General features: G+C 35.5%; 1 protein-coding gene across 2 annotated transcripts; it reads left to right on the top strand.

Moving 5' to 3' along the window:
• The first annotated feature begins 41,287 nt into the window (after positions 1-41,287).
• On the top strand, positions 41,288-141,314 carry PRL1 (pleiotropic regulatory locus 1). Of its 2 annotated transcripts, none has more exons than XM_089800186.1 (17): positions 41,288-41,575; positions 41,731-41,755; positions 58,039-58,156; positions 70,047-70,137; positions 70,280-70,348; positions 71,380-71,464; positions 106,667-106,759; positions 122,270-122,333; positions 122,441-122,526; positions 122,637-122,738; positions 122,823-122,906; positions 125,305-125,365; positions 125,458-125,524; positions 125,640-125,717; positions 140,492-140,556; positions 140,639-140,716; positions 140,878-141,314. In XM_089800186.1, exons 1-17 carry the CDS (start codon positions 41,430-41,432, stop codon positions 141,048-141,050), a joined length of 1,485 nt encoding a protein of 494 aa, XP_089656312.1. In that variant the 5' UTR covers positions 41,288-41,429; the 3' UTR covers positions 141,051-141,314. The 2 variants fall into 2 exon arrangements, with proteins under 2 accessions (XP_089656312.1, XP_089656311.1); XM_089800185.1 differs by having other exon boundaries at positions 41,728-41,755.
• Positions 141,315-144,179: the final 2,865 nt, after the last annotated feature.

Here is a 144,179-nt window from a genome sequence, read left to right as displayed (position 1 = left end):
AATTAAAAGAAAAGGCTTTTTGTCTCAAATGAAAGGTCAACTCCTTTTCATTGGTTTAATTGCTCTTACACATAGATAATGCCAAAATTCAACCCCCACCCTTGATTTTCTATCCCTTGATCTTGATCTCGACCATTTATACATCTTTAAAAGAAAGAGCACTCCCCTTCTCAAAGGATCCACATTCTTGAGTATTGTTATGTTGTAGGTTTATTGATTGATCTAATTAAAGCTTGTGGAGAACTTCTACTTCTTGTCTAAATTGTCTTATCACTATTGCATATTTAGCTTAGATTCATCTTGCAAGTAGCTTAAATCACATAGTTTAACTAGTGTGGCTATTGTAACACTCTCATTTTCATTAATCTAGTTGCATTGTGCATATCATTCTAGATTAGTTTCATTCTTGCATTGCATGATTAAGGAACTCATTTTGGACACTTTCATTCTTGCTCTTGTCTAAGGAACCTCCCATTGCATGATTTATTAGCAAGGAATGTGTCTCTAAGGGTTAGTTGAGAGCTATTCATATTGCTCAAAACACTTCCTTGCACTCCATGGATAGGGACCTTTAGGCCACCATTCAAGCATTCCAACTCATGAAATTTCTTGGATAGAAGGGTTTAGAGTGATGCACATTTCTAGTGTACATTTTTGGCACCCACCTTGGGGCAGAACACTCTAGTTTTGCTCCTAATCTGCATTTTCTACTTGTTGTTTGTTCTTTTTTTTAATAGTCACAAAAATTGGGCAATACTTTCTCAGTATCATATGATATTTGTCAACACTAGTATCAAGTGATACTTTTCTAATAAAAGTATCGTACACCCATACTAAACTCTATTGAACCTTATAGCAAGTTGTATCGCACAACTATAGGCAAATATATCATAGAAGGAAAAAGTATCATACTAGTATATTGAAAAGTATGGTACGATACTCTTCCAACATAAAATGTCACATAGCCTAAAATTGCTTGTTGTTCGGGTTCTTTGATCATATTTTTAGTTTTTTGTTGTCTGTCCATCGAGTTTTTCAGGTCCATTATAGTCTAACAAAGGTCTAGTTGCAGTCTTTCATTTTTATTTTATTTTTTTGACTAACCCATGTTGGACTAATGCTTGTGCTTGTAGATGTTTCCCCTAAATGCTTGAATACTTACCTTAAAAGAATGCATGTCAAAGTTTCAAATGCAAAAAGGCTACTAACAGTTGTTTGCAAGACTGTCTAAAAGCATAAAAATGAAATAAGTGCTTGTATTTCCATTATTTTGTGTGTAGAAATCCTACTAATTATTCATTTTCATAGGGACATAAGACTTACAATTGTAGTCTCTTGGTGGTAGGAAAGTATGCTCTTCACCTTTGTGGTGAATCGGTAATCTTGACCCGCCTTTAGATTCCAAAAGAAAGAGGATTAATTGAACTTGTTTGGCATGCTTAGGGAAAATGATTAAAATAGGAGAGTACGCTCTTCACCCTCTCAGTGAATCAAAAATCTTGACTCTCAAGAGTGTATCCAATCTGTCTTAGTCTAGAATCCTTTAGAGGGCTTACTCTTGAGCAATCAAGAGGAACGACCCAAGTGGGGACAAGTGAACCCAGTTATTCCAACCCACTATAATATCAAGGCTACCAAGGACACAAAACCTTGGTGGATGTAGTGTTTGTCTTCACTTAGTCTGAGTACGTATGGGATTGAGACCATGAGGAAAATGCTAGGCAAAAATTCTTAAGGTGCTCTTGTGGTCATGAGGTCCTTTACCTGCCACAAGGCAGGGTGCCCTATAATTGGGTGCAAGAGGAGCATTATGAATGTAAGCCCTTTCTAAACAGTCTAGATTAGTAACTACCTTATTTTTCTACTCAACTTCTTGGTGCAAGGATTGATCCTAATGGATTACTTGGATCACCCCAAGATTTTACACTCACCATCTGTGTCCCCTTGGTTATGATTATGGCATCTCCATGAGAAAGCCAATATCTCTTGTGGGCAACCACTTGGTGTGAGGTGAAGGGATACTTAGTGTGGCCCAATTTTTAATGAACCCTAACTCTTAGGTAGATATACTTGGATAGTGTTTTCAAATGTGTTCGACCTGTGTAAATGTTCTTACAAATCAAAAATCTTGTTAGCATCAGTAGTAATCTATTCTGATATCACAAGTGTGTGTTAGCAAGGTTGCTTTGTCCCTTGTTCAATAGTTTGAGATATGCAAAATTCCCTTACAATTTTCAAACCATGTTATTCTTTGATGAAAACTGAGGTCCTATACTATCCACATAACATTTTGGTCTAAAAACATTCAACTGTCAACTTGAAACACAATTTTTTTTTTTGTCAAAACTACTTTTTTTCATAATTCACTGGCACACTATCATACGATTGTTGGAGAAATACCATACGCCATTATTTTCTTGAAATTATATCACTTGACTGCTATAAGTTCTATTGCCTACCTATAGTAAACTTTATCACTCTCCTTAAGGAAAAGTATTGCCTATGAAAAAAGTGTCACCTGGTTACTGTCAACTCTATCATACAATATGTTTTGTTGTCCTAATATCATTTGGCTCTTTAAAAAGTATTGCTTGGCTCTTTGAGAAGTATTACCTAGTTTCTATCACTTCCAAAATAGAGTTTAAACTACATTTTAGTTGATGTAGGGGTGTCGTCACTTCCTCCTGCCTGAACTTGGTCAAAAAAAATTGTGTTAGGTATTGTTCTAAGTTGAAAAAATGGCTTTATTCTATTAGATGTAAGCTAAAAATGATCACTAATGGTCACTTGTCAAAATCTAGTTACCTTTCTATGCTAGCTAATTGCTATCGAGCTTCTTGCTCATTCTCAGCTTGAGTCACTAGTGTTGTAAATGCTTGAGAACTCCTTACAAGCCACTTGTTTATTCTATCTTTGACAAGTGATTTTTCTTGACCCCACAAGCTTCAAATTTGAAACACTTATCTCATCCTATTAAATAAAGACATTTCCTTACATGTCAGTCGCAACTAGGTTCCAAGTCAGTAAAGGTAGTCATCCTTCTTTCACCTTCAAACTATTGGAAACTCCAACTAGGTTCCCTTGTGGAAAAACTTGTGTGGAGGATCTCATCTCTTATAAGCAACAAGAAGCTAACATCTAGCATAACCCACTCTATAGCTTTGAGAATCTATTTGGCACACCCTTTGATACACTTAGGGGTGAAGATAGGGTCCTGCTTACTATACATCTTGAGGAGATAAAACTTTTCTTAGAAGAAAAATCAAGAGAAAATGAAAGACTCAAAGAGGCCATACACATGGCCACTAGAGAAAGAGCCAATCATCAAATCGATTTTAATGCTCATGCACACAATGACAAAAATATGCAAGCCTGCTATAGTGACTCATTTGATAACATCCCTCTCAGTGGAAATGATGGAAACGATATGCCTCCTAAGAATTATAGATTAGACACAGGAGCATGCCCATCACCACCAAGAAATTCACAATCACACCATGAAAGTGAAACCAATGATGAAATCACTAGCAAAGACTTGATGAGATTTCAACAAGATGAGGTCACCAAAAGGCTAATGCTCAAAGCCTTGGAACAAAATGGGGACCAATACTTTTGATACATGACACCAAAGAGATGGAAACTCCCTCAAGACTTTGACGTGCAAAGGATAATAAAAAAAAAAGGAACCCATTGAGGCTAAAATTTTGAGATAAGAAATGCAAGAACTTAGAAATCAACTTGCACAAATACAAGTCTCCAAAGAACAACCTAAAACCTCCTGTTTTGAGTCAATATATGCTCTTCCTTTTGATAGGAGTCTTTACATGCTTCCATTTCTTAGGGATATAGAGGTTCCCAAATATGACATATATGGTAGAAATGGTGATCCTCATTATCATGTGAGGCACCTCTACACTATTAGCATGATCTTTATGCATGAGGACACTTACCTCACGAGATTGTTTCCTGGGAGTTTAAGCACACAAGCCATGGAATAGTTTACAAAACTAACACCTCCTCTCAAAATGTTTGATGAACTTGTACAACATTTCATCCAATAGTATTCCTATAACATTCAATATCCTATTACTATGTTGTATTTGTGCAACCTCAAACAAAAACAAGAAGAACCCTTTGCAACGTATCTCTAGCAATGGAGATATCTACATTCTAGATACCCTCGGCAAGTTCCTGAGACCAAGAAGATTGACATCTTTGTGAATACACTTATACTAGAACTCTACTTTGACCTTAGAAAATATTTTTTCACATCCTTCAATTCCATGGTTGAAAGTGCATACTACATTGAGGATGTTGCTATCAGAAAATGTGACATTATCTTGAACAAAGACAAAAATGGCAAAGATAAGAACAAGCCTTGGAATAAAAACAAATGCATTGTCAATAATGGAGTAGTGGATGCTCTTAAGACCAAGGAATCTTCATTTAACCTTTCCAATGCTATTTACATTGTAAAACAACAAGGGGCTTAGAATCCTCAAACTGACAAAAACAACAAATTTGCTAAGAAAAGACGTGTTTTTACACCTATGGTTGAACCTTAAGAAGTGGTCTTAAAGTACTTACTTGCAAACAAATTGGTCATGCTTCCAGATAATTCTCTACCCTATGACCCACCCATCAAAACTAATTGGTGTAGATATGATCATTTCTACAACTATCATAGGAGCAAAGGCCACAACACTAAAAATTGCTTTAAGCTCAAAGATGTCATTCAAGATCTTATCAATGCTGACAATGTTGTCGCAAATGGCTTAGTTAAAAATCTAATCATAGAGTCTTTTAATAGCCATTACTAGAGTATGAAAAATTTGAATCATCTAAAGGTAACAAGAAAAACCATTACGCAAATATCAACTATACACACACTCACACTGACAATGTCATAAAAAAGATAGAACCCATTGAATATTATTGCATGATGGGTCCTAACTCTGACAAGGAACCCAACTATGATACAAATAATGAAATGCCCAAAGTTGTCCTAAAAATGTGAAATGCTCAACAACAACATAGGAACACTTGACCTAAGGTAGTTCTTAGAGTGGCAGAATCTTCCTCCTTGTATGGTGAGCCACTTAATTTTGTCACTAGGGGGCAATCAAAAGTCATCTTTAAAGTGTTTGATGATCCTAAAAATGGTCTATTTTTTAAACAAGCAGTTGGCTCAACAATCTCTAGTTATGATCTTGTCAGTTAGCTATAATGAACCCTGACATATATATTCATCTTTGAATTGTTAGAGTTGTCTCCTTTGCACAAGGATATTCTTGAAAAGCCTTACGCTTAGCCAACATCCCCACAGATATTGACACAGAATGGTTCTAAACTATGGTGAACCACATTTCTACACCACATTACCTCACATTCTTCGAAGAAGATGACAAATCTCTCTATCATCCCCATAATCTCACCCTTCACATAGAAATCCAAATCTTCCATACTTGCATCTGTTGAGTCTTGATAGACAATGGTGCAAGGTTAAACATTATCTCTTTCAACATTATTCAACAACTCAACATGTCTGAATTTGTTATTGATCCTAAGCAAAAGATCACCATCAAAGCCTATGATGAGGCTGAAAGGCCCTCTAAAGGTCTTATTATGCTACCAATCTATTTTGATCTCATTGAAAAAAGATGTGGTCTTCCAAGTTCTAGACATCCCACTAGGATATAATTTATTGGTCAGAAGGCCTTGGACTCATGACATGCACATAGTATCATCTATGTACCACCTATGTATAAAGTTTCCCTATAATGGTATTGAAATAGTTATTCCTAGAGACAATTCTATGTCTATAAATACATTGTTTGTTGCTGACACACTTGTTCCTTATAATCGGTCTTTTCATGAGCTTAAACCATCCCTAAAAGAGTGCGAACAAAAATTGAAATGAGTCTAGGTATGGGTGAGTACACTCTAGATTCTATTGCTACTCTATTGGTTTCTCCTTGATCTTATGGGAAACCTTCTACAAAATCAAAGTCATCAGCTTCCACTATGATCATTTTAGGCACTTATACTCAGTCCTCAATCCCCCTAGAAGCAAAAAAAAGACCAAGTTATCAAAGATTGGATATATAGGGAAGAGGAAGATGTACAGGAAGTCACGGTCACTACTCCTATCTCTCCTAAGAATCATGGAAAAGGATACAAATTTCTAAAAAGCATGGGCTATCAGGGCCATAGGTCCTTAAATAGTAAGAAAAAAGCTCTCATAGAACCCTTAAGTCATACTAAGGGTCGCAAAACTAGAGAAACTATTGGCCTAGGCTTTGGGATAGAAGATGAATTACCAAGATTTGATAGACAAGCTCCCATGTGTAGCGAATCAGAGGATGATGACCCAACCTTTGTTGCTACTACTCTACAAGACAAGGATTTCATGCCTCCCACTTCTCTCCTTCAGGGAGAAGAATCAATGATTACCTATAATGATTTTGAGGCTTCTACTTCTAGACAACATGAACATGATGAATTTGACCATGAAGACTCAAACAAAGGAAGGATAAGAGAGAATATTGCTCACTTGATTGCTAGGAACTAGAGTATAGATTCAGTAAAATATAAATGGGAAAGTTTTTCTAATGCATCTTTTGAATTAGGAGTGGATGTCATCCATTCTTATGCTACCCAACCAAATGTGGTTGAAGAGTCTAGTTTAGGGTTTGATGAGTTTGGTTTGCAAACTGCTTTAGTGGATCACGTTGATCCCTCTAGGCCTATTCTTGATCTAGATTCCTTTGGAACTTTCACTATAGGCTTGACTTATCATGTCACCAGAGATGACTCCTTTCACATAAAAAATCTTGAAACCTCCACATCCCTCTCATTAATCCATTATAATCTCATAACTTGGTATGCTCAAAGACCTTAACTACCATCTTTCGAAAATGACTATGAGATTGCATGCTACCTCAATGCTATTGAGCCTATGATAGCTTCCACTAGTGAACCCATAGTTAACATGATGGAAACAAATATCAAATACCTTATTCATAAAATCAAAAGAAAAAATAAGTAGTTAGATGGTAAAAAACCACTTTGTGGCAGTATCTGAACCCAAAAAGAGTAAAATTAAAGACATATCTAAAGGTGAAAGCTCTTTGAGGTGCTTGTAGATGAGGTACTTGGTAGTCTACCAAGCTATTTCTTAGATAGATCTTTGGTTGTCATTGAAAACATGCAACCTATCAACTTGGGTACATAAGAGTCTACTAAAATCATTCATGTGGCTTAGTCTATATCAGTTGAAGAAAAGGAGAACTTTACTAAGTTCTTTCAAGAAAAGAAAATCAATTTTGTCTAGACCTACTTAGATATGCTTGGTCTTGACACTAATCTAATTATGCACCATATAGCTATTGCTCCTGGTGTCAAGCCTATTAAATAGAAGTTGAGGAAGATGCACCCACATGTGGCTCTTTTGGTCAAGCCAAAACTAGAAAAACTCCTAAGTGCAAACTTTATTAGAGCCATTGATTATGCAGAATGGATCTCCAATATTGTACCTATGTCTAAACATGATAAGTTCATTTGAGTGTGCATCAATTTTAAAGACTTAAATAAAGCATGCCCTGAGGATGATTTTCCACTACCTAAAATAGACATGATAGTGGATATGACCGCGGGTTATGAGATGTACTCTTTGATGGATGGCTTCTCTGGATACAACCAAATCAAAATCTCCTTTGGAGATCAAGAAAAAAATGCTTTTACATGTGTATGGGGTACCTTTTGTTGGAATGTCATGCCCTTTGAGCTAAAGAATGCAGGAGCTACCTATCAACGAGCCATGACCACCATCTTCCATGACATGATGCACAAAAACATGGAAGACTATGTTGATGACACATTGGCCAAATCTAAACAAAGAACTACACATCTTGATGACCTTAGTTTGATATTGGACTGTATGGAACAATTTTAGCTTAGGCTAAATCCAAATAAGTGTGCCTTTGATGTCACGTCAGGAAAATTGTTAGGCTACATCATATAAAAAAAAGGCATTGAAGTTGATCCTGAAAAGGTGTAGGTCATCATGGAAATGCCTCCTCCTAGACATATCCATCAATTAAGAAATCTTTAGGGACGTCTGCAATCTATTAGGAGGTTAATTTCTCAACTAGCTGATTGAAAGATTAAATCAAAGGGTATTTGGCTAAAGCTTAGATTAGATCAAAGGGTACAACTTTACTCAACAAGTATTTTAGGGGATCAATTTTTGCAATGAGTTGGACTGTGTGAGCCAACATGTATTGTCTAAGATTTTGGGAGGAAAATACCATTGCAAGGCAAACCTTCTTAATGTTGTTGTAGTTCATCTCATAGGCCACCAAAGTGTGACTAATGTAGTAAATAACATGTTGTTTTCCAGTTTCATCACTTTGTGCTAAGAGTGATCCTAGGAAAGAATATGTAGGTAAGATGTATAAAATCAAAGGCTTTCCAAGGATAGGTGGCATTAATACTGGAGTTTTAGCCAAATACCCTTTGATCTAATCTAAGCTTTATTAACACTCTTCATTGACTAGAAAGGGAAATTTGAGCCTAATTGGTGGGTCCTTACACTGTCACAACAATATTTGGATCCCATGCATATTAGCTTACTCTTGAAGGGGAACAACTTGTTGAGCCTATCAATGTACTACATCTAAAAAAGTTCTATGCTTAAAGACTCACAACTCAGCTATCTGTATATATTTATCGATCCTAAAAAAATCCTAAAAAATAGAAAATGTCCTAAAAAAATGGGCATCTCAATGAAAACCTAGCAATAGGCACTTTGATGTACCACCAAAAATATACAAAAAATACAAAAAAAACTGAAAAAATCTACCAAGTGGTGAAATCTTGGAAATAGGTGCTACGTAAGACCCTTGCACCTATGTCTATCAGTCTCATCATTCACTCTGCAACACATTGCCTAGCTTGGAATTATCTCTTGTCCTCATCTTGGGGGCATGACTTCTTAGCCTATTAGGGTCTCCTTGTGGATTAGGGTTTTTTTGACAACTCACAAAATAATGTTTCTCAACACTTTCCCCTTGACATTGAGTGTTTATCAACACTTCTCAAACACTCTACCCATAGTCTAGGATCTTGCGATATTTCTCACCATCAGATTCAAGTCTTGTAGAAGTGGCCATGTGACTTACACACACACACACACACTTAAACATTAAAACTTGTTGAGATATGATGAACTTTATCTTCTTTGTGTGTTGTTTATGATTATTTATTTCCTAAGTGTTCCCTCCCTAATAGTCTTTCAAGGATGTCATGGACGAGAAGACTGGGGGCATGGGGCATGTTTTACTTGTTATCTACTTGTGGGTATACTTTGTTAGTCTAAGGTGTTTAGAGCATTCATGCTTGTCCTACTTGACACTTTGAACCTACAACTTATCATCATTGTCTATTTTTGAAAGACCACACTCGGGGGTTATCCTAGTGCTTTTGCCTCGATACAAGTGTAATCTTGCTATATCAAACCTAGGGAATCTAACTACATTGGCCATCTTGACTTACATGTCTTTTATTCTTAGGTTGGATTCCCACATTCTTATTTGATATAGATCATATTCATATCCTCATAGTTATACTAGTGATGATTGTATGATCTTATGATGTCCCTAATAAATGCTCAATGATGAAATTAGAGTTTAAATGTTTTGTGTTTCTTGCAAGTAAACCACATTGCATACGTGTTTGCATCATAGGCTCATTTTAGCTTAGTCTTTTATTTTTGCATATGAGGAGTGTAACACCCCACCGATGGATCTAAAAGAACTAACCTAAAGTTTTACGAAGTTTTCCAAACTTTTTTTTTGTAAAGAATAACATGTACAACAATCATAAAGTAGCAAAAGCAATAACATACAATCATACATAAACAAACATAACAAATTAAATTCCTTAAGGATCCCAAGACATTGAGTCACATTTAAATTTAAATAATACTAAGTCTAATAAATAACACATCCACATAAAAGAATAACTACAAGTTCAAGTCCATTTAAATAATATACATTTCTTTCGAATGCCACTTGGCAATAAAATTCGGAATGCACAATCATCCACTGTACATGTCATAGGGTATGAAAGGCTGAAGGAATATACATTTATAAAAATAGATTACATCATCCCTTTCGGATCCATGAAACAAGTACAATACAATAAGTAAAATCGTCCATCATATAGATATAACCATCTATCATAATACACAAAGGTAGAAAGAAAGGAAATGCAGAACAAGGAACTCTAGCCATGGCATCTACGGATGGATCTCAATGGTAAAAGTAAAAATCACTACCACTCAACCTCATGGTAACCCAAAAAGGTCCACTCCCACCACACTAAGGAGATAGTCTCAAGTCTCAAATAGGATATCAATCCCAAAATCAAAAGTAATATCTAAGTCAAGGAAAACCCTAAAAGTAATCTAACTCAAAGGTTCCAAGATAAATCAACATCTAGACTCAGAGGCAAATAAATATACATAGGAAATCTATACTGCTAGTGGGTAAGTGTCATCACATGAAGCAACTCTAGGGTTACTCGGCTAGTCTTTTAATACTCTGGCCCCCTAGTGACTATGTGGCACTAGTATCCTTTTGTACTGACAAGGCATACTAATGATGCATGGTTACAACCAAGCATCCTCTCTACTCCCATCCTAGTCTATGCTAGCACTCAAGGCATGGGCGAGGAAAGACAAGACTCTTATTAGGTTCATTTTACTCTCATTTAGTGTAGTGTTTTCACTTATTAAATACTTAAAATGGGTTACCCTGATAGCCACTTTGGGCCTCGACCTCCATTGCAAGCCACTTCCCAACTTAACATACAAATTACCTACCCTAGGCTCATAAAAGTACAAATCAAAGAATCACAATTTTCACCTCAGTCCTATACAAGTGACTGGAAAGCATCAAAAGATAATCCACAATAACACCTCAGTTCTTTACAAGAAACTAGAAATCATCCCAAAAATAATTGATCGAAGACTAAAAGCTCAACACAAATATGTCATACCATTCCTCATGTTATCACACAAGAACACTAAAAGCAATAATGAACAATAGATCCAAACTCATCATAAAGCATACCAGACACATTACCATGGTCAAGTTTAAAAGATCAAGATTAAATCATCATAATATCACAAACACATAACTCCCAAGCCTCTGGTAGACATCCTAAGACTGGTCAATGCTCTAGTCAACCCAAATTCAAAACATAAGACAACATACAGTATAGTATAGTTTCATAGTTTGGTTTGATTTTGAAAACACATAGTTTGAGTTTAATAGTAAGGTCAAGTTTTCATTTTATAGTGAGTTTCCGGATATATGAGATTTGCAATTTTAACCATTACTATTTAACTCATTTCTTGTATTTGATCAATTTGCACAATTTATCCTTAATTTTATGAAGTTACAATATTCCCAATAAATATCACAAGATGACTCTTTAAAAAAATGATTATCTATTAAATTATTAAAATAATAAATCTCGATTATTGAATAAAATACTCATGATTCTATTAATAATCAATTTATTAAATAATGATAAAGTAAATATATTTTAACATTATCAATTGATACTCATCAATAATAATCTGAATTACTAAATTAGTAACTATTAATTAAAATTCTTTAATAATTAATATTTATTAATTATTAATTAAATTAATATATATTGATAAAAACTATTAATAAAATTAATTAATAAATAATCATTTTAAATTATTAATAAAGAATAATAAAAATTTAAATAAAATTAAATTTAACAACTTTTCAAACAATTGAAAAGCGGTTAAGGCCTGCTAGCGCACCTTTATAGGCAGTTGTCGTGCGGCTGCAGACTATCTGCTACCGCACACAACAATATTAATACTATTGCTACAACGGCAGTACAAATTGCACCGCAGACAATCATAATGAACACAGGGAGGTAAAATGGGGAGGTGGGGAAAATGGTGGCCCCGCCTCCTCTAACCCAATTTTTATAATATATATATATTTATTTATTTATTAATTTTTTAAATTTTTTTATAAACTTTTTAATATAGAAAAAATGTTTTCAAAAAATAAGTTTCTCCAATTATATATATATATATATATATATATATATATATATATATATATATATATATATATATATATATATATATATATATATATGTGTGTGTGTGTGTGTGTGTGTAATATTATAAGTTCTATCAATACTCTAATAGAGAAAATAAGATCAACTATTTAAATTTCCAATCTAAAATTTCCATTACTTTCAAAACCCTTCCTAGTTTAATTTGCAACTTTGAATCTACAGAACTAGCTTTTACTGATATTTTTAATCCTCACGTATATAGAAGAAAACAATAAGAATACTAGTAAATTTTAATGAAGAATTGATGAGTTCATCAAAATGCAATTTGAAAAAATAATTCACAATCACGATGAAGATAGGAATATTTAAATTACATAATTAAGTGAATGAGCAAAACACAAGTATCTACTTGGTTTTGATGCTAATCCGCAAACACTCAAAGATTAAGAGAGAAATCTCTTCTCTCAAACCTTCTCTTTGAAAATTCCCTTCTCCAAAATTCTTGGTCCTTGTGAAAAGAACTCTCAATCACTGATATGGAGTTCTTCCCTGAAATTGGGGCACTAATTGTGCAATCACGCGAGGGAACTCGTTGATCACAATCTTTTAACTCCTTATTAACTTTTTTGAACTTCATGTATACTTTATGCAATTCTAAATATATTTAATTAAATTAATTTCTCTTTCACTCTTTAATTTATTTTTCGAAGCGTTATTTGATAATATATTTATTAACTTAAGTAATAAATATATTTAGCATTTATTTAAAAATGATCACCTAAATATTTTATTATTAAATTAAATAAATATTATTACACTCTCAAATTAGACCATAATTTTCTCTTTAAATTTAATTCTTTTTATTTAATTAATTTCCCAATTAATTAAATATAATTAAATATTGAAATTGTCATAATAATTTTTCATTGAATTAAATCATTAATTAATCTTTTAATTTGACTTAATTAACATAAAAATCACAAAAGACTTACAAGACTAAAATATGAAAACCCATCATAAAATACCACATACAAGATCAAACTCAAGGGTTATAATCACAAATTTATGTCATACGACGAATTCAGAAGGGTAAACATCACCGATACTTGTCCTAATTTTCTAGGAAAATTGGTTTAAAGGTTAGGATTTGGACTCAAGAATTTATCTCCCCTCTTTTACCATTGAGATATTGCGATAGGGTACGCTCATCCTGGCAATTTAGGGAAGTCAATACCTGGTACCTGCAATCTTCATAAAATCCATTCATGTACAAACACATATATTATAAACTAAACAGGCAATGGTAGGAAGTGGTGCATCGTGTAGATCCTAACTAGCAGGTGACTATGACTCCCTTCGTTAACCACATCAGAAATGTCACACATAAAGAAAACATACATTCACACCATACACATGTAGTATGGGGTAAGTATCCAAAGAAAACACATATAAATAATCCAATGAACTAACATCATTAAATAACTAAAATCACTGTAAATAATCATCATCAAAGTATAATCATGCATAAATGAAATAACTAGTACCAAAGTAGTCTCATCATAAAATCAACTGAGTACGAAAACAATATCCAATAATCTAGAAAATAAAGCTACTAATCGTCAAGCATGAACATAAATTGGCCTAACAAAGTTCAGCAATAATAACTTAATGTAAACTAGGGGTAGGCACTATAGGGAGAGCTCTCTCTTCATCTTTGCTCAGACATATCAACTAACTACTTTCATATCTTCTTCGTGTCTATTTATTTTCTTGATCTTTTGCTTCGTCTCTTTGGTATCCTATCATCATAAGGGGTTAATCTAAAAATCACATATGATCTATCCAAGTATCACATTTTCAAAACACGAGTCTATGTCATATACATGAGAGCTAAACTAACCATGAGAGAGATTCATGAGCACATAAACATGAGCAAAAAATTGAAACATCACATGGAAACATAAACTCAAAATGTTGAAACATCCATATAAAACATCAAACAAATGAGCATAAAGATAAGACAAATACACAAGTACATCGATCGAATCCAGTATCTCACATATATCAAATGTGTCAAAGGTACATATACAATATGAGATCCAAAATATGGATAAATGTCTAAAAATACATATGGTACAACAAAAATTCCACAAGGACATCATCCTAGGCTACTCCCAACTCTAGGACTGACTCTCGCCCTCCTAGGCTAGTGGTGGTCATGGAGGTGGAGCCTGTCTCCTCTCTAGTGGTTGTACAACACCCTCTAATCTCCCTGCCCACTCTGAGTAATATGGCAGTCCTTGTCCCGATGACACCACACCTTTATAGGTAGCATAGCAGTAAGTAGCATGTGCTCCATGATGCTCTAACTCTTGCCTAATAACATCTCACTCCCTATGAAACTCCTCCCCTCGTACTCGCTTATCTATCAGTTGTTGATCTCGTATAGCTAGGGCAACCCACACTGTCTGCAACTCTACATCTAAGTCCTAGATCTTGGCATCTCGAGCACCCTCCCCTCCATCTCCTCTGATAGGCTACTCTTATCGTGCCTCCGCTCACCCAACTCTTCTACATCTTAGTGGACACTCCTCCTCATCCTCCTCCTCTCTCATGGCTTGGGTTTGTGTCCATCTCCTTCCACCAGATTAGGAACTATTCCTAACCTCCATGTACCTACTACCCCTGCCTCCACCTCTACAATCGCCTCCTCCATCTCCCCCTTGTCCTACTACCATGGGTGGGGCATCCGATCGTGTGAATTTAGGGAAAGGATGCCTCTGCATCTCATACATATACGTTGGGTCTGCTCCCACATCTACCACATCTGGGCAGTAGTCCCAAGGCTCCTGCATAAAAGTTGTTGTATCTCTCAAGGCAACCTGATAATCCAACATGGATAGTCAACCTTGTGCCTCCTCATGGAAACATGCATAAGTAGTAGTCTCTACTGAGATCCCCTGTTGTTGGCCAAATTATTTCCATACTCAGCTAATAACAAAACACTCCACTATCTCTAAATGCCGCTTGAGTAGTGGCCGACTATAGTGCACAAACTCAAGCTCCCACTCGTTAGACCACCTGTGGCACTCACGATATGGCCGCCAAACAAAAGAAGTGAGTTCATCAAAGAGACGCTAGTAGTAAGTCACATCTCCATTGTGACTCTGTGGAATGAACCCTGTATAAGTAAAAATGAAGGGCTCATTGCACTCTCATGGTTGCATCTACGGTCAAATCATGACAATATGCTCATATGCCCATATCAAGGCCAACACTGTACCACATGCCCATGTTTTCCCCTCTCAGTAGGCTATCTCATGAAGCTCCTGATACATATCTACAAGAATCATGGGTCCACATGCCATCCTCTAGGGCTGCCCAAGCAAATATGCTACCAGTCTACCCCATCCTAGTGGGAAGCCCTTCTTGCCCCTGTCAGTGATCAAAGCCAAGGAAACCAACGAGCATAGAACATAAGGTAATAGATACTCATCCTTATACTCATCTATGAGCCTCTCCCAACTCAAGTGGTGATCCAAGATGGTCAAATCTCAAAATATTTGGTGTACTACTAGTCTGTCCTATGTCGGGGTTTGATCATAATAAACTTGTGACATGCAAAAACTCATGTCAATACATCTCATATGGATATCATCAACTTAACAACAAACAGGCAACCAAACATAAAAATCATCGGATCTCTGTATCATGGCACATGAAGGATGTGATATACATCCTCCAAAGTGGTGGTAGCTTCGCCAGTCAGCAAATGGAAAGTGTTGTGCTCATTGTGCCACCGCTTAGCTAAAGCACTCAGTATTCCATGATTCATCCATATATGGCGCATGCATGTCACCCACTTCAACTCCATGCTCAATATAGGGGCCTTCTCATCATCATCTAGATGTTGAAGGCCATGCAACCCCACCACTTTGGGGGTTCTAATATTAAGCACAGGAAAAACAATCTACAAAACTGAGTCAAACAAATATCACAAACATCAAGATTTGCTATGAACATCACCAACCAAGCACAATGACAACAAATAATACTCAAACATGCAAAAAAGCTAAAAAAACAAACTGTACAACACTTTTTGCTATGTGCAGGTGATACTTTATGTTGATTAAGTATTGTACGATACTTTTTATAATACCTGGGTGACACTTTTTGCCTAGGTGATATTTTGCACCATGTGACAGGAGATTTGGATATAGCCGAGCCAATACACTTTATGAAGGCATGCAATACTTGTGTTTGATAGAAGTCTCATGTGATACTTCTCAAAGTATCTATGCGATACTTTTAAAGTATCACACGATATTTTTTCAAAGGCCCTAAAAACATGCTAAATAAGCCCAAAAGAGAGAAAAATGATGACTTACTAGGGCGTCTTGATTTCTCAATGTCTTCACCATTTCTATACTTCATGTCTACTTTAATTCACATATTTCACCTCAAAATCATCATTCTAGTTGATTTGACCTAATTTGCATACTTTATCCTTTTTAGTCAACTCTGGTTGAATTGGGCATTCTATCATTTCTTTATAGTCACTCTTTGGCTCTAATCTCATATCTATCATCATGGACTTTACTATATCTCAATTTTCTCATATCTAGCTCATTTTTGAATTCCCCTTATCTCATTTCAATTTCGATCCTAAGGGGACAGAAATACTCTATCATCGCTTGCTATAACCATCTATTTCTTAGGAGCATATATGTTTTATCTTTTCATTATCTCTTGATCTATCTAATTTTATTGGGTTAGTACTCTTCTTGAGTTCTGATATCATCTCTTTCCTCTGTCAGGTATTATTATCTCTTTCTGCATTTCGTTCTTTAGAATCAAATCTCTCTATATATTTTTGCCTATTTGGCTTTTGTATTCTTTGACGTCATATGTTCCTAGATTGATCACAAATTAGTCAAAGAGGGGCAAATTTAATCACCTAAAAATGGTCATCTAGACTACTATCCCCTTTCTCAGCATTTTGGCTAAATTAATTAATCATTTGCATAGGCCAAATTGCTAAAAATCAATTAATTTGAGTATAACCTATAGTTTGACTATATTATCCTAAGTCCATATTTGATTAAAAGAACATGTCCCCTTATAATTAAATAAAAGACCTCATTCTTCAAACCCACTCAATGTGCACACATAAAGTCCTTTTTCTATTTACAAATTAAAAGAAAAGGCTTTCTGTCTCACATGAAAGGTCAACCCCATTTCATTGGTTGACTTGCTCTTACACATGGATCATGCCAAAAGTCAACCCCAACCCTTGATTTTCTATCCCTTGATCTTGATCTTGATCTCAACCATCCGTCCATCTTCAAAAGAATGAGCTCTCCCCTTCTCAAAGGATCCACATTCTTCAGTATTATTATGCTACAGGTTTATTGATCAATCTACTTAGAGCTTGTGGAGAACTTCTACTTCTTGTCTAAATCTCTCATCACCATTGCATATTTATCTTAGATTCATCTTGCAAGTAGCTTAGTTCATCTTGTAATAGCTTAAATCACATAGTTTAACTGGTTTGGCTATTGTAACACTCTCATTTTCATCAATCTAGTTGTATTGTGCATATCACTCTAGCTTTGTTTCATTCTTGCATTGCATGATTGAGGAACTCCTTTTGGACACTTGCATTCTTGTTCTTGTTTGAGGAACCTCTCATTGTATGGTTTACTAGCAAGGAATGTGTCTTTGGGGCTCAGCTAAGAGCTATTCATATTGCTCAAAACACTTCCTTGCACTCCATGGATAGGTAGCTCTAGGTCGTCATTCAAGCATTTCAACTCATGGAATCACTTGGATAGAAGGGTTTAGAGTGGTGCAAATTTCTAGTGTACAGAAAGAACAATGAAGGAGATAACCTAGAAGGGAATAAGGAGGCAAATGTGTTAAGTAAAAAATTCAAAGAGGATGCTTTGCTTCTTTCTTTAGAAAGTGCTTATGATTTTGATGGAATTACAAGTAGGAAAGGTAAACTACTTGGGGAGGGGTGAATCAGTAGTTTAAAACATGAACCCGTAAAACTTTTCACCACTCATCCATCTCATGCATTCAATAGATAAGCTCGAAATAACATGCAGAGCATAACAATCAAAAATATGTAAACACATAAGCAATCACACATTTGACACTTGATATGATTACCCAAAAATCCTCTAAATGAAAAGGTAAAATTGGGCTGGGGATGATACCCATAATTCTTCACTGCTACAACAATAAAGTGTAGCCAATTAAGGTTACAATGATTTGACCATGAGACATGATTTTCCCTATGAAAGGCCTGCCCTGTTAAAGGCTTACGAGGATTGTTAAGTCCTACCTTGTTAGACGATTTCAAAACCCTGTTAGAAATGCACCTGACTAAAGGACTTTAGAACATCCAATTAGAATGTTACCCTGTTAAAGGATTTACAACAATCTGTTAGGACTACTTTGTCTAGGAGATTTAACTAAAATCACCTGTTAAGATGTTTCAACATAGATCTTGTGATTAGTTCTAGTAGCCTAATTAAAGATCAAATTTTTATTGTATCCTTCTTGATCCTCTCTAATACAATATGTCAATGTTGTATCCTCTATCCTTGTTCTTCTCAAATTGATTCTGCAGTTCTCTCTCTTATAACTTCTAAGTCTCCATGCAAACTTCACTATTTTTCTTCCTTCAATTCCTTACGCACTCTCACATTGAAGTTTAGGGTTTCATCCTCCTTAAGAAGACTAGAAGACTTAGGATTAGGTATGAATCTACAGCTGAGATTCATCCTTTTTTCCACCTAATCCTTCTCTTTTTTCTAATTGGTTGCATGTAATTGCATAGGGAATCCGCATACAGATTTGTCCTTATCTTCAAAAGATCATATTTTATTTTTAGGTCGGCTGAAAAATGGTTTACATAGTTGTTTATGCAATCACAAACAAATAAGTCAAATCTGTATTACTCGACACTTGAGGTTATTGATACTTAACACATACTATAATTTTGTCTCTGACTCGACACTTGAACTACTCGGCATCTACTATGTGATCGGCACTTGAATCACTCATCATGTATTGTCTGCTCAGCACATGAGTGACTCGACACTCATTGCAACTTGGCACAGTCTATTTTTACATATCATACTCGACATGTATTACTTAGTTCACTATGAACTTAGTGAATGTCTTAAGTGTGTTAACACTCAATTGTCAAAACCAATCTAAGATCAACAATCTCCCCCTTTCACATGAGTGTCAAAAATACTTTACATGATCAATCTAACCTTCTCGAGTATAATATATTCACAACTCGGCTTATATAGAAAACTTCAAAATTTTGTAATAGACTATATACCTCAAAATTTATAACTCCCCTTGAGTTAATGTGCCTATATTAGCCAAAAATCTATTCTCCACCGAGTAATTCTATCTCTTGTCGATACTCTTTGTCTTCAAATATGTTGATACTCTTTATCTGATATGCTCTACTTCTGCTATGTTGTTTTCTCTTTGTGTTTTCTCCCAATGTGGTTTACCTTTATCTTTATCTCCCCCTTTTTGACTCTCATGGTAAAGGGTTTACACATTGATTGTGTATTTTTCAAAGAAAGACTTGTGGACCTCCATTATTATTTTCAGAGCAACATCCCAATTATCACAAGCAACATGTAGTGACTTTATTTGGATAGCTATCTCTACTGCAAGGTGACTAGTTTGTCAGATGTAGAAATATTAGAATCTTTCTTCATCAAAGTCTCTGCATATCCTAGTTCCTTGTAGAGTATCTCCATATGAGAGGTTAGGGAGGCTTGAATATTAATCAACTTAGCTCTTCTATTAGCCTCTTCTATAGTCAACACAACTAGTTTACTTTGTGATTGAAGCGATGAATGGAAATGCTTCTCACTTTGAGTTGGGTTCTAAGGTAGTTGCATACCTAAGAGTTTCAATTTGCTCTTCAGACTCATAGCTGTATGGCTTGTTTCTTGTGTGAAGAGTGTGGGATCACATAGTTTTGTATACAATGAGAATATGTTCTCAAGTACCTTCTTCACTATCTCTATTTTTGTAGCCAATTGTAATTGTGCTAGTGCTATATCACCAGATATTTTCTCATTGACTTTTCCTTGAAATTTTGTTTCTGACCATTCCATAAGTTTTGCATCTATATCTTGGCCTTCATCATTTACTTGATCCAAAATATCTGATAGTTGTTCTAATATTGGCTTTGATACTTTAGGTGTAGGCAAACTGAAAGCATCTAAGAAAATGTCTTTTATTTCTTGCAATGCTTGCCTCTGTTTATACTCCTTTTTGAGTATTTATTGATTTTTCTTCTTTTCTAAAGCTTGTTGCATTAAGCCTATTTATTCCAAAGTAATTGTTGCATAATCATATTTAGGTATCACTATTTCTTCATCTAGAGTTACATCTCCATAGTGAATTACCTTTGCAACCTTGGACAAACTTGAGCTTGGTGTTGAGATCTATAGTGATACAACTTTAGTGCTCAACTCTTGAAGGACTTTTGTAGGAGTGTCAGATGTTGGTAATGTTACCAATGCTTGAGTGGCCTCTTGTTCCTTCTCCTTTCGTATGTCCTTTTCTTCAGATCTACCTTGATCGATTACTATTGTCTAACTTGCACCTTGTGCCTGCACTGTAGATACATATATATCTATTTGTCCTATTTTTTCTTTTGTAGTCTTCTCTTCTTCTACTTGCTTTTGTTCAACTTTATCAATTTTTACAGTTGTGTCATCCTTTGTTGATGTATCTTCTAATGTTTGCACCAAAGATTGAGCACTAGTAGCTAAAGGGATAACAAAAGGTGGTTCTTTTGTGTTCACCTTATCCCTTGTAATATCAACTACTACCTTATGAAGTTCATCAACACTGACCAACACTGGATTCTCACACAATTTGGCTTGTAGTGTGAATTGGTCAAGGATCTTCTTCAGGTCTTTTGTAGTTAAGGGGTTGATGTTTCGAGCTAAGTTATCAAGAACATCCTTTACAATTATAGTATTTGCAAACATGCTTGTGTCATGTGGAGGGCTCATGCTCAGCATTTGTGTGTCTTACACACTCTGTTCTTCATGTTGCTCTTCACCTCTAGCTATCTCATTTGTCTTCTTTTGTGTCTCCTCTACAATAGCATCATATTTTCCTCTTATTGCTTCATCTTCCTTGTCTTCCTCTTCTTCTCCATTGTTTCTTCCCTCAAAGGGATCCTCTTCTCCTTGTTTAACTATTGTCAAACCATATATCAACTTCCACATTTGAGTGGATTTCTTTACAACATCCTCGATATTATTCTGAAGTATGTTGAATGCTCTATATTTTGGTGCAAATTTGCTACCATACTTCTTATTTGCCTTGACAATTTGACCTTTTATCAAATCTGGCATTACCTAAACTAGTGTTGATTCCCTTATTTGTTTCTCTAGGTTGAAGTAGTAATGCCATTTATTTTCAACAATTGTATACAACTCCTTTGGCATTGTATTGTCTAGTTCAAGTGGAGTATTCTTGAACTTAGACATCATTGCATAAATTGATTCTTCAATCAGATTTGCTCTATTCTACCAAGTTTTCCAAAATCAATATTCTTTAAGCCCGTCATATCTACATTATCCTTAATATTATCATAGATGTTTTCAAGATCATATTTAGGTGTATGACTTACCACTCTAAATTAACTTGTATCTTCAGACTCTGCCTTTTCATCATTTGTTTCAAGTTGTGCAATGTACTTTCTCCTTTGTTTCTTTTGTATTGGGTGCTCTTGCTCAGTAGCCTTTGTTTTCTCTTTTGTTTGCTCTTTGGCCTTTTAAGTAGTAGCCCTTGTACTTGCTCTGGTTGTTGGTACTATTGTCTTTTCTAGGTTGGGCTTCATAGTTTTCTTTGCTTTTGGTTTGGCCACAGGTTGAGCCTTGGCCTTTCTCTTCTTTGGTGTTGATTGAGCTGGTGCTTCTTTGATTTCCTCTTCTTCAGTACCTTCTTCTTCTTGGTCCTCACCCATGCCTTGGATCAAAGAAAGAGGTTCTTAAGCTTGTACATCTTCTTCTTCTTCATTCTCTTCATCATCTTCTTCTTCCTCATCACCAAATTGAGCCTTGATTTTCCTTACCAATCTGTCTTTCTTCTTTAATGTAGAAGTTTTATTCAGCTCCATTTCAACTTCAGACTTCATTACATCATAGTTGCCAAATATCTTGACTATTTTATCAATCTCCTTTGCTAGGAGTGCAGTAATGGTAGCTGAGGCTTCATCAACATTAATTTCATATCCTAGGGGTCTTAACCATCTAACCCTAGGTATTGTTGCTTGAATGTGTGTTTAATCAATGTCTACAAGAAAACATATATCATTGTAGTGTTGTTCTACTAGTGAAACATGTATCCTCAATCTCTGCTTCATGGACTTCTTGAAATCTTCAAAGAAGCTTGTCATAACTGACTCAAAATTCTCTCCCATTTGCTCAATACATTCATTGATTTGGACAGCTACTAATCTATTAGTCTTATATCCAACCTATCCAAAAGATGGGAATTCATTTTACACGTAGAAGAATATGCACACAATTATTGATCCGAACTTACATTGTGCACTTTTTGTCTTTCTAATGGCACCTAGGTTTTCATTTATCTGTTGCAATTGAAGTTTTGCAAGATCATAGGTTTGATCTTTCCTGACAATTTTGTAACCAACATCCATTACTATGTAGGGTACATTATTTAACCTGCTTGACTAATAGAACTTATGGGAAATAACCCTGGTAGAAAAATCAAGTAAAGGATATGTAATGGTATCTATGGTCATTTCATACTTGTTCCATTTAGCACCTGTGTTCTTCTTCAATTACCTCTTTGGAGTCGCTACGTAGTCTCTTTGGCTGATCTAGGATTGGATAATTAGTCATCTTATGAACAACCCTTTTTGATATCTTGATAGGTCCACCCTCTAACCACAAACATCCATCATGAATTCTACTCAAAACTATTTTTATCCATTCAGTTTTGAAAACTATAGGCAAATCTAGGGCATAGGTCAAACCCTTCCTCTCTACAATCTTAAATTCTTCCTTCAAGACTTAATTTTCACACAGTTTATCATATGCTTATCTTATCTTCATGTCACCTATGCCTCCTACTTTGTAGTTATAACATTTTCTCACTTCTTGTACCATTATGACTCTAGGTGGAATCATGGATAATGCTCCTGACGAATCTTGTTTATAGGCAATGTCTGGGATAGCCTTAAAATTGGGTTGCTTGACCTCATTACTAACTAATTGAACCTCAAAATCTTCTTTCTCCTTTGTATTCTTTGAGCTACAAACTATTTTATCAGACTAGGGTTTATCAAATTTAGACTATGCAACTCGGCTTATGAAGAATACCTTTAAATTTTGATGAATTAGTGTTTGATCATTGCTAGAATCCTTGCAAATGCTTTGAACTAGTTTGTGAATCACTTCTTTTCTCTACTCATTCTCGCTTTGAATTTGTAATGATAAAAAATAGGAGAAAATTGACCTCGTACCCTTCAGAACTTTGCAATTAATGCTTGGTCATGTACAGTTGTAAAACTTGGCATCAACACAATTATTGTTTCATTTGGCATCTATAGAGACTTCCTTCACTTAGTAGGCACTACAGAGTCATCTCTAACTATCTTTGATTAGTAGCTTGACATTAACTAGTTTTTCACTCGACCTACAGATAAGACTTTTCATACTCGACAACAACATGAAAACTTGAAGATTTAACCTTGAATTCTCCATAGATTCTTGCATCTTAATTCATGCTAATGGAATCATTTCAATGCTAATTTCTTTTAGAACTAATGTATAATGCAACACATTTTAAGTATCAGTCCCACATACCTCTCATTTGCTTAGTTTGATGAAGTGTGACCACTTGACCTAGTGGGTGAAGTGATCCCTTCTCCATTTGATGTACTATCGATATCTTTCTTCTTCCATGTCTTGTTCATTTCATTCCTACTGTGTTCAACATCTGCATTGCCTTTACCCCTATCAAATTCTCAACTTGATGCTTTAGATCTAGTTGGACAATGCTTGCTGATGTGACCAGTCTTGTGATAGCTAAAAAATGTGGTTTGACTCAACCATCTCTTGTAGTTACCACTGAAGTGAGTCCTAATGTAGTTTTTAGGTATATATCCATATTCCTAACAATAGTGACATCTATATCTTGTATTGTAATCCTAGTTATAGGAGTTTTCATAGCTTCTTACCTTTGTTGGCTTGCTTAATGACCATGTGGACTTGGATCTGCATTCAAAGGCTCTATGTCCATACTTCTGACAATTGTAGCAATGTCCTTCAAATTTTGGTGTATGCATGGTTCTAGTTCTGCATACATGTGCCTGATGACCTTGTTTGTTGCACTTGTGACCATGAGTCATGTTCTTAGGCTTAGCATTCTAATTTGCATTCTTTCTCCTACAAACATTAGTTGTATGTCCTTTATTACCACAATGATGACAAGTAGGTTTAAAATTCTTACGTTTATTGTTCCTTTCCTTAGCAACTTTAGATGATTCTCCTTCTTTAGTGCTTGTGTAGCCCAATCCTGATGTATCTCTACTAGATCTATGGGATTTCAGTAGTTGCTCAAAGTACTTGATGACTTTATTTAGCTTGTTGAAACTTTAAGCAAATTCATTTTCTCTTTTCAAGTCATTTTGCAGTTGTTCATTTTGCAGCTTTAAAGTAGTTATCTCAATGTCCTTGACATTCAACTCATGATGAGCATTAATCATTTGGCTTAAGGTATCCAATTGCATATTTTAGATCCTAGATAGCTCTAATGATTTTTCTTCCAATCCGTTTCCCAAAATTCTTTTGTCTTCTTCAATCATGGCCTTGTCCTCCATAGCTTTCTTCTTTTGTTCTGTCACTTCACACGACAATATAGCTTTTGATTTTTGCTCCAACTTGAGATTTCTGATCTTTTCAGCTTGTGTTCTATTCTTTTCCATCAGATCTACAATTGTTGCATCAAATTCACTGGACTTACCATCTGCAAATAGCTTTGTGGTGTCAATCTCTTTGTATTGTGTGTCATTTTCTGCTATAGCAATCTCTTTCCTTCTCTTCAAGGAACTCTTCAAAGTATCTCCAGCTTCATTCAATTGATATAGTATGAGATGTATCTCAATATCCTAGTTTTCAATGGTCTTTCCCAACTTATAGACTTCCATTTCAAGATCTTTCCTCTAAGCTGCAAAGCTTCTTGTTCTAAGAACTTAGTTCTGATACCAATTGATGGAATTACAAGTAGGAAAGATAAACTACCGAGGGGGAGGGGGTTGGGGGGGGGGGGGGGGGGGGGGGGGGGGTTGAATCAATAGTTTAAAACATGAACCCATAAAACTTTTCACCACTCATCCATCTCATGCATTCAATATATAAACTTCAAATAACATGCAAAGCATAAACATCTAAAATATGTAAACACATAAGCAATCACACATTTGACACCTGATATGATTACCCAAAAACCCTCCAAAAGAGAAGTTAAAACTAAGGTGTGGATGACACCCATAATTCTTCACTATTGCAGCAATAAAGTGTAACCAATTAAGGTTACAATGATTTGACCATGAGACATGATCTGCCCTATGAAAGGCCTACCCTGTTAAAGGCTTACAAGGACTGTTAAGTCCCACCTTGTTAGAGGATTTCAACACCCTGTTAGAAGTGTGCCTGGCTAAAGGACTTCAGAACATCCACTTGGAATGTTACGTTTTTAAAGGATTTAACTAAAATCACCTGTTCAGATGTTTCAACATAGATCTTGTGATTAGCTCTGGTAGCCTAATTAAAGATCAAATCCATATTGTATCCTTCTTGATCCTTTTTGATCTAATATGTTAATGATGTATCCTCTATCCTTGTTCTTCTCAAACTGATTCTACACTTTGCTCTCTTACAACTTCTAAATCTCCATGCAAACTTCGTTATTTTTCTTCCTTCAATTCCTTATGCACTCTCACATTGAAGTTTAGGGTTTCATCCTCCTTAAGAAGACTAGAAGACTTAGGGTTAGGTATGAATCTACGGCTAAGATTCATCCTTTTTGCCACTTAATCCTTCTCTTTTTTTTTATTGGTTGCATGTAATTGCATAGGGAATCCACATACAAATTTGTTCTTATCTTCAAAAGATTGTATTCTATCTTTAGGTTAGCTAAAAAATGGTTTACATATTTGTTTGTGCAATCACAAACAAATATGTCAAATCTGTGTTACTCGGCACTTGAGGTTACTGATGCTTAGCACATACTATAATTTTGTCTCTAATTCGGCATTTGAACTGCTCAACATCTACTATTTTCTTGGCACTTGAATCACTCGGCATGTATTGTTTTTTCAACACTTGAGTGACTTGGCACATGAGTGACTTGACACTCATTGCAACTTAGCACAATCTATTTTTACAGTTCATACTCAACATGTATTACTTAGTTCAATATGAACTTAGTGAATGTATTAAGTGTGTTGACACTCAATTGTCAAAACCAATCTGAGATCAACAAATTCTCGGGTTTAGATTCTGGGGCTTCATTTCATGCCACACCCCATAAAGGTTATTTTATTGATTATGTCCAAGGGGATTTTGGGCTTGTTTATTTCTTGGATAATGAGTCATGTTAGATTGTTGTAAAGGGAAAGGTTAAGATTAAGTTGCAGAATGAGAATCATTGGCTACTACATGAGGTAAGAAGTGTTCCAAGGTTGAGTGAGAATTTAATTTCAGTGGGGCAACTTGGTGATGAGGGTTGTGTAGTTACTTTTAATGATAAAAATTGGAAGGTTTCAAAAGGTTTACTTGTAGTAGAAAAAAGTTTGAAAGTAGGCACCTTATATCTTTGTACAAGATATATTGTTACTTCTACTTTAATTGTTTCAGAGAAAAAAAATGTTCAGGACCAGTTGCTGTAGTTGAGCAGGGAGAACAAACAATTGTAGATTTTGATACAACACTATGGTACAACAGACTTGGGCACATGAGTGAGAAAGGTACGAAATTAATTCATTCAAAGAAATTTTTACCATGTCTAAAATGTGTGAATATGGATTTCTATAAAAGTTGTGTGTATGGAAAACAAAAGAGAGGGAGTTTTGTAAAGAGTGGGAAGGGGAAAAAAAAGAGAAATTAGAGCTTGTGCATACAAATGTAAGGGGAATAGCTTAGGTATCTTCCCTTGGTGGATCTCATTATTATGTTACATTCATTGATGATAAAACTAAAAAAGTATGGGTTTATTTCCTTAGGGAAAAATTTGATGTATTTCAAACTTTTAAGAAATGGAAATGCTTGGTTGAGAATGAGATTGGTAAAAATATAAAATTTCTCAGATCTGATAATAGTGGTGAGTATTACAGTAAAGAACTTGAGGATTATTGCTCCACTAATGGTATTCGTAGACAAAAAATTGTTCCAAGGACTCCACAGGAAAATGGAGTGGTTGAACGCATGAATAGGACAATAATGGAGTGTGCAAGGAGCATGCAATTGCATGTTGGGCTTCCCTTAAACATGTAGGCAGAGGCTATCAATACTATTGTATATTTGATCAATAGAGGGACCTTTGGGCTATGGTATTCCAGAGGAAGCATGGACTGGTAAGAAGATGAGTTATTCTTTTCTCAAAACCTTCAATTATGAAGCATTTGCACATATTGATTCTAAAAATAGATCCAAGCTAGAAGCTAAGTCAAAGAAATGTGTATTTGTTGGATATGGCATCGACGAATTTGGTTATAGGCTTCAAGATTTTGAAAATCATAAAATTGTAAGAAGAAGGGATGTCCTATTCAATGAGAAAGTGTTGTACAAAGATCTGTTGCAGCAGCATGTGAAGAAAGAAAATGATTATGTAGTGTTGGATGATACTCCAAAGATGATGTTCTAGTAGTTCCTCATACTTTGCAATAACTGCAACAACAAATACCTCACACCTCAGTGAATGATAAATGATCAATAAGGCTAAGTAGACATCTAGAAAGATTTTCTCCCTCATTGTACTCTATTTTACTAATTGATGTTAGTGAACTTGAATGTTATAAGGAGTTGTGCAAGTAGATACTAATATTCAGTGGGAGTATGCAATAAAAGAAGAAATGGATTCTTTTTTGAAAAATAAGACATAGGATTTATGCAAGTTGCTTGTAGGTAAAAGGGCATTACAGAATAAATGGGTTTATAGGTTGAAAGAAGAGGATGGAGGTAAGAAAAGATTTAAAGCCAAGTTAGTTATAAAAGGATTTGCATAGAAAAAGGCCATTGATTTTGATGAGATATTCTTTCTTGTTGTTAAAATGACTTCCCTTCACATTATTTTACATAATGTGGCTAATGAAGATTTGCATTTAGAGCAGCTTGATTTTAAAACATCCTTTATTCATGGTAATTTGGATGAAGAGATGTCTATGGCATAGCCATAGGGATTTGAGGTCAAAGTTAAGGAGAACTTAGTGTGCAAATTGAAGAAAATTTTATATGGCTTGAAGCAAGCACCTCGACAATGGTATCTGAAATTTGATAGTTTTAAGCATGAGCATGGTTACACTTAGTGTCAATCTGACCATTTTATTTATTTTAAGAGGTTAGATGATGAAAACTACATTATTTTATGTTTATATGTTGATGATAGGCTTGTAGCTAGGTCTAACATGAATCACATTAAAGGGTTAAAATAATAGTCAACACATTCATTTGTTATGAAGGATTTGGGGGCAGTAAAACAAATCCTTAGTATGAAAATTTGTAGAGATAGGAAGAACAACAAATTGACCTTATCTCAAGCTGATTATATTGAGAAGGTGTTGCAACGTTTCTCTATGGAGAATGCTAAAATTGTCAACACATCTTTACTTGGTCATTTGAATTTGATTAAGGAGACATATCCAAAGACACAAGAAGAGGATGATAAGATGTCCAAGGTACCTTATGCTTCAACTCTAGGAAGCATGATGTATGCTATGTTATGTACAAGGCTAGATATTGCATGTGCAGTGGGAGTCGTTAGCAAGTATATGAGTCATCTAGGAATTGAGCATTTAAATTCAGTCAAATGGATTCTCATATATATGAGAGGAACATCTAGTATCTATTTACACTTTGGGGGCTCTGCTACTGACTTACAAGGTTATGTTGACCCAGATTTGGCAGGGGATATTGATACCAAATGTAGTACTATAGGTTATGTATTTACTATTGGTGGGGCAACAGTGAGCTAGGTTTCTCGATTATAGAAGGTGAATATTTTATCCACTATAGAGGCAGACTATGTTGCTTCTACAAAGGCATACAAGGAGATGATATGGCTTCATTTCTTCATGGAAGAATTGGACACCTGCCAAGGGATAATTATTTGTTTACAGATAGCTAGAGTGTCATTCATCTTGCCAAGAATTGTGCTCTACATTAAAAACCAAAACACATACAGTTGTAGAACCATTTCATTTGGTTAATTTTGGATGATGGACAATTAAAGTTGGAGAAGATAAATATAGATGATAATCCAATGGATATGTTTACTAAGGCAGTAATAAGGGAGAAGCTGAACTTCTCTTCAACTTCAGTTGGTCTTCTAGACTGAACAAAATAAAAGAACAACAACGTCCAGGGTGGTTTCATATTTCAGTGGGAGCTAGATGTTTAGTAGTGCTATGATTATTCTCCAAGTGGGAGGTTATTGGAGTCTGATCAATCTCCAAGTGGGAGATTGTTATGATATGGAGCCTAATCAAACTTAGAGGTTTATTTGGTGTGGTTTCTCTCCAAATTATTTCTACGAGAGTTTGGGGGCAGTGCTCCCAAGATGAGGGGGTTAAGGGGCAACACCCCAAGTGTGCTCCCTATCGCAGTAGATGGTGGGGTTGAGGGGCAATGCCCACAAAGCCAAAAATGTCCCTATTATTGTAAAGGGTGTCAATAGCTATTTTTTTTTTGGATGACTTATTCTAGCCCTAATTTTGTAAGCGGCAAAAACTTGTATAAAAATGGCTTAGGGTTAGGGATTTCATAATGTATGGTGATATTGTAGCTTCTTGTAGTAGTATTGAGCTGTAAGGGATTGTAGATTGTTATCATTAGATAATAATAATATTGGACTTGTTGTTTGTGGATGTAGCCCAAGGATTGGGTGAACCAAATTAAGTGTTTGTGTCTTGTGTTCTCTTCTATGTGATCTATTTTTTTATTGGTTATATTTGCATGTAATTGTTATTTTTGTCCATGTTTAATACTAACATAAAGGTCACCAAGGGCTTCTAAGTTGTTAAAATTGTTAGTCATGTTGTTCATTTATGCTTTTACTATACTTTTGCTATGTTGTTTATTTCCTGATCAGTTTAGCAAAACATAAATGGTGGGTTTAGGGTTTGGGTGATCTTAGGGGTACGAGACCCAAGAAAGTTCCTAAACCCTTGTGTTGGATGTCTTAATTTATTTCTGTAACTAAACACCCTAAATGATTATTGAGTAGGATTGTCTAAGTGTCCTAGGAAAGTGGCTCAGTATAGGTGCTAGTCCCTAGAAGTGGTCACTAGGGGATCCTACGAGTAGGAGACCAGGGCCTATAGTAGGTTGGTTCCTATGTGTGAGTTTTATTTTTATTTTTTATCAGTAAGAGGCTGAAGCCAAGATTAATTATTATTGTTATTTTTAAGCTCGAGTAGACTTGAACGCAAGACCTCCCATATAAGAGGCTCACAATTTACCTTTGTGTTGTAGGCTCTTACCTAATTCCTGTGTGTGAGTTAGTAATCAAGTAGAAACGTAATAAAATTTGTTGAGAAATGAGGGGTTGGGAAATTTCACATTAACAAGATAAAAATGATGGTTCTTAAGGCTACATGTCTTATCGCAATACCAAAGTCATGTGCATCCACACAGAATGCTCAAGTGCATCTGGTAAACCATGATTGCTAGATTGGATTCTGACTATAAGGGCTATGAGATGACACCCATCTCTTTAGTACCTTAGAATTCTAACTCTTGATGTTAGTGCCTCTAGAAAACCCATGCATAATTATTTACTCTTTTGGGGTTGTGAATATTTTAGGAAGGGTTGTTTAACTTTAACTTGCCTCATAAGATCTTAGTCCCATCTCCTTGCATGGGGGATTATACCATTTATGATTTTACATGATTGAGTGGTGAATTTTGAGGTATTGTTCATGGTTCAAAATTGGCATGTTGGATGCACATGAAGATAATTTCTATTGTATCTCTTTATATGTTAAATATGTAATGAATTCATGTAAGCCCTAAAGAGGCAACTTTGATGTAAATGCATTTAAAGAAAAATCAATGTAAATGGGAGGGTAGATTAGGGAAAATGGTTCAATGAGAAAACCTACATTATGTACAAATTAAGTTGTAATGAAGTTTTATATTAAAAGATTTCCCACTGTACCCTCTTGTGAAGAGATAAATAGATAGTGAAATGGAATATAGAAAACAAAAAGGTTAAAGAAGGAAATATTGTGATAATTCACTAATGTAAAGTAATTCTACTTAAGTATATCAATGTTTCAAATAAAGGAATGGTAGTTTTGACTTCTTAATTTAACATATTTAAGGTAAAATAAATAGTCACATGAAGTTACTTGGAATATTGAAATTTGATTTATGTGAATAGATCATGAATTCACATAGTAAAACATGATAATATTAGGGAAAAGGACTTCATAACTTATTGTTAGACAAACAATGCGATTTAAATATATATATTTTTTAAATTATCTGTAAGACTTTGTAACTCTGCGCCTTGTAATATTATTTCTAGGTTTCCTGGTAGGGTGTGACAATGTCCCCATCTAACAATCGAGTCTTTCCACTTGCAACCAATAAGAATAACAATACCTCATTTTATTTTTCTATGATTGGTGGTAAAATATTTAGTATCACTCTAAATGCATTTAAAGTTAATGTCAAAGATTAAATTGAGTGGATTGCACTTCTTGTAGCATTAATGTATCAATATTTCTATTCATATTGAGGAATATTTTGATGATATATTTCCTATTTGGGGATTCCAATCCCCTTGCATTCCATGTTTCCAATTTTAGCTCCATCATCTTTAAGGGGTGGTATTCACGAGAGTTTTGAAATTCCTATAGCACTTAGATATTGGGTCTTTGTTTATAATGTATTCTTTCTTGTTATTGGTGGAATCAAGAGGTCTTCCTCTCTTTCTTTTAATCCTAAAATTAAAGCATTGCTCAACATCAAAAGTGGGATTCCCACTCTCCTTATCCTTCAATTCCTTCATTTTTGTGCACTAAAGGAGTCCAAGTCCATTTTGATTGAATATATTATTGTTAAGGGATATATACATCTAGTTCTGCACTATATGTATCTTCCTTGTGGAGCACCTCATTAGAGAAGGAAATCAACACTTATTGGTGGTATTTAAATCAAAGTTAAAGGGCAATGATACAAAAGCCAAAATAACTATAATAGAGTAATTAGATTGTGAATTCTCAAAATCATGTGTACTATATGCTATCAAGGATATCAAAATCATCTGTATCAATCCTCTCCATATTTACATGCTACTTGAACACTGCTAGTACAAGTAGGATAGTTCTATTTATTGAAGCATCCCTTAAGGAAGGGAAGGGTAGCCTTATATTGCTCTTTATTAGGATAATATTTAGAGCTAAAATTGCATCATTTTTAACAATACATGCAAAGGAGGAAATACAATTATCCTTGGGAGCAAATATCTTCTTGATTTTGCCAAAGGTAACTTATTGGGCCTTCAGTGGTTTTAAATGGGGACGAACACCAAGATAAGTAGAAGGGGGATTTGAGGCAAGATATTGGTCTCTAGAGAAGATTTAAAGGAGGAATATTCCCTCGAGGCTTCGTTTAACTCATTTGATTTCTTATTTAGGGATGGATTATGATCCACCATCTTAGGAATGAAGACTTCTTCATCTGCACTAATCCAAGGGGTGCCTTATCTTTCACAATAGGCCCTAAACTAGGGAAATCTATACAAGAAGTATCTTTGGTGTTTCCACTTTTAGAATCCTCTTTGTTTTGTTTTGTTTTATTTTGGAAGAGCCTTGTGATTGATGAGGATTGCAAAATTTCTTCTATGATGTCCTTCCCTGTGGTAGAGGAAGCAAGTATTTAACCCTCTAAGTATCTTTAAAGGGGGAACAAATTGTTTCTAGATTTAACTCAAATTGTAGATAATCAAGGATTTTAATCCCTTAATTATCTACCATTAAGATCCTTACATCCATGTCATGTCCCCTTTTCAAATAATTAAAAAAGAAAATCTTTGCTAAGGCAGGCGGGCCCAAGAAAGTGAAGTTTCGGAAAAAGGGGGTTAATCTTTGGAAACCGTTGGACTAATAAATGAAAATTATTATTAAAATAAGTTTCATTAACCTCTCTTGGACGTGAGTTACAGTTATGCCCTCTTTTAAGGGGTTTGGAGGCATTTTGGGCTCATTCCAGAACTTGATTTTTGCTCATTCTTTGTTATTCTTCAGAGGCTGCCAAACCTGTGGAGAAGGAGACCCAAGAACGGGAGTTTGCAGGTTTCCAGGGAGACCCAAGAACGGGAGTTTGCAGGTTTCCAGGAAGGCTAAGGACGGGAGTTTGAAGCCATTCCATGTGCATGCTCATACAGAGTTTGCCTTTGTGCTGAACAGTGCAGATTTGTGAGTTTCCGGGTGTATTTTTGTAAGAGTTTGGTGTTTCCGGTTGAGTATTTCATATCAGTTTTGGTTGCTGCTGTATTTTATACTTTAAGCTGTTAAAATAGAGTTGAATATATATATTGGGACGTGATTAAAATTCTGAGATAGATTATTAGTGTTCTTGTGGTGTTTCCGGGCATATTTTGTGCTATTTCGGGAGCCCGATGAGCATAGTTTTGGTCCTACATTTTCGAGTTGTTGTGTAAAGGCTATACAGATCTGGAAATGTCAATTTGTAGGCTGTTATGCTGCTGAAAGTTCTATAAAAATTTCCATTTTCAGATTTATTAATAATTTGTGAAGTTGTGAAGCTTTTAGCACTATTTTCAGCATACCCGATTTGGGGTTTCATTGAGAAATTGGTGGATCTTTGTGATATCAGTTGTTTGATTTTAAAGATCTAATTAGAGGTTGGAAATATCATGTAAAATCAGAAAAGGGACATTTCAATCCATATGTGGGAGAAGGGTTTTTGAATCTCCCATTTGAATATCCCTTCCAATCATTTCCAGTGTTTTAGAAAGGAATTTCTAAAGAAATCGGGGGCATTCTTTATGGTTACCCATACTACAAAGCCAAAATCTCATCCTTATTTCCATCAATCAACCAATAAATGACCCTAAAATACATGACCTTATACTCCATCATTGTTTATTTACTACCTCTTTTTGAATATTGGGATTCTTAAAAAAAACCAAAAAAAATCACTTCAGGATCATTCTATAGTAAGAATAACAAAATCCTAATCTTTTAGACCAAACATTAACCAATTGGACATTCATGTATTTATGAGTTGGAATGCTAGCTACGTACTAAGACATGAGGAAGACACAAATATCATTTGATCTAGTTTTCTCAAAGAAAATAGCTTAAAAAATATATACATTAGGCTTGACAATAAGTTTAATGGTAGAAGCGCTCTCACCTCCTCTGATGTCATTATCAAATGTTGAAATCTTCTAGGAAATGTCAATGATTAATCTCACAACTACAAAGAGGGCTTGTAAGGCTATCACAACTTCTTTGAAAGATTTATGATGATGCTAGATAATGTGCTTGGAGGAGGAGGTGGGGGTCGGGGGGGGGGGGGTGTGAATTAGTGTAACAATGGGTCTACAAACTTCTAGCAATTATTTCCACTATAATAAACATGTCATAAACAACAAAAATATTGAAGCAAAGTATATCAAACATCCACACATGCAACAATATAACACCAATATTTTTCACGTGAAAACCCTTGGTCAAAGAGAAAACTATGGTGGGAATTAGTACCTTAAAATCTCACTATTGTAGTAATATGCTCTATTAGGAGCAATTACACCCATGTTGTTAAGGGTATACCTGATTAAGAGCATTTTAGCTATGTTAGGAGCTATAACAAAGACCTCCTAGGATCTACCCTGTTAAGAAATTTTGAATGCCTTTTGGGAGTACTCTGTTAGAGGATTTTAAACTTCAAACCTATTAGGATCCTACCCACCCTATTAGAAGTGACATAATTAAGGGATTTATCACCAACCTATTAAAATGAAAAAGTGCGAAGTGATATGATGATTTCACCCAATGTATCCTTGATTAATGCTTTGCTCTGAATTACTTCTAACACACTTTTGATATTATGTACTATCACCACAACAATAATAATAGCACCAATAGTCACTGTACATCAATCTTTCGATTCATTTTATAATTATCGTAAGGTAGTGGAAAAACCCTAAATGTGTTACCATTTAGTAAGCTCCAAATGCAATTTAAAATTTACAAGTGAGAACCATTACATAAAAAACAACGCCATGAAGTCGGTTCAACATAATTTATAAGGTAACTAATCTATCTTTTGTCTTTAACATTACAAGATTACTGATTCATCATAATTTTTTCGATTGCTTTGTTCTTCAAACTATGACTTGTTCATTACATCAAATCTTCACCTATACTTATCTTCAGTAGATTAAACTTTGGAAATAGATAGAAATACCCCTGACTAATCATCCCTATCAACCACACACTCATAAACACAAATATAATTACCTTACTTAAAAAAATCTTTGACTGACTGTCTATTCACTGATATACTACATACTTCACTATTCTATCAATCTGACCACTTCTTTTGCCGATATGGCTAATTTATTAGCTATAGACCATCTTGTTGCCAACAATGACAACCCTAAAATTATGATTCAACCATTTTTACTTTAACAAGCTCCCTATTCATTATAATCATGCCAACAAATTCTTCTCTCCTACACCATCGACAACAACCTCATAATTGCTTGACCACATGGGGTTTGAAAGAGAGTTATGTTTCTACCCTAATTTTCTTCGGCAAAGAAAAACCCTAGAATAATTGACTAATGAATTAACTAACTCATTTCCAAGAATGAATGGGTCCAAGGGTCAAGACACCCATAATATATGAGAATAATGAGAGCAATAAATGCTCTATGCATGATATAGAGGACAACCTCCCATGGGAGAAGGCTTCCTAAGAATTGCACTTGTTTGGCTAGTCACATAGCCAAAATGAGGTCATTCTTTTTCATTTCAAATTATCTTATTTATCTAGTCTCAAACTTTTCTTTTGTTTAAAAAAATTAAATAAATAAATAAATATATACATATATATATATATTACAATAAATATTATATTATATTTAAGTTTATATAAATATATATATAACATTTGAAAAATTATATATAAAAGTGTCCAAATCTCTTTATAATTTTGTACTAATAAATATCAATAAGCAACTCTTCTAATCAAATTCTACAAATTTATATTAAGAATTGATTTTTAAATTTAAACATTATTGATTTAAATACATACTATTGATTTATATGAAAATATATTAGTAAATTTATAATTTCCCAAAAAATAAAAATTGAAAGATTGGAGTAAAATTTATCCCATGTAACATGTAATTGCTAAGCTCTAATCCCCTTCAAGACCACATTCCAGGCCAAAATATATATAGTTAAATAAACAAGGGCTCTGCAAGAGCTAGAGTCCCCGCCTTTTGGTGAAAAAATAGATGATTGTTTTAGTGACTGATTTGTCAAATTTTGTATTAATCATATATATATTTTAAAATATTAATCTATAAGTATGCAATTAGAACATAATGTACAAATATATAGTGTGGATAAGATCCAATGCATTTCTTGCAAACAATTTTATGGCAACAAAATTAATACTAGTTATTGTAAATAAATTTATTTTAAGATAGACAATAATAAAATAATTGTATATACTTATTTCAATATATATTTGTAGTTGAAATTTTTGGGGAAATTAATGTTGAATAGAAAAGGCGAGTTATGTTGTGTGCAAAAAAATAATAATTATATTTTTTGTTAAGCAAAATTCATATTTCATTGCAAAATAGAATCCAATAAATAAACAACATCTATAATAATGTTTGAACTTGGAAGAAATCTATTTGAAATAAAATCAACAATATTGAAAGGAATATGCAATATAGGCCATAACATTTTAAGGATAGTAACAACAATATTCTTCATTTGTTAAGAGGGAAAATAGTAAAGAAATGCATCGAAACACCTCCATATGTTTCCTAAAATGAAGAGCAAATTTTTTAAAGTTGTGTATTGGTAAATCCCAAAACAATTAGACAAAAAATAGTTAAGACCATTGTTGTTGCTTGTACTCAGATAAAATAAAATAAAATGAGGGACTTTTATAGAATATTTCTAAAGGCATTGTTAACATCTAAATAAGAGGCTACAAACCTTTAAAAAATTAATATGTACCTAAAAATCATTGTGGAATGACTAGAAAAAGGAGAAACACCATGAACAATTATTTAAACATAAATGAACAAATTTTTGAAATAAACATAAAACAATATATTAAATGCTTTCAATTAAGGTCATATAGCCAGTTAACTACACTAAAACATACGCTATTGCCATGACCATAGGCTATTGCCATGACCTGAAAAATGTAACCAAAACTAACTATTTATCAGTTGTAGCCAAGGAAATTCATTATTAGTAATCAAATACTACGAGTCAGTGACAAGACAAGACTAGACAGTACATCACCCATTGCAATAAAATAGTAAGAGTTTGTAAAAAAGAAGAAATTATTGCATGTGTAAAACAAAAATAACTTACATCACCCATTGTAATAAAATAGTAAGAGTTTGTAAAAAAAGAAAGGTTATTGTGTGTGTAAAACAAAAATAACTTACATCACCCATTGTAATAAAATAGTAAGAGTTTGTTAAAAAAGAAAAATTATTGTGTGTAAAACAAAAATAACTTAAAAGGTACGTGACAAATTATTTTAGCAAGTATTTTTTATTAAAAAGGAAAATATTTTGACTATTTCACAAAACAATTATCGAGTTGGATGGGCAATATGATTATTGCGAACTGAATAATGCTGAAAAAAAAATCCTCTAAAAAATTATTATGGGTAGTGTCATATATGTTGAGGAAGTTTGATGATAATAATGAAATAAAATGTAACATTGTGTGTGACAAACCAAGTTCTTTGAATCATAATCTAATATAAATAATAGAGCTCAAGATTTAGTTATTCGAGTATTCTAAATGTTCCATAAATCATTGCATAGTACATTGTATGAAATACCAGTATTCTAGCTATTGTAAGTGCCAATTGTTTCCAAATTATGAGGCAATATTTAGAGAAAGTGTGATAATGAACTAGGAGGAATATCAAATATAGTTACAAGAGCAAGAGACAATCCTAACAATCCAAAAGCCCCCCCACCATTAATAATCGAGGTGTTAGAGTGATCAGAACTTGTGACACTATTGGCATCGCTAGAATCCACAATATTATAGTTCTTCACAACTTGCAAATAAATGTGCAAGTCTCATCATTCTTGGTCTCACAAATTCCTCTTCTCGTGCAAAAATGCTACATCATAAGAAGATGCATTTCATAGACAACAATTTGAGCCTTAAAAATATGGATTTTTATAGATGTTTAATATTGATCTCCTTTAATGTTTAAGTTAATTTTGAAATCCACGAGAAAATGATTGGCACTTTCGAGGTATTTGGTTCTTCTGGGGTTACTAAAAAAGGTTTACTCAATGTCTTTCATGGAGTTTACAAAGATTTTTCTACATTATGTTAGAACATTTAGATTATACGACTACAAAAAAATTATTTGTTCAGAGACATGTATCTAACTTTGTTGAGAAAAAATTAGTGCCTCTAACATTTTCTATACTCTGATGGAGGGTTTCAAATGAGCTTCGTATCATAATATTGTATGGGAACTAAAAAAATCTTCACGCCTTTGAAAATACCTTCTCCATTATTTAAATGCTTCCCTAGATTGCCAATTTGGCTAGCAAGGTCATCTACTTTCACATCTTCCAAACTCAAATATTTTCTAAAGAACTCTAAACCTTTGCCTCATTTCTTTTAATAACTTCTTCAATTTATTTCTTAATCAAAAGGCCTTTATTATGACTAGGTGAAAAGATGAACTGTTCAAACTAAACCTAAGAACAAGGGCTTTCATTTTTAATCAACTTTCCATCACTTCCATTCTCATCTTCATCTTTGTGTCTAGATTCTTGAAGCATTTTTGTCCTATGGCATTCAACAAAAGTTGATGTAGTTTGTGAAAAAACTTCCTATTCATGACCATGACTCTTACTTAATTCTTGCTTAATCCATCAAACATTTTTTCTTACTAAACCATGTTTTGATCTTTTAGAGAAAAGATATTTGAATACACCAGTTTGTCCCTCAAAATATCACATGTAACAATTAGTCTAAAAAATTGAAGGCAAAAAAAATATTAATTAGATAATAGAAATAAATTATGAAATTTACTACAAGGTGGGTCAAACACTAGAATATTCACTGTGAAAAGAAAGCCCTATCTTTAAAAAATATTTCCTTTAAAAAGAAATGCCAAATAATATGTACTTGGCTAAGGAGAAGAATGGATACATGGCCAAGAAGGAGCTTCACATTGAATGGTAGCACAAATTGAAAGTTAGTAACTATAAATATTAAAAATGCACATAACATAGAAAATTATGAAAAGAAGAAGAATGAAGATGTCTGGAGTCTTCCATACAATAACAAAAACTATGTACTATATAGTGAGAGTAAACATCCTCTGCTAAAGAATAATGTTGAACACCATTTTTATCCAAGGAGTACATAACATACCGCTCTGACTTGGGGTTTTCATTACTTGAAGAATATGAACTCTGTATAACTCTATTTTGATGTGTTCTTCAGAATGGAATCCCTGCAACAAATACAAACCCTTTATAACAATATATAAGACTATTGCAATACAATACAAATCCAATATTGATGTGATATGAACAGAAAAATTCAAATAATATAAAAGACAAGAAAGCCATAAGGCAAAATGAGCCATAGAATATAATGGAGAAAATGGAGAAAGACAACTACACTGGTTTTACTTATCTCCAACCCAACCCCAAAAAACACCAAAGCTTTGTGAGTATTCTAGAAAGCAAGTATGAAATTTAAAACAAGTGCCATATAATGACTTAGTACTTGCCTTAGTTTTAATAGTTTTTAGTATAAATCTAGTGTTAAAATAATAAATTTATCATAGTATATAAAATATTTTAATCAACATAAATCTTATATAAGTAAATTCTATTCATATATATCATATATACTATTATAAATAAATTATAATATGGAAATAAAAATATTTTAATAATAATATATAATAGTGTTTCTTAAAATATTATATAATATAAATATAGATAATATTTTTAAAAATATTTTAGTTGAATGAAAAAAATTAATTCTTAAAAATAGAATATTGAAAGTATAAACATCTACACTAACTTACTCACAAATAAAAATATTTAACTTCAATCTTGTGCATATAAGACTCAAAACTATTCACCCGATCAAATCATTAAAAAATATTAATTAAATTTCAAAATGATAAATTTAAGCTCATAAAAAAAAAGTTTTAATCTTGAGTTAAGGCATGAAATGCAATGCACAATAAAAATGCATATATGACCGCTCAATAAAATTGCATATGTGATGAAAGTTTAATGAATATAATACAACCACTAAGACTAAATTAAATGCAGAGCCACTTTATTTTCACACAGCAATACAATTATTTCAATAGATTTTTAAAAATGTTTAAGACACTAGTAAAAATAGTAATAACCAATTAAAAAATAGTATTTAAGTGTGAAAAATATATATTTTAATAAAAATACAGACATTTAGATAATAATACAGACATTTAGCATTTGGTAATATTTTCAGATTTTTGAAAAAATGTAATATTATAAACACGGGGAAAACTGTAATCTCCTCCCTATAAGGCAGGGACTAATAAATCGAATGTTGAAATAAACGACTGGAGCGTTAGAGTTCCCCGCCAATCTTTCAGTAACGAGCAATGTGTTTGGCATCACAAGAAGAAAAGAGGGAAGGGAAAAGGTATTTCATTTGGGTTTGAGCTGCGAAGGAAAGCGGAGGACGAGCAGATATGCCAGGCACGGCAACGGGATCAGGAACATCGGTCGAAAATATTGAGCCACAGTCTTTAAAGAAACTCAACCTCAAGTCTCTTAAGCGCTCCTTCGATCTCTTTGCTGCTTTTCATGGAGAACGCCCCCCGCCTGATGAGGCCAGGTTTTTGTTCCCCAAACTAGTTCGTGTTTGCTTTTTTGTTGTTCTCAATTTAGGTTATGTATTTTGGTGCCAGATAATTCTTTGGAAGATATAATTTTCTTCTTCATTGTCAAAATACTGATGACTTTCCTTCTTGTTGCGGCACGGTGTAGCAGTAAAAGAATAAGGATTGCTTGCAAGGTATGCTTTTCGAGTGCTCTCTTTAATTTTTATCCAATAATAGTAAAGCAAATTTAAAAGGTGCGGTTAAGTTAGTGGCAGTCACAACATGTCAAGTCTCAGTTTTTTGTCTTCATTACTTCATTAACGCACGAATGATATGTGAAAAACATGCATTTTATTTATTAACTTTTCTTTCTTTTATGCGTTTTCTTATTGAAATTCGGCTTCTTTCTATCTTCCATTAGCTTGGAGAGCATGCTTAGCAGATTTTGAACTTAATTCATTGTTTTCACTGCTTACGGTACGCTATAAGAGGTTGTATAAAGTAGTTGTGATAGTGATTTGAACCCTGTCCTTCGTTGTGGCAACTACCAGCCTATATCGCTAAAGTGCAGCCGATTTAGAAGAATACCGATAATATTAATTCACTGACCGTTTCAGTTTATTTTCTTAGATATTAAATGTAACTTTAGTTCTTTGTTATCGTCACTTTGGCGAGTACACGTAAGAAAACCCAACTTTCTAGAGAAGCTGGCATAAGCTCTGATTTAGACCACGAAAGATTCCTACAGAGTAGTCACAACTCTCTGCACTTGACCAAAGAGATGGTTTTGATAGAATTGTACATGGGATCATTCTATTTGAGCCCAATTGTAACCTTTCCAAACTTTAGATTTCTAAACTGAATCTTAAGTATCTAAATCTAAATCTGTTGGAAAAATTAAAACTCATCTGGAGTGGTTTTAACCCTTGGACGCAAGCCTAGTTCAAGATTTCAACCACTCCCTACACTAGACAAGACTAAGGCAACACAAAAGATTACTATTCGTGACAGTTTAACCAGAAATGCACTTAATCTTATCTAATCATTATTTTCCTAATTAGACTATTTATATTCTTTAGACAAAGTTACCAAGTTGGAAATAGAATACAGGAAATGGCAATAGAAGATACAGAAACAAACTATGTAAATGAAAACATGAAGCCATAGAGGGTGTTGAGATGGAATCTGGAAGAAGACTAGTTGAGATGCTAATGCACCTACATTTTCCTCCTAAAGCTGTGCTATCATCCCAAATTCATGTTATCTTCAAGAGTAATAGAAAATTGAAGTGCCTATATGGAATCTGTAATATGGAAATACGAAATCAGAATGCTAGAAATAAAAAACAGTAACAGATTTTTCTAATTAATCTTATTTAATTAAAATGATGAAATGACAAAAGGGGTAAAAATATTTAACCTCTGTTGCAAGTTGAACCTATAAATGTACCTGGTAGTGGGGATGAAGTGAAGCGGGGTGGCCACTTGGGAGCATGCCAAAACGTTCAAGTCCCTAGTATGGTCTTTGGAATTCCATGGGCAGTCAAATGGAAGGTGGAGATTTGATTTTTGTGCAGTCTTAATCTCACTGCGTCTAGAATATATGAACAACAACAGAAAATGTCTATTAATGTGACAATCTCAGGTCCATATAGATTCAAGTAAATAATTATATGGAGAGCAATATGGGAAATGGAATTACAAAGTGCCAACAAGACAGACGAGATTGAACCCACAGTAAAACTGATATTGGAGAGAGTGAGAGTGATAGCAAGAATAATAAAAATGCTGTTTAAAAAATCAAGAAAGCTATAAACTATTAAAACCCATACAGTGGAACTCAAGAGTTGGAAGACATGGGTGCAATAAAGAAAACTGGGTTCGAGGTGAAAGCCAGGTTGAAAATGTTCTAAAAATATGTTAAGGGAGATGGGCACTAAAATTAGGACACTTTGGGGTGCCAAAATTGCAGAGTGTGCAGTTCTTTTTTTAATATTGAAAAAGTATAATCAACAGAGAGCTATTTCAGTATGAAACAACCACAGAATATAAGACCAGCCCTCACTAAGATACAAAATGGAGGAAGGTGCCTTAAACATCTAGGGGCTTAGCCCATAAGGAACTGCACATTTTCTACATGAGTTTTTCATTCAGCATTACATGAGTGTCTTAATAAAAAAGGAGCAGAGCCTAAGATCTGTGAAAAGTATTATCAACAGGTGCTGTTGCTGAGGCAAAAAATGTGTTTGCCCCTCTATCACTCATGCTCTCTGCGTAATGATGTCTATATTCAGTATTTTTTCCATCAGACTCCAGATAACAGTTCTCCAAAAGACTGCAAAACTCATCAATTTCTGCTTGCATAAGAAAACTTTGAAATTTCTCAATATACTGTGCTGCCTTAACTTCATCTTTGTATATTTGCAGAACTCCATCATGCATCAGCTTCATGAATCTGGACTTTGGAATCTCCAAGCAAAAGGATACCTGCGACATTATGTAGAAATGTATGAGTTTAAGATGAAACTCAGTAGGGTACCTTCTGACATTTTGAAATATCTCCTTGTTCCTTTCCTTCCAAAGAAACCACATTACATCACCAGAGAGAGCAAAACAAAATCTATTAAAAAACAAGTCAAAAGATCTAACATATCTAGCCAAGATTTCACACCAAGAAAAGCCAATACAATCAATTGGAGACCCAAAGAAAATGGCCCAAAACTTTTTGGCATATATACACTCAAAGAAGACATGCTCAAAACTCTCAGTCTTATTACACAACCTGAAAATCACAGACTCAACATTAATGGAAGACAGAACTGACCCGACATCAAGCTTCTTAATCAATAACAACCATCTAAAATGAATGACCTTAGCCTCACAAGGACCCTTCCAAAAATAATCAAAGAAAAAATGCCAGTTTGAGAAAGGACACTCGAGACCCCATCATTTAACTATACGCAAGAATACAGAATGATCACTTTTAAACATTCCATAAATCTGTTTACTAGAGGTATTATCAATAACAATAGCATCCTTCCATTTTGTTTTTTTGATAAAAGTATTGCCATTAATGATTTTCCCGATTTTCTCCTTGCTGATCACTTTGGACAGAAGAGTATATGTCTTCTTTTGAGATATAGGGATACCATACTTGTTGGAGATCTCATCCCATAACCCAAGCTTATTATTTACCAGTAAATCACTAATCAAAGAAATGCCTTTATCATTCCATTTTTTTGCAGAACAACTTTGAGTAAGAGCAAGAGGTTTATTATTCAAATACAATCCCCACCAAATTGATCTGTCAGCAACAATATATTTAGGAGGACCCCCAGTGGCATTCCTGTAGGAGATGAACTCCCAAACTTGTGACCACGAAGACCACAGAGAATTAAAAACTTTAGACCCGAAAATTTTCATCTTAAAATCCGCTATAATAATATCCCAAAACGGAATGTTAGCCCACTGTTTACCTTTTTTAATTACTGACATATTGTTTCTCATAAGAATCTTCCAAGGCTCATTCCCCCAAAAAGCTTTATAAATCCATTTAGCCGCAAGAGCAATCCCCTGGACTAATATCTTTTAGCCCTAGGCCCCCAAACTGTTTGGGAAGGCAACACCACTCCCATTTAACACAATGTCTTTTTTTGGATCCCATACCATCTGACCTCAAGAAGTCTTTTGAGAATTTTTTCAAGCATACCAAACTTAGTAAACATCCAGGTTGAAGAAAAGTATTTATGATGAGAAGAGAACTTGAACTCTCCTAGCTAAATAAAGGGAGTGAGTTTGCCATCTAATACGTTTTCTATTAATCTTGCTGAAAATCCACTCCCACATATCAGGAAAAAAAAAAAGGCTCCAGAGAGAATGGAATACCCAAATATCTAGTAATGGTTTTAGGCCCAGTCCATTTCCAACCCATCTTGATTAACCAATTAGGAGGCGACTCCATCCATCCAAGAACAGAGGACTTGTGGGGGGCCACTTTGGCTTTGGACACTAAGCAGAAGAAATTAAGTCTATTAAGAGCCAAAGAGAAGTTGTCCTCAGACAATTCCAAATAGAGAGCAATATCATTCACAAATTGAGCATTAATCATTTCCTGAGTTGGGGAGAGTAATGCCCTTAATAGGAGGTCCCAATGAGGAGTCCCTTAGGATGTAAAAGAGAGCATCAACAACAATCACGAAAAGGGAGGGTGCAATAGGGCAACCTTGCCTGATAGACCTGTGAAGAACTATAGGGTCTGATAATTCACCATTCACATCAATAACAGTAGAAGACTCTTGAAAGAGTATTTCAATTCATTTGAAAAAGTAAGGAGGAAGCCCAAAAGCTTTTAACATTCCAATGACAAAGGGCCACTCGACTCTGCCATATGCTTTCTCAAAATCTTGAAGAATCATAGCCACATTTTGTCCTTCAGCCTTTGCCCAATTCATAGCTTCCCAACTAGTGATGAGGTTCTCTAAAATATATCTCCCCTTTATGAATCCAGTTTGAGTAACTGAGACAATATTCTTTGTAGTCTCTGCAATTCTTCTGGCTAATACTTTAGCCATAATTTTATAAGATAAGCAGGGTGATAGGCCTCCAATTCTTAACTAGGGATCTATCCCCAGCTTTAGGAAGCAATTTAATGACCCCTCTATTCACAGTGTTGCCAAGAGATCCATAATCAAAGGCATCATTATAAATCAACTAAAGTTCTTCTACAATCCACTCCAGGTTATCTTTATAAAATTCAACAAGCAGCCCATCCAGTCCTGGGGACTTGTCATTAGCCATAGCTTTGATGGCATCTTGAATCTCCTCTAAAGAGATGTTTCTATTAAGCTTTTCACTTTCCAATTCAGAAATCTTCTTAGGAATCATCTTCAAGCAATCTTTCAACTGTTTTTGCTGCTCCTGACCAAACTCTGAAGAAAACAGTTCAGAATAAAAGCTGAAAGAGCATCCCTAATTACATTTGGGTCATTCGTTCTACCACCCTCCACCTGAATATCTTCAATCATTTCAGCCTTTTGTTTAGCCCTAATGATGTTAAAAAAAAATCTAGATCCTATATCTCCCTCTCTTAACCAGTTCATTTTTTCCCTTATTCTTTGCCCTTGAATCTTGTATCTTTGTAGAAATCTTAATTGATGCTTAATAGAAACAAAATCATGTAGAAGCAAGGGGTCATCCTGCTTATTCTGAAGTACATATTTTGCTTCATTTAATTTGATTTGAAGATCAGTCTCCTTTTCATTTCTATCCTTAGCCACTTTTTTTCCTATAATTTGATAGATTTTCCTCTAGGTTTCCACTAGCTGGCCCCATTGTTTAACTGGCCTTTGAGACTGATTACACATTTTTGACAAAAAAGTTACCATTCTAATAGCCTCCTTATTGTTAGGATCCTTGAGCAATGAAGTATTTAACTTAAATACTTTGTTTCTATTGCTAGCACTGCTTACATTTCCATCCTTATTTATTAGGATCCTCGCAAAAATAGGAGAGTGATCCGGTATTGCAGCAGGTGAAACAATTATTGGAGAGTGGCCCTCCTCAGTTTGAAAGGAGAAAAAGGAAGATTAACTATATACCCTGTCCAATCTGCAGAAAACTCTGTTGTGACCTCCTTGATTATTGCACCATGTGAACCAAATGTCTTTGAAGTTCTCCCTATTGTTTTCCAGAGGATCCATCAAGTTGAAACACCTTTTGAATTTTAACCAATGGTATTGTTCATTACCTTTCTATGAGTGTTTCAATCCACCTTGTTTATCACAGCTGAATTCCACCATATTAAAGTCTCTTGTAAAAATCCAGTATGCTTTAGGTAACTCTGAGGAGCACCAATCCCATAACTTAGCTTTTTCTTTGTAATCATTTGGTGCATATATATTACAAACCCCAATTAACTCTTCATCATGCTTGAATGTCACCCAAAGTGCTCTTTGACATGGTGAGCAACCATGCTGAGAGATGGAATCCGCCCACTTGGGGCCAATCAAAATGGCAATACCACCTTTTCCTTTTTCATGCTCGGAGTGAAAACCTATGGCTTTGTCCCATAGAAATTTGGTCATACAAGATGCTTGAAAACCGACTACTTTAATTTCTTGCAAACATATGATGTCCTTGTCCTGAAACTTATTGTACCATTTTCTGAGAATATATTTTCTGTCTGCCATTCAGGGTGTGCAGTTTTCAACTTTGCACATGCATGAAATAATGATCTTGCCATGGCTTATGTATACATATTCAAAGCACAATTTGGAGGGAAATAACAACGCTTTACAATACAAGAAAATTTAAAAGTATAAAACTAAAAAGTGTTAACACACACTAAAAATAGATTTCGCTTTGAATGCCACTTGGGATTGTGCTTTGGGACACATTGATTCTTTTGTTTGCTTTGAGATTCACATACATGGTTTTGGTTTTCGATTTTTGCTTCTTGGGCCTTTGTGACCTTTTGGATTTTGCTTGCTTTTGGATTGGATTTCACTTTTCGTTAACATGTCTTTTTTATGGGACATGTCTTTTTGGTGGACTTTTAGCCTTATGCATGTGAGATTTGGCATTGAGGTTGCTTCCAATAGCAGTAGTAAGGGTGTATGAGGATAGATGTTTTGGAGATCTTATAAGTGGGATGATAGAGGGAGGATGTTGGGAGGAATTGAAAGATGTTTGCATTGAGGGGAAGTGGTGGACCTAGGAATATTTCAGATAAACTTGATGGAATGTAATATCCCCTGAGTTTAATCAAATATTATAATTAAACTTTCATGCATGCCCTAGTTACGTTGTCCTACAAGACATCAGAAATAGACCTCCCTAAAATATTTTCCATTTATCTATCTAGAAATTTCATTACTAAGATAGGTAGGTATATATCCTCTACTTGGTCCCACATGCTATTTAGAACTAGGTATGGTACAAAACTTGTTATAGTAGAAAATTTCAAATCCCATGACCAGTAATAATATAGAACCTTACTTGCTTAGTACTAAAAAATATGAACTATATTTTTTATAATGAAGAGGAAGAGGGTATGATCCAGGATTCCCATACCTTTGTTAAATGCATTCTATATCTAATTTCCCCTTATGATATTTTCTTCAGATTTTAAAACCGAATAATTTACAGAAATTTTGACATTTATTTGCATGCAACAGATTTCAATTACTCGAATAGGTTATACTGAATATCATATATATTAGACTGATAGAGATTTTGAAATGAATGATGAATATTGCGTTTAAATCTTTAGTAAATTAACAACAAAATATCCAATCTTAGCTACAATTTTTACAGTAAGATTGGATAGCCAAAAGTATGAATATGAAGCACAAAGTGAGACATTAGAAGTATTAATTATCACCCAAAGTGAGACACTTGAGTGATATCTCTAACAAACAATGGGTTTCCATCCATTGCCTCCAAGCTTAAGGGTTTTCATCCTCAAACTTGTTGAAAGCCAAAGCTTCTCAAAATTCTCCAAGAGAGATCAAACACAAAATCAAGCATACACCAAGGATGCTGAAATGAATCTAACATTCTTCTTTAAAACTCAATGTGGTGACTCTTCATTTTCCCTCTGTTTGTATCTTCGTCTTCTTTGTTTTGTCCCTTTTTATATCCCCTTTTTAAAATTAAAATGACTTATTAATTTTCATTAAGCTCCAAGTAAGTCATTTTAATACTTTATAAATATTTCACATAGTTTATAAACTCCCCTCAAAAAGGGACATCACAATTCTCCCTCCTTAGAGATTGCTTGTCCTCAAGCAATCATGAATCTAATAGTTGGAAAACTCTCACTTTCGCAACAACTCGCCAAGCCTCAAAAAGTGTATTTGGGAAAAAATCGGCCAATTTAAAAAAAAAAACTTGAGAAAAACTATAGAACCTAAAATACTACTAAAATTCAATTAAAAATACACGTTTTTTGCAAATTTCAATGAGAAGATGCATTTAATAAGTTAATTAAAGAGAAAACAAATGAAACAAGCAGAGTTTAGATATATATATATATAAATGCATAGTGGGTACAAAATCGCATTCTCATTTGGACTGCTGATGGCGGAAAGCAAAATAGTAAATAGTTTCTATTAAACTAGAAGTCTAGAAGTAAATACTAAATAGTAAATACTAGTATACAATCACATCTTCCTCTTTCCAGCTCTACTACTAGAAAAGAGAGGGGGTCTAATCCTCGAAGAGGTGCCCCGCATTGGGATTGGGCATGAGCTGCGTGACTGTGAAGTTGGTGGTTGTGCCTCCCCGCTCAGCATCCCTACTAACTGGTTCTGCGTCCTGGAATTGGATGTATCTCCTCCTATATGTGGCACCGGTAATGCCCACTCCTTTGAATCCTCATCATCCTTGTCCTCACTGTCATCCATTGTGAAATGAAAATCTATTCCAGCACCCCCCTCTAGGGCTTGCCTCTCCATATCAGCAACCTCCTCTGCTGAAAACAATGGACTTGGCTCTTGTGCCGCCCAATTAGAATAAGGATCCATCTCATCTAGATCAAGTGGACCAGGTACTGCTGAACTTCGTGCCCTTTTTATGCCTTACTTAAGATTATAGTGCACATAAATAAGGTCATTGAGCCTTTTTTGAGTCAATTTGTTTCTTTTCTTTGTGTGGATGGACTCAAATAAGCTCCAATTACATCACAATGGGATGCGCTACAAGGTTGGCACAAGGTTCTAAGAGCAAAATTCTTTAAATTGGGGGTATTTCCACCCCAAGTTGACCACCAACCATCTGCAACATAAAATATAATAAGTTATAAAGCAATGAATAAAGATAATAGGAAAACACAGCTTATCAATTTGCAAAAGTTTTTAAGTTTAAACTTTGACGGTGTAACTGGGGCTTGAGTGCCTCTTGCTCTATTTGATAGCATAGAAGAGAACAAATTACCCCTTGATTCCACATAGATTTGTTGTTCGGTTACAACAAGGTCTCTCTCGGTTTCATCAAATATCATCCTCTCAATGCATCTGGATAAACCCTCCATGACCTCTCCAGTAGGATCTGAATAGGAATCATTAGTGCTAAAACAAACAGAAAATGAAATCAAGACTTAGTCCACAACCTTAAAAAAAAAGCAAAATGAAGTCTTAGTAAAATCTCAAGGAGGATCATAGTAGCTGAATTTGGGGTTTTGGAAGTAGCCTACTGCATGAATGGGTTGGTGGAGCATATTGTTCCACCTATCAATTATTTCCCAAATGGGGTCAAATTTGAGTTTGTCCGCATGGTAGTAATTTCTAAAAGCCTCTTTGGCCTTATTCACGGCCTCATAAAGACATCCCATTGGGGATTGTTGCCCATCACATATGCACATGACTCTAACCAGGGGCATAGACATCTACATTTGAAATTTGAGAAATACAAATTTAGTTACTAACATAGTAAGTTACATTTTAATAATAAAACTTGAATCAACTAAAAAAATAATGTTTTGATTCTTGAAGTTACCTCCACAATCTCAGTAGCCTTTTCAAAAAAACTATCATCAAAGAAGATCCGTGCCACAACCTCTCCTTCAGGCATCTTTGAATAAGGTGAAGTAACCCAATCAGCTGTAATGATCCCTTCTACTAGGTTGGTCTTAAGATGATCTTAGAATGTAAACGGAAACCTTTTATTGTAAATATCATAACCAATACTATTAGTGATTTGGAGTATCATCCATAACCCCCCATGTATCAAATCATGTAATGGATGGTAGATTTACAATTGCTCGAGTTTGGACACGATCTATGTGGGGTTCCCATTTTCTTGCCCCAATGTGAGCGATTTACTCCTCCCCCTGTGCACACTCCCTATTCACTATACAATAATGCAAGAGGTCTTATAAACATTTTTCACAAATTATTTATGTTACCAATTATTAGACTTAAAATCATATACCATTGGATTTATACAAGTTTGTCACATTATACATTCTCGATCACAATTCGATGGTAAATAAAATAATAATATCAAAAGATCAAATTTATCATTTATAATTTAAAATACCTCTATTAGAATTAGTTATATTTTACTTATCTAAAATATTAATAAAAAATCCTTAGTAACTATAGAAAGTGAATACCATATAAATAAATATTCATGCATTAGAAAAGATCCTTAATTTGTTCTTCTTTTAACAACATACTATTTATGTCATAACATATATAATAATGGATGACTTACCTCATTTAACATGTGTTTTATGGCTGATGTTAGCAATGCATAAAGGTAATATGCTATGTGTTTTGTACTTGTACGAAATGCAACTTAAGAAACCACAATAGAAATATCTCATTTATACCTTTTACTTAAACCCTCACAAAGTACCCACGTGGAGCTGAATCATGCTTGGTTTGTGCATAAGGAGGGTCAAATTCATGAGAAATGATCCATATTATTATTTTTGGCCTTGTTTTCCTTGCTGGTTCTCCTTTTAGATACATTGTTTTCCTTTGCCTATCTTGGCCAATTAGAGTCACTTGTTTTAAATGGGGATTCTCATTTATGTTTTTGGTGCTATGATGTTTGATAGCCTTCTCTTTGGTTGTCCCTTGTTGGTCGATACGTCCATTTTTTCGGTATGATATTTATGTTTGATAGTAATTTCCGTACTTACAGTCATTTGATTAGAGGGTCACGTCGCTCGGTGTGTAGTTTAGGAGTAATGTTAGGTATTAGTTTATAACATGTTGTTGGTTCGCCTTATTTATGATATTATTATTCATAGTGTAGCTTTACTATAGCTTAGGTGTAAGTTTAGTTTGTATATCTTTGGGTATAGTTAGAATGTAGATTAGTCAGAAATAATCACTATAATTTGATAAATATAATTATATTTAGGATATATGTTTACATAATATAATAATGGATTTGTATTTAATTTTTTTTGATTATTAATTATTATTCAAATATAGATATCGATAATTGTATTTCTAGTCCTAAGGGGGGATATTACATCAGCACACAAACATTTGTATAAGAGGCAATATTGTGTCGATAATACTTTACAATGTCAAGAACACTGTTGCAAACCTTGTGATAGCGGGTCTCACCAAATCTTTGTTTTTAGTGATCCTTCTTATTAAACTGAGAACCCATTGGTGATTATAGATATATTTGGTGACTCACCTTGGATCTTCCACAATTGGACTCACCCAATCAAGTTTTCCTATGTCCTCCAAAAGAAGGTCAAGGATATGTGCTGCACAAGGTGACAAAAAAAGTGTGGGATGCCTCTCTTGGAGGATTCTACCTAAAAGATTAGTAAAAAATCAATAATTAGTTACAAAGTTTCCACAATTACATCAAATCTAAATTGAATAATACCATAGCATTACATTCATGATTCATATTGAACATAAAAAATTAAATTTACGTGCTGCCACATATGCTGCTGCATTATCTGTGATGATTTGCACCATGTTCTCTACTCCTACCTCCATGGCAACATTCTCCAACATTAAAGCCAATGTGTGTGCGTTTTTCACTTTATTGGAGGCATCAACAAATTTTCAAAACACTACATCATCTTTGCAAGCAACCAAGAAATTAATAATGGTTCTACTTTTTCCTTCTGTCCATCCATGAGAGAAAATGGTGCAGCTATTCTTCCACTCTTTCTTTTGGTCTTCTATCAATACTCTTGCCTTATCAATCGCATTGTCAAGCAACCTACAAAATTTAGATGTAATAAAGTGTTAGCAAAAAATAGGAAATAACAATTAAGATTTAAAAGATAATAATGAGCTCAAGTGGATTTCAATTATTTACAGTTACTAAATAGTAAAATACTAAACTTCCACTCAAATCCTTGCGAGAAGGGGGCTTGTACCCTTTGCTCGATATTGAAATTGCATTCACCAAATTCAACCAATAGGGGCTATCAGCCACATGCATTGAGAGATTGTTGAAAAACCAAAAATCAGCTTTTGCAATATTAGTTTGCTCATGCACCTCCTTTTTCCATCCAGTGCCGTCTAATGATGGTTGTGATCCAGTTGTGTTCTTGGACACAAAATAACTCCCTATCCCTGATGCGGATGGTGATGAAGGACTAGGTAATGTAGAAGGAGTGGGATCGGCAAAAGAGACACTTTTTTTGCGGATCCATTGGCAACGAAGAGATCCTGTTATGTTCTCACGTTCTTCTTCTTCTTCTTGAATATCAATAGGAGCTCCTTGAGATTCAGCTATGATTGCCCTCATGGCTAGTTTTGCCCTCTCCCTATTCAATTTTTTCTTTTCATCAGTTGCATGTAGGGCATTGAAGAATCTTTTTTTTTTTTAGTTACCTTGCGACAAATAGTTGAATTATGTTTCTTTATGCGTGCAAGGTGGTACTTGAAGTGGTTTATGCCTCCAGAAATAAGTTTTTTACATGGAATGCATGTAACCTTCCCAACATCATTTGGAGCTTCATAGGCATACCGCCATGCCTAATCTCTTGCATTTCTAGGCCGAGTGCGTATGTATCCAGATGGGCATGGAGTTTGTGGCCACTCTTCGTGTGAACTTGTCATGCTTTTTATATGCTTAACTGCTGCCCTACACATAAATTTATGGAAAAATGAATAACAAAGTTAGAACTTAGATCTATGAACTAAACAAACCACTAGGGTTTGTTTTTAAAAAATCTTGCATATTCTTCAATTTTTTTTATCAAACATAGAGCTGAATGGCTTTCAAGTGATTCAAGCATAGAGGTGAAATGCTTTCAAATGATTTAATTCATTTACAAGCAACAAGAAAACAATAGAACATCTTTTAAAAGTATAAAAACAATCTCATCAGACCTACTTGGGAAAGAGATTTGTGTTCTAAAACTGGTTGGAATCCTCTTCAAATGCACTCAAATCCACCTTGAATCGCAATCACTGAAGAATACCTTGGAACCCTTCTTCTCTCCCCTCCTCAAGCCTTTGATTGCAGAAAAGAAAACTGGTGTTGCAAAAATGATTTTTTTGGCCTATATTGTTCCTGCTAATGGGCAATCAAGTTTTCCTTTGAAACTCGCGATTTTTAGCAAAAACTTGCTGTAAAATCAACGATTACCCTGCGATTTTTTTGACCTGGCCGAGTTTTTTGAAATGGCAAGTTCTTTTGCCAAGTACTCACTGGCTGAGAAAACTTGGCGATTACCAGCTAATCGCAGAGTTATTTGCGAGTGTGCCAACTATGTACATAACAATACCAAGATCCCAGATTAATCTGCATTATGCTCTGTGACACATTCTAGAATAACTAAAATCTAATCTTGCCACTTTGTAAAGGAAAATGTTGGGATGTAACTCATTCAGCAATAAGATCCCTAGATCCCAAGACAATATAAAAATACTACTCCACCAATCTACTGCGCCACTTTGAAAATAACAACACTTTGCCTTAAGCTGTGAAGCAACTCAACATGATCCTTAAGGAAACGAGTTCAAATATTGTCAACACATGGATCCCAAACCAATCTATCCACCCGACTATGGGCATAGAAATAGATGTCTATCATTATACCATCATCTTGTAATATCCATCTAAATAAGTAGTTCGTCTAAAAGATGCCAAAAGCAACTTCGATATGCACATAAATTGACTCTTTAGACCACTAAATGCTATTGTATTAACCCAAGTTAGCAATAAGAATGATACCAATGTTGTCACTATACCTCTGTACTAGAAAGATAATTATCTCTTATGGGATATCTCTCAAGTAAAAATGTCTCCACAAATCTCTATGCAACTTAATATTTTTTTGTAGACCATGCCAAATTTGAAAGTGCAATGGAAGACCAAGCAGGACAACCACTGTCAACTAAAGTATCTATGAAGATAAAATCACTAACCAATAAATTAACAATTTCCATGTCATAGGAATTTGTGACAAATCTGAGAATGACTGTAGATGCTTTCATAATTCATGAAAAACAACTCTTGAGTGCTTTTTTTGATAAGCAAGAGGCCAAAGCCATTGATTAAAATAGTAAAAAATTACAACCCAACCTGAGAGGCGCTGAGCGGATGGAGTTGGGTAGAAGTCCTTCAATTTTTCCTGTCATTTGAAAGATACAATATGTGAATCAAAATTTTGTTCCCTCATTTCATTGCCCATTCAAATTCCCTTCATCCAGTTCAATCCTGAAATAATACAGCCAAACAACCAAACAACTCTTGGTCTACTTTGTTAATCTGTTAGTTCGTAATATAATAAAACCACAAATCTGGAATTTGTAATCATATAGCTTAAAAGGAGAAAAGAGGACTAAGAACTATCATTAACAAAACTAAGAAGAGGTACAAAAAATACAAATGAACATAAGAAGCATTTGTTTTTTAATAACTGAATTCAAAGTACATAGCCTAGATGAAAAGTCAATTGAAGGCATAAAACTACTGCTGAGGTATCCAAATATCATTACCAAAATGATTTGCCTTTTAGCAAGATCACACTTGCATTAATACCATATTCGTGAGCATATTTATCCCTTCAATGATGTCCTATCTTCATTAATATATAAAGATTATCTACCGTAGCTTATTGAAAGATCGATTCCTTGATTAGCTAACTCATCCGCCCTCTTGTTCCCTTCATGATATATATAGTTGATTAAAAGTTTGTCAAAATAATTACAAAGCACTAATGCTTTGGATAATTGGGCATCCAATATCCACTTAATAAGGGAGCCTTTCTGGAGGGCATTGATTATTATGGATGAATCACCTTCTATTTCTAGTTTCTTAAGTTCCAATTCCTTACAAAGATCCAAAGCCTCAACTAAAGTTTAAATTTCTGCCCAATTGTTCGTAGCTTACCCAATTGCTTTGGCTATACATGCAATCTTTATCCCTTCGTCATTATGAATGCTGCATCCTATACCAGCCTTACCAGGATTCCCCATAGATGCTCTGTCGGAATTGGGCTTATGCCATCCTCTATTATGCTGCTGTCCACCTGCCATCTTTTTGCCTCGCCGTCCCCAAGTTTATGTCCTTGGTCCACTTGTACTTGAAACCTATCTCCATGTCTTGGTGTCCCCTCGTCTGGAATCTCCATGGAAATAAGTAAAAATAACAACAGAAGATATGGTAATGGAAGATGATAGAAATGAGAGCAACGGCTAAATTATAATTTTCCTATATGGAAAATCAAGGGCCTAGATGCATTGGTTTAGAAATGGCTATAATTGGATGAGGAGTTAGCTTTGTGACAAATGTTACAAGATGAAGGCATGAGAATGTCATGTGTCATAGGTATGAGAGATAGGTGTGCTCACAAACATGGGGAGGCTTAGGAAAGAGACGAGTAAGAGGTAGGGTTGCTATCTTATGATGTGTAAGAGATAGGGTGGGTGTGAGGTTGACCTTTGCATGCTCATGCATGTGTGAGCATGAGGGGTAAGGATACGTATCATGTGATGATAAGTTTAGATCTGATCCACATGGATAAATCAAATGGCTAGGATCGAATGGACAAGAATTCAGGGTGAAGTGGAATTAAATATTAGAGAAAATGGGAAGAGATTTAATTAGCCTAAACCAATTAATTAAGTAGGAATTAATTAATTTAGCTGGAAAATTAGAGCGATAAGGTTGGCTATTTCATTAAGGGAGAGGGATAAAAGACAAAATAATCAAATACATTTAAAAAAAAATTAATGGCTAGAATGGAGTAAAGTTGAGTGGGTCAGGTATCCGTATGAACAGATTTAGGTTTCTACAGAAACTCCCTGTAAGATTGTAATCTGATTACAATAAGAGACGAATGACTTTGTTGATGTTGAATAGGGGAGTTATCTCTGTTTTCTTTCTGACCATAGCTGATGCTTAATTATTGAGTTTTAGATTTTAGAGTAAGATTGTTTCATTGATGCCTTGTATAATTATGTACATTAAACATATGATGGCCTAACCTCCACAAGGGAATTGTTTACCCCTAATACATATTTTTGATTAAATAGTGAGGAAATTTTTTAAGGAGGTCTACACCCCAATAATTGTTGTTCATATTGGTTTGGACATAAAAATTGGATTCCATTTGATCTTTTTGATTTTAGATTGCAGAGGTCATCTTTGCTAATAGCGGGGCATAGGGCTCCTGATTTATTTTGAATTTATTTTTCAGTTATATCAATCCAAATCATCCTTGGAGCTCTATTACCACACTTATAAACAAACTTCAACAAATGAATTTTAACTCATCTTAGTTGGTCTAAGTGGATAACATCTTTTTTTGTAATGATAATTTTTCTTCCTTGTTGGATGCTCGATAGTGGGTTTTTAAGATATACTTAATCCTATCTTGTATTCTAGTAATGTTATTAGATAAAGTGGGACAACCATCTTGTTTTGAAGAAATTTAAGTGACTGTTAGTTTCAAGTAAATAATTCACTATGTTGCATGAGCATTGGGCAATTTGTGATTTGTTTAGTACAATGCATTGATTGTGACAATTTTGTAGGCGCGAGATGAATATGAAGTAGTCAAGAACTTGCCAAACTCAACACAAAGAGAAGGTGGCAGTTTAGGAGCAGTGAATAATGCAGCAGAAACTCAACCATTATCTGCAACTATTGCAGGTATAAGTGTTTTACAAGTCTTAAAGTGTTGATGTTCTCAAAGTAACTATTTTGTACCAACCTCGAACCATGGAATTAATAAAAAGCGTCACATGTTTATTACACCTTTCATCATAGTTTTGGTTTTAGATTAAGGACTTGGTGAATTTTACACCCCCCCCCCTGTTATTTCATTTTTATTTTATACAAGAAATGATGTCTTTCGTAGGAGTTCTGTATTCTAATTTTTCTTGAATACTGTAAGCTGCCATTGAATTTTTTCTGTCTCTTGTAATGGTTTCCACCTATTGTTATGGTTGCAAATTTGATTTTAATGTCTATGATTCGTGGTGAACATGAAGTTCTATGTTATATTCTATCTTCAGTGTTACAAATTGTCACTGGGATTCTTCTAGATTATTTTTTCATTTATTGATTTTGTTATATGCATATTTCTAGATGAACAAGTTGATTTGATTTGTCATTATAACTGATTATAGGATAACTTTCTAAAGGGTCCTGAAGGCCTGTTTACAAAACACTGTCACAAGGAAAGCATAGACAATCCACAACCAACTATCAGCAAAAAAGACAACAAAAACCGAGAGACCAAAGGCCAGTGCATTTTCTTCAACATATCAACAAATTCAAGTTCCTACTGTAAGAAAATATCTTAGAGATTGGCAAATTCCAAAAGTTCCTTTCCCTCCTACTGTAGCATAAGAAATAGGATCATTTGTTACTGTTCAATTTCTTATGTTGCTTTGGAAAGATGACTCACTAGGCTCAAGAGGACTTGAGTGTTGAGTGGGTGCAAAGATCCTTCACTTTAATTGAGGGTTGACTGGGTAAATATGATTGAGCAATGCAAGATCTTGGGCTAAGAAGGAAGAAAGACAATTTTCTGCACGCATAAGATGACTGAGAACTAATAAACCAATTCAAGAATCAGATCTAACAACCAAAAATTGTAAGTCACATCCGGACCAAATTTTAAGCAGAATCGAAGGGGCTATAGTGACTTTGTCGACCTAGCACGGAGACTAGGGTGACATTTTTGACCTCCTTGCCTTTTTTGATGATTCAAGCTGTAGACTGTAGCCAAGTCTTGATCTTTCCCGATCCTATCTTAAGAGAGGAAATGTTGTGTTGAGAGGGGTTTGCCTTAGTTAAACCCACTTGAGGAATCAACATTGGAAATGAAATGGAATATGCTTGAAAGGAAAGTACGCTTCTATAAATTGGATCTAGATCTAAATCTTATATTACCTTATACCTTGATGGTGCAATGCTTCTTTGAATGTCATCACAAGTGTTAATGCAATAGCCTTTGACTCCACAAAACCCTAAAAGGAAATCATGAAAGACACGCCTCATGCAATGATGGTTGTATTTTGCCACAATGCTTGATGAAGAAGAAGAATGCTTTGAATGCTTGAAAACTTTGAGATGCAAAATTGTAATGTGGAGCTTGAATTTATATCATATTCTTTTGATTGTGTGATAATAATCAAAAGGGAGGCCTTTATACAAGGAACCCAAAGAGAAATTACCTTTTGGCCAATTTAGAGATGTGATATTTCATTTTTCGGTGTGTTCTTGGGAAGTGTAAAACTACCAAATCGTGCTCCCAAAATTTCGGGTAAATAGCTTGGGAATAGGTCAACTTTGAGGGACTAGGCTGACTTTGAGGGACTATGCTGATTTCGTGCCACATGTTCTTGCCTAGAATTGATGAAATTTTAATGGGAGCAAGATGATAAGTCTAGTTTTTGAAAAGATGCACCAAATGGAGATGTGGGATCAATAGATGTGGAAAATTTGTCTCAAACTTAAAATGAGGTAGGACTCATTTTTAGGTGAGGATATGAAAGCATTTAAAGGGCACACTTATAATGAAGGGCCCAAAAAGGATTTTGGTGAAAATTAATTAAGAGAGGACTTATAATATTAATTTAAATTAATAAAGGTCTAATAAGTGCTAGGAGAGTGAAATTGAGTTGAGATGCCAAAAATTAATGGGAGAGGCTATACAAGCTAAAACAAGGCCCAACTAAATGAGGAATTGCCTAGTGATGCAATTATAGGATGTACATTTAGCCTCCAATTTAATGGGTGTATAAGTCCTACATACATACTCATGGTAAAGTAGAAGAAAGGAGAGAGAAAGATGATATGATAATGGACAAAACTGCGAAGAGATTAGACATTACTAAGTTTATGGACACAAACCCCCAAATCAAGGATCTTAATTTGTAGAACCATCGGCAAGGACACATAAAACAAATAAAAAATCCTAAAGCTTACTAAGGTTCCAAGCCAACTAGTTGAACAGATCTCGACAAAGAAAATGTCTCAATTGCTAGTATTATGCTTTGAAAGCTATTTCAAAAGTACAAGTGGGCACATGGAAATAGTGAGAGCACACATTAAAGACTAGACAAGACTCCACATTTAATCAACTAGCAAGGTGTGTTATGCTATGGAATCACAGAGAAGAGAAAAATATAACTGTGGATGACATAGGCTAGCCATGCTAGATGGTCTATGTGTTAATGTTATAATTCAGTTGGATAAATTAAATTATATATATGAGATATATAATAGACAAGATTTCACATCCAATCAACTAGCAAGGTGTATTATGCTATGGAATCACGGAGAAAAGTATTACTATGCATGACACAAGCTAGCCATGCTAGATGGTTTATGTTGTTAATGTTATAATGCAGTCAGATAAATTAAATTATATATGAGATATATAAATAATTTATGGCAAATATTATATATGCAATAATTATCTAATATTAAGTATATATATATATATATATATATATATATATATATATATATATATTATATGTATGCTATATATATGAGATCTATTTGACATACACATAGAAAAGATAATTTTATAATCATGATAATATATTGAGAAAATATTATTTGTGATATATATTAAAACAATAACTAATGTGAGTTAATATATTAACAAGAGACATGCTTTTTTATATCACATATATATTAATTGGAATAGTAACTTGAAACACAAAGAAATATAATAGAGCTATTACAGGTTATAACAAATGAGAAAACGATCCTACTTTTACACCAAATATAAAGAATTTGAGAAAACCGTTCTTCAGACTCAGTCTCAACAGTTTGTCCATATGCAGATGGGAAATCAGGAAAGTGCAAGACCTTGCTGGGGCATAGTTCTAATATTTCTTGCATAAGGGAAATCCATGAAAGGTTACCCTGGCACCTTTCACCTTGGGTACTTCCTAGGTTTTCTCGACCCTATCCACAAATGCATGAGCTTTGAAGGTGCAAATTTAACTGAAGCTTAAATCACTTATGCAAGGAGAATTTTTTCGGAGTGAAGAAATTGATTTCTACAAGAAAGACGAGGATCTAAATTGACTCCAAACCAAGGGGAATCAATTTTAGTGGATAAAATGCACTAGTTCGGTTGGGAAGTCCTAAAAAAAAAACTTCACACTATAGGTGAAAGTGGTTCCAGTGCAGAAGCACCAAATGATTTGAAAGAAAGTATTATGATATGAAGTGTAGAGTATGTATATGCCATGTTCAACCGAGTACCTTGTCTCATGTAATGCAACCACAGTGTGAATCTAACTTGTCGCCAATATTCGTTTTCATCCTCTCTGCCTATGCGCGGGAGTCGAAGGCAGGAATTCCCATATTTGTGAGTCTCAATCCGATGGGATAATCATCAAATCTTAGTCTAGTTTTGACCTCGGTTCGTAGTCACAAAAAGGTTCATTAGATGAATTCTAAGCAAATGCCATCTTGGACCTATTATATAAGAAGGTGATGGCACCACATAATTGGAGGCAAGTGAATCGTGTGACATTGTCTTGCATAAGCAACGTAGTTGCAACATGAGTACAAAATGTGAAGTCATTGAATATGCAACAAACATTCCAAGTTGCTTACACAACGTATAGGTGGAAAGAGGCGGAAAACTGTTCAAAAAAAAGACAATTTATTCGCTACATGCGTCCAATGGATGTTTGTCTCTTTGAATGCACACAAGGCATGCGAGTCATGACAGAGTAGCAAATTGTTTGACAAAGTGCTTCAAGGGTGTATCATTTTATAAAGCACGATGGTTGTTGACAGTTAATTGCAATTGTTTGACCAAATGCTCTCACAACAACACTATCACTTGTGATGATCCACAAAGGTCTCAATGGCTCATTGGAAGGATCATGATAAAAGAAAGAGTTTTCTATTTCATCATAAATTCAAAGAGGATCATGAAAAATGCATTAAGATAAAAAATGAGTTATGTCAACTCAGGAAATCCTAAAACAAGGAGCTCTTTTAAGCCAGCAAAGTCAACTTCAACAAATTTCATTTTTGGTGCAAATGATAAAATGTTTACTTTTGTCAATGATGCCTTTATTATTGGAAGCAATGGAAAGTTCAGTGAATGTGTAGAGGTTTTGAAAACTAAATATTGGCTAGCTCTTCATGCACCAACATGCAATAAATATGATCACCATCATGTTGAAAAGATAAGAGCGTGTGTTTCATGAAGACCTACGAACTATTTGACAGAATGCCTAAAATAAAAACAAAGATGTAAATTTAACAATAAAATAGTCTGAAGATAGAAGTGTCTCAAAGGAAATCTACATTTATCAATTTGGGAATAGTAGTAAAGAAAACATAGAAATATTCATCGTGGAACAAAGAGGACGCAGTGACCATAAGAGTTTTACGACTAATCAAAATAGGAGATATTCGAGGAATGGAGACTCAGCAGGAATGATTAGAAAAGTGCAACAAAATATTCAAGCCTCCAACTATGTGAAGTAAACATTGATTACAATAAATCCTTATTCAAGCATATACCATAGTGGGCCCAAATTTGGTTTTGAGAACCTCCATATCTCTAACATCAAAATTCATGGCTTTTGACGTCATGTATGCCCTTCATAACTGGATAACAAGAGCTCCAAATTGAAGCAACAAATTTATTATGCTTTGATGATTAAAATAGAATATGTTATGAAGATCCAAGGTGATGTATATGAAGAGGTTTTAACATACATTTTGAAGGAGATTGTGGTTCAACCACTCTTGGATTGCAATAGGAAATGACTCTAATTATGATAATGATTGTTTGCCAGAGTTGAAAGCTTGTCTGGATTGCTCATGAATAATGAGATAAATTCATTATCTCTTGAGTATTACTTTTATTTGCATATCGTAATCAATCTCTTAACTATATCCATGCATGTAATATAAGAGTTATTTCTTTTATTATGTTCTAGTTCTTTTCCTTGATCCCTAGGGATAATTCTTTCCAAAGAAGAAGAAGCAAAAGAAGTTTGCTATATTTAATATGATGCAAAATTGTTCAACGATATAAGAGTGGGAATTTTACATTGGGGGGGGGTAATAGACATTGTTCCATTCCCATTTGACCATCCTTAGAGGGGAGATGTCAGAGAAGAGACACCATCAAGGATGTGCAAGGATTTTCTGAAATGAAGATTAATACATTAGGCATGCTACCAAATATTGTGCAGGACTTAGTCTTATGACAATAACTCCAAAGAAGTTTTGATCTAGAATTCATTAGTCATCTGATGACCATGCTATATAAAGTGAGGCTCTTGAAACGAATATCCTTGATGATAGAGATTATGAGTCCCTATATCAAGAGGAAACTTGACAGTCCATTAGAGGCAACCTTGGACAAAGAGAGGGAGCAGATAGAGAATCTGGTTTAGTTGACTTCCAAGAACCTTGGTCATATTGATTTAGAAGGAGTACACTATGCTGAGATGGTTTCCTTATTGGTCAGAAAACTATAGAAGTTAAAGGGCTATGATTCATGGGATGAAGTTCCATGTATGTAGGCTGGAAGGCCTTATGTGAATATCTAGACGCTAACATTCTTAGATAAAAGGATACTTGTTGAACCAAGGAGCATGATATGACTTGCTGCCAGGAGGTCAGAAGGATGATATCAGATTTAGAGAGTCTCATAATAAGAGTTCAGAAAATTTAATATTAGATTCATAGGGAGTTTGACTTCATGTAAACTTTTGATGTCATGTGTGTGACATGACTGGCTGCCAGTAGGTCAGAAGGATGATATCAGATTTAGAGAGTCTCATACTAAGATGTCAGAAAAGTTAATATTAGATTCGTAAGGAGTTTGACTTCATGTAAACTTTTGATATCATGTGTATGATTGCTTGGTTTTAATAGGCCTGCCCTCCTGTGTACATCATGAGGAAGTGACGACTTTCAAATGATCATCACTTGTAATTGTAGAAGTAATTGGAAGGTGATGAGCTTACAACAACTTAAATCATGATATACATTTTATGTAAATGTTGAAATAGATCATGAGAGATTATATCTTGTAAACCAACAACTAAGTGTAAGATGTCATTCAATTGATGGTCTATGTGTTGTTTGTATAGATATATGATAGGTATTTGGTGAATATCATGTGTTGATAGTCTGATAAGCCATTACCTTATTGAGTACTTGGTCAATGTCATATGTTGATGTTCTCATAGGCCATTACTTAGAGTAATTGGTGAATATCATGTGTTGATATTTTGATAGTTCAATACTCATACTATCTAATATGATATCAAAATAGTAGATATATTCTAATCAAACATATCCTTAAATTTTGCCATACCGAATATTACCAATTGGGTAATATATATGTGCTTTATCCTTCTTCATTAAGAGCGGGTGTTAATGTTATAATTTTGTCGGATAAATTAAATATATATATATATATATATATATATATATATATATATATATATATATATATATATATATATATATATATATATGTATGTATGTATGTATGTATGTATGTATGTATGTATGTATGTATATGAGATCTATCTATCTATCTATATATAAAGATAATTATATAATCATGATAATATATTGAGAAAATATTAGTTGTGATATAATAAAACAATAACTAATGTGAGTTAATATATTAACAAGAGACATGCCTCTTTATATCACATATATATATATTCATTGGAATAGTAACTTGAAACACACAGAAATATAATAGTGCTATTACAAGTTACAACAAATGACAAAACGATCCTACTTTAACACTGTGAAAGAGAGAAGGAAGAGTCGAGAGAGATTTTGGTACAAAGAGATCGATGGTATAGCAAGCGACAACTCATAGAAGTCTACAAATGAGAGGTTGATGGCCTAGCTATTTGTTTAAAGCTACTCAACCCATTAAGTTTGTGAAAGGGAGGGATCAAAGGGTCTAGCAATTTGTGTTTTTCTAGTCAACATATAAAGTTTGTGAAAAGAGGTCAAAGGGTCTAGCAAATGCTACTTAACCAATCCTAAACATTTGTGTAAAGGAGAGTCACCCGAGCCTAGCATATTTTGTTATGCTAGTAGACTCTAAGTTTTGAATTATGATAAGTAAGAATATTTGAAACATGGACTCCATATATGGCAACCCTTTAAGATGGCAAGGCAGGACTATTTTTAAATATTATGGAAAAGAAAAAGAACTATGAATGTGCCATCTAAGCCAAATCCGATATACCTCTTGTGAGGCGAGGAGAGATAGTTGTAAGGTCTCATGAACAAGTGTAAAGGGATTCTTGATGAAGGATGATATACTTTTAGCCCCCAAGTAAGGGATTTGTTTACTATGGACATCGTGGATGTTATTACATGTTGCTCCTTTGCAAATAGGTACCCCCAATTTTTTTTCTTTTAGGGTTTTGTTTCAATATTTCTCCTTCAATATCCAGTCTTTTGCAAATGAAAAATTAGGTGTGCAATCAAAGAATTTTTGTTAAGTTTAGAAGTGTCAACAAAAAGTAAAAGGAAGAAAACATGACCAATTGCGTATTTTGATGCCACAAAAGTGTTTAGAAGGGCCAAGGGATGAAGATCAACATTACTTGAGGTCAATTTTGACAACTACTTTATAGGAAAAGTTGCCTTATTCTTTTTCAAAAGTTTCTATTTTTGGCATTTTGGGGCCAATCAATGAAACTACTTTTTTGTTTGCTTTTTCTAAATTTAGGAAGTTGATTTTTTTCACTTGTTTCAAATTTCTATTTTGGGAAGGCCAAAGGGTTTTGAAATTGCCCAAGTGTATTTTTCTTGTTTTCAACTTCAAAATTGTTTGGGATATTGTGAAAAAAACATGAACAGTGGTGAAATGTTCTAGATTTCAGAATGAGGAAAAGCATTCAAAGTTGTGGAAATTCTTGAAAAATCCTTGTTCCAATATCAGAACATTGGCAGAAGCGTGCTGAATATTGGGGTTTGACTGCCTAATTTTTTTTCAAAATCTTCCAAAATCTTTCAAAATCTAGATTCTCCATTATAATTCCTAGACATATGAAACCACTCTCAACCATCCTAATAGAATTTATATAAAATATAACTTAAAGTACAATGAAGGAAAATATTAAGGTTTGTGGGGAGTGTTGGTGGAATCTAAAACACAAGGACAAACCCCTTGCTTTGTTGCAAGGATGATCAACAAAAATCTGGGCAACGAAGGGATTAAGGAGGTTGGAAGACATTTTGAAAGAGGAACAATTTATGGAGTGGGAGGAGATTAGCCAAAAGTTTGATTTACCACAAGTACAGTGGAGGACATACTATGTTTGAAGGAGGCATCCTAAGATCTTTCTCTCTCTAAGCTTTGGGATTCTGATGACTAGATTTCTCTCCTTCCAGTGGCCCGATTGTACATCACTCCGCTTTGTCAAAGAAAAAAGGATTTATTCTTTTCTTATTAACCACAAGGACATTTTCTCCTATCTTAACACTTGGGTTGTGAATCATGACCTTTCTTGTTGGGATAAGCACTATGAGAACCTTTGGAGTAGTCAGGTGGAACTTAAAATGAAATGCTTTCTATGGAGGTTGATACTCCACAAAATCTTGCTTAAGCATCCCGATGATGAATTTAATATGTGCGCGATTTGCAGAACACTTGAGATAGTAAAGCATTCGTTTTTTGACTACATGTTGCTAGAGAGATATGGAGGTTATTTGGATTTTCAATGAATGAGAATATTTTTTATACTTTTAGATTGTATTTGGTAATATCTTGAGCCTTAAAATTGCAATATTTTTGGTCCAGTCTTTAGGTGAAATTCTTCGGATTATTTGGAAGATTAGAAATTATGTCTTCAGTGGTAGGGCTAGAGCTCTCACCAAGTCCCTGAGGAGACTCATATTTCATGACATTGACATATAGTTTATAGTCACGATGAGATTTGTTGGGAGAAAATTTGAGAATCTATTGCAATGTGGAACAATAAAGGCCTTAAAATGGGAGATATCCATGAACATGCATGGATACAAAGATCCGAGGTAAGAACATCATTCGAGACAGCCTTGCAAAACTTCATGGCACAACTCAAGCAACAAAATTGTGGGGGTGGGGGGTGTTGGGCATGTTGAGACACCGATAGTAGTGATACTATTGGCAACTTTTCCACTAGTAGTGGTTATTCCAGTGGTTGTGAGGGTTATACACCCTTAAACTCAACAAATTCAAGATGTTAAAATGTTGAGATGGATGGGTGGGAAGACAAGATGGATAAGATGGATAGTATGGATTGGAAGGAGAGAAAATGATAGAGACCTAAGTGGAAACTATTAGCACAATTACAACAAGATGTATAGGCCATTGTGTGATGTTTTGTAGCATTGATCCATGTGGTTTTGTTGACAACATTTTGTATATTTGACTGACAGGATATATCTGGTCCTTTTTTGTTTGTATTAGATACGAGATAATATGTTTCCCAGATGTAATAGCATGTGGGTTCTGACTCACAAAGTAAACAATGGTTTTGTGTATTTTGAACAAATTATATCTAATATAAAAAAAAATATTGTGACTCAAGTGAGAAATTCCTTGAAGTCCATTGACACATGATATGTTCTAGAGGAAAGCTCAAGTGGATCGACCTAAGGAAGCTTCTAGAAGAAAATCTAAAGTACCAAGTTCTTGGATGTTATAATAATTATAATTCTGTATTCTTTTTGGCATTCAACTGTTGATCGGAGATATTGTTCTGATGACTTTAAGGGCCCATTTGGTTGCTGGAATAGGAATAGGAAATTAGGAATATGTTTTCTATTTTCCGTTTGGTGCGTCAATTGGAATAGGGAATAGGAATACATATTCCCATTTTGATCCTAAAATGAGCTTATATCCATTCTAAAAAATAGCTGTTATTGGAATAGCCAATCCTGTTCCCAATATGCATTCCTATTCTCAATTCCTATGCCTACAACCATACGGGCCCTAAAGGTGTTGTGCAGAGCATTTTATATGGAATTAGTTTTCATAAGCATTGTACTCAAACTATTACTCAATAAAGAGACTTTTCTTGGCATGGCTGAGTTTTTCCCCTTAGGTGAAGGGTTTTCCCAGGGTAAATCGTGCCCTATTGTTCATCATTTTGTCATGTTTTGCTGCTTATTTCAATTCGTGGTAGAAACATTAACACATAATAGAAACATCATCTTTGTAAATCTATATAAGGTGCTTTTGCTGTTTAATACAACAACATCAATATACCATAAAATTGTAACCCCAAATTAAGTTACAAAGGTTCTAGAAATTATGTGGCATTTGTTATTGACAAACAAAGCTGAAAACTTGCAAGTGCTTGAAATAAAGGATCAGGCATTCAAAAAGCAACTGATTGTACAATCTGGTATAATACAATGAATGAAAAAACAACTATTAATTTCATCTAAATGAAAACAATTTTAATTATAAAATTGAAAGTGAGATAATCTTGACTTGCCAAACTGGTGAAGATAAAGCAGCCTTGAAGCAAAAGGCCAAAAATGGCAATGACCTCAAATATGTTCATGAGCATATGTTATGTATTACTTGTGGGATGAGGCAATAAGCCAATTGATCTACATTTAAGGCAAACCAACGTTTACTCAAAATTGTAACTAAAGATCTGATGGCACAAAAGTAAAAAAACACATGGTTACATAATACAAAAAAGATTGAGATTGGACTTGTGCAATTTTTCAATCCCTTATGACAAAAAATGGAATATATGTAGGACTAGGAATAACACTAAAAGGGATAAAAATAGATCAAGAGGAGAATTTTTTAAAAACAAACATTAGAGGACAAGCGGTTGGACAGGGTTGCACATCCCCAGGCAACAAACCTATGTTTCATATAAAGGAGATGTTTGAGTCATCAATGTATACAAGTGTGGTACTGCAAAGTAGGAATTTCTTTGGGTGCATATAGGTGCACAAGGAACTTCCCCCAGCTCAGGCTACAAGGTTTTAGTATGAGTATTATGCTCAGGCAAAAGATTCAGCCTTTGATCTGACAAAGAGGACACTTTAAAAAGAAGAACTTGTAATCTAATGAGAGGAAGAAAGCTTCTTTCTATAAACTTTACTCAAAGAACACTACTAAATACTCATCCTACCGAACTCCACTAATTGGCCTTGATACATTAACTCTGAGAACCCCTAGGTACGGAATAAGCAAAGTACTTAATAATTATAAATTATAATGGTATATAATCAAATAAGTTGATGAGAGTTAACATGTTACTGTGGATTGCATTGTTCTGTCTATATTATTCTTCCAATCTTCTATATTCCATTATGGTGGCAGCATATTAGTGTTAATTGTCTGTAACATTTTACTTCAACATTGATAGTGTCTTGATAACTTAATTGAATATTGTGCTTTACTGTTGTCCTCTACTACTCATCACTTTTTTATCATAGAGTGCCACACAAACATTTTGCATCATTAAATTCTCATTTATTGAATTCCACTCTTTCCTTTTCTTCTTTATTAATAAAATGACTGAATTGTTTGGTCGTACAGGTCTCCAGAGTGATGTACCAGGAGACCTGCCAAAAGACGAAGGGAGGGAAACTGCTGTTGTTGCTGTTCCTTCTCAGCTACAAACAAGATTGTGTGTGGTCACTCTTCTAAACTACACACAGTTTTTTCCTTTACAATTTTGAAGCCTACTTAAAATGAATGTCTAGAGGATCTTGTTTTCAATTCCTTGCATTGATGTCATGGTGTAACTGATTTTATTAATGCTGTAACAGTGGTGATGGAAAATCCATAGCAATAACTGGAGCAGGTGCTGCTATCTCTGCTGTTGAAACTTCAGAGCGGCAAGTTTCAATCTTTTGAATTGGTTTACATGTACACATTACTTTTGTTTAGCTAGTACAATAATGATGATGTGGTGTCATGAGATATTTAAAAAATGTCACCTATAAAATTGTTATATGGATGAACTTATTTTTAAGATGTATGGGTTGCAAAGTCAATTTCCTAATGTAAATGACAAATGTTGCTTTTTTTGAGCTGTATTATATGAAACCGACTATAGGTCCTGTAGACTGACCCAGAAATGGTCAGACATATTTGCTACATGAAATTATGGGACACTCTCCAATATGTTACCTCATTTTTTCCTCTAAACAATCATATGTGTGACTAAATCCTCTTCTCATTTTGTGTAAGTGTGCCCTTTTATATTTCAAATCTGGCATTCACTAGGTTATAATAAAGTAACATTTTTCTTTCATATCTTTTCATTCTTTCTTTTATTTCATTTCCTCAATATTTCAACCACCAATGCTTTTGAATTTTAAAATTTACAAGTCCCCAGCTTATCATGTTGTCTAGAAATATAAATAAATAAATAAATATTAGATTCTGTTTTACTTCTTAATTGTTCAATTATACTTGTGTAATCCCTATTAAAAATGTACATCAGTCCAGGTTTAAAAAGATATATTCATTATGTTTATCACTTTCACTTCCTACTTGTTATAACTTTTGGTTGCTAAGTTTCCACTAATCAAGTGGATCCCATTCAAGACCTTAAATTCTCATTTTCATGTAAATACATCACTTTTCCTTGTTTCATTGTGTTATCGTGATCAGCATCTTAAATTTTTTCAGCTTATGCTAACAGTTGTGTCCATCGTATTCTGTTTTTAATTATCTGTTCCTTTATTAATTTTTAGCTGTAAATCTCAAGGTATTAGATGATGGCAGATATCCCTACGTACTCTTATCTTTGATATGAATTTGTTAGATGCTCTAAGTATTTCATAAAAACCACGTATTCTTTTAAATCTTTATTTTCTGTTAGTAATCTGAGCTTTAAGAATGGGGTTTTGTGTTTTTTCAGGTACCAGCCAAGTGCAGCCATTATGAAAAGGCTTCCTAGTAAATGGCCACGTCCTGTATGGCATCCTCCATGGAAGAACTTTAGGGTATGCAATATTTCTCATTGTATGGTTCTTAGTTCAGAAACTAGGCTTCAGCAACCAACCCAAAGTTTTTAAGAACATGCAACTTTTTAAAAACTTGGTAAATTTATTTAACACTTCAGATATGTAAGTTTTGAAAATAATCTTCAAAAGCATACCTGTTACTGATTTCCTTCACATTTATGTAAAAAATAGTGTCAAATAGTAAAATGCATATCGGAGACCAAAAATAAAGTTCACATTTTCAATAGATATCAACTTGAAGTCTCAATAAAAATTACATACGATAGATTTTTCTACAATGAAAGCATAAAAAAGTCTTACCAATTTGTGGGTGTCATGGAACTGGATGGTACGCTGTAGTATCCTCAACAAGACCTTCAACAAGAGTCTCGTGGATAGAAAAGGATCCAGTAATATATGTAGTAAGCTCTTTTCTAATGGCTTGCCAACCTTGCCATTTACCACCTCATACAGTGCCATGTTCAATTCCAATTGCCTTACATCTGCGTCCAAATCAGCCACATCATCGGTAGTAATTAGTACATCCACATCTTTAAAAACCTAATCCAAATATCATTCAATGTCAGCAAGGCCAAGTGCATGATATCTGTTTTGCTGCTTGACCTTCTTTTCATGCAATTTAAGGTTGCAAACTTGTACCAGATAAAGACAAAGGTTTCAAGTGTCTTTGAGTCAACTTTTTGCATTTTTTGGTTTGAATGGCCTCAAAAGCATTCTAGCCACACTTACAACCACAAGAGCTATAGGAATGGGATAAAATGTAAGTGACAAGCTTTTTAAGATTAGGCATTGAAGCACCAAAATATGCCCATCACAAATCTATAAACACAATATTCAGAGCTTTGTAAAGGTTTTAGTAAACTTAAAATAACTAGTAAACTAAAAGTAAAATGCCTTTTTACTTGGTTGTGGTGTGGTTCTCCTACAAATACATGAAGGCCAAGAAAATAATCTCTTCCATGACTTTACAACTTTGTAACTCATTGTGTATGATTTCTCACGGCTCTCATTAGGGATCAAATTTGTAAACTTGGTTAGTCCTTGAACACTCGAGCTTTTCCCTACTACGAGTTGTCTTAAGGTTAACTTGGTAAAAATTTCTCTCATTTTTTATATGAAAACTTGTCGATATTTTTTGCAAGTCAACCAATCACTGCAAAAGACTTGGTGCAGGAAAAAGGTCATGAGTTAGATGTGATTTTGAGGGTTCAGACTACATACCTACCTGTATGGATGCGATCATCATCTAGCTCAAGAAACAACCTCTGGCTATGGTAGGGGACTAAAACCACAATTGCTTGATCAGTGCTCAAAGAATAAAATTGACTTCACATACCAACAAATTTGTGGATTGATGAAAAATTAATTGATTTATTCTAATTTACAACCGAGTGCAATAATCATACCCTCTATCACCCAATTTTCACTAGAATGGGTAGGAGGAAATTGTAAAATTTGTAATTATATTGACTATTTTCTAGGATGATCATCATAAATTCATAGTAGGTATTAGTTATTTGCTAGCTGTTGTACATAGCTTTGCATGATGATGAAATTTTGTTGTCCATATGTAGTCAAGAACCAAATCTAATACAAAAGAGTTTCTCATGGTTTTTTTTAGACCTGATGCATTTTATAATTGAAATTTGCAAAAAAAATCGTTTTCTAAGATAGTTAAGTATATTTATAAGTTGTTGAGTTTTGTCGAGTTAAAAACTTTGGGCTTGCCAAGTTTTTGCAGAGTACAGATCTAGATACTATGTTGTGGAGTACAAATCTACAAACTATGTTGCGGACTAATCTCTTAGTACACACATTGAGGCTAACCACTAAGCACAATCTCTTTCACTTTGGATGAAGGGGAGAAAATTAATTTCAAATAATAGGCAGTGATATGAGTATGTTGGTTCCATCTTCGTCGTTCATGTTTATTACTATTTGACCTATAGAAATGCTGAATTGTATGTTTGGTCCTATCTTTGGCCTCATATAAATGACCTTGGGTTTTTATCCCAATCCATCATATATAAGAAGTTAAAATATTAACCAATGGTTCTGACATCTGAAAGAAGAGAGTTAATAAATAGAAATCTAGAAAACTAAGCTACAAAAGAAATTTAAAATTAAGCTACAAAAGAAATTTAATAATTTTAACATTACCTAATTAAATTATTAGAATTTTACAAAAATAATTTCTAATGTTTATATTTAAAAATGAAAAATAAAATTTGACTATAAATTCCTTGGTTTTGGCAAATGTAATGTTAAAAATTGTTTTTGTGACCATCTTTGTTTTAACCTTCTTATAGTAAGGACTGTATAATGGCCTTTTGCTCGTAAATGGGTGTCTAAGGTTGGGCAATGTAGTAGCTATACATACAAAGTGAGAAAATTAGTGACAAAGCATTAACTCATATATGCTGAAGCTTCTTGCCATTAATGTGCTCTAGCATGCCATTTAGTGCCCATGAGTCTATGCAGATATATTTGGTGACATTTCTTGCAAATTCCACCACGTTCTTCACTCAAATTTTATTCCCTATGTATTGAATGAGAAGGTGAAGGTAGTGAGTTATACAAGGGTTCCAAAATAGTGTAGGTTTAGCCTACCTCTAGTAGGGTATTGGCTGTTACATAATAATAAAATGAATTGTTCGTGACTATCTGGATAACATTTTCTACTTCCACCTCCATAACAAACACTAAATGTATTTTAGAAGAGGCGCGTCTCTCCTTATTCCCCTGTAAGGATATATAGTGGGGAATCAAACTTCAATTTGGGAGAAGCATACACATAGGCTCAGAAGTTAGAACATTCGAAATGGATGAGAAAAGAATTAAACAGCAGTTAGTAATCCAAAATCAGCAAATGACATATATTCAATCTGCAATCTATACACAATCAGTAACTCCAGCAGAAAAAAACATCATACGGGGGAAATCAACTGTTTAATTGCCTCGTCAAGTTTATAAGTTGAAAAATAAACAGCATATTATAGATTCGTTTAATAGTAACAATATGTTTGAACCAAACGAACAAATGGAAATAGTCATACTCGACAATGGGTCTATGAACAAGATCCAGGTCTATAAACATTGTGTGGGATACATATTATTTTACGTGGGAGATCTTATTTTCAGTGCTTGCTGATTCATTCAATTTGGCTTCCTGAAGTGGTATAACTGAAGAAATTCCCCAGCCAAATACTAACTTGGACCACCAGAGATTGAACAATCTGCCTTTCAAACAGGTGCAATGGACAGGGATGCTCATAATACAGGTGGAATCGAAAAAATCCTAGGGGAGTTGGCAAGGACTCAAAGGGAAATGATGAATATGTTAACACAGTCTCAACAACAGATGACTCAAATGCTAACTCAATTGGTGCAACAGAACAGTAACAGCTGAAAAATGGAAACAATGAGAATCAAGGACAAGGGAATAATGGATTTAATGGCAATACTGGGAACCAAGGAAACAATGAAAATCAGGGACAAAGTTCAACTATAAATGAGCAATACTGGGAACCAAGGAAACAATGGAAATCAGGGACAAAGTTCAACTATAAATGAACACAAACAGCAAGGAGCTTCTAGGTTTGCGGTCCATTTAAGACCGTTAATGCCTACATTTTGCAATACAAACAACCTACCAGTTGAGAATGAGCAAACTGATCAAGAATTTCATAGACAAGTTTGGGCTGATTGGCAAGCATTGGGAGCAGATTTTTCAGGATGAAATGCCCTTTCCAGATATAGCTTTGAAGGAAAGGAATAGACCATGAAGGGGAAATGGTGGAAGATTTCAGAATCAGGTTTTCTAGCGAAGAGTTAGTAAGTTGACCATTCCTTTCTTTAATGGTTCAGGAAAAATCACAAGAGATCATGGGTACAAAAATTAGATGCTTTCTTCCAGCTCAAACCAATGACAAAAGTCGAGGCTGTAAAATATACGATCTTGCATTTGAAAGTTAGTGCAGATGAATGGTATTATCATGGATTGATCACCTTAGGCCATAATTAGATTGTATCTTGTTCTGAATTCACGGAGAAGCTCATAGACCATTTTGACAAGAAAGGTCCAAAATTAGATTGCTGAAACAGTGGGGACCTGTCGAAAGTTTCATTTCAGATTTCCAAAGGCTTTCAGTTTCAGTAACGGATATCTTGGAAAGGAGAGTGGTGCTTTCATAGATGGATTGATGGAACCTTTGAGAGGTTGGGTTAAAGCTTTAAACCCAACATGTCTGCAGGATGCCATTAAAAGTGCAAGGGAGATGGAAGCATCGACTTCAAGGAGTAAGTTTTTCCCAAGAAATCTCCACTAGAAGAAGGAAAAAGATTAAAAATACTCACTTAAAGATTCTGACCAGTCCAAGAAAACTCAGATCAGATTAGATGATGAGCAATGAAATGACCTCAAACAGAAGAAATTATGTTTCCAATGTAGAGAACCTTGCGACCCAACTCATAAGTGTGTTGTGAAGGCCAAAGCAAAACAATTAGAGTATTTTACAACCCTTAAATCAAGTTCTGAAAATTCAGAATGACAAACTAAATCTGACTGTAGTGAAGGAGATTCCTCATTAGAAGGGTCAGAAAAAGAAAATGGAAAGAAGAGTTGCGTAAAACAATTAATCAACTTGCTATAATTGACTCTTTCAGAGTTAGAGGTGTATTGTGTGGACATCGAATAACCACACTTATAGATGTTTAGCGTCGGAAGAAGCAAAACATGAATCTCTTATGTTACCACTGTTTGCTATGCACCACAGAGATATAAGCATACGTACATATATACATATTGATATATGCATACATATACGTATACTTACACCTCTGTTATGCATCAGAATTATTGACAGTGAAGAGATCATATTATTGACCAGCTTTATAATGGTCGTGCTTCATATTATCAGCGAGTTCAGTATCTTGCTTGTATCGGATTTCATAACATCATGCCTTGCTTCTATCAAGTGTTGATCATTATTGGGCCCTTGATTTATTATCGGGCGGTGGCTTATGATTATTTAGTTTGGCAGTTATCTTAACTAACATGCCTCCGAAGAGGCATATCCCTACGTGGCTCTTGGGCGACATAGAGACATGACTCTTCGGAGTCATGTCTTTACACTGCTTATATATACTTACAAACTGCCGCAGGGAAAGCATCAATATAAGGCATCCGAGTACCTGCAGAAAAACATCAGTATTGTGAAATATTACTGTTATCATCACCATCTCTTTTGTTATACAGCGATCCAGTGCTCTGACTATTGCTGGAGGAGGAAGACAATCAAATATTTTGCTGCAAGTCACAGTTAGAGATAAGTACTTATATTCTGCATAATTCAAATTAGAACAAATCTGCAAGCATTCTTTTGTAATTGTTTATCTATCAGAGATCCACTATATTTAACAATAGACACGGGTGCGACACAATTTCATAGATGAAGGTGTTGTAGCAAGAAGGGGATAAAGAAGTGAAGAATGCAAAGGTTTTAAAGCCATGGTTGCTGATGGTTTTGCACTCACATGCACATGTAAGATACCAAACTTATGTATTCAACTAGGCAACTATGAATTGAAGAATGGTTTCTTGTGGTTAGTATTGGAGTTACTTTTGCTGTGCTTGGCATCCAATGGCTCCATTGACTTGGTGAGTTTAGGATGAACTCCCAAAAATGGAAATATAATTTGAAGTTGTAGGAAAGAAGGTTCTTAGAGGTATGACAAATGGTAGTCCGAATATAGTGTCCTTCAATAGAATGGAATGAAATTTGAATAATAAGGCTTGATCAAGTGGAGAGGGCAATGGAGTGTGTTATCACACTAACTGATTTGGAACAGCAAAAATGGTGTTTTTGTTAAAGTAACTAAGACCATTTCTGCAACTGTAGAATCATGGCCATTGCTATTGATGATTTTCAAATGCAGATTTGGATCTCATATAAATATGAGAGTAGGAGACATGTCTCTTCAAGAGACATGAGAGACATGTCCCTATAGTTAATAATCATTTAGTTAATAAATAACTATATGTATAACTCACCTTTAAGCATATATATCATATTAATGTATTAACCATATATGTAATATATTATTATATTATTATATAATAATGTATAATGCATAATATATATAATATATATTATATTACATATATAATATATATATTATATATATAAGATATATAATGCATAATATATATAATATATATTATATTACATATACAGGATATTTATCTTAAAGATAATTTACCATCTACGAGGTATCTCATGATAAAATCAGTTTGACAGAAGCTACAACAAAGTCATGTCCCGTAGAGACATGACTCTACTTGGCCAAAGACCATGTAGGGTCATGTCCCTACTTGATCACCATTGTTGTATAAGAAAATACAATTAGTTTGCTTCTCAATCAACAATCATGAGGTGGTAAAACAATTACATTCAGAAACTTTATAACATAATAGTCTCTTTTGATTATGACAGCCCGATTAGTTAAGTCATATATATATATATATATATGAGACATAAAACAATGTTCATGTAAATCATGAATACAAATACTCAATGTAATGAGTATATCACTTTGACTGATGCTATACTTCAACACTCCCTCTTAGCAAGGGAGAAGTGACAAAAACATTTTATGAGATATCAGTATCAAGGATATCTATACACAACATATTATTTGACTTTAACACTCTGAAATAGTGACTTGTCAAATAACTACAATCACAATGTTATGAACACTATCATAACATATTATGATCTCTAATTGTTCGAAACAATATCTAGAGTAATCATAATGCTTTCGTTATCAATGACTTCCGGCGTATCCAGAACAAAACTGTCATAATAGTAGGCTTATCATTTGCAAGATCATCACCTTACAAAGATTACCTTCAGGCTGTTCATTATCATGGTGTCTGGAAAAATCTGGGCCAAAGAACCATGATAGAAGGTCTACCTATAGGATCGTCATCTTATAATGGTTACCTTCTATTTATATATGTCAATGAAAAATCATCACCTTTCATTACATATCATATGTGAAATAGTAACCACCATGAACCAAGTCAGAGGGTGGTGCAAAGGCTTTCTCCTCAATTCTCTCTCATAGAGAAAAAATGCATTACAAGGAATTTCACTTAGAACTTCTTCTCATAGAGAAGATATCATTCACAAAGGATTGCATCTCAAAATTTCTCCCTTTGAACATCAATCCTAGGAAGTTAGGTCCTCTAGTTACTTCCTCATAATTTCTCTTCACCCAAGGATGCCTATCGAACTCACTCTGAATCAATTGTCTGATTTTCTAGTGATAGTTCATCACTTCCTCATGATATACATAGGAGTAGGTCCATCACATTAGGTAGTCACCCGCATGTATTTCTAGACTCCCTCTGAGTATCTATATTCCAAGCTCCTGTGTTGCCTTACAAGAAGTGTCATACTCCCTCTTAATGTAGAAGAATCTCATAATCTCAATCACCAAAGATGTTTGCTTCAAGAGCCTTACTTTATCCATCTTGCTCATCAGGTTCTTTGGCGCTACTATCATTAGCTTGAGTTTGCACAATATTTGGTAGTCAAGTACCAACCTTCTTTTCCTGTAAGAATATCCTCAAACATAAAGGAAAAGATCAAGGCAAATAACCCTATAATATGTATAGAATCACAAATAAGAGAGAGACTACAAAGAGTAGATAAATGTAAAGATAAGAATACTACTTATTTGTACATGAAGATTCAGAAATTGTCTTTTTAGGTTTTTTATTTTTTTTGAGAATGGAACATCTTCCCTTTAAATAAGGTTCAAGTGGGAATGAGACATTGACTATTATTCCCCCCACAATGTAAATTTTCCACTCATTCTTATATTGTTGAACAATTTTGTATCAAATATGATAGTAGAAGTGAACATGTCCTTTTTTGTCCATTGAAGGTCCAAACGCTATAACCACTTTTCGTCCATTTAAGGTCCAAACATTCATTTAGTTTAATAGTAGAAGCAAAGATGTCCTTCTATTTTCTTAAACTCATCCACGATTCTTAATCTCCCTCTTTTTCCGTTGCTTTAAAATTGAAGTGGCTTTGATACCATGTTATAACTAAGATCGTTTCTGCAAATGTAGAATGATGACCATTGTTAATTATTCCCTCTTACACATGGCTTGAGCAGAATAAGGCATGTTAGGGTCACCAGCTCCATTGTGGCAGAATTATATAGTTTGCCGGTGATACAATTTTATCCTAATATTCTTCTATTATTCTTGTGAAGACTGAATGTCACATCTTCAGCACAACTCAAGTAAACTAGACATCAATGCCTATTTTCTTGTCCTCTTTTTCCAGTGCTATGTGGCTCAATTTTCAAACTTTACGATGCCCTATTTTTGCCACATACGATTGTAGTTGTTTCAAATACATCTTGATGAGAAATCATTGTCCAAGTTACCAACTTGAGGATTTGTGATATGGATCACCCTACATGATACGACCCGATCAATGATAATTTTGTTAACTTAATTCTAATACAGATCCGACTTGGGTGATTTTCTTGTGTTCATCGCTACCTTGAATTAATGCGGATTTGGTGAGATGAAAGCTTCAACATGAGATGCAATATGATATCTTCTTCCTTATCATATATCAGGCTTACGAAAGTAGATCCTGAGCTGTGAGCGGGAGATTCAAGAGTGCATATTCAAAGGCATAATGAAAACAACTCTCAATAACATTGTCTTCAGCAGTCCATTTGTATACTCTCCTTATTTTCAAATTTGCATCTTAGATCGTAACTCTAATCATTTCTCCAAGTAGAGGATCCCCTATATAGTTTGGACTGAATTGGCCATTATTTTCCTCATATAGGGTTTTGATTTGATCGGCTTTAAACATATAGTCCTCAAGTGCAGTCTTTATGCCCTTGTTCGGTGATCTCACAAGTAACGTTACTTTCATGGGATTCCATGATATTAAATTAAAAAATCCTTCAGCAACCTTGTGGGTTGTGAATGTTCTCAATATACAAGAAAATAGGCTCATTTTAATAGTTTTTGTTAGTATGTCCATCCCATTTTCTCTGTGCTTATAATTTTCTATCAATTTTTGTAAAACTTGATGCTGTAGCATTTCTATATTTGGACTAAATTCATCACTTTCTTTGATATTAACTTTGGCAAAATTAAAACCATTTTTGAAAAGCTCTGTTTATAGATCATGATAAATAGCATCGCCAATGTTTGTTTTTGTTTGCACGCATAGGATAACAGCTACCAAAGGCCTTTTGTCTTTTAAAAAGAGACTCCATTATTTCAGCAATTCTACTTTTATTTTCCTCTTCTTTGAAGCCTCCTGTTCTTCCGCTGGCACTGCTTTAGTTTCTTGTCTTGGTTGACGCCTTCATTTGCTTTGTGATATTTGGGATCTTGACTTCAACAAAGTTTCTGAATACAATCGTCCTCTGCATTCATGGTGTGTTCAACATAACTCTTTAATTAAACTTTTATTACATATGAAGTCTTGCTTTGATACCATATTAAAGTAACTAAGATCGTTTTTGCAAATGTATAATCATGGCCATTGTTATTGATGATTTTCAAATGTAGATTTGGATCTCATATAAATATGAGAGTAGGAGACATGTCTCTTCATGTCCCTATAATTAATAATCTTTTAGTTAATAAATAACTATATGTATAACTCACTTTTAAGCATATATATAATATTAATGTATTAACCATATATGTAATATATTATTGTATTATTATATTATTATATAATAATATATAATGCATAATATATATTATATTGTATATTAAAAAAAAATATAAGATATATAATGCATAATATATATAATATATTATATTATAAATATAATATATATATATATATATATATATATATATATATATATATATATATATATATATATATATATATATATATATATATATATATAAGATATTTATCTTAAAGATAATTTACCATCTACGAGGTATCTCATGATAAAATCAATCCAACAAAGGCTACAAAAAAGTCATGTCCCATAGAGACATGACTTTACTTGGCCAAAGGCCACGTAGGGTCATGTCCCTACTTGATCACCGTCGGTGTATAAGCAAATACAATTAGTTTGCTTCTCAATCGACAATCATGAGGTGGTAAAACAATTACATTCAGAAACTTCATAACATAATAGTCTCTTCTGATTATAAGAGCCCGATTAGTTAAGTCATTTAAAAATAAATAGACACACACACACATATTCTTATCAATAATATGAGACATAAAACAATGTTCATATAAATCATGAATACAAAATTACAAATACTCAATGTAATGAGTATGTCACTTCAACTGATGCTATACTTCAACAATTTTTAGCTTGAGAATAAAATGCTATTGGATTAGTACAACAAGGTCTTTAGTGACATTCCACATGGTACCTACTAGATAGAGGTGTTGAACACATAATAGAACTAGAAGAAGGTGCTAAGCCGATAATAACTACTCCTTACAGTCATAAAGATGAGAAAGAGAAGGCTATCAAGGAGCTGTTAGAAATGGGTCACATAAGGCCAAGTGAGAGCCCTTTCACCTCTTTAGTGGTATTGGTGAAGAAAAACGATGGAACTGTGCGCATGTGCATTGGTTATAGAGCCTTGAACAAGAGGACAATTAAGAATAAGAACCCCATACCTCGCATTGATGAAATACTAGATGAATTGCATGAAGCTTACTTTAAAAAAAAAAAAGAAGACTTGAGAGTCGGATATCATAAAATCAAGGTTCTAGAGAAGGATGTGGAGAAGACACCCTTTGGATGTCATTTTGGGCAGTACAAGTTTTTAGTCATGCCTTTTGGGCTGACTAATGCACCCGCCACCTTCCAATCTTGTATGAACTGGATCTTCAACAAGCAGTTCTGTAAGTTTGTTTTAATAGTTTTTGGTGACATTTTGATATATAGTAAATCTTGGGGGGAAGCACTTGAAGCGTTTAGAATAAGTGCTTAGTATTCTTGAGAGTGGATCATTGCATGCAAAGGAGTCTAAATGTGAATTTGCTTTAATGAAGCTACCGTATCTTGGTCATATCATTAGCTCTAGTGGAGTTAGTGTTGATCCTGAAAAAATTAAGGCAATCATGGATTGGCCTATGGCAACAAATTTGTCACAGCTGAAAGGGTTCTTTGGGCTATGCAGATTCTATAGAAGATTTGTTAAAGAATTCTCATAGGTAGCTGCCCCATTAATTGATTTAACTAAAACGGAGCTTTTCTATGGTCTCGTGAGGCACACTGTTTTGATCAATTCAAGGGCTTAGTGAGTTCATGTCCATGTTGGCAATACTGGATTTTACCAAATCTTTTGAGCTGGAATGTGATGCATTAGGTGCTGTCCTAACACAAAATAAACATCCTATTGCATTTGGAAGTAGGAAATTAAGAGGAGCTGAAAAAAAGTTATTCAATTTATGACAAAGAAATGTGAGCAATAATGCATTCTCTTCTCAAGTTCAGACAATATATTGTTGGGAGTAAGTTTATTGGTAAAATTGATCACAATAGCCTCAAATATTTTTCTAATTTATGAACCGGTTACAAGAACAGGTACGGTACGTGGGTACGGAACACTAGTAAATTTTTTTAGGGGGTTGGGTTATGGCAGGTTATTATAAACATATGTACTACTAAAAGTAAAAAACAAATTAAGTTTAGAATTCACATACCGATACATATGCTAGCAGCTAAACAAAACCATTACAAATTTCAGATTTTGAAACATAACTAATTTAAATTGAAATTCAGTTTTTGATATTGAAAAGATTCAAACTAGTGTCATGATATTTAGTTATTGTTTAAAATAGAAATAACAGTAGAAATCACTGATCAACTCACTAATCAGAACCATGTGGGTCATCATCAATATCAAGATTGTCATCAATGTTGACATTAGATGATTGAACCCTGGTGTTACTTGCACTAAAAGTATGCAAGCTACTTGACTCCTTCAATGTTAAAGAGCTTGCAGCAATAGAAAGATCCAAGTCAATACCACCAAGAGTGAGCATCCTTCCTAGACTTGTCACAAACAACATCAGGACTATGACCAATGGATGATGTATAATCAACAAATTCACTTGCAACTGCATCTTCCATTTCACAATCAGAGAAGAGTTTACTAACTACTTTCCTAACCTTCACCTACTTCTTCATCACGATATGGTGGCACTCTTGTTGTTGGAGTAGCAAGAATCTCATCAGTATAATACTTGGGACTCGATGAGAAGGCAAGAAGATGGAGGGGAGTGGTCATTTTGTTCTATCACTCAACACAAATTGATTGCACCTCCTTGAAGAAGCTTTCTTTAGGATCTTGCTCTTTTGCATTTATGATGGATCTCATATTCTCAATCATTGAGTCTATTCCATCATAAACCTCCCCCAAGCATGGCTTATCCATGCCAATAAAGCGTATCATACCTAGGATGGGCTCTGTGAAACTAACGTATTCTGCAGAATCCCTCCAAGTATCATCCAAAATCCTTTTTTTGACATTGTTGCCCTCTCTATATTGGAATTCCTCTATATGTTCCATTGTTGGCTGATCACCATACCATAAAGTGTCATTTGAACATTCACAAGCCATCTGAAGACAATTGTATTCAATGCGAATGTAGTCTTAAAAACCTATTTGAAAATTAAAAAATAAGTAATTAAAAATAAAGAATATGTATGATATAATTTTGCAAGAATTAATCACTGAAGTAAAACATAAAAAACATAAAAATGGAATGCTTAAAATTCAGATTACCTTCAATAGCTCTAGCCAAGAGAATGATCTAAAAATAGCTTGTGAGAATGTCATGTCCCCATTTTTGGTGACAGTTTGATTTAATTAATTTAATTAATCTGGTTGTCCAAAATAATGAATATTTTATAAGGACGACTAATTAATTATTTTAATTAAATAAATAAGTGATATTAAGTTAATTATTTATAAAGTTATCAAATAAATAAATATCAAAAGGTAACTTTATATTTAATTAATTTAATAAAGTGACTTGGATTATAAAAATATTTAATAAAGTCACTTAAGAGATAAAATCAAAAATGTTCTAGAAGTCTCTGGAGAGGGTGGAGAGGAAAGAATAAATAGGCACCTCGGGGCTCCATTCGAATCAAGCAGTTGTTTATTTCTCTCTTGTTATCAGATTGTGATTCAATCACATGTGCATTGTGGAACCTAGGGTTTTCGCAATTGACACAGTTGGCCATTGAGAACGATAACTCTCAATGGGTACGCAATTTTGAGGGTGTGAAATATCATCTGAATTATTGCAGATTGGAGGTGACATTCAGTCATTTCATCGGGGCTGTAATCTGTGGTTTATAGCCAAAATTTTGGAGGAATATTCTGAGAATTGAGTTTTGAAGATATAAGTTATTCACAAGGTTTTTATAGGATCAGTTATAAAGCGACTTCTTGAGCAATTTGCAGTATGAACAGATCAGTTTCCTAGACAACCTTTCTGCAGCATTTCCATCCATCATCAGGGTCGAAGTCTGGTCCGATCAGCAAAGATTATGTCATAGGAGACAATTTGTATAGAAGCCGTTCTGGAGTTATTTGCACAAAACAGACTAGAAGATTGAATGTGTCATTGAATTAATCGTTAGCTACGAAACTCTTCATTGCGACCTAGCCAAGTGCGGGTTTCAATATCACGGGTCATGAAACGGAGTCTGCCGCACTCAAGGTATATATAACGGTCGATCCATTGTAATCATTAAAGACGCGTTAGTTTGGGAACAAGACTGAAGGAGTAGCGGAGGAGTGATTGGACACGGGTTAAATATTTGCTAGGTCTGTTCTTGACTCCATGTCACCGCGAGCAGAGGTGACAGGTCGCGATTCACTAAATCGCAGGTGGCAGGCATTTCCCATGACCAAGCTACAGGCGGAAACAATTTAATCGATTCAGGTGCCGTGATAGAAGCCGTTATCAATTATATCATCGCACAGTGATTTGATTAAACTTGGGGCAAGACAGCGGTATCCATCACCAACTGGTGAACGTTATAGAATCTCCAAACTAAGGGCAGAGTGCAAATAAGAAATCTGGCGGAGTACAAACTGCAATTCGTTTTGCCTGAGATTTGCTGGAACAATTAACGGCCAGGACTGTAACCAACGCTGGAGGAATTGTACTGGACAGAGGGTGACAGTAAGATAGTGGCATCAGTTTCTCTACCATTCGGGATTAGGTAGATTTTGTATCAATAGCCTTCATGATGATTAACGGAACCCGCAATTTCAAAAGAGTGGTAGCAAATTGGCGACATCAGTCTACAAGATCAGATAGGGCATATTTGATATGTTCAGACAACATTAGGCTACTGGTTGGACAGTGATGGTTGGGTATCCCGTGAGCAAATCCTAGCAGCTGAAGCAAAAAGTAGGGTCTGAACAGTATTTCATTATTGAAGACTGAGGAAATGCAAGCTTATGTACGGAGACCATTCTTAGCAATTAAAGACTCAATATTGATTCTCCTCTTTACCAGGTTCACCTAATTAATAAGATTCTAGCATAGTACATTTGCAATTGTTAATCTTGCAAGTTTTAATTAGCAAATATAGTTGGCATTAAAGTGTTTTGACAAATTGTCGTAGATCAGTTTTGGAGTAATTTCTGTAGACAGGACCAGACATTGGTAACAGAGATTGGTTGCTAACTGATTGACGAAATTACTGAACCCTTGAAGTAGAGTTTTGGTGCTAAAGAGCCAATAATCCGTTGGGGTTATTTCAGTGGTATTAGAGCGGTTTTCTTGCCATCCTGTGGGGTGAGAACCGAATTACATGAGTGATCAGCACTCTACTTCAACCAAGATGGACAGGTACAGCACAAAATCTTCAAGGACACAATCCTGGACATTTGATAGACACAGTATCCAAAGTCGGAATTGTGGAAAGGAGGGCTATTCAGACATTCAGGATGAACTCAGGAAAATAAGGCATAACATGTCTGAACTACTGGTTAAGCACCACCGTATAAATGATAGGCTGTCCGACCCAGCTAAGGTGAATAAGTCAACTGGATTTTGATTCGGAAAATCTTCTCGCAAAGCACTAACTGATACAGTGGGCGATGTTACTAAGAACCTTAATGAGGAATTCGAGAAACAAGTATGCAACCAATCAGAGATTTCAGTTCAGCTACAAGTGGTAAAAGATATAGCACCAATGAATAGTAACTGTCAACTTGATACTCAAGTTGAGACAGTTGTATACGGGTTACCCAAGGGAAATATCTCAGGAAACCAGGGTGGTTTGACAGGCAATGATTACAGTGAAGTGAGTTCAGATGATGATGAAGATGTCATTGTGCATGATGATGAGATACCTGGTGGAAATGAGCAGACATTGAGCATTTATGATTTTGCTGACAGAGAGTACCAAGCACAGATAGATGCTTCGTCACATGAGGTAGAAGCTGGTAGTACTTCACATGATTTGTCCAGCCAGCTGAAGGTAAGCGAAGATAGTATTGTGGCTTCTTTATCTCATCATGACAAGATGCGGGACATGTTAGAGGATCACATTCGGATGATTCAGTTACAGGATAGACATAAGGAAGTTCAGGCAAAATCTTCTTGCTTTGACCTACAGGCAATTAGTGAAGGAATGGGAACAATGAAGTCGAGCTATTTACATCTTCTATCAGACCGTGACCATCTTCTTAGCCTTGCCAAAGATTATTTAGATGCCTTGAGGAGGAAGGAGGAGAAAGTTGTCAAGCTTTCTCGCGAGCTTGAGGACACTCAAGCAACTTTGGCTTTACAGGACTGGGAGAGACATGAGAATGAGCATGGCATGGAGCTAAGCTTAGTTTCATCTGGCACGTCTGACACTCAGCTTTCTACATTTGACGGATCATATGTGGTGGCTGATAATGTTATGAGTTCAACTTGCATTCACATCCAGGATACAAGGACAATGGCAGACAGGTATGTGAAGTTAGTTGGTATTGGTCACATTACTCAGGTAAGGAGTTTGCTTGAGTTACCAGCTGTTTCTTGTTTACGGATATGGACTCGAGAACGTTTCAGCAGCATTTGGGATTCAGTTAACTGGAGGTCTTTAACACTTAATGGTAGCAATGATTGTTTGAGTACTATCATGGATTTGATTAGCAGAATACACGGTGTTGTTTTTCCTTGTGCCAACAGCTTGTCCAATGTTGGTATTAGTTTTTATACATCGGTGTTGGGCTTGGTTCATATATCCAGACGACCATTCTTGCTGAAAGGTGTTGAAGATTTTTCATATTTGGCAGTATGTGCAAATGAGTCACAGGATCATTTTGGCCTTGTTGACATCTAGGAGGATGAAGTGAACAGTTTTGAAGATTCAGCTTCCTTGACAAATTCTTTGGGTACAGGGGAGGTTAACAACAGTACTACAGCTTTTGACAATTTGGATGTTGATATGGACCTTGGAGATGATTCGCGAGTTATGGATGTTAATATTGAGGATACTCCTTTAGACAGAGCACCAGAAGAGGCTTGTAGGAGACAGTTCAGCCAGAGCCATCATGTGACTAGCCAGTTGAAAGTTAGTGAGCAAGACATTACTATCGCTTGTGAGCATTTTGATGCTGCTCGTCAATTGTTGGCCGTTACTGGGTGTGGTACTTCTATGATGGATGAGTCCAGCGGAGGTTACTTTTCTTTGGCAGAGATTCATGCCTTACGTGAAGCTGTACGAATTTTAAAGCAGGATTACTTACAATTGGTAGCTGACCATGATCACTTGGTTGAGTGGGGAAGTACAGCTTATGAGGCACTCTTGGATCGTGAAGAAGAGGTGAGTGAGCTTTCCCAGGAGCTCATAACGACTACTGAGGTTTTAGAGGACACACAGCGAGATCTACAGAAGTCGCAGTTTCAGTTAAAAAAGGTGACTGTGGAGTTGGAGCAATTGCAGTCGAAACCAGCCCCAGACCCAGTTCACCTGACCATTGAGGTGGATGGTGGTGAGTACACTCCTGCGGTTGCTACTGAGGAGCATATTGTTAAGGCTGACACACATATTCAGGATTTGGTAGTAGCTGGTCCTAATGAGTTCGGGATACCAGCAGAGTCGAGACTCCAGATTTATTCTTCTCAGACAGATGACAATGTGGAACATTTAAGTATGCTACCCTTACAGGAGGATCAGTTGTGGTGTGCAGGGGAGTATGTTGATGCTTCCTCGTATAATTTTTTCTGCATTGAGCCGTTCATGGAATATTTGTTGGATAGTGCACGTGTTCATTTGGACTCGCATAAAGTGACAAAAGGTGTTCTCATCCAAGATACTAGTGTTATTTGCAAATTGGTTGAGAAGATTATAGGGGTCCTTTCTACTATGCTACCTCACAGGGATCTCGAGGAGGGGTTTGTTGAGCAGAGTGCACAGGGACCTATCCGACCTACAGTCACTCGGAGTCAGAGATTGGAGCCATATGTTGATTACCAGTTCAGTGATGATGAGCTAGCAGCAGAATTTGGAGGTTCTTACCGGCATTATACAGAAGGGTACGCTCATCATTTTTCTTTTGACACAGAGATAGAAGATTTTATTTCACGCAGATGTAGATTGGCTCCAGTTTCCTACCATCCATTAGGGGATAGATTGGCACCATCTTTTGAAAATAGAATTGGTAGTCGCAAGTTACTCAGCCTGCAGCATTGACACACCCGAAGTAGTTTTTCAGAGATTGGATTTGATGGCAGTGATTCAGGTACCTATGGCTGTTGTCATATCTACAGTGTAGTTGGGTGCAGGGGTCAATTAGACAGGGACTTGAGTTTTGATAGAGTTGATGTTTCAGTTGGCTTAAGTTCTGCAGAATGGTTTCTTCTATCGACATCTACAGTTGGTTTTCAGATGATTCCATCAGAGTTGTCAGTTGTTTGGATATTGAGTATAGTTTCTCAGCTATTGGTATTGAGGATTTCTCCACGGGAGTATGATGAGGATTGGGATGATATACAGATTTACATTTGGGATCCAGGCATACTGATTGGTTTATGGTTCAGCCATTGCTTGGGGACAAGCAATTTCGGGAAGGGCGGACTGTCATGTCCCCATTTTTGGTGACAGTTCGATTTAATTAATTTAATTAATCTGGTTGTCCAAAATAATGAATATTTTATAAGGACGACTAATTAATTATTTTAATTAAATAAATAAGTGATATTAAGTTAATTATTTATAAAGTTATCAAATAAATAAATATCAAAAGGTAACTTTATATTCAATTAATTTAATAAAGTGACTTGGATTATAAAAATATTTAATAAAGTCACTTAAGAGATAAAATCAAAAATGTTCTAGAAGTCTCTGGAGAGGGTGGAGAGGAAAGAATAAATAGGCACCCCGGGGCTCCATTCGAATCAAGCAGTTGTTTATTTCTCTCTTGTTATCAGATTGTGATTCAATCACATGTGCATTGTGGAACCTAGGGTTTTCGCAATTGACACAGTTGGCCATTGAGAACGATAACTCTCAATGGGTACGCAATTTTGAGGGTGTGAAATATCATCTGAATTATTGCAGATTGGAGGTGACATTCAGTCATTTCATCGGGGCGGTAATATGTGGTTTATAACCAAAATTTTGGAGGAATATTCTGAGAATTGAGTTTTGAAGATATAAGTTATTCACAAGGTTTTTATAGGATCAGTTATAAAGCGACTTCTTGAGCAATTTGCAGTATGAACAGATCAGTTTCCTAGACAACCTTTCCGCAGCATTTCCATCCATCATCAGGGCCAAAGTCTGGTCCGATCAGCAAAGATTATGTCATAGGAGACAATTTGTATAGAAGCCGTTTTGGAGTTATTTGCACAAAACAGACTAGAAGATTGAATGCGTCATTGAATTAATCGTCAGCTACGAAACTCTTCATTGCGACCTAGCCAAGTGCGGGTTTCAATATCATGGGTCATGAAACGGAGTCTGCCGCACTCAAGGTATATATAACGGTCGATCCATTGTAATCATTAAAGACGCGTTAGTTTGGGAACAAGACTGAAGGAGTAGCGGAGGAGTGATTGGACACGGGTTAAATATTTGCTAGGTCTGTTCTTGACTCCATGTTACCGCGAGCAGAGGTGACAGGTCGCGATTCACTAAATCGCAGGTGGCAGACATTTCCCATGACCAAGCTACAGGCGGAAACAATTTAATCGATTCAGGTGTCGTGATAGAAGCCGTTATCAATTATATCATCGCACAGTGATTTGATTAAACTTGGGGCAAGACAGCGCTATCCTCTACCAACTGGTGAACGTTATAGAATCTCCAAACTAAGGGCAGAGTGCAAATAAGAAACCTGGCGGAGTACAAACTGCAATTCGTTTTGCCTGAGATTTGCTGGAACGATTAACGACCAGGACTGTAACCAACGCTGGAGGAATTGTACTGGATAGAGGGTGACAGTAAGATAGTGGCATCAGTTTCTCTACCATTCGGGATTAGGTAGATTTTGTAACAACAGCCTTCATGATGATTAACGGAACCCGCAATTTCAGAAGAGTGGTAGCAAATTGGCGACATCAGTCTACAAGATCAGATAGGGCATATTTGATATGTTAAGACAACATTAGGCTACTGGTTGGACAGTGATGGTTGGGTATCCCGTGAGCAAATCCTAGCAGCTGAAGCAAAAAGTAGGGTCTGAACAGTATTTCATTATTGAAGACTGAGGAAATGCAAGCTTATGTACGGAGACCATTCTTAGCAATTAAAGACTCAATATTGATTCTCCTCTTTACCAGGTTCACCTAATTAATAAGATTCTAGCATAGTACATTTGCAATTGTTAATCTTGCAAGTTTTAATTAGCAAATATAGTTGGCATTAAAGTGTTTTGACAAATTGTCGTAGATCAGTTTTGGAGTAATTTTTGTAGACAGGACCAGACATTGGTAACAGAGATTGGTTGCTAACTGATTGACAAAATTACTGAACCCTTGAAGTATTGAGTTTTGGTGCTAAAGAGCCAATAATCCGTTGGGGTTATTTCAGAGAAGTTGTGGTTTGTTATGAACATTTGAATCTCTTGAGCTTCATCATACACTTCTTGAATCTGAGCAATTTTAGTACCCAACTTCTGTAGCATGAGGTTGAGCAAATGTATGACACAAGGTGTCGAAAATATATGTGGGAATTGTGTCTCAACTAACATGCCTACTCCTCTTGTATTCTTTGCGTTGTTTGTTACAACTTGGACAACATTTTGAGGACCTACTTCATTAATGCATGGTATCAGAATGTTAGCAATAAATTGTGTATCATTCACTTGGTCCTCACAATCAACAACTTTAAGAAACATTGCTCCTTTAGGGGACATTGCAATCACATTAATTAAGGGTCTATTTTTTGCATCTTGTTACCCATAAGAAATAATGGATACAACCGTTTCTTTCCATGGGGCCTTAATAGGAGCTAATAAAGTTTCTATATGTTTGATCTCCTTTGTCAATAAAGTGGTATGAACCTTTTCATAACTTGGCTCTGTGTACCCCTTTGAAGCTTCATTTATTTTTCTTACCAATAGGGTGATTGAACAACATTGAATGATAAATTGTTTGCATAGTGGCACCTAGTAGTCGCTTGGTCAACAATATCTCTAGCATCATTATTAAATGCTATCTCCAGTTGTCCTCTTGCTTTCTTTAGATTAATAGCCTCGTCTTCGTTTCTCTTCATGCATGGATGACTTTCTATCACAATATAAGGAGCAACACTAGGTGTATGACTATGAGATGATGAAGCATGTGACCTCTGTGAGCTTCTTCCTTTAAGCAACGAATGCCACAACCTACTTTCAATCCTTGCATCCGCTTCCTCTTGTTCCTTAATATATTCCGCTACTTTAGAAATTGGTATAAGTACATTAGCTTTTCCTGGACAAGATTTGATTCCCTTTCTAGGAATTGCATGCAAATGCCCTTTCATTTGACCTTAGGAACTTGTATATCGCATGTCACACTTGAGACATATCCAAATACATGTCCCTCCAATAGGAACATGCTCTAATATATTTACATGCCTCCACATTGGTGAAGTTGGGTTGACTGTGAATGAAGTGGTGCCCACCATGATAAATTTGAATAGCTGCTAGCACCTTGCAATTCTTACAAAAGAACTTTTAAAACAAATAATTTCAATAGTAAAATTTGAAATAAATAAAATATAATAAATGTATTTACTGACAGTAAAATAGCTAAATAATTGAAGTTTAAAGTTTAAACTTTACATTGAAAAAAAAAAATCTAAATTATTTGAATATATAATAATAAATATGATTATCCAAATATAGGGTTACATAACTATATTAATATTCTATAATATAATAAGATTCTGAGTCAATATTCTTGAGTTTTTCCCCTTGAAGTAGTCATTTAATATTTATTATTGTGTATTTACTATTCTCAATTCAATAAAAATTTGAAAAAAAATTACGATATTGATTATTGTTCAAACTAATAAAGATAATTCCTCTTCAAAGGAAAAAATAATAAAATCTAAGTCTATAACTATAATCTGTAACTTACAAGTAAAATAAAAATAAGAAAATATTCAAAGTTCGCAGGAAATAATGAAAACCTGAAACTGGAAAGCCGCCGCAACTGGTTGCCGTCGCCAGAAACGCAGGAGAATACTGAATGAACTCTGCCTTGTGGCTGAATAAACTCTGTTGCGGATGCAATGCAGGAGAAAACAACACAAATTCGGGAGAAATTGTGAACAAAAAACAAGAAATGCAAACGCACGCTGTGTGAAGGAAAAGATGAATTTTTAAGGTTTTTTTTCTGCAGTCAAAGTCAAAGGCCGATGAGAGTCGACATTGAATCACCACATTAGCCCTAGAATCTGACGGAAACGAAACGGAAATTTTGGAATTTTGTTTCAGATTTAAAAAACAGTACCTTGTGCGTGTGCCCATAGTCGACCTAGCTTCTGATTTTAAATTGAGTTGTACCTGGAAATGATGCCTTGGAGGGAGCGATTCAGCTACTTAGATATATTTTGAACCAACAAGATTTGAATGAAAGACAATAAAAGTGGTTGAGTAAATTGCAGGCCTACGATTTCGCTATAGTCTATGTCAAAGGGAAGAGTAATGTAGTGGCTGATGCATTATCACAGAGACCACACCTATGTACTATTGTGGAGATAACAACTGATTGGAAAAAGGCCATTACAGCTGAATATGCAAAAGATGTTTGCGCTTCAAACCTCCTTGAAGGCAAGACACATGATGACTGGTACAAGGTGCAAAATGAATTGATACTTCACAAGGATAGAATTTTCTTAGTGCCTAATTCCAAGTTCAAATTGGAAGTTCTGAAATCATTTCATAATGCTCCCATGGCTGGTCATCCTAGTTTTTCCAAAACTTATAAGCAGATTAGAGAGGTTTAGTTGGAAAGGACTAAAGCTTGAAGTTCAGAAGTTTGTACAAGAATGTTCAATATGCCAACAAAACAAACATGAAAACACATACCCTGCTGGTTTGTTACAGCGCTTGCCTATACCCAACAAAAAATGGGAGAGTATTTCTATGGATTTCATAACAGGTTTACTTGTTGTCCAAGGAAGGCATTGCTTTGATGATGTGATTTATAGACTAACTAAATTTGCACATTTCTTTGCCATTTCAGCTACATATGCAGTAGTACAAGTAGCTGATTTGTTTTTCAAGGAAATTTTCAAACTTCATGGGCTGCCCCAGAACATAGTAAATGACAGGGATAGGAAGTTAATGTGTTTGTTTTGGCAAGAATTCTTCAAGTTATGTGGAACCGAGCTCACTCGCAACACTTGCTACCACCCACAAATGGCTGGAGGGTTATTTAAGGAACGTTGTTTCAGAACAGCAAAAAGTGTGGGTGAAATGGTTGCATTTGAGCGAGTATTGCCGCAATTCAACATATGTCCATAAACATGTTTCCGTACACGACTCTCTATGGATATGAACCACCAAGTTTTTTGGATCTGGTCTTGACAGAGAGTAGAGTACCCGAGGTTACAGATTTATTGCAGCAGAGCAAAGACATTGTGAAATCATTGAAGGAGAATCTTCAACAAGCCTAAAACCAGCAGAAACAATACGCAGACCAACACAGAGTGGAAAGACAATTCAAAATTAATGATTTGGTAAAGGTTGCAGGCTTATAGACAGTCTTCCCCTAAAAGGAGTGAACTGAGAAGTCGCTTATGAACTTGAACTTTCTACAAGCAGCAAGATACACAATGTGTTCCGTGTGTCTCGGCTCAAGAAAATGTTAGAACACAGTGTAATCCCATCTCGGTGTTGCCACCATAGAGGATGAAGGAAAGTTGATTCTAATTTCGGACGCAACCTAGTGAAATGGAAAGACTTACCTGTTGGAGACGTAACTTGGGAAAATGAAAAAATTTGGTCGCATAGAGCACTAAAGCTGCTTGGGGTCAAGCAATTATAGGGAGTGGGAATTGTAATGTCCCCTCCTGACTTCTAATGTCCAAGATTAAATTTACTAAATGATTCTCCCTTGGCATTTAGCATATATATATATATAATTGTACAGTTTGGAGGACCTCAAAACACTATAAATTTATATATTTTTATTTAAAAGGGGAAGTAATAAGACAAGGACAATCATGTTGGAGAAAGGAAGACAAGAAGTTGGGAGTTGTGGTGAAGGCTAAATAAGTAGCAAGGATCCTTTTCAGTGGGGGACAAAATGGTGGATAGAGAATTTGAAGATTATTAGTAAATTGCATGACGAAATATTGGCCCGACTCCTGCAACTACATTGTTTTGTCAGAGTTAAAATCTATCTTTAGTGTTGAAAGCATACATTCAGAATAGATAAGTTGGATGTTGGAAAGAAAATATCATTACTGGATTTCAGTGGGGTTGTGTTGTGGAATCGACAGAGGGAAGTTATTGCTACAAGAAAGAAAGTTCATTGACATCTGTACATATAGAGCATTGAGCACTCTATATTTGGATGGGAATAGATACTTGGGTAGATTGAATTGAAAGAATTGGAAGAGTCGCCACACTACTAGTCTTCGGGGGAATTTACAACCGTTTTGGGGTTATTCATAGTCTGGAAAAAATAATCGTGAAAGGAAACAATGTGGGTAATGGAGTAGACACTTTTTATGGTTGATACATTGCCCATCAAACAACATACATCACTGTAATAGGATTGAGTAGTGGAGCTTGGAAGATCAATGAATATACTTGGGCTTCAAGACTTGGGTGATTCATGAATTTCTTCTGTACATGGAAATTGTGTATAGTTTTCTCAGGTGGAAGACACTCACCGTCAATGATATAACCAAGTACAAGTATGTGACTATGTAACTGGATAAATTGAATGACACGAACAATCATGGAAAAGTTGTGTTTGCATGTATTTTGGCAAAGACAATTTGTTGAGGAAGCCTATGTCATTCTGAGAGTTTGTGGGTTACCGTTCAAGATGGAGATTAAGCAGTCGGGCAATGACTAAGATTGGTAACTAAGGCTTCAACAATAGATGTAATGGGCATCCTAAAAATGCCCAAAAACTAAACCAACTGCTGATAGGAATTTAGTCAAATAATTTGCATCCAACCCTTTATTTCTTCGTTAAATGTTTAAACCCCTTTATGGCTCCAGAAGTAAAATGTTTCTTTGTTTTTATGTTTTTGCATAGATTTAAAATCACATAACATGAACAAAAAGGAATTTATAATAATATGCATACTGAAGATTGAACTACTGTTGAAATAATATTATTTTTCAAACTAATAAAATCAAATACATAGCTGACTTTTCAGCTCACCAATTGCTCCAGCATTATAACATAATGTTCCAGGAATGACTTCCCATCTTGCTGCTACAGTAACATGAATAGTGACGTGCTATAGTGTCATGAATAGTGTCACGCTACAGTAATGTGAATAGTGGTGCGCTATAGTAACCTGAATAGTGCCACGCTATAGTGGTGCTACAGTATAATCTGTCTTCAATCAGTCCAAGATCCTCATAAGACCATCCCTTTAGAATGGCATAAGCATCGGACAAGAAGCGGGAATGATATGAGCAAACACCCAATCTGTTTGTAGCTGGAAATGCGCCCAATTTGCCTGTTAATAAAGCTGATAGCAATGAATTCCAAAGGCCAAACCCCAAGGGAATGACGTCTAGAATGTCACAAGAGAGGATAGATGTCCTCTAATGCCAAGAACGAATCTGCAACTCACACATCAATTTTCTTCTCATATTCAACCTGCTGAATGAAGCCACTAACGCTCTCTTTTATTCTTTCTCCAAGGGTCGATTCAACTCTAATGAGCAATGTGGGATAAAAGATGTGCAATGTAAAACATATTAAAATATTTACTTATGTCTCCCTTTAGGCACCCCTTTTGATTTGCACACATTCCCATAAAATTTAATATTAAAGTAACACTTTAATATTTTACAACTAAATTAAATGTTACTTTAATAATTCTTTAGGCATAAAAATATATTAGCTTTCAGACTTCGAACAACACATGTGATAGCTTGTTGGAAAGCTCTCGTCGAGGAGCACCAAATATAATCACCAAAATTAGCCTCCCTTGTGTCTTATTGACTTATTAAAAATAGTAAGTATGCCTGAGACTGAGTAAATCAACCCCGTTTTGGCCCAAATTGGAGATGACTAGGCCAAAACACTAGGATCCCTTTAAACCCTTCGTTAGCCCTTGGGACCATGTAGAACTAGGCTAACACACACGCACTTGGTCAACTGCTAAAGTGGGGACATTATAGTCCTTCTCGCTTGAAATTGCTTGTCCTCAAGCAATCTCCATCCAGCCTGCTGAATAACCTTCTCACTCTCCCATGTAGCATCCTTCTTCGACAGGTTTTTCCATTTGACCAAATACTCCTTCACTATCTTGGTTCTTGGTTTCCTATCTTGGGTGTCCAAAATAGCCGTAGGTACTAACACGAGCTTCCCCTCATCCAAAGGGGGTAAATCTGTAGAAGGAACTACACTCTGAACAATGGCTTGCTTAAGCCTCGACACATGAAATACATTGTGCACCCGACTGCTCTATGGAAGTTGAAGCTCATAGGCGACTTCACCCGCTCTGAAAATCACCCTGTAGGGCCCATAAAATTTAGGCTTCAGCTTCTCTGCTCCTCTCCGCTTGAGCAACGACTGCGTATATGGCTGTAGCCTCAAATACACCATATCCCCTACCTCGAAACTGCGCTCTATCCTATGCTGATCAGCATACAACTTCTGCTGATTTTGAGCCTGATGTATGTTCTCCTTGAGTGCTCTTAGGATATCCTGACTATCTTGCAACAGGTCTTGGCATTAGGCACTCGGCTGTTCCCCAAAGCTAAATCCATGAAGCTTGGTGCTTCATACCCATACAATGCCATAAATGAAGTTGTCGTGATGGTTATGTGATATGTGGTATTGTAACAATACTCCCCCATGTGTAACCACTTGACCCATGCTCTCTATTGCGCAGTCGCATAGATCTGCAAATAGCCTTCCACCCATTTATTTACTATCTCCGTCTGCCCATTTGTTTGAGGGTGGTAACTCGTACTAGGTGTAAGATCTGTACCGCATAGCCTGAACAGCTCCTGCCAAAAGGTGCTCATGAATTTGCTATCCCTGTCACTAACAATAAATCTTGGTATCCCATGCAACTTGAAAAGCTCTTTGAATAATAAATCTGCCACTTGAGTTGCTGTATAGGTAGAAGGAATAACAAAGAAGTGAGCAAACTTTGTCAATCTGTCTACCACCACATAAATACAATCTCTTCCTTGCACTCATGGTAAACCGATGAAGTCCATAGAGATACTTTCCCATTTCCTGTCCAGAATGGGCAAGGGCTGTAGTAAACCTGCAGGAAATGTGTGCTCTCCCTTATTTTGCTGACAAACTGCACATTCCCTGACATACCTCTAAACATCATCCTTGAGCCCTCTCCATGAGAACCGCTCTCGGAGCTGCCTGTTGGTTTTGAAGACCCTTGGATGCCCAACTGTAGGTGCATCATTAAATGTCGTCAGAATCTCCTCTAAACTGTGATGTAGGGATCAAATAAACCCTGTCTTGAAATCTGATCAACCCATCCAACACCGCATACCTGTCATCCTGAATGGTGCTCGCAACTATCCCAGAAACCCAATCATCTCTTGCATACTCCGCTGCAATTCAATCTCTCCAATCTCCCGAAACCTCTGAGCACATAAGTGAGGTCTTCAAGATAAAGCATTAACCACCACATTTTTCTTACCTATGACAATCTCTATATCAAAGTCATAAGCCTACAATTTAGTAACCCATTTCTACTGCTGGTCATTAAGATCACGTTGGCCCATGAAGTATTTAATACTATTGTGATCAATTTTGATCACAAAACATCCACCTACCAAATACGATCAAAATTTGGCCAATGCATGCATTGTGGCCAACATTTCCCTGTCGGAGATAGAATAACTCCTCTCAGCTATTCGGACTTCCTACTCTCGAATGCAATGGGGTGTCTCTCCTGCATCAATGCTCCTCCTATCTCGTCTCTTGAAGCATCACATCGAAGCTCAAATGGTTTTGTAAAATCAGGGAGAGCTAGAACCAGACAAGATGACATCACCTGTTTGAAGTGGTCAAAACATCTTTGCGTTGCCTTTGTCCATGTGAAGGTTTCTTTCTTGGTGAGATTTGTAAAAGGTGCAACAATTTGTTTGAATCTCCTAACAAACCTCGTGTCAAAACCACATAAACCAAAGAACCCCTTAAGTTGTGTGAGGTTTGTGGGAGTAGGCCAATCCACAACAACTTTAATCTTTTTGGGATCAACTCGAACACCATCTACACTAATGTAATGCCCAAGGTAAATGAACTCGGTCATGCCAAACTCACATTTTGATTCCTTGGCATACAATGACTCTCTATTCAAAATAGATAACACCTCCTCCAGATGTTGCAAGTGCTCCCAGGTCTCACTGAAGACCAAGATGTCATCAAAGAAGATCAAGACGAATCTCCTCAACTGTCCCTTGAACACCTGGTTCATACAACTTTGAAATGTGGGGGGTGCATTGGTTAGCCCAAATGGCATTACCATAAACTCGAAGTGGCTATAGTGACATCAGAAGGTTGTTTTCTCGATGTCCTCTGCTCTCATCTTGATCTGGTGGTATTCGAATTGTAAATCAATTTTGGTGAAGAAGTGTGCACCATGCAACTCATCAATCAGCTCATCAATCCTAGGAATGGGAGACCTGTTTTTGATTGTTTTCTTATTCAGTGTTCTGTAATTGGTGCACATGCGCATTGTCCCATCCTTCTTCTTCACTAGAACTACTGCTGAAGCAAAAGGGCTTTTGCTAGACCTAATGTGTCCCATCTGCAATAGCTCCTTAATCGCTTTCTCTATCTCATCTTTGTGTTTCTTAGGATGATGATAGGGAGTAATCATGACTGGTTTGGCTTCCTCCTCGAGCTCAATAACATGTTCTATACACCTGTCAAGAGGAACCCTATGCGGAATATCCCCAAATACTTTGGCGTGCCTGTCAAGTATCTCCTGGATATCTGGTGGATGACTCTTTACCTGTGGTTCTTGTGGAGTTGGCATAATGAAACATTCTGCTGCCCACTCTATGCCATTATGCCGAAAAAGTCTTTGCATTCTCCTCAGGGAGACTACTCTACAACTCCCATTCGAAAGTCCTTTGAGTACAACAATTCTACCCTAATGGTGGAATTTCATCTCCAATTTTGCTAGGTTGAGTGTGAACTCAACTATGAGGCCATCTATGTCACGCCAAGGATGACATCATAGTCTCCCATGTCTACTACATAGAACTCATCCTCCAACTCATAGCTATCTCCAAACTTGGTGTGAAGATTAGATATCTTCCGAGTGCATAATAATTTGTCACCATTAACTACCATGACTCTAAACCCAACATGCTCCTCGTTTTGTAGACCCCTCGTGGCTACCAACCGTGCATCTATGAAGTTATGTGTAGTCTCAGTGTCAATGAGAGAGATCACTTTCTATCCCTGGATGGTACCCTTGACCCTAAATGTGATCACCTTTTGAGCCCTTGTTAATTGTGACAACAACCTATTATCCTTAGGAATGATGTTCTCCTTTGCAGTGCTACTCTCATCCGAATCGAAGTGCGGATCCTCCCCCTTTGATTGTGACTCCTCCATTGAAAAATACTCCATTTGATTTGTCTTAGCCTTGGGAGGGCACTTATGAGATAAGTCCCAAGGCTTTCTACAATGAAAGCACAACTTCTTCCTCCTCAACTCATTCAAGGTGTCATTATCCAACTTCCTGTTATCCCCTTTTGGCTATGCATCTTGGTAAAAAGGTTTTTTTTCCTTATCCTTATCCTTCTTCGTATGTGAATCCTTAGGCTGAAATCTGCTCTTAAAAGAAGGCACTAAGTCATGAGCCTTCTTAGTGGCCTCCTGTAATGTAGTGGGGTCATGCCCCTTGACTGAAGCCCTCAAGGGATCTGAGAGTCCATTCATAAACAACACTACTAATCTCCTCTCTGAAATATCTGTGACCCATGTAATTAAACTCTGAAATTCACTGATATAGGTCTCAACTGACCCCAACTGCTTGAGCTGCACCAACTCCTTAAACTGTAACTCGAGATCTTTTGTATCAAATATCTCTATGAGCCTCTTAGTGAACTCTTCATAAGATGTGATTTGATTATGCCCCAAGGTTACCATGCCATGGTGCCGCCACTCATGCGCTGGGCCATCCAAATAAATAGATACATACTTGATAACCTCCTCCTCAGGCATAGGATTCAGCTGCAAGTATGTATCTACCTTCTGTACCCAAGATTTCGCAGTCATCTTCCCCGAAGCATCATAATAAGGTAAAGAAAGTTTTCCAACTTTCTTTTTGAGGTCAAAGTTTTGATTCCTCTGTCCTGCTCTAGGCATATGTCTCATCCTCAAGTCCATATAATCTCTAAGGGAAATATCCGCCTGAAACTCCGGTCCGCTAGCCTCCTAGTCCCTCCTGAATTGAACCTATAACTCAGTAATTTGCGGTTCATTTGTTGGTTGAATCGGGTCTCTGGGTGGGAATGTGGGTAGAGGTGGCCTTGAGCTTGCTGTCCGAGCTGGGTGTGCAATGTGTCTAAAGTTATCAGCCTCATTCCCATTCTTGCCTTGTCCATCATTATTACCATTGATATTATTCTCAGGACCATTGTTGCTGCCTCGACCTCCATTATTATCATTGTTTCCGTTGTTTGCATCGCTTGGATTAAGATTGACGCCCATCTGTCTAGCCATAAGCTACAACATCATATCCATTCACCTATTCTGCTCCTGTTGCATATGCTGCCTCTGCTCTAACGTACGTAGTAACCGTTTGAACATTACCTCCTCCTAATTTGGATCGACATTCTTGCCTCCGCCTAGTCCTGTATTCTTGTCATCTCAGTCACCTATACTGTTGTCTTGTTCAAAATATATCTCCTTTGTGTTTGTATGACTAGATTCCGTTATGATCCTGGTGGGCAGTTTTCACTAGCACCTTTGGGTTTTGGTGCAATGGATCATACCATGTGGTATTAGAGCCTCCACCCAAGTTCGAGTCTTAGAGTGGGTGGCAATGCCGACATTGCAATGTTCGTCTGGGGCTCATACGGCCAAGGGAGGGCCCATTGTATGGGCACACATCTAGCCCAGACTCTGGACTGTGGAGCATGGTGGGATGTTATGATCCTGGTGGGCGGTCTTCACTAGCACCTCAGGGTTTTGGTGCAATGGTTTGTACCAGATTCTATGTCCACTTGCACAGATGAACTAGACTGCTTGCTCTTTGAGTCCAAATCTTTGTTGTTTTGCTTTGGTATGGCGGAAGTTAATGGCCTCTGTTGCATGCTGAAACATACATTCTTAACCTCTTTTATCTCTGATTTTAGTGTTTTGACATTTCGTCAAACACTTTTCCCTCTATCTGTTCCAAAATCCCTGTAAGGCCTCCACAGGATAAGTAGGACTTAAAGGCTTTGATGCCATTGTAATGAGCACCCTAGAAATGCCCAAAAAATAAACCAGTTGCTGATAGGAATTTAGTTAAATAATTTGCATCCAACCTTTGTTTAAACCCCTTTATGGCTCCGAAAGTATAATGTTTGTTTGTTTTTATGTCTTTGCATAGATTTGAAATCACATAACATGAACAAGACGAGATTTATAATAATATGCAAACTGAAGATTGAACTACTGCTGAAATAATATTATTTTCCAAACTAATAAAATCAAATACATAGCAGACTTTTTAACTCACTAATTACTCCAGCATTGACTTCTCATCTTGCTGCTACAGTAACATGAATAGTTCCGTGCTACTGTGAGATGAATGGTGTCACGCTACAGTAATGTGAATAGTGGTGCACTACAGGAACATCAATAGTGGTGCACTACAGTAACGTGAATAGTGCCATGCTACAGTTCTGCTACTGTATAATCTGTCTTCAATCAGTCCAAGATCCTCATAAAATCATCCCTTTAGGATGGCATAAGCATCGGACAAGAAGCGGGAATGATATGAGCAAACACCCAATCTGCCTGTAGCTCGAAATGCGCCCAATCTACCTGTTAATGAAGCTGATAGCAATGAATTTCAAAGGCCAAACCCTAAGGGAATGATGTCTAGAATGTTACAAGAGAGGATAGACGTCGTCTAATGCCAAGAACAGATCTGCAACTCACACATCAATTTTTTTCTCATATTCAACCTGCCGAGAATGAAGCCACTAACACTCTCTTTTATTCTTTCTCCAAGGGTCCATTCAACTCTCATGAGCAATATGGGATAAAAGATGTGCAATATAAAACATATTAAAATATTCACTTATGTCTCCCTTTAAGCGCCCCTTTTGATTTGCACACATTCCCATAAAATTTAATATTAAAGTAACACTTTAATAGTTTACAACTAAATTAAATGTTACTCTAATAATACTTCAGGCATAAAAATATAGTAGCTATTGAGCTCCAAACAACACGAGTGATAGCTCGTCTGAAAGCTCTTGTCAAGGAGTATCAAATCCAATCATCAAAATTAGCCTCCCCTGTGTCCTACTGACTTACTAAAAATAGTGAGTATGCTTGAGACTGAGTAAATCAACTCCGTTTTGGCCCAAACTGGAGATGACTAGGCCAAAACACTCTAGGATCCCTTTAAATCCTCTCTGTTAGCCCTCGGGACCATGTAGAACTAGGCTAATGCACACACACTTGGTCAATTGCTAAAGTGGGGACATTACAATAGAGACTTCCTGCTGAGAATATCTTGTTTGATGCCTGAACTAGAGATCGTGCGGAGTTTGGTATTTAGTAAATATATGGTTGCTAACCCAGTTTAATCAGATGGCGTAGTCAATTATGTCTGTTTTTTCTTCAATCATTTGAGTTTCTTGATGCCTGTAACATTCTTAGTAGTGATGATCAAACAAAACTTATTTATCGCAATGTCAGAAGGGATGAACATTTTATCTGATGAATTGTAGATTAAAATATGTTGTGGGTGATCAATATGCGAAAAACTATTTTAATTGATAGGTGACTACCCTGTTTTTGAAAAAGGGAACAACAAAACTCAGTCAATTTTCTCAAGACAAATAAATGTTATGTAAACAACCTACAACAATAAATTGGGGGTATCCTGTTTTGGTTGTCTTTGTTGAGTTTTCAAACCAGAATAGCATAAATAAATAATGGATAAAGCAAGAAACACAAGAACTCCCAAGATATATCCTTTATTGATAATCATGATTCGTAATATACAATACAATGCTTTTAAGCTAAGTCAGATGAATGACTTCTTCACGGAGGCTGTTATCACATAACAGACATTGTCAGAATACAAACTTCACCTATTTAAACCATACAACATATGCAAGACTTATTATATGATGATCACACACAAAAAACTGTATGGCTGAATAATCTTAACAAAACTATCACTGTCCTGTGAACAGAATCACGGCACGATGATCACCTCTAACTTGTTTGAATTACCCAGCATTTCCCCATCAAGAAGATGCACAGGCATAACTCAGCATTTAATCCCTGATCAAGATAACTGAAATATTGAATTACACAATGAGTTGCAGGCCACCTCAAAGCATAAAAATCCAGCTTCCATCCTAAAGGAATGAATACTCAATAATAAAACACGGGAATACCATTCGTATATTAACTGCATGATGCTTAGCTCCAAATGTCATTCCAAATGTCGGTGATGGTTACCACAAAGTGCTGTATTACCTTCAAAATATTTGATGCCTCAATTGAGATGACCACCACAGGGAAGAGTCAATCATAGTGGTATATGAGCTGGCAGAAATAATACAGCTGCAGCTGTGGCATAATCACAAAGCCATAAACAATTATAATATAGGCAACTTACAAAGAATTTTGCCACAAACTCAGCATTTACAAAAGAATGAGACCATTTGGTTGCTGACGGTAAAGGCTCTTTACAATCTGCAATCTCAATACTCTGCAATAGCCTTGATGATAACAGAACCATGCTACAAAAAACTGTCACACACAATAACTTGTCGCTGAGAACTCAAAACAGCTTGATCCAAGAGGAAGACCCATCAGTTACAAGAAATGTAGAAAACTTCCATCACAAGTATGAATGACATCTCATGCGGCTACCAAAAGTTTAACAGCCTTATTCATTTTTATATGCTTAATGTACACTTACATTTTTGAAACTGTAATGTGGATTTTTTTACAGATTATCTTTTGAATTTCATTTTCAGATGTTCAAGTGGAATTTGTTACAAACGTACAAGCAATTAAAATATGTCGTTATGACTGATTATCGTTTGAAACTCATTTTCAGATGTTGAAGCAATTATTACATTCAATCGAAACTTATGCAAAATTTGTTAGGAGCAAATAGACAGGTTGAAAGAAGATATGAAAGATAATTGTTTATTGTTCTTCTAAGATATCTTGAGATTCTGTAAATATTTTACCTTCAAAAGATACACTTTATGAGTTGAAAGAGTTTTCCTTTACTGAACATCTCAGTAATGCCTGAGGTAGAAGATTTTGAGAGGGGAGACTTGCATTACTCATATAATATGCTGACACTTACACTCTTCAAACCCCCTCACCACCCCTAACAAATAGATTTGCAAGACTTCCAATTATCAAAGAAGCTATGTATGGATTATACCTTACAGACGATCTTATTGGTGGACCCAAGATGAGTTATTCTTTCCTTGCGAACAGTTTAGTTGAGTAGTTTAGACAACTTGTACAAACCTTAAATATGTGTATGCATAAAGTTCATCAATAATTCTGAATGTATGCATCATACCACTTATTTAGAAATTAACTTTTTTGGAGAATTAATGCTGTGCTTTATGTAAATCTTGTAATTTTCCGTAAGATTTTAGTTTGTTACTGCAAAGTTTCACATAAACAATTACCAATATATTGTATATGATAGATTATAGTGACTCATTATACAATCACTCCATCTCAAACATATGAAAGCACAATGCCAATTTGAAAGGTTCTTGAAACAACTAAGAGAGACTGCCTTTTAATGTAGAATACTTTTTGACTGTATTAGTCTTCAGATGAAATGGTGTCAGCATACCTCTATTAGATGCTATTTACAATAATGGCATATCTCCCAATATAATATTATGACTTACAAGATAGTATAATTGAAAGCTGCACTACAGCCAAAGATGGGTTTTGTATACTCAAATGTTGCGTATTGGCTAAATTTATAAACTTAGTTAGTTTAGGTTTGTTTTTATTGAGAATCAACACATCTAGAGTGTTTTATTTATCTAGCTACTTTTTTTTGCTTTTAAGTAGGGCTATAATGTATCAATCTAGTAGTCTTGCTTGATGAACTCATTACTGCATAGGGACAAACTGAATTTAACATATTTGTATTTATCAAAATGGTCTCTGTGATAGTACATTTTAAAATTTTACCTTTTAGTATGCCTTAGAGTTTACAAAGGTTGTTCACATCTATAGCATTCGTGGTCTGTCTTTGTTGGCTCAGGTTATCAGTGGGCATTTAGGCTGGGTGAGGTCTATTGCTTTTGATCCTGCTAATGAGTGGTTCTGTACAGGTTCAGCTGATCGAACAATAAAGGTAAATGGGACTTAAACTTTTATGTACTGTCCGAGAAACACCTCCTTTGTATTCTGGCTTACCTCGTCATTATGTTTCATTTGTACTTTGATGTGGATAAATGATAAGGACAAGTAGTCCGTATTTGTCAAAAGGTTTATGTATGCTGGAAAGGGCTTTTGTTGACAGTTTCCTTAAAAGTTTAACTGAACATGATTTTATGCTATTTCTGGGTTTCGATATTGTTACCATTGGACTTGTAATTGACTGTGTAGATAATGCTAAGGTGAGAGGTTTAACCTGCACCTACAGCTGGGGTAGGTGCAAAAATCATGGCCATACCTAAAATGTCTTGTGTATATGTTATGAATTTTTATATTGAAGAGACAAAGTTAAATTCAAAACGTCAATTAATTGTCACCATCTTAGTGTTTTCATTTGTCCTTTTCTGGACAACTCAACTGGAGCAGTATATGAGAAAATCCTCTTTGAATTTGCAGGAGAAGTTACTCCTGAAATCTAATAATACAACAAGCTCACTCGTTATGCATATTGGAATATTTAATTTCTGGGCTTTTGCATGATAACAAATAACTTTTAAGCAAATTTTATATCTTTCTGATCTTGGAAGTTTGAGCACAATACTTGATTTGTTTTTATTTCAGCATGAGGATTTTCTGTTTATGTAGCTAAACAATAATATGAATCAGAAACAAATTTCATCTGCAGGATAAATTAAAGATTGGCAAATTTTTGTCAACAAAATTAAATTAAGAGAAAGAAACACTCGATGAGCATTACAAAACATAGAGCAAGATTGATTGAAAACCACTAATTTCTTAGAAGCATTCAAATCTACTTCACAGTACAAAGATGAGCACTACCTAAAGTTAAACATGGAACCTCTTATAACTTATCAAATTCTCACATACCCAATGCAATGATTAACTTTAGAATTGGAATGAAGACTTCTACAGCCTCAATCTGGCATCAACTCTCATTCAAATTATGTGCTTAAAGTACTTACCTATATGCTTTTAACTTTTTAAGAGTTATCTTTTAGGGATAAACTAATAATAAAATATTCTGATAAAATCACTGCTCTGAAGCCATCCTATCCCTAATTATAGAAAGGGAATAAAACATCTTTAAAGCAAACCACAGACAATAAAATAAAGGCCTAATACTAGGCTTATTTTATCTCAACACAGTTACTACTGATGATGGCAGTTACCAGATGTGTTCATTCTTGGGAAATAGAAGCTTTTGTCACATAAATGATTTTAGAAATATCTAAAATGACCAAGTCCTTAAAACTTGGGCAAATTTCTCTCAAAAACCAATGAAAGTTGTTGGAACTTCATGAATGTGAAATTGATGAGTGATTTGTTTTGAACCAATTGATGACCTGAAAGACGAGCTCTAACCATGGTGAATCATCCACTTCTTAGCCAGCGTTAGTCAATCAAGGTTAGTCTATCACCAGGTTCTTGTAGACTAACATGATGGGTAGAGGATATTATGATAATAGATAGTTTCTATTTATATTTAATGGTTATCTATTGTAAAAATGGTTATATTTTTTTCCAAACAGTACAAAGCACACTGAGCAGACAAAATCTGCCTTTTACGCCTTCATGGACCTGCAGATCATGTCAAATTGTCTGTCTAGTGCATTGATTCAGGTGCCTATCATCATTTTACCCGCCAAAGAGATTGGTTCACTGACTACTAGCCTTTTTCAGATTTAGTTATTTTTGTTGGAGGGGAAGAGTACATTGTAGTTGGCAAAGGCAACATTTAGATTCAGTCTCCTTGTAGGAATCTCATTTTCCTTGATGTGTACTATGTTCCAGGGATGGAACTAAATGTACTCTCAGTCAGTCAATTGCTGTGACACTCTCCACGGTTGGAAGTTGCCTTTAGTTCACATTAGTGCACCATTAGTGATAGGGAGACTCAGGATGTTGTTGTAGTTGTCTTTGAGGATCATGGTCTTTTCAGACTTGCCGATTCTAGTGATTCTTGGGACTTAGCTATGGCTTCTCAATGGTCTTCTATCAGTTCACTTTGGCATTAGCAATATGGGCACTGAAATGTGCATTATCTCTCTCAGCTTGCTTGGGAAGAGCTTTCTCTTAGATTGCGAGAGATTTAGACTCAATAGCTTGGAGTTTGTGATGCATGCTAGGATGGAAAGAAACATCGTACCCCTTTCAAAAGTGTCGATTCATGGAGGGCTTTTCAGGTACTTCATCTTGTACATGCCGATATCTTCAGCCCTATGGCCACTCCTATTCTCGGGTCTAGATATTTTCTGTTGTTTGTTGACGATTTTATTAGAAAAATGTGGGTCTATTTTCTTAAAAAGAAATCAGAAGCGTTTACTATATTTTAGAAGTTTAAACCACTAGTTGAAAAAGAGTTTGAGAAATTTGTTATTGCTCCTAGGTCACATAATGGGGTGGGGGAGGGGGAGAATTTTGTTCTAATGAATTCTCTAGTGTCTGTGATATTCATGCTAGTTGAATTTCGGAACAAAACAATCATTGAGATGGCTTGATCCATGCTTGACTACAAACATTGTTCTGAAAAAGTTTTGGGCTACAGGCACTGTATTTTACCTTTTGAATAGGTCACCCATTGTGGCGGTCAAAGGTAAGACTCCGAAAGAGGCTTGGTTAGGTCGCAAGCCCAAAATCAGTCACCTGGAGGTTTTTGGCTCTCTTGCCTATGTTTGGATCCTTGATGCTGTTGGAAATATTCAAGATATGATAGGTTACTGAGAGGGGATGGGTGAATCAGTAACCTCAAAACTTTGAATACAATTCAACACTTTAATCATATATACTATTCACCATTCGTTCATCTAATCTACTGTATGTATGAGAGATCAAACATTCATAACACATCTACACAGTGATTTGGTGACCCAGAAACCTTCCAAATAGAAAGTAAAACTGGGGTGGGGATGATACCCACAAAACTTCAATACTGCAGTATAAAGTTGGCCTGTTAAGGTTTACATTGACCACTTCTGGTGATCTGCCTTGTTAGGAGCACAAATGATTGCTAGGTTCACCTTGTTAGAGGATTTATAAACATACAATGAAGTATGCACTCGGTTAAGAGATTTACAAAAGACTGTTAAGTCTACCTTGTTAAATGATTTAAAAACTGGTTCACCTGTTAGGATGAAACAATAGATTTGACTTACAACTTTATTGCTGACTAGATCCTTGAAGTATAGATCACCTTTTGTGATTGATGAATCTTTACTGTTCCTTGTTGACCTTGCTGAGTATTCTGCATTGCTGCTGATTCGCATTTACACTTCTCAAAACATTACATGTCTATTTCTTGATACTCTCATGCATGCCTTGTAAATGATATAATACATTACATATATATCATTCCAATAATTATAATTGCAAGGTCGGCTAGAACACAAGTGAACAAAACATTATTGAGTTGGCCCAATAGTAAATAACTCGGGTTCATTGAATTGACTCGGCGACCTTCTGATACTCGATGTCCACTGCATTACTCGACATTGTAATGCACTCGTTAGAAGTGAAGGCTCGGTCCATACTAATCACTCAACGTAGTTCTGAACTCGGTGACCACTGGTGACTCGGTAGATGTAGTGTTACTCGGTAGATATAGTGTTACTCGGTAGATACTCCATGCTGAGTTTACCTTGCATTACTTGGTAAACATTATAGTTTCCATGCTCGGTTTACACTGAATTCTCATGACACACTTTGACTGCTCGGTAGAAATTGAGATGCTCAGTGTAAATTGCTGAACACTTCTAAGCTCGATGAGTGTAGGAAACTGAGTGCTGAGCTCGGTAGCTATACTGATATAGATAATTGTTGTCACTAATGGCAATAGTAACTTGATGCCAACATATGTGTCACACACCAAGTTGGATGCCAAGAGTCAGAAAATCATGCTTGCTAGATATAGTAGTCTTCACAAAGCCTACTACTTGATCAACACTGAGAGATCTTGTCTCCTGTATAGTTGTGTAGTCTTTGATGAGTAGCGAGGACCATTCATGCTTGTTTCTCTTGTTCTCGATCCAATAGATCAGCCTATGAAGACTCATGATTTGGGAGTTCAGCTTGATGGAGCTCTGTTTTTTGGCGAAACTTTGGGCCTCCATTTGACATGTAATGTTGAAAATATATAATAGATATGAGGCATTCAAGAAGAGATTTGTGTGATTCAAAGAAAACACGCAAATATGATGCATATGAATGATATATCATTATATGAAACATATGATAAAAACAACCAAAGCCAAAAGATGATATGAAGATTCATGACATAGATAAAGACCTAGGCTGGACAGAGTATCCAGGCAGTGGGGAAAGTTCATGCACAACAATTGCACATTATACACAGTCAACCAGATATGAAAAGTACAGAAACAACCTGGGACATCACTTTTCATATACTTATCCTCAAAATAAATAGATGGCACCTTAGACTTGTTCAAGTTATATTGAGAGACTACAGTAACGTGGAAACAAATTTCAAAGATAATTAGCGTTACATGTCATCATTTGATAGCATTTCCAGATGAAGCATTTATCTTGTGGTAGCACAACCATCATAACTGTAGCAATTCAACAACCATCTGCAATTCTGGAAGATATTACTGCACCTAACTTTTAAAACAAATCGCTTGGATCTTTTGAAGGCAATGGTCCCAGAGTATGGTGAGAACTTGTGATTCCTTCTTGCGTGAGAAACAAAGAGCTCATGGGGCATAATGCTTTGGAGCTCAGAGTCATGGATGTGTAAACTAAGTCATCAAACAACAACGGTGATTCGGATTAAGCAAATTAGTGAAGTTGCAAATCTAAGGACGATGCCCAGCTTGGTCTCCCGATGTGATAGCAATCATCTATAGGTGTAAATTGTTTGCCGTGGGTCAAACAAGAAATACATTAAACATTCGGTACTTGCTTGAGGCATAGTTTTTCTTGTAAAATGATTTCATACTTCATTACGTCACCAGATTTTTCTTGTGACATTATTTTTTCTTGAGAGACTATAGCGGAGAAAATGATCCGACGTTGGGACTTGCAAAGTAATAACAAAGATGCAATTATTCTTAATATTCATATTTATGCCTTGTCTTGATGCCTGAAGAAAACCGTATAGATATGAATGATAGAAGTTTGAAGAATTGATTCGTACGATGATATCTAATTAAGGAAAAGGCCGAGGAGAACAAGCACGATGCATCATACCAATTGAGTACACAAACCTTTCAAGGCCATGTTTCAGTCATGAACAACAAGACAAAGTAAGGCTCTCAATTAATTCGATCATGTAGAAAGACAGAGGTGTGTAGTTGTCGCGATGAATAGAGATGAAGATTCATTATAAAGACACGTCAAGACCCGTGTGTGTTGAAAAAATATATTAAATACTTGTGTCCGATAATCAAAGAACCAATGGGAGGTGAATCTTACTAAGAGTTTGAAGACAAAAGATGCGTGGAGGGCCAAAAACAAAGGGCCATTCAATATCGATAACCACCAAATTGGAATGAATTGAAATTATCATCGGTTCCAGTATGCGTCAACGGTGAAGTCCAAGATAGGAGCAATTTCTCGTAAAAAAATTAGTATTAATGTTTTAACCTACGGTATAAATTAATTAAAAGTTGAGCAAATGGGAAAGGTGCGATCTATTTTCAAATAATATGACACTTGACTTTGAACAGTCATGTCCCCTTATGTGAACAAATATAAATAAGGAAGAATTTATTTTTCAAGATAGAATTCAATATCCGAACAATTACATTTAGATTTACTCTGAAGAAGCATTTTTATATTTATATATTTTTGTAAGGAGGAATAAGGGCTCAATATGGCTTTATAATATAAATTCCACTATTTTACTTTTAAAATAAAATAAAATGTCTTTTGTTTATTTTAAAATGGCGCGGAGATTTAAATTGCAGGTGAATCGTCCTTATAATTATCTTCTGGAATTCTGCATACAATTTAAATATCGGATAAGTGGACATGGTCATCTAGCATTTAAATTCGAGCATCACAGATAGTGTGAAATATTTAATTGTTTCCGCATCTGTGTCCAGTTTGTCTCCTTGCGAGAGGAGTTAAAATTCAATCTGGACTAATTTAAGATTGCGTAATATTTGGTTTGTCGCATCTTGATGATTTAATTGTTAGCAATATAAATGCATATGAACTTTATGAAGTTGTACGTGAAAAGTTCACTGAAGTTGACTCAATAGCCCGGATGAGTAGAGGCATTGATCTTTTTATTGAAGTCAGAAAATCTATATATTTCTTTTGCAAGCATCAAATTCATATTAACAAAATTTAAACAAAACATTCAATTATCAAGTATTTAGCATCCAATTTCATTTTGATCAAGTTCGAGGACCTTGCCAACCGAAGAACTCAAGAAGTTTAAATTTGCTATAGAAAAGCCTTGAACCAGACAGTCAATGTTTGAGGTGAAGGTTTACCCGCGTGGGTGTAGTGGAGCCTGAAGTGTAGGGAATCGAGAAGTATTCTCGTTCGTTGGCCATAACTAATCGAGAAGTCCTATTGGAGAAGCGATAGGCTCCTGGATTTCCAACCTGTGGTTTTGGGAACCAATAGATTGGCGACTCTACTGGGAGAGTTGCATGCAATACATATTGTGAAGTTACCCAAAGTTTCAATTTTCGTAGATCAGAATTAGAAAGAAGTTGTGTCAGTTTGTTTTGAAGTGTACTCTACTGGAAGTGAGAACCCGAAAGATCAATACATTCCTCGAAAGAGGTGGCGACTCTATTCAATACAATTTTCAGTTGGTAACTTTGCTAAGGGAGAAGACTTAGAAGGAAGTGATTTGATTATCTAACATGGACAATATGTATTACGATCAGGAGGTGGATCTATGTTATACCATGGAAGAAGAATACATACACCCACTTGATGCCTTTTTCAATCTAGAAAGATATGAGGGCGAGACATCGACACATTTGTTTATAAGGATGGTGGATATTTTTTGGGAAGTATCTTCATACATCATGCCTTCACGCAAGGAATTGATAAGAAACTTTTGTGTGTTGGGAATCTCGCCAAAAGGTCCTGATTTGATGCTTCTTTTCCAAATATTGGATGAAAGTCTCAATTATATACCTCCTTTGGATGCATTTTGGAATTTAGAAAAGCAAGAAGATGAATTTGCAACACAATTCTTCATGAGGATGTTTAATGCTTATCAAGAAATACCTTTGGAATATAGACCTCCATCATCTGATCTTCTCAACAGGATGCGGGAATTTGGCCTCTTATATGATCATCAGTTTATTAACTTTCTCAAACTTATGGATAATGAATTGGTTGCAAAGGAAAATGAATGTAGAACTGAAGTAACATATGAGTCAAATGAAGTTTCAGATTCAAATAGAGATGAAAATTTTGAACATTTTGAAAGAGAATCAGCCCATGATGATACTTATATGCCTACAGCTGACAGTGAATGTGAAAATGAGGAAGAGGATTCTCTTACTGTGGAGGAGATTTCAGCCTTGTTAGATTTAGAATATCAGAAGGATGTTGAGAAAAATGGTCCAATTTTTTTTGTCAAATCACCATGGTGAGCAAGGTGATGGGTCAGTGCATTCTAAAGGGGTACTAGATGAAGGAGATGGTAATTCAGAGGAATCATATAGTGAGGATGAAGTAGAACTGCATACAATGTATGAACACGGAGAAGTTTCAGAAGATAATGTTGATGAAGACATTAGTCTTGTTGATGACACACCTGATGATCCAAATGGAAGCTCTCATGATAGTATGCCTTAATTTTCTATATTTTTGAACCCATTGTTTGAAGAAGAAGTAATAGAAGACAGATCTGAATTCACTATATTCTCAAATCCATTGTTTGAGGAGGATTTTCTTTGCAATCAAATCCATCAGCATCATGATGAAGATAGCAGGTCTGATTTTGAAATTGATGAAATTCATGAAGTGTGTTCAGAAGGTGAAACATCATTGAATTCATCCTATGAGCAGGAGGTACATCAAACATGTGAAGGTGAGGTGGAATAAGCCAAGCGTAATGAGGAGAGTATGTTGGAGAATAGTTCTAAAAATTGTTCCAGCATCCTACCTGATCAAGTTCTTGATAAAAAGGTTCTTGAGTGCGAGTTATCTTCAAATTCTTTTTGTTCAGATTGTTCAGATTGTGTACATAAGGATCTTCCAGTGAGCAGAAACTGTAGTACATCAAATGAATTCTCGAAGGCAAGTAAGACGGATACCAAAGACTTCGTTGATGAAATTGAGCCGATGAATGTTCTTCATGAGGATGGCACACCTACTACAAGTTTGATGCTTGGGCAGCATACTGAAATGATGAAAGGAAAGCATATCATGATTAGAAGAAAGAAGGTGTTACATGATCAGAATCAAGTGTTTGATAGAGGGAAGAATCAATGTTCATTTTTTGGGGGGCCTGGGGCCACCCAATTTCACCTTGCATGATGTTATGCATGGATGCTCGGTCTGCTCCTCCAGAGATAGTTGGAATCTCATTATGCCCACAAGGAGCATATGTCCCCAACAAGAGCCACTGATGGAGCTCTGATTTTTGGCGAAACTTTGGGCCTCCATTTGACATGTAATGTTGAAAATATATAATAGATATGAGGCATTCAAGAAGAGATTTGTGTGATTCAAAGAAAACACGCAAATATGATGCATATGAATGATATATCATTATATGAAATGTATGATATAAACAGCCAAAGCCAAATGATGATATGAAGATTCATGACATAGATAAAGACCTATGCTGGATAGAGTATCCAGGTAGTGGGAAAAGTTCATGCACAACAACTGCACATTATACATAGTCAATCAGATATGAAAGTACGGAAACAACCCGAGACATCACTTTTCATATACTTATCCTCAAAATAAATACATGGCACCTTAGACTTGCTCAAGTTATATTGAGAGACTACAGTAACAATGGAAACAAATTTCAAAGATAATTAGCGTTACATGTCATCATTTGGTAGCATTTCTAGATGAAGCATTTATCTTGTGGTAGCACAACCATCATAACTGTAGCAATTCAACAATCATTTGCAATTCTGGAAGATATTATTGCACCCAACTTTTAAAACAAATCGCTTGGATCTTTCGAAGGCAGTGGTCCTAGAGTATGGTGAGAAATTGTGATTCCTTCTTGCATGAGAAACGAAGAGCTCATGGGGCATAGTGCTTTGGAGCTCAGAGTTGTGTATGTGTAAACTAAGTCATCAAACAACAACGGTGATTCAGATTAAGCAGATTGGTGAAGCCACAAATCTAAGGATGATGCCCAGCTTGGTCTGCTGATGTGATAGCAATCATCTACAGCTGTAAACTATTTGCCATGGGTCAAAGAAGAAATACATTAAACATTTGGTACCTGCTTGAGGCAAATTTTTTTTTTGTGAAATGATTTCATACTTCATTACGTCACCAGAAAATCTATATATTTCTTCTGCAAGCATCAAATTCATTATTAACAAAATTTATACAAAACATTCAATTATCAAGTATTCAACATCCAATTTCATTTTGATCGAGTTCGAGGACCTTGCCAGCCAAAGAACTCAAGACGTTTAAATTCGCTATAGAAAAGCCTAGAACCTGATAGTCAGTGCTTGAGGTGAAGGTTTACCCGCTTGGGTGTAGCGGAGCTTGAATTGTAGGGGAATCGAGAAGTATTCTCGCTCGTTGGCCATAACTGATTAAGAAGTCCTATCGAAGAAGCGATAGGCTCTTGGATTTCCAATCTGCGGTTTTGGGAACCAACACAACTTACATAGGTCCACTTGATGGGAGGGTTCTAGCAGCTTTGACGACATTGGTATTAGTATGAAGAGGTTTCCACAATCCATCATAGTATTAAGATGCAAATTTCTTGATTTGATTGTGTGCTGAAATATTTTGCATCAACGATTCGAATCACACTCAGTGATTCATTATTAGTATACAATTTGTCTCCTCTAGCTCTTCTCATCCTGTTGGTGAATCATTTAGTGTGATTCGAAACATTGATGCAAAAATTTCAGCACAAAATCAAATCCAGATACTGCATCTTTATCTTAGCTACAGTATTAACAGTGATTCTTCTACAAACACTTTTGGCTTCTCTTGCAGGATCACCCATATATGCAGATGCTTCACCTGATTTTGATTGAGATTCTTTACTTGATTTTGATTGAGATTCTTTTGATGAGGAACCTGATCATAGAGCATCTCCTGATACGAATGTTGGTCCTTCTTTCTGGTCAAAGTGGTGGGCTAAGACGTTGATCTTCGAGATGATGAGATCATTGATGGGAGAATTGCTCGGAAAAAGAGCAAACATATAGAGACAGTTAATTTTTCTCTCATGACCAACTTCACAGTGTGTTTGAACCTTAGACATACTCTGAGGCTAAAGGAATTCCAAAGTGGGAATAGGCCATGAAATCTGTACACTAGAGCCTGCTGAAGAATCACATCTGGGTCCTTTTTGATCTTCCACCTGGGAAGAAACCCATTAGATGCAAATGGGCCTACAAAATAAAATACAAATCTGATGGTACTTTTTCTTAGCGTTAAGGTATTGATTATGAGGAGCTTCTACAACAAAGATGAGTACTATTAGATTAGTCCTAGCCATGGCAACATAGTTTGGTTGGAAGGTCCATTAGATGGACGTCAAGAGTACTTCTTGAATGGTGACCTACAAGAAGAGTTCTACATGACACACCCTCCTAGTTTCAAGGTTGTTGGTAAAGAATAACAAGTTCTTAGATTGGTGAAAGCTCTCTATGGTTTGAAGCAGGTCCCTAGGGCATGGTACATGAAACTTGATAAGTACCTCAGTGATAAAGGCTTCTAGAGAGTTCTTCAGACTCAAATTTGTATATCAAGACTACTAGTAGTGACATCATCATTCTGGTAATTAATGTGGATGATTTGATCATCATTGGCAGTTCGACATCTTTGATTCAAGGAATCAAACATATTTTATGCCAGTCTTGATATGACTGTTCTTGCGCTCATGCATTATTGCCTAGGTGTTGAGATTTGGCAACAATATTTTGGTATGTTCATTTCTCAGTCCAAATATGCCATGGCTTTGTTAGACAAGTTTCGTATGCAGAATTACAAGCCTATACCTACACCATGGATAAAGGTCTGAAGTTATCAGCTAAGTCTGATTCTCCTCCAGTTGATTATAGTACATACAGGCAACTAGTAGGCAGTCTCATTTACCTCTCTGCTACTAGACCTGATATCAGCTTTGCAGTCAGCTATATCTCATGCTTTATGACAACTCCCAAGGCTGATCATTGGATGACAACAAAGTGTGTGCTTTGTTATGTGAAGGGCACTACTGATATGAATTTCTTTATTATTGGAGACCAAATCCTAGACTTAGTAGATTCACAAATTCAGATTGGGTAGGTTCTGCTGATGATAAAATGTCAAATTTTGGATGTGTTTAGCTTGGGATTTGGTGCCATCACATGGACCGGTAAGAAACAACATGTAGTTTCTCTCTCCTCTATAGAGGCTGAATACATAGGGACTGTTAATGCAAGTTGTAAAGCTTGTATGGCTTCGTCGGATGCTTGGGGATATGCAGATGTCACCAACAGGACCGACCACTTTGTTTGTTGATAATGAAGGCATTATAAAGTTACCACGGAATTCAGTCTTCCATAAACGAACCAAGCAAGTGGTTGTTCACTATCATAAGGCAGCTGGTTGAAGACGAGACAATAGACTTGCAGTATGTTCTTACATCGAATCACAGTGTAGATATTCTCACCAAGCCTCTTGGTCCAGATAAGTTTGTCAAGTTCAGAGGTCAGCTTGGTGTAGTGGATTGATTAATTGTTAAGGGAGGGTATTACGATAATAGATAGTTTCATTTAATATTTAATGGTAATATTTTACCAATTACTTCCCGTAATAGAGGACTTGTGATTGGGTGAAATTTTCTCATGGTATACAAATTCTCAAAGTTGCCAAGTTAATCTCCAAAGTTAACTTAAATCTAGAGAGATAGAGTGAACACCCCTTGAGGAGGAAAAGGGTTTAGTGAGAAATTTAAGCCAACTTAAGATTATGATAGGGTTGGTGCTTTGAGGGAAACCCTATGTAGCGCATAGGGTTTTAGAGGGAAAATAAAAAGACTACTCAAGGAGTCATTTGATATGTCATGTTTATTTTTCACTTTGGCCTCTTGAGACGAGCTTAGTTGTACTTGAGGGTTTGGGGGAGCTTGTGGAGATTTAAACCCTTCACCCTTGATCACACCTGCAGTTATGAAAGATTTTCTCAAGGTGTGTGGGGAAACATGTAAATGTGCTCTTGCATACATGTAGGAATAGCAATGCAAGTACTTCAAGATCTTCAGTGATCAATCTTCAGGTCTCTTTTTGTGATGACAAGTGAGAATGAAAGTTCCACAAAAAGGAATGGTTTTTGCTTTTGGCGGTTGAACTGAGGTGAAATGTGTTTGTTTTAGTGACTCAAGAGGGTTAGATGTTGTTATTAGGGTTAGTGGTTTTTTTTCTTCTGATCAATCACTGTCAAAATCAAATGGCGAATTTTTTTTAACAGTAGACACATTCAAAGTTGCCTAAAATCTGATGGGTTCACTCAAAGTTTGTCATGGTTTTGAAAGGTTATCTAGGTTTGCCCAAGTTTTTCTAGGACAATTCCACTGGCCATTTCCTGCTTCTTGTGTGAATTCTTCAGACAGGTTAACCTAGATGACAAATCCACTTTAAACTAGATCCAAATCTAGGGCTGCATACCAATGAACTGGTAACTTATGTCATAACCGCTTCACTGCCACTGAGTTTATTTTGTTGGTTCCCAAAACCGCAGATTGGAATCCTATGAGCTTTGCCTACTCGATGCTGGGATATCCAACTGGTTAAGGGCAACTTGACGGGGTTGATCGGTGCGATCCAAATCCCTTGCTCTGCAAAACCAAGGTAGGTGTACTTGATCCTGGACAAAACACTTAGATCCAAGACACTTATAGTAGATTGATTAGAATGCAAATGTATTCAAAGTCTTCCTAATGACAAGAATTATAGAAAAACTTTAAACTTGAAAATTATGAATAAATAAATAAATGTGATAATATTTTAAATAAAGAATCAACACAACAAGTTAATATATTAATTCCTCAATAGAAAGAAATGAAATAGTTGCCAGCATATGGATTATGAATCAAGAGTAATATAAAGACTAGTGCTTAATTAAATGGGCAAACAGAGTCAATATTATAAGTTGAAATGTACAACTTTATAAAATTCAATGTACTTCAACTATAAACAATGTGAACAATTCAGAGATGACGGATCAATTATATGAACACAATTTTAAACTACTCTAGGATGCACTTTAACTCTTGTAATATGGAGACAAACTAGACATAAATACAGAAACAATTAAATATTTCACAATATCTATGTTTATTAAATTTAAAATGCAATAATGACCCGGTCCACTTATCCGAATTTTAAAATGTTTATAGAAATTAATAAAAAATTATAAAGGACACAATAATATTTGAACTCCGAAATTTAAAATAAATAATAATACCAGAAATAAAATCACAATAAAGACATTCCTCACAGATGATCCATCTATTGCGAATTTATCCGGATCACACAAAATTCACCCAATAATTCAATCCACGGGCTTTGTTCAGAATTCATTTCTTTGTCAATGGGAGAATATAATACATCATAAGTGCATCAGAATATATAAAATCTTTAAAAATATCAATATGAATTCTGAGTTGTCCCCTGTTCTTGATTATGCATTTCATATTTATAATGAATGAAAGGGTGCGGAGATGAAAAGACATATCTCTCTAAAGCGCCTACCTATACTTAACAAAGTGCAACCACCCGATAATCTCATGGAGTTACAAACTTTACATCTTTATAAATTAAACCCCCTTTTTAGATTTATTTAAATAGGTATAATGGGTAATTGCATATCCTTGGATGCATTGGTTTTATTCTCCATCGGGTCGGGTATGCTATCGAACCAGTAATTGTCCCTCCCGTGCATATTTCCAAACCATAGCTTGCTTCTGTTTTGCTCCATGATAATGAATCTTATGTGAACCATGCAGGACAACACATGTAGCCTGCGTGTCCTGTGTTTCCAATTCCTTCCGTGAGGCTTCTTGATTCACAACCGCTCATGTTGGAAGTTTCACCCCCACAACTCTTCTTTCCATCGCACTCCATCATTTTACCTGAAACATATGCAATAAGATATTAGATATATTAACGGTTGGTGGTGATTGATGTAAAATTTCCTTGCTTTCTGTGGCCACTTCACTCTGCCGTATATCTCTGATGGCTCGATTGAAATTTGATGGTCACTGACGATAAACTTATTCTGCCTATCTCAGAGCATCCGCTTGCTATCGTAGGTTCTGCTTCCCTGATTACTGAATAGATGCTTCATACACATACAAATCTGGAGATGAAGGGCGTATAAAATTTCTCTAGTTGGACGAAGAATATAGTGCTCTACAACCATGGTGTCCATGTAGGGATTTCATATGTGTCTTAGATGCTCATTCTCTACTTCCCATGCTATATATGCTAATCATGATTTCCTTAGTGTAGCGTCTTTGATCATTGCCGGATATAAAGGTAAGAGTGACTGCTGTGTATATCTACTGTACAATTATTTCATGTATTGTTTTGAAATATGCCATAGAATCGCTCCTTGACCATGTAGTAAGATGATTGTTGCATAACCTTACCCTTTTCCATCTGAAATAAATTTCAAGCTACATTGAATGACTCTCGGGTTACTGTAATCAACACATTCATATTTGGAATCCTAAAGAATATACAAGAATGAATGCTGAAATAGATATATCAGGCCCAGAATATATTGATTAGACCATATATGCAAATGCTTTTGATGACTTGTCATCAATGCTATCTCCGTGTTAACAAGCCCGGTATGTGAGTATAAATTTCTGAATCCATTCTTTATCCAAACTTGCATATCATGTTAAATGATTCCAGATTGCACAACAAAAAATCTCTACACATCATTCTATCCGGAATCGAGATGATGCTCAAAGACAATGACACCCAATACAGTGTGCAGTCACCAATATAAAACATTATATAACAGCAAAAAGAATCTGGAATCTGGGAATAGGATGCATCAACACAACTCTAACTCATTATGTTCGCTCATTCTTTATGATAAAAATGGAGAGTAAAATAAGGCTCCATCATGTTCCTCTTGGCATAATTAATCGAATTTGTCATTTTGTATGTTGGGATTTCTATATGCTTCTCTCAAGGACTTCTAGTTACCAAATGGAAAAGAGATTTTTGAGTGTAAGAGAAGATTCTTTTGCTTGATTACATGTTACATGTCTTTTGTCTTCAGTTCTTGATTTTGATGCTTTAATGGTATCCTGCAGATTTGGGAAACAGCCACAGGAAAGCTCAAGATAACATTAACTGGACATATCGAACAGATAAGAGGTTAGTTCCTGTGAAAACAATGCTTCAAATTTTCGGTAAAAATTAGTAGCTTCTATTCAAACCTGGGTAATGTGTTGTCACTCTTTTGTTATATTTCTCTGCTTCAGGTTTGGCTATAAGTACTCGACATCCTTACATGTTTTCTGCTGGAGATGATAAGCAAGTCAAATGCTGGGACCTTGAGTATAACAAGGTTGGCCTCACTAAAATATCACAGAGTGCTGTTGTATCATCTTGCCTAGCCTGTTTGATATCAAGGATTATCCTAGTATCTCACTAATAATACTATACTCAATAATACAGGTTATCCGTTCTTATCACGGGCACCTGAGTGGTGTTTACTGTCTCGCACTTCATCCAACATTGGATATTCTCTGTACGGGAGGTCGTGATTCTGTCTGCAGAGTATGAAACCTTTGTCATGTCTACTCTCTGTATTTTCTTTTATGGATAGAATTTAATGTTGACATAGACGTTTGATGTCATCAGGTATGGGATATACGCACTAAGGCCCAGATATATGCACTTAGTGGTCATGAAAATACCGTGTGTTCAGTTTTTACACAAGGAACGGTAATTGAAATCATTCTCATCCATAATTTTTCAATTTTCAAATACAGAATTGATTCTATTGTTGAATAAGGCTTACATAATTAATTTATTTTGTTAGATTATATGGGCATTCATATGAAAGCTTTATCAGAACACTGAAAATTTATATTGGTCATTTTGCAAAGTTCTTTATAATAGGGCTAGCTATTGCATTTATTTTGGTCTTTGTTTTTGATAGGAATGGTTTCTTATTTATACTTAGTGCACATATTTTTTTTTATAAATTCAATGTTCCACGTGCGTAACCTGCCAGAATGGCCACATTTTTGGAATGTTCGGTGCTTGGAGTTCATGACCCCCAGCTGTTGCACCTCTGCTCCTCAAGTCTAGGGGACATTTCTGAGATGACCCCTGGTTTGTGCATTCTAGGATGTCCACAAGGATCTTTTGGAAATTTTAAAGAGTCTTTGACTGTTCCAAGGGTTTCTAGGTGTTGCAAAATGTAAGTGATAAAATTGTGAGAATGACATTCATGATTCACCATGAAGGCTGGTCAGATTTGGAAGGCCTTGATTGGTGCTTGGTGGCAAGCGCTCTGTGCCTTGACCCCACCCTGTATTGCAATAGGGAACACATAAGGAGTGCTGCCCCTTGACTTTTCTGGGGGCACTGCCCCTCAAATGCCTGCAATGAGCACTGCCTCTGCACCCCAAAACTCCACCCACTGTTGTAAATGTTCAATGCAATCATTGCCACGTTTTAATTATGTATTAGTTTGAATTTTACTTGGTATGCCAAAGTTTGATTTGCAATCATTGCCATGTTTTTAATATTAATTAGTTTTAACTTTTCGTGGTATAACAAAGTCTCATTTACAATTCTTATTCTTTGCACATCTTTTTATAACTAATTTTTCATGTACTCCATGTATCTGTACCACCTCCCTACCACATTGCTACCGCCCCCACTGTCCCTAACCTTTGGCTTTCGGTCGCCTCATACTTGAAATCTGTCTTGTGAAGAAATTCTGTGGTTCTAAGGGATCCTGCCATGATTTTGTGGTTTACAGGTTTTTCTTTGCAGTTATACCCCTACAAGGGTTTAAGATCGTAAAAAGTCCATGTATGACAACATTCTCGAGTTGCTGGTCTCTGAAAATGAATACCAAAAGTCATTTCACAAGGGTAGTCATTCATCAAGAAGACCCTTTGTGTAACTAATGTGACCAGCTGTTCGTTCATAAAGGATGAACAGTCCCTCAACGTTTTTGAAAGCATTCATGTTTTATGATATATAACATTATGAGGAGCAGCTTCAGAAGTTTCCCCTTATAAACTGTACCTACAAATTGTCATTCTGTATATGCTGGCCTTACATCAACTAACAGTTGAGAAATGGCATTGGGCTTCATATTAGCTAGAACATGCTCTCATATGGTGTTTCAGAGAAGCTTGAATTGTTGATTCTATTCTCTGAGAAATGACATTGGGCTTAATATTATTAGATAGAACTTGCTCTCATAGGGTTCTTCAGCAAAGCTGGCCTTCAATAAACTAACCTTACCTTTGAAGAGGAAATGCCTTCCAGGCTTTCCCCCATATGGTGTATAGGCACAATAATATTAATAATTTGATTTTGAAGTAACACAATGATGGAGATAATTATTTTCTTGTGGTGGACTTCTTTTTATTTCAAATTTTGTCGAGAACCAACAATCTTTAGAGTATTTAATGATGTTATACTTGTTCACATGGAACATATGATGCAACTGCATAGGCATAAAAGCCATAATTATGTCTTTAAATAGAAAAATAATTAACATGATCATATCTACAGTGGACTATTCTAAGATAATGTATTTCATCAAGAATCAGCAATTGTAAACTTGGTCAATAAAATATTTTTATATTGGTTGATTTGAGGCTTTATCAGGAGTTGCCAAACAGCTATAGAAATACACTATATTTCAATCACACACTACAGAAATCCAAAGGGATTGATGGGCCAGAAATTAAATTGTAGCGATGACAGGTCGCTTGTATGTGTTACTATAAGATGCTGCCTAGAAGATGTTCAAATGCTGATTATACAATGAAAGCAGCTGAAAAGGCTTTTAATATTTTATCAAGCCATACGGGATAAACGGACTTTTTAGGACAACTAACCAGGAAGGACAGAACATATAAGTTGTTGGGGATAAGTATTAGTGTATGGTTGACAGAAATGCTTGAGTGCATGGAATTGTCACTCTTTTCACTTATTGCTGGTTGTTTTATTTGTAAGGATTTGTATTTTTCATAGGCTGTTGGTAAGTTGATGGACCCTTTCATATTGAATATCCTTTTTGTATTATAACATTTATTTGTCCTCTAGTTATATAAGAAAGATAGTAGTCAATTGTTGCTTCTCTATTTTACAGGATCCACAAGTGGTGACTGGCTCTCATGATACTACCATTAAGTTATGGGACCTTGCTGCAGGCAATTTTCCAACTCTGTTTGGAATTTTACTTTATTTTTAATTGAAATAAAAACTTTGAATTCTTAGTCTCTCTATGTTTCATTCTGGGCAGGGAAATCTATGTCCACACTTACATATCACAAGAAATCTGTTCGAGCACTTGCTTTGCACCCCTTTGAGTATGTTTTTAAACCACTTTAAAATTTCCCTAATATTATCAATGATTATATTGGCTCCTGTACCCTTTGTTGCTAAATATACATGGCCAGATAATATTCTGTACTGTATATGCAGGCACAATTTCGCATCAGCATCTGCTGATAACGTCAAAAAATTCAAACTCCCCAAGGGAGAATTCCTGCACAATATGCTGTAAGTTGTTATATTTTTTGGACCAACTGAGCGATAATCATACTTCTACAGGGATTACAATCATTTATTTTTGATGATATTGGTACACACTGTCTATCTCCATTAATAAAGTGATATATTTCACTTATGTATGACAAGAGTCCTAAAGACAGGAAAATATATTGATGCTCATTAATGACCAAAGTAGGTGAACAAGACTTGAAAGTGTACCCAAAGTTACAATAGCAATTAAGAGCATTGAAAGAGAACTGCAGAAGACCAAAAATAATTCCGTTTGAGTATTAAAGCTAGAGCAGTTGAACCCAAATTGGGTAAGCTGGATGCCCTAAGGAAGGTGGAAAAGGTAAACAAAGGGAAATTAAATATTAGAATCTGAGATCCCTCAAACAAAGGATATTGAAACCAGCCTTAGTTTGTGGTACAAAATTATAAACTTTATATTACAGAATAACCAATGGTATGCGTCTTCCTGCTATCTGCAGTTTTTGTTTAAATTTTTTTTGGCATCCTTGTGATGTCCCTTGTTTGAGAGCAATATGTAGGGATTTCATACCCCCATATGGACATTTGTTGAAAGCAAAATGTGTAAACGAAATGTAAAAATACCAATGGGTGCAACTTTATTTTCAAAGAGTAGTGTACATGATTTTTTGATAGTAACACTCAGATGTCATGTTCAGAGTTTTATATTTGTATTTCAAAGTTTCATCAATTTTCTATGATCAAATGTTGAATGGTGGTTGTTCAGTGTCATAAATGTTGTTATTTGAATGCCAGCCCTTTATTATGTTAAATGACAACAATTGAAAAATAAGCTTCGTTAAATGGTAAATGCTTGATATATCCCATGCTTGATTGTGAATAATGCTTAGTTGGGAAATTGTTACTATCCTTAGAACTGTTCAGGATATAAGGATGGTTAATAAACCTTCGTGGGTAGAGAAAATGGGAGATGTGCACCGATTCATCTAGCTTGGAACATGAGGGCCTTTTCTGCCATATAGTGGTTAACCTTTGATATCCGATTGTAGAATACAAGTATTGGGTTGTTGGTTGTATATGAAGTTAAGGCAGCATATCACTAGCTCACTTTCATGTGCTAACGTGCAATACCTGTTGATTTGTAGGATCACTGCAAATGTACTTGCAATTGCTATTGTATTGATTGTGTTCCTAATGCAAATGAAGGCTTATAAATAAGAGAGGAGGAGACATGTCTCATGAAGAGACATGTCTCTAGGATTAATCATCACTAGTTAGCATATTAATATATTTGTAATATAAATAACCATATATATAATATATTACTATATAATATGTATATCAATATATATATATATATATATAGACATACACACAATAATATATATGTATTATATACAATAATATATATATTATTTAACATGGATAAGTATATATAGGAAATGATGATTTACCAATAGCAATAATGTATATTAGATCCAATCAATCTGACTGAAGCTACAACTTTAACACTCCCTCTTAGCTAGGGAGGATTTGTAGAACACATTGTGCTCTCAAATATATGAAGAGATATCATCTTAGTACGATATTCAATTCACTATGAGGCTAAATTTCTCACCTTTCATAACACACAATTGAAACAATTTCCATAACTTCAATATAAGATTAAACACCACCTTATGTGTGGTCTATAATAGTAACTATGTCATGGTGTCCAGCAAGATCCAGCCCAAAGAACCATAACAAGTTGGTTATCATGGTATCTGGCAAAATCCGGCCCAAAGAACCATGATGAATTGGTTATCATGGTGTCCGACAAAATCCGGCCCAAAGAACCATAATGTTGTTCGGAGACGACTTTTTGGCATCAAATGTTTACCATATGGGGTAAATAGATTAATGCATATAGACAATAAATAAGAACATGTAACAACAATACTTCTTTTATTATTCGCATATATGCTGAAGAGATTATATGATGCTTACAATGATGATTACAATGATGATCCAAAGTTGTATGTATACCATTCCGAAGAACCTTCCCGAAGGCGCCTGTCAGCTACATAACAATTACCGATGACATCAACTCGTCGGCTACACAATATCTATCGACGATGTCAACCAGTCGACTACACAATATCTACTAACAACGTCAACCCGTCGGCTACACAATATTTGTTGATGACACATGATGAGTTGGTTATCATGGTGTTCAACAAAATCCAGCCCAAAGAAACATGATGAGTTGGTTATCATGGTGTCCGGAAAAATCCGGCCCAAAGAACCATGATGAGTTGGGTATCATGGTTTTCGGCAAAATCTGGCCCAAAGAACCATGATAACACTTACTCCTAGACATCCAACACATTTAGGTGGTACAAGTTAATGTAGTGTACCTAGGAGATACGTCAAACTATTGATAAGGTCGTCACATTACAATAATGACCTTACACATATGAAAGATCGTCACATTTCATTACATATCATATGCAAAATAGTAACCACCATAAACCATGTCAGAGGGTGATACAAAGGCTTTCACCTCAATTCTCTCTCACAAAGAAGAATGCATTACAAGGAACTTCACTTAGAACTTCTCTATATAGAGAAGATATCATTTACAAAAGATTGCACCTCAAAATTCTCCCTCTGAACAATGATCCTGGGAAGTTAGGTCTAGTAGTTACTCCCTTAGAGGCTCTCTTCCCCCATGGATTCTTTGTCAGACTCACTCTGAATCTGATATCAATCTTCGAATTTTCTAGTAATAAGTCAATACTTCCTCATGATGCACTCAAGAGTAGGCCCATCAAAATCATGCAATCACACACATGTATTTCTAGTTTCCCTTTGAGTATTAATCTTCTAAGCTCCTGTGTTACCTTTGAAGAAGTGTCATACTCCCTCTTAATGTAGAAGGATACTCATAATCTCAATCATCAAAGATATTTGCTTCAAGAGCCTCACTTTATCCAGCCTGATCACAACTTCTTTTAAGCTACTGTCATAAGCTGCCTAATGTGTCAAATTTCTTTTCCTGCAAGATCAACTCCAGATACAAAAGAAAAGATCAAGGCAAATAACTCATAGTATGTGTAGAATTACAAATAAGAGAGAGACTACAATAAGCAAGTGAATATAATACTTATCTGCATATTAATGTTCTTGATACAAGTTGCTCCAATGAAGGTCCATATGTATCAATTAAAATGATGCCTTTGTATAAACATTTGTCAACCAATGAAAATGAAACATTGGTTATTATTCCCTTCCACAATGTAAAATTTCTATGTCTTCCATTTTATCGAGTTTTTGACCTCTATCTTTGTTAGTCATTGATCTCTGTATCTGAAGCGACTCTCAAACAATTTCAAATCTCAAATACCCAACCAGTCCAAAGTATTTGCAGATATTTGCTCCAGCAACAATAAATAATGCATCAATCAACCTATTCTAAATATAATCCATTGATAAGGTTATTATTGATATATCTTCCTCTTGTCTAATTCATAATAATTATCAGTGAGAACTTAGAAATCCAAGTAATTCATCAGGTGTTGTCTTTGGCTTTGATTAATTCTTATATTTCAAAGATGACAATGACACACATATTACATATGGTTGCCACGTTCCTTAATATAAAATAACAGAGTGAGCAGAAGCAGATCACGTCCCTAATAATGTGGCAAGAGAAAGAAGAATAAGATATGTGGAAGAGAGGAGCACTTTCTTTCCTAGAAGATAGATAGGGTCGTCTCTACGAGAGGAATAACCATATAGAAGCACGCAACATCATACCTAGTGCATTGACTTATACCCCTACACACCCACCACGGACCACGATGATGAAACTCCCTCATATGATCACAACGAAAACAATTCCAGGGATGACGAGTGGACAGATAATAAGCCCCAAAGTACGCCATCACGAGAAGAAGCAGAAGCAGAAGCAAAATCATATAGAAGGAAGACAATTCGGGGATGGAAAAATAACTTCTTTATGCAATGCGTTGAAGTTATCATTGTAATATCTGATCCGTTGACTTACACAGCCTTACCACGGTGGAGGTGGTACATTTCATGGATATAATTCGTGCAATACACACAGGTGGTTCAAAATCGCCTTTTCTCCTAACCATGCTTGGTATCTTATTTTCCTTCACAATTTGATTTGTTCATCTGTCAACATCTTATTCTTGGCAGATGTATATAACTTCCTCCGTCCACCCAAAAATAGGAGTTTGAAATAGGTTGCAGACATCCATGGATGATGCATTGTGTGAATTATCCAATAGACATACTGGGAGATACGTTGATGTTAATTCTCTCTAAATTTATTAAAGTGCAAGTAAATTTGAATGATGAATGATTAATGATGTTCATTCCAAGATTGAATTTCAATGAATGTATAACTGCGTAGGATTGAGCGTTTAAACAATTTGTAATGAGGCTGTGTCGAGTCTTTTTAATCATGAACAAAAAAAAACAAAAGAGGCATAGGTGAAACAAGCTATTGACTATGTGGATCGATAAGAATAAATAATAAGATTCGGTGGAATAAATAATAAGAATTCGGTGACCTAGGCAGAACCAGTTGTACCAGAAAACTCCTCAAGTATCAGTGTTGGACCACTACAATCTTATTATCTGTTCTCCTTTACAATTTTAGTTTGCATTAATAAATTAGTTCCAACTGGATAGAGGAGGTTCCTGTGTCAGACATTTAATAGAATACCTTCCAACCACTCTTATATGCATCAAACTATGAAATGGTGACGTTAATTGAAATACATAGCAATGCAAGGGTTGTTTGTCCCAATTTAAGTGCCAAATCCTCTATTAGATTTGATCCCTGGTCACTCGCAAATTGGAAATTCTTAATTGTTTGATTAATCGAAGTCTGATCTATGCAGAGCCTAAATCTTGCAGTGAGCTTTCCAAAATCTTACTTCACAGTCAACCTTGTTGCGACCCTCTGAATATTTATCATGTACAGCTGCAAGCTATCTGGACTAGACCCCTTTCTTATTTATAGCCCACTTGACTGTTAAGTTACACTGTCATCATTTACCTTGTCATGTCCTATAACATGCATTTCTGATATATTAAAAAACTTCAATTGTCCCGTCAATAGTTTAGGCATGATAAATAAATCTTCACCATATTACATATTTAATTTGATGCTATAACAGCAATCTTTGGCTTGAATATAATGACATGAAAACATTAACTCATATTTCTACCATTATTCCCGCACTAATTTTGTCCAATCCAAATTAATCTTCTTTATCATTCCTTATTAATTTTCGTACTTCCCTTATCACATGCATCCCGATAATTTAAACAAGGTAAGGCAATGTTCAAAACACTTGCTGACTGAGGCATCACCTTGGACAACAGTTTTGAGATTATGCGGTGTGTCTTTACACGACTGATCTTCCTTTCGTCATTCAATAAGCTTGACATGGCAGAGTGTATGGCAGAGTGTTTGCAAACATGGATTATACTCATTTGTTTTGTCCACCTGTTCAATATATTCTTTGCTAGCAATCACTTCTGACAAGTGCCAGTGATCAACCGCATGGCACAAAATATCTGTTTGTGTATGTGATATGTCATAAGATTGTAGCAGATCCTCTGTAATACTCGTGGATATATCATCTGAAGTTCTAGTTTCATGTCGTATGGTGGTCTAATGAATTCGTTGTTGCCGAATGAGAGTACTGAAGTGGCTCCATTATATTCATCGTGGAGTGGTTTCATATACAGATACATCTGAATCATCATGCATGGACAGATAATTGAAGATCTTTGGTTTTCTTGAAGACTCCTTTTGTATTTGTGAGCAGTCATTGTTGTATTTAACTAACCTAATAACAGTGATCATACAATTGCCAGGACCTGGTGTATTTAGAAGGCAAAGATCCAATTCATCGAAGACGATCCCTGTTCTATATTCGTGGGTTGTATATAATTCAGAACAGATATTGTTATTGTTCAATTTGTTTATCCACTTCAACAGGCTTTGCTATATACAAGTAGTCTCTTCCCAATATCTTCGGTAGCAAGACATAGTTCTCAGTATCTGCTGCAAGTTTAATTGAGAAAGTTTAAATCCTTCCTCAGAGATTTCTATAGTATTTATGGAGGCCTGCAATTTAATTTTTTTACTGGAGCTTTACCATTTAAATATGACATCCAAATTGAAGATACAACCAATTTAGGTATTGATGTTTTCTTGCAGACACAACGTGACTGATTGACTCATCAGAAATTGATTCAAATTCCTGCAAACTGATCAACTGTTTGATAACATAATATATTTATTCAATTTCCTGAAATGAATATTTTTTCTGTGCTTTCAATCACTTCCTGAAATTTGCAGCCTGGCTCTGATACTATGTTGATTTGTAGGATCACTGCAAATGCACTAACAATTGCCATTGTATTGATTGTGTTCCAAATGCAAATGAAGGCTTATAAATAAGAGAGGAAACATGTCTCATGAAGAGACATGTCTCTACGGTTAATCATCACTAGTTGACATATTAATATATGAGTAATATAAATAACCATATATATAATATATTATGTATAACTATTAACTACACACACACACACACACACACACACACACACACACACACATATATATTAACATGTATTATATACATTAATATATATATTATTTAACATAAATAAGTTGTTGGTAAACAGATTGTTCCTTTTTAATTAACTCTTTAAATGCCCAATATCTATGAACAATGACTGATTACAGCACTGGGGAAACTGTAGCTGAATGACTAATTTCCCTCTGTATTTATAGGTACAGCGCCCTTGAGTTTGTGATTTGCAATGAATTTGTTTGTTTCCAAAGCTAAGATGGGGTTTGTTCTTGACCAGAGAACGGGAGAGGAAAACCAAGTTAGGCCTAGACAAAAACTAACTCAGGCTGGAATCTGGGTCTTAATACTAACTAAATTTGTGAATCTACTCATCTTATAAAACCACGGAATTTGGTGATGCAATAGTGAGTTCTATTTATATCTACGTTCCCTGGGGACGCATCCCCTCTAAAAAAGCCAAGTTTCGTGTCTCGGGGACTTCATTGGGGACTTGCATCTATCCCCAATTTTTTAACACAAAAAAAATTTAAGAAAAAAAAAATGTCACTTTTGTCGTCCCCCCCTCGTCCCCAAAATGAGCAAAAAAATTTGCCATCCTAGAAACCCATCCCGCTGTCCCCTGTTGTCCCCGTCCCAGAAACTCGGGGGAACATAGATTTATATGGATAAAATGCTTATACAGAATGATTTTAACTCTAAAACGTAAGAAACTAACTTAAGAATTAATACTGGAAAAAGTCTCTTTTAACTTCCAACAATACTACGATTATCTTCAGTTTATTGTATTAAAATAGGGGAACACAACTCTGTTTATTCATTAGTTTAATTCAACTCAAAGAGACATTTCTAACTTAGACATGCAATGGAACAGTAAATAATTGATACAAAACACATTCAAGTTGTCTCTGCAATCTAAAGCATTTCACACCAAAATTTAGCCGACCTTTCATTAATCTTTCCATCGAGTACATATAGGATTTTGAGATGAACTGTTACAAAAAGTAATTGAATTGGTTTATCTTCTCAAAAATGACAAATGGCAAGAAGCCAATTATCAGTTACAATTTCATATCAGAATACAAAGGAGCGGGAGAAATATCATTTCGCTTTCTTCCCCTTTTTTAATTTCGCCTTATAGGCCTTAGCAACAACGATAATTGGAATGAGCTCCTCGTGTTTGTTGATGTGGACGTTGGTGTATCTGATAAGCCATTTGGAGTGTTCTCTAGCCAACTCCTTGATTGTGCTCAATCGCCCTTGCATTTCCTCTGTCGTTACTTGTATACATCCACCAAGCCGTTGGAGGTCTGACACTCTGTCTTGATGGCTAATAGATCTCTCTATAAATTTATCCAAGTAGTTGGAGAAAACCTTTTGCATAATGACGACTCCTACTACTCCTTTACCTTGTCCACTCGTTTGGGATTCAGTGTGTAGGCCTTTCAGCAACTCATAATCCTTATCTTGCTTCTCTTTAACTTTGCTTTCTATCTTTTGCAATCCTTCTTCTACTGAAGAGATCATGTTAGCCTTGAATTGCAAGCTCTGTTGCCATTCAAACAAAGGCTCGTCTCCTTTCTGTAGAATCTTGGCTTCAACTGCTTCTTTGGCCTTCATTTGGATGATTATATGCAGGAGAGATGCAATCTTCATATTTTCCCTTTTCTACTAACTGAGTTGCCCGGTTAGCCAGGATGTTATTCTTTTCTATCTCGAGCCTCAACACTGCATTGCCAACTTGATCTATAACTACAAGTCCTTCAGACTTGAGTTTTTCGTTCCAACTTCTGCCATTTTGCCCAAAATGTTTTTCCTCTTGCAGCTGAGAGATGATAGCTTGAATGTCTGTGGTTGTGGGGTCACTGGTAGGTGGTATCCCCGAAATGCCTTCTAATGGGGCAACCAATTGCTTGATGAAGTAGTTGAGCTCGTGGATCTCTGCCTTCAACTTGACCTTAGCAAGCTTGAGCTCTTCAAGTTCTTCTATCACTTCATTAGTTGCTCTCCATAAGCTTACTTTGGTATCATGCCTAACCTCTCCTAGATCCAGAGACTGTAATTGGAAGTCAACTGTAGTTAGGTCCTCTATCCTACCTTCTTTGGTGGGCTTGGCAATCTCCATAGTTAGGTGTCTCGTGTACAGATCTCGGTCGAGGACAGATAAAGTCTTCGACTTCTTCACTTTGCTCAATTCTGACTCAGAGCGGATGGCCAGAGACAGTCTCTTTGTTTGAAGCCCCATCTTCTATCCTCTTCCTCTTTCTATCCAAAGTATTTTCGAGCCATGAGTCGGTGCCGATTACTTTGGATGCAGTCCCTAGTGTATCCACATTGAACATCTTTCTCCTAGCAGGAGTCGAGGCCTTCGAAGATGAGGAGAAAGGATTTCCTGAAGCAGGGGAAATGAATTTCGGAGTTTTCTTCACTGCTTCATCCAACTCCAAGGACTCACTTTTGTTGCTCCCGCCATCTCCAAGGTCAACCACTTGTATTTGAGGACTACTTGGTAAGAGTAGTGTTGCACTTATAGATGGGATTGGGCTGCATTGGGATTGCAGAGCCACTAGAACTGCAGTGTCTTTTGGTTCTTCTGCCTTCTTTTCAACTTCTGTCTCTGTCCCAATCATAGGCACTGAACCATCTTGACAAGTTTTGTATAATGGAGTATTCTTATCAGAAGGTTGATCACCTCCGTCGGCTGGTTGAGCTGGGCCTTGAGTGAGTGATGGAGTTGTGCCTGAAGTGTTGCTAGGGGAAGATGATGCTGTAGCTACGTCTGGGGTGGACTGTGCGGATGCAACTTTACTTATTTTCTTCCATGCCATAGTCCAATCGACCCACTTCCCAATCCTCTTATAGATTCTTGACATCATCATATCTAGGTCCTCTACGACCTCTTCGACTAGTTCAGAGCTTATGGGGGTATTCTTTAATTTGGTCAACTAAGTTGTGCTATACATATTCCGACCATCATCCTCAACCCCATCCACATCTATATTTACTTTGTATAGCTTAACTTGATCGACTGTCAATCTTGCAAAAGCATGATCACAACTTTCAAGTTCATCTTTGCAATCGACCTAGTAGTCTTCAATTTGTGCTGACATGCTTTATTACACTCCCAATCTGCAGGACATCTTTATCATATCCATTGGGGTCGAACGTAGGTCTCAAGATCTTGTACATATCCAGCTTGTACTTCCTCTCAAAAACCTTCATCATATTCTTAGCATTAGACTGGGTGTCACAATTGAATGCTCTAACCTTCAGAGGGAATTCATACCCTTTCTTCTTCAGACTCCCGCTTAGGACATTCACCTGCAGAGCTTGTCAGATGATCTTGACCAACACTATCATATCATTCGGATATCTTGGTAGCTTCAGAGGAAAACGGTCGAAAGCTACAAGACGCAGGTAAGAAAAAGATGAAAATTGAATAAAATAACAACCAAATACTGATGGCGGCCATGGCTTCAGTGGAGAATCTCCTTTTTGGGCACCCTTGCAATTCCCTACAAATTCTCATAGTAAATGTGTCATTCAATCTTACATATTTTTGCATAACTATTATGTAGTTGGAGGCACGGATAAAATTCATAGGACTTGACATCATCAAGGAAATCGTCTAGCCATGGGAGACCGAGCCATAGTTGCAAAGAAGCTAGCATATAAATCAGGAACAAAGACATATAAAATGAATTGTAAAACTTGGCCACTTGGGAGGGCATTGGACAAAATCTCACTCACCTCTTGCGCCCAATCAATATATTGTGTATCTGAGCATATAACTTGAACCAAAAAGAAGTATTGTTCAACAAAACTTAGGGCTTTGGTTTCACCTCTCAATCTATGCAAAAGAACCAAAATGTCAATTATCTCCGATTTGAGGTTGGTTCCGAACAAAGTTTTCGGGACTTTGCTCTTGTCGCTTCATGACTTCTGGAACCATATTCGCATGATCTCCTTCTTCCAGATCATCTTCTTCGTCGAGAAATCTAAAATGACTCCACTGACAGTTAGGTAAAAAAACTCCTCTCGTTATGACACACGAAGACAATTCACCACCATTTGTTTGTCGATTGAAATCAATACGGTGTCATTAAGCAGAACTATCAGCTTGATTTTCGGATTGTAATGGTGAACACATTCATAAATGAGCTCTGGGGCTTGAACCGCAATCGAGAAACTGGCGGCTTTGACCAAACCACATTTTTGAGGCTTCTTAGTGATAGGATGGATGCGTTCGGATTTTACCCTCTTTTGGAAATTTGCCATATCATAGAAACAGAGGGACGTGTCTGTGAAGTCTTGCAGTTGAGACTTGATCCTAGTCAAACCATCAAAACCCGCGAACTTAGTGGCCATAGCTTACATACATGATTTTGAATCAAAGGCAAATAAGACAATAGACTACTACAGTTACTGGCTTTCAAAAGCTATGCACTTTGATAAAAATGAGGAATTAAGGAAATGAAGTAGCTTATTCAACTGTCTGGGTGTTTTTATATAAGGGCCTTGATTCATTCGTTAATCTTCATAACTCGTGCCACACGAGTGAAAATTTAAGGAAATACTTGTTAAAAATGAATGCAAAGGTTCAACGGACATTTAAAAGCCTTTTTACTATTTTGTTGGTTGTAACGTTAACTTTATATTAACTCATTATTTATTTTTCTGTTTTCCTCTTAGTTTCAGAAAGTTGCCCTTGGAGTACTTTGTTGATGAAAATCTGCCAAGTAAGATCCTGGCCATATCTTCTTTCTGCAACAGTTCGTTTCAATCCAATATCATCCTAACATGTACTAGATTCAGCATGGGAGTCAAATTCTACCTGTTGATCTGATTTCTTTGCATAGTCAGAAGGTTGCTTTCATGGGTTGGAAACTGGCCGAAGAAAAGGCAATTTCCATTTTTCTGCCAATGCTTCTTTATTGGTTGAATCTTTGATAACTGCATTTTTGGTTGTTAAAGATGTTTAGTTAAGGTGCATGGATCTACTTGGATGTCACTTAGCATCTTGTATTTCACTTTTATCTATTTTGCGGAAAATCGTCTTCATGGATTGGAAACTTGTTGAAGAGAAGACGAACTAAGGTTTTCTGCCAAGGCTTAGTACATGAGTGACAATGAATCTAGATTATGTTTGGGAGTTTGAACCCAGATTCAAACATCAATTTGCCTTAGAATCCGTGCCCTTTGAATATTTTTAAGCTAGATACATCTTCAATTGAGCCCTTGTGGAAAGTCACCTTCATGGGTTGAAAACCCGCCGTGGATAAGGCAACATGGGATTTTCCGCCAATGCTTATTTTGTCAACCATTGATATGATGTGAAGTGGCTTCACTTGACCACTGATTCTTACTAAAATCATAGTGATAAATTTCCACATTGCTAGTGTTGTAAAGACGTGAATTTTAGAGAACTTTCAAGAGCATGGGAATGAAAAAGTGAGTATGTTTCATCTGTAATGAGTGAAAATTGGTCTCTATCAGATTGGGTACTATACTTACCCGACAAATTACAAGACAAAAACAACAACCCGCCCAGTTTTGTAGATAGAGAGGGCGTTTTGGGAAAATCCTAAAGACCGCCTAACCTTTAGGAATCTAGACCTAGACTCAAACATTCACGAGAACGAAACTGACTTCATCTAAACATGCAGAACTCACTTTTGCCAATAATTAGAAAACAAAAGTGGGGCAACATAAGTATATATAGGAAATGATGATTTACCAATAACAATAAAGTATATCAGATCAAATCAATCCGACTGAAGCTACAACTCTAACAATACCCAAAGGTGCTTTCATACATCAAATGGTTGGACTAGGTTGAAAGGACAGCACCATTTTGGAAGTCCTAGTAGTTTCCTGTTAAGACTTGACATACAGAAATATGTCTTTCCTGAAGGTGAAGGGTCAAGGACACCTATGGCTGGAATGACAAAAGGAGGCTCTTTCAAATCTTGAGGCTTATTATGACTATACCTCTAGGTCTCATGGTAGATAATAGGTCACCTAAAAATAACGTGAATCCTAAGTTTGTATTTTTAATTTTTTTGTAGAGAACACATGGAAAATCAATGTTCCATGGCTCATTCCCCATCTTACTCCATGAGACCAAAAAAAAAGTGTCTTTCCAGGGGTGGGGATGTGGACAAAATGTCTACCCACCACGCTCACACCCCTGTTTGTAGAGGGCGAATGAGGATACCCCTGAGACATCCCTGCCAAAGCAAGAGATGCATTGAGAAGTTGAGAATGCCACCACTGTAGGTGATGTTGGAGGGACTCCACAATTGTCCTGGTACAGTCATTAGGTATTAATCAACTGACCTATGGATGACTGGGAGATCTCATGCCGGCACTTTTCCTGTTATGATGATGAATTTGATTTGTGTGAAAACCTTTGAATAGAAAAACAACATGATTACTATGTACATGTAAAAATGAGTGGACCTTGGAAGAAAGAAGCACTCTTTACATTCTTGGGATGACCCCCTGTGGGGATGTTTGGAGGACTCTAATATCCTTGGGGCAGCCAAGGATATGCACACGCACAATGTGAATTCCCTTGAATTTGATTTCTGTCTAAAATTTGAATAGACAGATAATGCAACTGTGTGTGCATGATGCACATGTGACTTTTTGTGTGTGCGTGTACATGTACATCTGTGTTTGCATGTGTGCATGCATATGTGCGTGTGTCTAATCTGCAACAAGTTCAACAGAGACATGGACAAGCCAAGTATGTTGGAAAGGATGTGTTTTGAAATCTTGGTTGTCTTGGAATGATTGTATGGCACGTGCATATTATTTAGGATGTATGTTTGGAAATCTATTCCATATATTTGAGATGTTTGCGATTTCCAAGTTAACGTGTTTGATAATGTTTTACTAGAGGAATGAATTAAATTAGATAATAACCAGTATTTTATTGTGGATGGGGATTAAATGGACGTCTTAACATTCCCTTATCAGCAGTAGGAGCGTAGGAGCTTGAAGGATTAGCTCGTAGAGTTGTCCTATGGAATCACTTGTTTCTCTAACATGCTATAGATATGATACCTTATTTTCTCTAACATGTTATAGATCTAGGTGCAAGCTGAGGTATCGCCCAAAGGTGGAATAGTCAGTGTGACCATAAATCTTTACTACTTTCCTAGGCGGGCACAAGAGCCCACTGAGCACAATGGCCAAGTCCACTTGTGTAGATGGCTGAACTTCTCAATTTGATCTGCCAGATATCTATAGCACATGGCTTTTTGTGGTTGAGACTTGCCCTGTGATGACAAGTTCCCTTGTTCAGCCATTGATATTTCTATAGATCACATTTGGGAGCTGAGGAAGGGAAAGACAAGATGAAATGTAACAGACTGTGAGCCGATATAGATGCTAGAGATAATGTTTGCAGTAGTGGTTGAGGAGATAAGCTGGATGGTCTGCCTCTGTCTCTTCCTGGAACTGGTCTTGCTGCCTGAGGCATGTAGACTTAGTTATTCTGTTGATATTATTGTGCCATTGGAATTATTGTTCCATTTATGACATTCATTTTTGAATATCAGAATGAAGAATTAAGCCTTTAGCTTTCGTGAGATGTACACAATGTGACAATTCCAGGTGCAATTCCATTAAACCAATTTTTTGTGTGCTAAACAACTGACATGTGTCATATCAATACATTGCTTGGAACATTAATAATTGAAGAAATTCCTTCCTTCTTTTATACTAAACCTGTCCAATTTGTAGCTAGTGTGAACAGATGTTTCATTGACGAAATTTCATTTTTCCTTCCATTTGATAACCAGTTCTGTAGTTGGAGATATTGACACATTCTCCATCAGCTGGATAAATTGCATTTCATGTTGTACTGCATGTTTTCTTGAGAGTCTATAGTGAAGCTACCTACCATATTTAGTGTCTGCAGTATCTCAAATATATGGAATTGTATGTTGAACTTGCCTTTTCAACAAGTTTAGTCTATTTAAATTAGGAATCATATCAGTTCACTCTGATTATGCAGGCATTTTTTATTGTCAGCTGTTTTGCACTTTCTTTGTTTGTTGACTTACAAATATAATCCAATACACAATTTTTCTAGAATGAGAAATTCTTTATCCTGGGTAATGGTCTGATCACTAACATTTTTTTTCATTTCTCTCACAGGTCACATCCTAAGACAATCATAAATGCGATGGCTGTAAATGAGGATAATGTGCTCGTCTCTGCAGGTTTGCGGAGCATAGATTTATGCAAGAATGCATGTTTCGCCAATCGGGGCCTTTTTGTTAACTTATTTCACTTTTTCTGTAGGTGACAACGGGAGCTTGTGGTTCTATGATTGGAAGAGTGGTCACAATTTTCAGCAGGCAAAAACAATTGTGCAGCCTGGTAATAAAATAAACATTTTCTATTTTATTTTTTGAAAGATGATGATGCGTGCTTGTTATGTTTTATATTGTATTAAGCTTCAGAGTTGAATGTTCTCATTTAACACCATTTCTGTGGAGAGTGTGGTTTGTTTGTTTCTAAATTTTACACTTGTTTTACAGGGTCATTGGATAGCGAAGCTGGAATATATGCACTCTCATATGACATAACTGGCTCTAGGCTTGTTACCTGTGAGGCTGACAAAACTATAAAAATGTGGAAAGAAGATGAAACAGCCACTCCTGAAACTCATCCGTTAAATTTTAAACCACCTAAAGAGATTAGGCGCTTTTAATAGGCATGAATGATTTGTAGTTTGGTTTAATTTTCTTGCAGCAGATGTGTCATAAATAGTAAGTATTCTCTACATTTATTTCATTATGAAGTCATTGAGAGGTCTTCTTACCTATAAGATGTGCCAAGAACGAAGTCTAGGTGTTTTCTGTAGTGGAGTATAGTATTTGCATTTTTTTTGCATTTCTACACAAGATGTATTATATACAGTTTGATCATCCAGTGAATAGAGATTTCCATGGCACAGGAAAGTTTTTCAGTTTCACATCTACTATTTTACACCCTGAGCTTCTAATTCTTTCTGTTGGTTGTTGAAGTGGAGTATAGTGTTTTTCATTTTTTCTACACAAGCTGTATTATATACGGTTTTATCTTCCATTGAATAGAGCTTTCCATGGCACAGTAAAGTTTTTCAGTTTCACATCTTCTGTTTTTAAACCCAAGTTTGTAATTCTTTCTGTTCCCATATATAGAAACTTACTCTGTGCCATTGAAATAGTATAAGCTTTTTTCAGACAATTGAAAGAACTCTCATAAGTTGGCAAGTTAAGTAGCTTACCGTCACCATGGCATCAATTTTTCATCTATCTATTTGGCTGAATCCATGTAAAGTGCTGCTATTCTTACACTAAAGTCACATATAGGTGTCCAGACATGCACAAATACATCTGATATGAGTGGTATTGAAGCTGTAAACATTGCACGTGAAGGGAATAAACATAATTGCGAAGTGTATCTTAACACATTTAACCCTGCACATGTGAAGGGGATAAAGGAAATACCACATTAATTTGGTGTGAGTGGTAGTGATAGCTGTAGACACTTTCACATTAAGGGAATAAACATAATTATCAATCATATCAAACATATGAAAACCCTGTAATGTGAAGGTTATAATCATATCATTTCTATCTGATATGGACCTGAAAGATATTTACGGAAGTCTGGAAAGGGAGAACTTGCATATTCTGTAATAAGCGAGTGATATAGACGGAATGATACTTCGTCATGGAATGTGTAGATGTGGTTATCTTTGACAAAATGGTCTACCATATAGTTTTAAGACTGCAAAATACAACAAATCTTTACAAAACAATATAGCAATTGATCTTCATGATCTGCATCTCCAGTGTCATGAAATCACAAAAATCAGGTGGAAAAACATTGTCTCATTTTGCTGGAAGTATAGCTAGCAGTTGTTAGTACAGCATATAAAGATATCTGCAGTGTGAACCATTTATTTGATGGAGCTAAGATTAACCAAATTGCCAGCTTCTTTGTCAATCCATGGGAGGGCCAATAAAATATAAGGCTATGATTCTTGGTCTCCTCGGAATAAACTCTACTAAGAAACATCTGTAATGATATTGGCAGGTCTGTTTCTGATGTCCTTGAAGTTATCACATTCCATAATAAGGCATTTTTAATCTTTTACTCTCTAGGCAGTGCAAAAAATTACGTACCTTTTCTTCCATTGCTTTGGCTCTTCTTTTTTATTGTCCTGTTTAATATCAGAATTGATGAGAGTTGCTTCTTAATTGAACAATAAATCACTGAACTTAACCCAAACATACACTATTCTTCCTTTATCATTTGCTAAACAAACACTCAAATATATATTCTATTTATCAGTGAAGTGAACATTTCCGAAAAATCACGGTTAATCCTGAATCGGGGTTGCTTGCAACTTTTAACCCCAAAACATCCCCAAAAATCCGTCAACACAGTCAATGATTTTTAGGTTTAATATCAGAATTGATGAGAGTTGCTTCTTAATTGAACAATAAATCACTAAACTTAACCCAAACATATACTATTCTTCCTTTATCATTTGCTAAACAAACACTCAAATATATATTCTATTTATCAGTGAAGTGAACATTTCCGAAAAATCACGGTTAATCCTGAATCGGGGTTGCTTGCAACTTTTAACCCCAAAACATCCCCAAAAATCAGTCAACACAGTCAATGATTTTTAGGCCCAAAAAATAGTGCTTAGTCAATGATAAAATCATGTTTAATCATAACATTTCAATTAATTGTTTGAAGGTGTGCAAAAATATGCTGCCAGGAAAACCTGAATGATGCCAATTGCAAGTCTTCTTTTTCTATTTAATGTCACTGCGCGAGCTCTGAATGACATATGTTCAGCTGTCTTGGGAGTCTATTGTAGACAAGGATTTAATCATTTGTTTGTCGTGGGAACCAGAGGGATAAAATCATTTGTTTTCTGTTTACGTGAGAGTTCAATTGCTTTCAGCTTCTTGTTCCCGTTTGTGGTGACAGAAAAGTCCATCGATTGTAGGCACCACTCAAATTTTTGCAGAACAATTCTTGTTCAATAGTTATTCAAGTAAGAATATCTATTATTATTCATATCTACTGTAATAGTTTTGTCTATCAGAGATCACTAAAATCTAACATGGTATCAGAGCCATTTTGATAAAAAATTCTATTATTCAGAATTAAAATCTAAAGTCTCAAATTTATATAAGTTAAATTATATTCTTAAAATCAAAATGACGAATCATGTAAGGCTAGACGATAGACTTGAGGGAGCATCAAATTTTTCATCATGGAAAATTCGAGTCATGATAATATTAAGAGAAATGAAATTAGAGGAGTATATAGAAACAAACATATTCATGCCTGAAAATGATCCAGAGAAAGTAACATGGAAAAGACACAATAACAAGGCAATGAAAATTATAATAGATTTTGTAAAAGATTATATTCTTTTATCCATATCTAGTCTCAAGATTGCATTTGAGATGTTCTCTACTATTAGAGATACATTTGAAATCAACAATACTAGTAGATTATTAACCTTGAAACAAGATTTATTATATATAAAGATGAAAAATGTAGAATCTATTACATCCTACTTTCTAAGGATTTCAAAATTAAAAGATCAACTTGCAATAATGAAAAATCGAATTTATGACAAAAAATTCAATATTAGCATTAAGAGGACTTTCTCTATCTTGGGAAACATTTATTCGAGGATTAAGCTTGTGACCTGAACTTCTTAAATTTGAATTACTAAAAAATGAACGCACATAAGAAGAATCAAGATTAGTCTCAAGAGGACTAAGTATAAATCAAGAGGCAGATATTCAAGTGCTTCATG

This window comes from Cupressus sempervirens, chromosome 9 (genome assembly GCF_028749045.1).
Source record: "Cupressus sempervirens isolate cs-2001-9-10 chromosome 9, ASM2874904v1, whole genome shotgun sequence".
In the NCBI taxonomy this organism is placed as follows: domain Eukaryota; kingdom Viridiplantae; phylum Streptophyta; class Pinopsida; order Cupressales; family Cupressaceae; genus Cupressus; species Cupressus sempervirens.
The sequence above is the reverse complement of the archived record's forward strand: the minus strand, read 5'-3'. Positions and strand labels throughout refer to the sequence as shown.

Excerpts from the sequence above, each read along its gene's own strand:
- PRL1 (XM_089800185.1), top strand. The coding sequence starts at position 41,430 with ATGCCAGGCACGGCAACGGGATCAGGAACATCGGTCGAAAATATTGAG. Across the intron at positions 70,349-71,379 it reads GCTGTTGAAACTTCAGAGCG|GTACCAGCCAAGTGCAGCCA; the intron begins GCAAGTTTCAAT and ends GTGTTTTTTCAG. Across the intron at positions 106,760-122,269 it reads CAGCTGATCGAACAATAAAG|ATTTGGGAAACAGCCACAGG; the intron begins GTAAATGGGACT and ends GGTATCCTGCAG.